This window comes from Henckelia pumila, chromosome 2 (genome assembly GCF_033568475.1).
Source record: "Henckelia pumila isolate YLH828 chromosome 2, ASM3356847v2, whole genome shotgun sequence".
In the NCBI taxonomy this organism is placed as follows: Eukaryota; Viridiplantae; Streptophyta; class Magnoliopsida; order Lamiales; family Gesneriaceae; genus Henckelia; species Henckelia pumila.
This window is the reverse complement of record NC_133121.1, coordinates 112378971-112522812: the sequence shown is the minus strand read 5'-3', so window position 1 is coordinate 112522812 and position 143842 is coordinate 112378971. Positions and strand designations below refer to the sequence as shown.

Genomic DNA, 143842 nt, shown 5'->3' with positions numbered 1-143842 from the left:
CGAATTGTTACACAATTGATGATTTGCATGGATGAATCTTATAAACTCGCAAAACCCGTGGATGGAAACGAATATCCAGAAAGTTCAGATAGCAGTTCTGGTTATGTCCTTGTAATTGGAGCGACAAACAGACCGGATGCTATGGACACTGCCTTGAGAAGGCCTGGACGTTTTGATCTTGAACTTGGTTTAGGTGTTCCAGATGAAGCAGCACGGGTTCAGATATTAACTGTGCTTACTCGTAAACTTAAAGTTGATGGTGCTCTTGATCTTAAGAGGGTAGCTAGGTTCAGTCCAGGATATGTTGGAGCAGATTTGGCTGCGCTGGCGGACAAGGCTGGAAACCTTGCAATGAAGAGAATCATATGCCAGAGAAAAGACGATCTTTCGAGTGAATATATTGATGAAGATTGGTTGAGTCACCCATGGTCACATGAAGAATTGGAAAAAGTTAGCATCACCATGGCTGATTTTGAGGTAATAAAGCGATTAGATCTAATTCACTGATTGGTAGACAATGAACGGATCATGGTACTTTATCTTATGTATATGTTTATATTGCATTTGAATAATCATGTTCAACTCCAAAACTGCAAGCCTTACTATCTTGCCGTCTCTCAATTGTACAAAAGGTAGAGGTATAAACGTGTATATGCCATGAAAGTTGATATTTTGTGATTGATTTTGTGATTATTTTTTCGCTTTCTGCTTTTCTTCACACGAGTGATTACATTGTAATTATATGATGTCGCCTCATCCACTCATCACACGCTTCTTTTCATTTATAGTAGTTTCACATACCTTATTGTCTAGTTCAGTGCCCTTTGTTTTTAAAAGCCCGTGCCAGCCTTCACCTAGGCGACGGGCGCAGCCATTGCCGCCTGGGCACTGACCCCAGCGCTGCCTGTGCAGATTCGCAAGGCAGGCTAGAAGTGCACACTAAACCTGAGCACAATTTCTATTTGTAATTAAAAATAAACCCTAGCCCAACCAAGTTTTAAGCCCAATTACTAAAGCCCATTTTTATTTAGTAATAAAAAAACCCTGCATGCATGTTCTGCAGTCTCTTCATCTCCCTCGAATCTTTCAATTGTAATTTCAAATCTTTCTGACTGTCAGGATCAGCAGACTAGCCCAAAACAATAATTTTGGTTTTCCTATTTCTAGCGATTCAAATCAGGTAATGATAGAAGGCAGCCACCAACCCTTTTCTTTTTCGTTTCTCCAATTCCTCTTGGTTACTGCTTTTTTTGTCAGTTCATATGATTTAGATATTCGAAGTTTTTTTCCTTAGTTATGACGTATTATTGCATTTTACTACAATATATGTTACTGAATGTTTTTGCTATTGTTTGATATGTTTGCTAATTATATGTAATTTATATAATATTATATTATAAATCACTTTATATATGTGTAATTTTAAAAATTAAATTTAATGCCAAATGCGCTTTACTTCGGTAAAGCGTGCGCGTCGCCTTGTGCCTCAAGCTCCAGGGCGCCCTAGTGCTTTTGCGCGTCTTGCGCCCTAAATAACTATGCTTTCTTTCTTTTTTTTTTTTTTTGAAGGGTATGCTTTCTTTCTTTTATTCTTTCTTGTGTGATGCTCTCTGATCTTTCTATTTTATTGTTTGCAGGAAGCTGCAAAAATGGTTCAACCTTCTTCTAGAAGAGAAGGTTTTTCTGCTATACCGAATGTGAAGTGGGACGACGTCGGAGGGCTTGGTTTGCTCAGACAAGAGCTTGACCGTTGTGTAGTTAAGCGAATAAAGTATCCTGAACATTATGAGGTGATTGATTTCATTTTATTGTGGTTGAGATGATGTAGATGGATGATTGATTTGAACTGTTATTGGGCTTTAAGTTTCTCGCAAAATTAACAATTGTCGAATTTTATGTATAAAGATATTTTGGTAAATGCTCCAATCTCTCACCCCATGCACCTACTTCAAAAAAACAAAGCTTGAACAGTTTTCCGACAGAAAATCTTCCGGCTTGCCATATTCTCAACGCTTTTTATGCTTAAAATTGATTTGTTATATTGTAGAATTTTGGGGTGGATCTAGAGACAGGAATTTTGCTTTATGGCCCTCCTGGCTGTGGAAAGACGATGATTGCAAAGGCTGTTGCAAAGGAATCGGGAGCAAATTTCATTCATATTAAGGTTCTTTCAATTTCTTTCCCACTGTAATTGTTGGTTCTTTAGAGTAATCTTTTTCTGGTGTGTATTATGTCAAGGGCCCTGAACTGCTAAATAAATATGTTGGTGAAAGTGAATCAACTGTAAGGACAATATTCAGTCGTGCAAGGGTATGTGCTCCATGCATACTTTTTTTTGACGAGGTATCTCCTTTACTTCAATTGCAATTGTCCATCGTGCTACCAAATAGGTTTTTCAAATTAGAGTAGTCCTAAATTCATATTGTTGTCTTCACCAATAGGGTCCATTTGTTTCAAGTATATGCAGAATATGTGCCCATCAAACACGCGTACTCGTGCCGCTTGTAATCAAAATTTAATTAGATGATCTCGATGTTTACTTTCTAGTTTTTGGGAAGGGATTATAAAATGCCTTCCAGGTTCAATGCAGGTCTAATGATGTTGAAGTGTAGATTTGCCATACTGTGGTGTAGTTTTGTTAATGTATTCCACTCTAGTGCTGAAATTTTGGAAAAATTGATAGGTTATCAACGTGTGCTCTGCGTACTAACCCCTTTCCGCAACCATATGAGTTACATCGAGTGATTTGTCATTTTGTTGTTTCTTCTCTTGGTATATAGGTCACTTTGATCACTTGATGGATATTGATGTTCTCTTATCTCCACAGTGCCTAATTTGTTTTTCTCATCCAATAGGTGGATGCATTAACAACAAAACGTGGTAAAGAAGGGGGATGGGTTGTTGAGCGACTCTTGAATCAGGTCAATAAAAAGATTCTTTTGGAATCAGTTCTTCTTCCTATGAGTCTAATATCCACGTCTATGTCTATCGATGTTATGGGAACCAATTATTTCTATTATTTCAGCTATTGATAGAGCTTGATGGAGCAGAACAGAGAAGGGGTGTTTATGTGATTGGCGCCACAAATAGGTAAATGCTATTGCTACTATTGGGGCATTTTTATGGATGAAGAGAGAAAATATATGTTTTTAGTAGGTCCCTTGTTTAACATTCCTCATCGCTCGACATTTTGGCAGGCCTGAAGTCATGGACAAGGCAGTTCTTAGACCTGGAAGATTTGGTAAACTTTTGTACGTTCCTCTTCCTAGTCCAGAGGAACGAGGAATGATCTTGAAAGCTCTTGTTGGGAAGAAGAAAATAGATGCTACCGTCGATCTTATGGCCCTTGGGAGAGACGCATCATGCGAGAATTTTAGTGGAGCCGATCTATCTGCATTGGTACGCCCTCGTTCTGAGTAAATTTCTTTCAGTCTGTTTCATTTGGACATCATGTTTACTGTTTGAAATTATTAATTGCATATTCAATTTAGATGAATGAAGCTGCTATGGCTGCAATGGAAGATAAACTGGCGTGCTCATCACATGAAACCTCGTTTGATGACTCAAATTGGACAATAAAAAATGAACATTTCAATAGAGCATTCCATAAAATCTCACCATCGGTTTCAGAAAAGGTCTTTTTGCGTTACACATTTTCAATCATCGAAAATTAAAAAAACCTTATTTTATTCGTTCTCATCATGTTTTTTTTTGGTGCAGCAAAGACAGTACTACAAAAGTTTGTCACAAAGCTTCAATTATGGACGAGCTTAGTCATGAACACTTCCTAACCAAACCATTTTCTTGAACTATTCGGCTGGGAACACCGATGTGTGACAGTCGATGCAGATTGTAGCACGAAGCTTCAGATGCATTTTTTGTGCTGCGAAGAAAACTAATGTCTTTGAGGCATTGCTATTTTTACTTGTTAGTTACCAGTTGTAGATATGATATTATTTATATCCCTGGCTTCCAACACTTGAAATTTTTTGTCTGGGATACATTTTTGTTTGGATTTTTATGTTTTCGTACGTGATACTCTTTCTTCATGATGGAAGTTGAGCTTCATGCACTTGGACACTGTTTTCCTTTGTTTTGTCGAGAACGAGATCATGCAAAGAAATACATTGAAAGAGAAATGAATTTTTCAAATAAAAGATTTACGATACATATTCTGAATCCGACATGGAGAAATTGGATCTATGTTATTTTTTTATTTATTTTATAAAAAGCGTACTTATTTAGAGGAATGCATATTTTGCAAAAATAATTTTTTTTAAAAAAAATCTTGATTAAAATATATGTCTATATGTTGGTGTTTTGATTGTCTCAAATTGCTTAAGTAAATATCTTAGAATTCAATATATGCCTATATGTTGGTGTGTTGATTGTGTCTCAAATTGCTTAGGTAAATATCCTAGATTTCAATATATAGGCTAGGACAATCCTCACTTATTGCTTCATGGTGTTAGCAACATGGCGACCCATTTTAGAGTATGAATTCAACACCATCAATGCATTATTTATGTATGATAAGTCGAGAGAAAACTCATTTATGTCGTGAGATTTATCACTTGGCTCATTCATTTGCGCTACGAGCCTCATGTGCCCGCAACCCTTGCCCCATGATGTGATGTTGAATTAGGTCCAAATCTATACTATAGAACGGACCAACAATCCAACAAAAGAGCTGAAAAGCTCTTTTATAAAACCTTCTCCTTTTCATAATAACAAGGTAAGCATAAAAGCCCAGAAAACCCAACTTATATAAAGAACTCTTTGTTCATCCCCGTTATTCCTAACAACTGAAAGTTGCTGGCATCCATCATGCCTTTCTTTCGTGCCGATCTCTTGTATCTGAGCCAGCGGAGGACATAAACATCTCAAAAAACTTACTTTTTTGAAAGCATAGAAACGTTATGAAACTCACTATACTTCTTAATTAAGTAAGACCAAGACCTAACATACTTATATTTCTATGATAAGATACTCGGACATTATCTTTGTTTGTAGTTGGCCTTTTGATATTGTAAGTTCTGGATGCTAATAACAAGCTTTCACAGCTTAATTTAGAGCAAATTGTGAGCTATAATATAGGGCCAATCGATAATACAGAGATTTTAGAATAACACAAGAGTTCTGAATTTGTGAAATAAACTGTTGCATCGGATCCCTTTTTATAACCGGAGTTCGAACGTTACGAACTAAGGGTGCAAACGACTTGAGTCGAGCCCGAGTATCATACTACTCGAGGTCGAGCTCGAGCTCGACTCGTATTTGTCTACTCGAGCACGAGCTCGATCTCGATCTCGAAAAATAAACATATATATTATATTTATATATATTCATATTATATATATTATATTTATATATTATTATTTTTTATAAAATAAAAATATATATAAATATAATATTATAGTTATATATATTTTTATATTATTTTTATTTATATAATTATATATTTATTTATATTTTTATATTATTTTTATTTATATAATTATATATATCTTATCGAGTAGCTCGCGAGCTATTCGGAAAAAACAAATGAAGCTCGAGCTCGGCTCGAGTAAAGGATCGAGCTACTCAAGCTCGAGTCGAGCTTTTGACCTAACTACTCACAAGCTACTCACGAGTAGCTTGATTCCCTTACATCTCTATTCCAAACTCTGCATGTGTTCCACGATTCCAAGTGGCTGAGTTCGGACGCTCTGAACTCACCTTCAAACGTTCCGAACTCACATGCGAGTCCATGCGTCGAATTTTCCTGCCAACTCAGCTTTCCAGCACATCGAAAGCTCTGATCGGAACTTCAGACGCTCCGATCTGTGCCACATGTCGATCATCCAAAAACTTACTCATTCATCTGCGTGTCTTGGGAGATCGGATGATCCGATCACTAGTTCGGAAGGCCCGAACTGGTTCTTAGCTTCCAAATTGTGTGAGTTTGGATCTTCCAAACGTGGGTTCGGGCCATCCGAACTAGCCACTAAATTCAAAGCCCAGAATTCATTTTTAATTCCAATTTAAGCATTTGATTTATTTAGATAGTAACTCTTTAATCATGTTTAACATTTAATTAACTTAAAACAGAATGTGGGTTACTACCATGCGAATAATTATGGGGAGCTGAGCTCGATAAGGTATCCCTATCTGAGTCCTCTCCCCGCTATTAGGATCTCATCGAGTTTTCCAGTAAAGGCGTACGAATATTCGACGGAGCGCAACCCATACTTTTGTCCACTTAGGTAGGGTCAAAACCCAAATTTTTGCATGATCCTTTCAAGAAGTTTTTACTCCACCCTGTGATAGGACTTGCTCATGTCAAGTTTTAATGTCACATTACGTTTTTTGCACCTTTTCCTCTTCCGGATCCAGTGTATGGCCTCTAACACCAATATAATGTTATTAAAGATTAATCGTTCAGAGATAAAATCACTTTGGAATTCATTAACAGTACTCTTAAGAACAAACCTTAATTTGTTTGTCAATGCTCGAGCTACAATTCTATAGCAAACATTGCACGGGCTAATAGACCGGAAATCCTTCATAGTCATAGGACTTTTAATTTTAGGTACAAGGTAACCACATTTCGTTCCAATCCGCCAATGACTTTCTCTGTTTACAATCTCAAGCACATCCATTGTAACCTCTTGTCCAATCACATTAATTCGTGCTAAAGTTTTGTAACAAGTGTTGTATCTGGTGTGATCAGTTGAAGTACAGTAAACCTCGTTGTAACAAGAGGCAGCCGTGAACTGTATTCTTGAGTGTGTTTCTAGAAATTTTGAGATAGTCAGTGATTGTTAATCTTAGTATTGGAGTGAGTTGTATCAAGTGTATTGTAATATTCAAAGTCTTTTAGAGTAAATATTTCCGAGGTGGAAGAAGAGGTGACTTATGAGCAGGGGCGGACCTATATGGGAGGTTATATCGGGTTCAATCCAATCTAGCCTCAGCTCATATAGGTCATATATATATAAGCCCATGTAAAAACATTTATATATTTTAAACATTTTATGTTTATTATTATTCATTTTAATTTACCATTTTTTTCGAACTTTTACTATTCCCACTTTTTAATTTTTATATTGGACTTAATTTTTGTGTTTAAGCCTTCTCCTTTTTAATGAAAAAAATAGCATATTATAGAATTTTGTATTTTAATATAAATTCAAATAAAGTTATTTAATTGCTCTAATAATGACTATATATTATAAAAAACAATAATAATTATTTTCTTATGATATAAACCGTGTAAAATTTAAATTGGTTAAATGAACAACTATCAATATATATAAATAATATTCTGATTGCATATTGGTCTTATGAACATTAATTACATCTAAAAAAGTATACCTTATCTTATGAAATAATATAAATATTTTATTCGTCACGCAACTCAAAAGATAAATATTCAATCATTTATAAAATTTTTACGCAATTCGTTTTTTTGAAAGTTTAATTATTAAAATATAATAAAATATTTTCAATAAATTTAATGAATAGTAATATTACCCATTATGATTTAATTTTTTTCTACTTTATTAATATTAGTAAGGTTTGGATTCAAAAATAATATAAATAAATTTTAAAACATTGAAAATAAAAGATTAACACAATGAAACTTGTAACTTAACTTGTCAAAAAAGTTTATCAATAAATCTTTTAATGTAAAATCAAGCCCGCGGAACGAAAACCCTGGGTCCGCCACTGCTTATGAGTAATATTTGAAATCTCTGAACATCCATAAACAAACATCTATGTTATTTTACTTTCAGTTTATCACTTTCACGCACTCTACATCAAACAATCCATCGATTTAAATAGGTCAAACTGTCAGTTGGCATCATTTCACACAATACATTTGTTGGTCAATTGAAATCGACACGCGAGAAAAAATAGTTTAGTTGACCAACTTCAACAAAACCAATTTAAGAAGTTTAGAAGGTCAACTGCTATAGTGATTTTGAGACATCATTTTATTAAACATTTTCACAAAACCCTTTCCAAACCGATCCTAACATAAATAATTGAGAAAAAAAGACTAATTTGTAATGATGAAAAAGAATAACTATGTAAATTAACAATGTAACAAAAAAAGATTTTTAAAATATTAATAATACTTTAACTTTTTATTTGAAATAGTGCATGATATAATTTTAATTAACTAAGTTAATTTAAAAATAAAATAAATAAATAATTGGAAAAAATATATTAATTATGCTTCAATAAAAAATGATAGTCATTTAAATTTTCAATTGAACTCACATATTTATAATAAAAATATAATATAATATAATAAAAATATGTATTATATATAATAGATAATAGATACATGATTAGTTATTTTCGCGCATTCTGTTGCTTTTAATCCATAAAAAATATATACTTTACTCAATTATTTTAGACGTTGATGAGTTTCTAAAGTAAAAAACAAAACAAAACAAAACAAAACAAAAAATATGTATTTATTTGATATATATATATATATATATACCTTATGAATGGGAAAAATTTTATTTTAATCGTGTTTTCTGTACAAACAAAAGAAAAAAACTAAGATGTTTAGTTCATGATTTTGATAATTAATTGTATTTATATTTTCATTTGTGGTTAAAAATTAAAATTTCTTATGATAAAAATTCCTAGCCTGCCGAAACTTTTTCCATATATAAGCGCAACATATTTGTACAATGAGCATATCTCTTGTGAAACAGTTTCATATATATTTATCGTGAGATTGATAAATCCGATCTATATATAAAATAAAAAGTAATATATTTTATTCATATCATAAAATTAACACGTGGGACGGTTTCAAGAGATTTTTGTGTTGTATTATTATTATTATTATTATTATTTGATAGTGATAAATATTAATAAAGAGTGATTAAAGTGTAAAATTGGGGTTGATAGAATAATATTAAATTTATTGAGCCCATATACTTGGGCCCATAAGAATAATCCATGCGATTGGAGGGCTCATGATTCATCTACAAGAAACTCTATAAATAGAGACTCCCCTTAATTTTTCAAGGTATTCTCTCACTGTCACTCAATATATGCTCTAAAAACTCTCTAGTTTTTATGAGTACATATTTCAGTATAGATCGCTGACTTGAGACTTCCCTTCATCCCCCGGCGCCTCTAACCTCATTTCATGACGCAGGTGACGACCCTAGCATTGTTGGAGTGGATACGTAAGGAGCGCTTGACTTCCTAAAGTTGTGGTACACATTAACTTAATGGAGCACGTGAAACACCCCCTTCAGGGTATCAAGGTCACGTGCAACATCAATTTGGCGTTGTCTATGGGAAAGTCACATCATCACTGAGAATACAAACACGATCGCATGCAACCCGCAACACTCAAGAAGAGCAACCGCCTCCGGTCCCTCGACAGAACCAAGAATTCTTGATTACCCTTGAGAGTCTGAAGACTTTGTTGGAAGAAACAACAGCCAGGGCTGCAGCAGAAGCTGTAACACTATAACTAGCAGCTCAGCAGCAGGTTAAAAGGAACTCGAATACGCCCGGCAGAGGGGAGCACTCACATCACTTGGAGAGGTTTCCACAAGAAAAAGAAGTTGTCGGAACTAACTAAGTGCCGCTAGAGAACATGAATATAGGAACAAAACTTCGAGAGGATGATGCAAATAGCCACGCGCCACCCTGCCATCAGGACGTGCGCTGCATAGAGAGAGAGAGAGAGAGAGAGAGAGAGAGAGAGAGAGAGAGAGAGAGAGAGGCCTTTTAGCCATTTTGCCCGCCCGTCGCAGTACATTCACCACGACCATTTTGGCAGAGGTACTACCTACAAGGCTCAAGATAGCAAACCTGCCTAAAATCAATGGGACAGGGGATCCACAAGATCACCTGGAAAGGTTCTACGCAAAGGCCGACCTTTATGACATCAGTGACGCAACATATTGCAAATATTTCAAACAACCCTGTCAAGACAAGCCCTCACTTGGATCAACAAGCTAACCCCAGGAACAACAGGAAGCCTTGAAATACTTACCACACGTTTCCTCCACCAGTTTTTCATTAATCGAAAAAATCCAAAAATCGCGGCCTATTTGTTCTCAATAGCCCAAAAGAATGGGAAATCCTAATGGAATGCATACAGCGATTCACTCTGGTCGTTCATGAAGTTTTGCACGTTAACCATGACTTACTAGCAGAGATCATGCAGTAGAATCTCCATCACAGAAAATTCAAAGAATCAATAGCAGGAAGACCTCCAAATACTTTGGAGGAATTGTTAAAAAGGGCTGAAAAGTACATTAGGATAGAATAGGTCATATAACCGCGTTACCTCACGAAGAGACAACGATAAGATGAAAAATTGGTCGTCGGGAAGAGAGAGGAGAAGAGATGGGCTTATAACCAAACAAAAAGGCTTGTTACAACCCCCTCGCCCTATGAAAAAAAACCCAAAAGGATAGAAATATAAAAATTACTGCATGTTTCACAAAGACAAAGGCTATGCCATGGAAGACTGTTTTAGCCTACGGGCAAAAATAAAGAGATTATTCAAACAAGGTCACTTGGGCAATTTTATAGACAAATCTCAAGATCATCGGAACAACAAGAGTCCCGAGCACCAGCGCAAAACAGATCAACAAAGAGAACGGAATGATCGAGGAAAAAGACTAGAAAAGAACCTACCCACCGGAGGCATAATCTCCATGATTTTCGGAGGTTCAGCATATGGTGACTCAAATAGGGCAAGGAAAACCTTGATCCGAGCAGCAACACATGATTTTCCTTCCAAGTATAGGACCCAAACGCACACCATATTCGAGGTTAGTACAACAAAAGAAGAAGTAACGTTCAGCAACCTTGACTTCAAGGCCCCTCATGTGGAACATAATGATGCCCTGGTCATTTCTACCACAATATCTAATTTCTGGGTAAAAAAGATATTGGTGGATTCGGGAAGTTCCGCAGAAATCATAATTTATAATGCTTTCATGAAATTGGGGATGGACAATGCTTCGTTAACTCCAATAAACACACCACTAGTCGGGTTCACAGTAAAAATCATTGAGGCATTAGGAGAAGTCACCTCCCACTATAATTAGGTTCCTACTCGCAAAGAATTACCAAAATGGTGAAATTTCTTGTTGTGAAATCTCCATCAGCTTGCAACATCATTTTAGGGCGTCCCAGCTTGAATATGTTTAGAGCAGTGGTTTTTACATATCATATGAAACTCAAGTTTCCCACATCTGAATGAGGTGGCAAGGCTATGGGCGACTCCATGTTGGAGAGATAATGTCATGTCATCACTTTGTTGGCAACAACAAAAGATCAAAAGATATGAGTTTCTCCAGAAAACTCCTCACAAAAAAAGAAAGCAAAAAATTGATCATCGGCCGAATCGTAGCGAAGTTCATGTAGTGGAGAACGAAGGCGGGGAGAATGACTGAATCAAGGCCACTTAAATGCTCAAGAGTATAATATTATTACCTGGAGATACTTAGAGGATGGTCAAAATAGGACCAGATTTGCCAAGCCCATTAGCAGAAGCCCTAACAACTTTTTTGAAAGAAAACACGGACATTTTTTCTTGGAAGATAAAGCATTACCCGATATTAAATACCATTTTAATACTCTCAATTATCTTCAATGCGGATTGAGAATAATAGAGAGTGGGGGACTTGTGATAGTGATAAATATTAATAAAGAGTGATTAAAGTGTAAAATTGGGGTTATTAGAATAATATTACATTTATTGAGCGCATATACTTAGGCCCATAACAATAGTCCATGTGATTGGAGGGCACATGATCCATCTACAAGAAACTCTATAAATAGAGACTCCCCTTCATTTTTCAAGGTATTCTCTCACTTTCACTCAATTTATGCTCTAAAAACTCTCTAGTTTTTTTGAGTACATATTTCAGTGTAGATCGTTATCTTGAGCATTGAAGGGTTTTTGCCGGACATCCCCCGGAACCTCTAAACTCATTTTGTGACGCAGGTGACGACCCTAGCATCGCTGGAGTGGATACGTAAGGAGCGCTTAAATTCCTAAAGCTGTGGTACACATTAACTGACTGGAGCACGTGGAACACCCTCTTCGGGGTATCAAGGTCACGTGCAATATCATCATCATCATCATCATCATCATCATCATCATCATCATCATCATCATCATTATTATTATTATTATTATTATTATTATTATTATTATTATTATTTTGCATAGGTTCGTAAATTTCAGTGGTATTTAATGTGTATTACCAAATGCATAAATTGTGAAATTTAGACATCGTTTTCCCCAAATAATATGATATTGACTTAGTATTATATAATTGTTTCATTCAGTTTTTACTCAAATCCATAGGAATATCAAAATTCATCAAAATAAACAATTCAAAGCAAGTTGATATTTCTCATGAATGAAAAGCTAGAACACATATAAACATTCTATGAAAATATTTTATCAAAACATAAGAAAGAAAGCACAATGAGTCTTATGTAAAAGGGCAATCACTACAGATACGTGTATGCAACGAGTTTGGAGAAGAACAAGCAGAATGCATATAACTCTAATGTTTCAAGTTCCATACATGAGAAAATCTACCATCTGTAATGGTCGTGAAAATATGTTGACAAATCTTCCAACTATTTTCATATATTTGGATACTAAGAAACATGTCCTTTTGTCCAAGACAACCACCACACATTCTCTAGCTTCCCGATTGGAAGCATATTGCCATAAGAAACAAAACCTTTCAAACTTCTAGCCCACTGAAAATTCATAGGTCTATCAAAATGCATCACTGTAAAAGTTTACATGGCAAGTTGATGTTTCTCGTGAAATGAAAAGCTCGAATGCAGATAAACATTCTTTGAACTCATCATTCAAATACAAAATCTTTGATCAAAACATAAGAAAGCACATTGTATCTTATGTAAAATAGCAACCAATACAAAACGTGTATGCAACGAGATAGGAGAAGAAACAAGCAGAATGCATGACTGTCCCTCCATAAGCAAAGCAAAAACATCACATGAGAAACAGTAAGCTCAATATTTTTCATTTGGAAACATTAAATGGTTGTTGGGAAAAGATATACCAAGAAATTATCAAAAAGAAGTCAACAGTAAAAATATCTAAAATCTAAAACTAATTCACAGTAGCAATGAAGATGTTATAGCAAACTTAAAAAAAAATGCTTAAGTGCATTTGCTAACAAACTGGGGCATTCATCTTGAAAACAGTAGACAGTTTACACTTTACACTTTCTCTTTTCCAGCCTCCTGATGATGCTTCGCATTTCACCCAACACATGAAATTCTGTCTCGGCTTTGATGTGATGCTTCTCCTTTAATTTTTATTCTAAGCGGTCCAAAAGATCCTCAATTCACCAATGTCTTCTTTTTCATTTTTTCTCGTCAAACTTCTCCCTATTTTCCTCTTCTTTTCCAGTTTTTTCGTGGTCAACTCCCTCCTTCGGTTCCTCTTCTTCTTTAGTTTTTTTTTCTGGTCCCTCTTTTCCTCGTTCGATATCTCTTCAATTGTTTCATCATGAACTTGAGTAATTCTCTTAGAACGTAGGACAACACGGCAATCCCAAACAAATTTCTAAAGAAATATTCAGGGTGTAAGTTGCATAATTGTGTTAGCACCAACGCAAGTAGGGATGACAATGGGGCAAGGCGGGGACGGGGATGCTATCCTCGTCATCGTCCCCAAAATTATCCATCGAAAACATTAAATGGTAGTTGGGAAAAGATATACCAAGAAATTATCAAAAAGAAGTCAACAGTAAAAATATCTAAAATCTAAAACCAATTCACAGTAGAAATGAAGATATTATAGCAAACTTAAAAAAATGCCTTATTGCATTTGCTAACAAACTGGGGCATTCAGCTTGAAAACAGTAGACGGTTTACACTTTACACTTTCTCTTTTTTAGCCTCCTGATGATGCTCCATATTTCACTCAACTCATGAAATTCTGTCTCGGCTTTGATGCGATGCTTCTCTAATTTTTCTTCTAAGCGGTCCAAAAGGTCCTTCAATTCACCAATGTCGTCTTTTCTATTTTTTTCTCGTCAAACTTCTCCCTATTTTCCTCTTCTTTTCCAGTTTTTTCGTGGTCAACTCCCTCCTTCGGTTCCACTTCTTCTTTAGTTTTTTTTTCTGGTCCCTCTTTTCTTCTTCCGATAATGTCTTCAATTGTTTCATCATGAACATAACCCAAAAAAATTTCTATAAAAATGTCCAGGTTGTAAGTTGCGGAATTGTGTTAACACCAGCGCAAGTAGGGATGACAATGGGGAGGGGTGGGGACGAGGATGCTATCCTTGTCACCGTCCCCAAAATTGTCCCTCGAAAACATTAAATGGTTGTTGAGAAAAAGATAAACCAAGAAATTATCAAAAAGAAGTAAACAGTAAAAATATCTAAAATCTAAAACCAATTCACAGTAGCAATAAATATATTATAGCAAGCTTAAAAAAATGCCTAAGTTCATTTGCTAACAAACTGGGGCATTCAGCTTGAAAACAGTAGACGGTTTATACTTTACACTTTCACTTTTCTAGCCTCCTGATGATGCTTCGTATTTCACCCAACTCATGAAATTTTGTCTCGGCTTTGATGTGATGCTTCTCCTTTAATTTTTCTTCTGAGCGGTCCAAAAGGTCCTCAATTAACCAATGTTGTCTTTTTCATTTTTTCTCGTCAAATTTCTCCATATTTTCCTCTTCTTTTCCAGTTTTTTTGTGGTCAACTCCCTCCTTCTGTTCCTCTTATGCTTTAGTTTTTTTCGGGTCCCTCTTTTACTCATCCGATAATCTCTTCAATTGTTTCATCATGAACATGAGTAATTCTCTTAGAACGTAGGACAACACGACAATCACAAACAAATTTCTAAAGAAATGTTCAGGATGTAAGTTGCGGAATTGTGTTAACACCAGCGCAAGTAGGGATGACAATGGGGCGGGGTGGGGATGGGGATGCAATCCTCGTCACCGTCCCCAAAATTGTCCCTCGGAAACATTAAATGGTTTTTGGGAAAAGATATTCCAAGAAATTATCAAAAAGAAGTCATCAGTAAAAATATCTAAAATCTAAAATCAATTCATTGTAGCAATGAAGATGTTATAGCAAATTTTAAAAAAATGCCTAAGTGCATTTGCTAACAAACTGAGGTATTCAGCTTGAAAATTGTAGACGGTTTACACTTTCCCTTTTCCATCCTCCTGATGATGCTCCATATTTCACCCAACTCATGAAATTTTGTTTCGGCTTTGATGTGATTCTTCTCCTTTAATTTTTCTTCTGAGCGGTCCAAAACTTCCTTCAATTCACCAATGTCGTCTTTTCCATTTGTTCTCGTCAAACTTCTCTCTACTTTCTTCTTCTTTTCCAGTTTTTTCGTGTTCAACTCCCTCCTTCGGTTCCTCTTCTTCTTTAGTTTTTTTCTGGTCCCTATTTTCCTCGTTCGATAATCTCTTCAATTGATTCATCATGAACATGAGTAATTCTCTTAGAACGTAGGACAACACGGCAATCACAAACAAATTCCTAAAGAAATTTTCAGGGTGTAAGTAGTGGAATTTTGTTAGCACCAGGGCAAGTAGGGATGACAATGGGGCGGGGACGGGGATGAGGATGCTATCCTCATCACCGTCACCAAAATTGTCCCTCGGAAACATTAAATGGTTTTTTGGAAAAGATATACTAAGAAATTATCAAAAAGAAGTCAACGGTAAAAATATCTAAAATCTAAAACCAATTCAGAGTAGCAATAAAGATGTTATAACAAACTTAAAAAAATGTCTAAGTGCATTTGCTAACAAACTGGGGCATTCAGCTTGAAAACAGTAGACGGTTTACACTTTACACTTTCCCTTTTCCAGCCTCCCGATGATGCTCCGTATTTCACCCAACTCATGAAATTCTGTATCGGCTTTGATGCGATGCTTCTCCTTTAATTTTTCTTCTGAGCGGTCCAAAAGGTCCTTCAATTCACCAATGTCGTCTTTTACATTTTTTATCGTCAAATTTCTCCCCATTTTCCTCTTCTTTTCCAATTTTTTCTTGGTCAACTCCCTCCTTCAGTTCCTCTTCTTCTTTAGTTTTTTTTTTCTGGTCCCTCTTTTCCTCGTCCGATAATCTCTTCAATTGTTTCATCATGAACATGAGTAATTTTCTTAGAACGTAGTACAACACGACAATCCCAAAAAAATTTCTAAAGAAATGTTCAGGATGTAAGTTGTGGAATTGTGTTAGCACCGTCCCCAAAATTGTCCCTCGAAACATTTAATGGTTTTTTTGAAAAGATATACCAAGAAATTATCAAAAAGAAGCCAACTGTAAAAATATCTAAAATCTAAAACAAATTAAGAGTAGCAATGAAGATGTTATAGCAAACTTAAAAAAATGCCTAAGTGCATTTGCTAAAAAACTGGGGCATTCAAATTGAAAACAGTAGACGGTTTACACTTTACACTTTACACTTTCCTTTTTCCAGCCTCCCGACGATGCTCCGTATTTTGCCCAACTCATGAAATTCTGTCTCGGCTTTAATATGATGCTTCTCCTTTAATTTTTCTTTTGAGCGTAAAAAATGTCCTTCAATTCACCAATGTCATCTTTTCCATTTTTTCTCGTCAAACTTCTCCCTATTTTTCTCTTCTTTTCCAGTTTTTTCGTGGTCAACTCCCTCCTTCAGTTCCTCTTCTTATTTAGTTTTTTTTCTGGTCCCTCTTTTCCTCGTCCGATAATCTCTTCAATTGTTTCATCATGAACATTATTAATTTTCTTAGAACATAGTACAACACGGCAATCCCAAACAAATTTCTAAAGAAATGTTCAGGATGTAAGTTGTGGAATTGTGTTAGCACCGTCCCCAAAATTGTCCCTCGAAAATATTTAATGGTTTTTTTGAAAAGATATACTAAGAAATTATCAAAAATAAGTCAGCAGTAAAAATATCTAAAATCTATAACTAATTCACAGTAGCAATGAAGATGTTATATCAAACTTAAAAAAAAATTTTAAGTGCATTTGCTAACAAACTGGGGCATTCATCATGAAAACAGTAGACGGTTTACACTTTACACTTTCTCTTTTCCAGCCTCCTGATGATGCTTCGCATTTCACCCAACACATGAAATTCTGTCTCGGCTTTGATGTGATGTTTCTCCTTTAATTTTTATTCTAAGCGGTCCAAAAGGTCCTCAATTCACCAATGTCTTCTTTTTCATTTTTTCTCGTCAAACTTCTCCCTATTTTCCTCTTCTTTTCCAGTTTTTTCGTGGTCAACTCCCTCCTTCGGTTCCTCTTCTTCTTTAGTTTTTTTTTTGGTCCCTTTTTTCCTCGTCCGATATCTCTTCAATTGTTTCATCATGTACATGAGTAATTCTCTTAGAACGTAGGACAACACGACAATCCCAAACAAATTTATAAAGAAATATTCAGGGTGTAAGTTGCGGAATTGTGTTAGCACCAATGCAAGTAGGGATGACAATGGGGCGGGACAGGGACGGGGATGCTATCCTCATCATCGTCCCCAAAATTATCCATCGAAAACATTAAATGGTAGTTGGGAAAAGATATACCAAGAAATTATCAAAAAGAAGTCAACAGTAAAAATATCTAAAATCTAAAACCAATTCACAGTAGAAATGAAGATATTATAGCAAACTTAAAAAAATGCCTAATTGCATTTGCTAACAAACTGGGGCATTCAGCTTGAAAACAGTAGATGGTTTACACTTTACACTTTCTCTTTTTCAGCCTCCTGATGATGCTCCATATTTCACTCAACTCATGAAATTCTGTCTCGTCTTTGATGCGATGCTTCTCTAATTTTTCTTCTAAGCGGTCCAAAAGGTCATTCAATTCACCAATGTCGTCTTTTCCATTTTTTCTCGTCAAACTTCTCCCTATTTTCCTCTTTTTTCCAGTTTTTTCGTGGTCAACTCCCTCCTTCGGTTCCACTTCTTCTTTAGTATTTTTTTGGTCCCTCTTTTCTTCGTTCGATAATGTCTTCAATTTTTTCATCATGAACATAAGTATGTAGGACAACACGGCAATCCCAAAAAAATTTTAAAAAAATGTTCAGCATGTAAGTTGCGGAATTGTGTTAACACCAGTGCAAGTATGGATGACAATGGGGAGGGGTGGGGACGAGGATGCTATCCTCGTCACCGTCCCCAAAATTGTCCCTCGAAAACATTAAATGGTTGTTGAGAAAAAGATATACCAAGCAATTATCAAAAAGAAGTAAACAGTAAAAATATCTAAAATCTAAAACCAATTAATAGTAGCAATAAATATGTTATACCAAACTTAAAAAAATGCCTAAGTGCATTTTCTAACAAACTGGGGCATTCAGCTTGAAAATAGTAGACGGTTTACACTTTACACTTTCCCTTTTCTAGCCTCCTGATGATGCTCCGTATTTCACCCAACTCAAGAAATTCTGTCTCGGCTTTGATGTGATGCTTCTTCTTTAATTTTTCTTCTGAGAGGTCCAAAAGGTCCTCAATTAACCAATGTTGTCTTTTTCATTTTTTGTCGTCAAACTTCTCCATATTTTCCTCTTGTTTTCCAGTTTTTTCGTGGTCAACTACCTCATTCGGTTTCTTTTCTGCTTTAGTTTTTTTCTGGTCCCTATTTTACTCGTCCGATAATCTCTTCAATTGTTTCATCATGAACATGAGTAATTCTCTTAGAACGTAGGACAACACGACAATCCCAAACAAATTTCTAAAGAAATGTTCAGGATGTAAGTTGCAGAATTGTGTTAGCACCAGCGCAAGTAGGGATGACAATGGGGCGGGGCGGGGACGGGGATGCTATCCTCGTCACAGTCCCCAAAATTTTCCCTCGAAAACATTAAATGGTTTTTGGGAAAAGATATTCCAAGAAATTATCAAAAATTAGTCATCAGTAAAAATATCTAAAATCTAAAATCAATTCATTGTAGAAATGAAGATGTTATAACAAATTTTAAAAAAATTCCTAAGTGCAATTGCAAACAAACTAAGGCATTCAGCTTGAAAACTGTAGACGGTTTACACTTTCCCTTTTCCTGCCTCCTGATGATGCTCCTTGTTTCACCCAACTCATGAAATTTTGTCTCGGCTTTGATGTGATGCTTCTTTTTTAATTTTTCTTCTGAGTGGTCCAAAAGGTACTTCAATTCACCAATGTCGTCTTTTCCATTTGTTCTCATCAAAATTCTCTCTACTTTCTTCTTCTTTTCCAGTTTTTTCGTGTTCAACTCCCTCCTTCAGTTCCTCTTCTTCTTTAGTTTTTTTTTCTGGTCCCTCTTTTCCTCTTTCGATAATCTCTTCAATTGATTCATCATGAACATGAGTAATTCTCTTAGAATGTAGGACAACACGGCAATCCCAAGCAAATTCCTAAAGAAATTTTCAAGGTGTAAGTAGTGGAATTTTGTTAGCACCAGCGCAAGTAGGATGACAATGGGGCGGGGACGAGGACGGGGATGCTATCCTCGTCACCGTCCCCAAAATTGTCCCTCGGAAACATTAAATGGTTTTTTGGAAAAGATATACTAAGAAATTATCAAAAAAAAGTCAACAGTAAAAATATCTAAAATCTAAAACCAATTCAAAGTAGCAGTGAAGATATTATAGCAAACTTAAAAAAATGCTTAAGTGCGCATTTGCTAACAAACTTGGGCATTCAACTTGAGAACAGTAGACGATTTACACTTTACACTTTCCCTTTTCCAGCCTCCCGGTGATGCTCCGTATTTCACCCAACTCATGAAATTCTGTCTCGGCTTTGATGCGATGCTTCTCCTTTAATTTTTCTTCTGAGCGGTCCAAAAGGTCCTTCAATTCACCAATGTCGTCTTTTCCATTTTTTATCGTCAATATTTTCCCTAATTTCCTCTTCTTTTCCAGTTTTTTCGTGGTCAACTCCCTCCTTCAGTTCCTCTTCTTATTTAGTTTTTTTTTCTGGTCCCTCTTTTCCTCGTCCGATAATCTCTTCAATTGTTTCATCAACATGAGTAATTTTCTTAGAACGTAGTACAACATGGCAATCCCAAACAAATTTCTAAAGAAATTTTCAGGGTGTAAGTTGTGGAATTGTGTTAGCACCGTCCCCAAAATTGTCCTTCGAAAACATTTCATGGTTTTTTTGAAAAGATATACCAAGAAATTATCAAAAAGAAGTCAACAGTAAAAATATCTAAAATCTAAAACTAATTCACAGTAGCAATGAAGATGTTATATCAAACTTAAAAAAAATGCTTAAGTGCATTTGCTAACAAACTGGGGCATTTATCATGAAAACAGTAGACGGTTTACACTTTACACTTTACACTTTACACTTTTTCTTTTCCAGCCTCCTGATGACGCTTCGCATTTCACCCAACTCATGAAATTCTGTCTCGGCTTTGATGTGATGCTTCTCCTTTAATTTTTCTTCTGAGCGGTCCAAAAGGTCCTCAATTCACCAATGTCGTATTTTCCATTTTTTTTCGTCAAAATTCTCCCTATTTTTCTCTTCTTTTCCAGTTTTTTCGTGGTCAACTCCCTCCTTCGGTTTCTCTTCTTCTTTAGTTTTTTTTCTGGTCCCTTTTTTCCTCGTCTGATATCTCTTCAATTGTTTCATCATGAACATGAGTAATTCTCTTAGAACGTAGGACAACACGGCAATCCCAAACAAATTTATAAAGAAATATTCAGGGTGTAAGTTCCGAAATTATGTTAGCACCAACGCAAGCAGGGATGACAATGGGCGGGGCGGGGACGAGGATGCTATCTTCGTCATCGTCCCCAAAATTATCCCTCGAAAACATTAAATGGTAGTTGGGAAAAGATATACCAAGAAATTATCAAAAAAAAGTCAACAATAAAAATATCTAAAATCTAAAACCAATTCACAGTAGAAATGAAGATATTATAGCAAACTTAAAAAAATGCCTAATTGAATATGCTAACAAACTGGGGCATTCATCTTGAAAACAGTAGACGGTTTACACTTTACACTTTTTCTTTTTCAGCCTCCTGATGATGCTCCATATTTCACTCAACTCATGAAATTCTGTCTCGGCTTTGATGCGATGCTTCTCTAATTTTTATTCTAAGTGGTCCAAAAGGTCCTTCAATTCACCAATGTCGTCTTTTCGATTTTTTCTCGTCAAACTTCTCCCTAATTTTCTCTTTTTTTCCAGTGTTTTCGTGGTCAACTCCCTCCTTTGGTTCCACTTCTTCTTTAGTTTTTTTTTTTTGTCCCTCTTTTCTTCGTCCGATAATGTCTTCAATTGTTTCATCATGAACATAAGTACGTAGGACACACGGCAATCCCAAAAAAAATTCTAACAAAAATGTTTAGGGTGTAAGTTGCAAAATTGTGTTAACACCAACGCAAGTAGGGATTACAATGGGGAGGAATGGGGACGAGGATGCTATCCTCGTCACCGTCCCCAAAATTGTCCATCGGAAACATTAAATGGTTGAGAAATAGATATACCAAGAAATTATCAAAAAGAAGTAAACAGTAAAAATATCTAAAATATAAAACCAATTCAGAGTAGCAATGAATATGTTATAGCAAACTTAAAATAATGTCTAAGTGCATTTGCTAACAAACTGGGCATTCAGCTTGAAAACAGTAAACGGTTTACACTTTACACTTTCCCTTTTCCAGCCTCCCGATGATGATCTTTATGTCACCCAACTTATGAAATTTTGTCTCGGCTTTGACGTGTTGTTTCTCCTTTAATTTTTCTTCTGAGCCGTTCAAAAGGGCCTTCAATTCACCAATGTCGTCTTTTCCATTTTTTCTCGTCAAACTTCTCCCTATTTTCATCTTTTTTTCCAGTTTTTTCGTGGTCAATTTCCTCCGTCGGTTCCTCTTCTTCTTTAGTTTTTTTTTTGTCCCTCTTTTCCTTGTCCGATAATCTCTTCAATTGTTTTATCATGAACATGAGTAATTCTCTTAGAACGTAGGACAACACGGCAATCCAAACAAATTTCTAAAGAAATTTTCAGGGGGTAAGTTGTGAAATTGTGTTAGAACCAGCGCAAGTAGGGATGACAATGGGCGGGGACGGGGATGCTATCCTTGTCACCTTCCCCAAAATTGTCCCTCGGAAACATTAAATGGTTGTTGGAAAAAGATATACCAAAAAATTATAAAAAATAAAGTCAACAGTAAAAATATCTAAAATCTAAAACCAATTCACAGTAGCAATGAAAATGTTATAGCAAACTTAAAAAAAATGTTTAAGTACATTTGCAAGCAAACTGGGGCATTCAGCTTGAAAACAGTAGAAGATTTACACTTCACTCTTTCCCTTTTCCAGCCTCCTGATGATGCTCCGTATTTCACCCAACTCACGAAATTCTGTCTCAGTTTTGATGTGATGGTTCTCCTTTAATTTTTCTTCTGAGCGGTTCAAAAGGTCCTTCAATTCACCAATGTCGTCTTTTCTATTTTTTCTCGTCAAACTTCTCCCTATTTTCCTCTTATTTTCCAGTTTTTTCGTGGGCAACTCTCTTCCTCCGTTCCTCTTCTTCTTTAATTTTTTTATGGTCCTTTTTTTCTCGTCCGATAATCTTTTTAATTATTTCATCATGAACATGAGTAATTCTCTTAGAACGTAGTACAACACGACAATCCCAAAAAAATTCTAAAGAAATGTTCAGGATGTAAGTGGCGGAATTGTGTTAGCACCAACGCAAGTAGGGATGATATTGGGGCGGGGACGAGGACGGGGACGAAGATGTTATCCTCATCACCGTTCCCAAAGACAAAACTCGTCTCCATACCCGCCCCATTCCCCATTATTTTTTATCGAAGATTCCCCATCCCCATACCCGGATGTATATATAAATATATATATTTTTAGTTTTATTTATATATAAATATTATTAGTTAATTTTATTTTAAAATACTTGAAAAATTGATGTAAAAATTTTGATTATAAATTTAAAATTTAACATACATTGAATTAGAAATACGTCAATCAATCAAATTATTTTTTAAGTGAATGAAAATTGTTCTTTAAATATAATACAAACTAATAACTACTATTATTTTAATTTTAATATTTATAATAATTTATATATTGTTCAAAGATTTAATAAAATTTAATAAATAAAAAAATATTTATACTTCAATATTATTATTATTGTTATTATTATTATTATCGGGCGGGTTCGAGGATGAAGATAGCATACCAATACCCACCCCAATATGCTTTTGGTATTTTTAAAATCGTCGAACTCAAACTTATACCCGAAAAAGCTACCCTATACCGGCCCCACTTCGGGTTTCCCCGCAGGTCACCAAACTCGTGGGGAAAATTATCATTCAGAAACGATAGTATCATCTCGAACATACCATAGTCATTTGACAACAGCTTGGTAGAGAATGGTCGAATCCAACAAAGCTACAAGTGGAACAAAAACATTCATCTCATGTTTAACTAGGGTGTTTATCACTACAAAGCCAATGAGGAACAACGAAGTAATTAACCATATCAAACATTTATTCAGTAGCCCCAAACTAAACAAAAAGTATCGTGCACCTTTCTACAAACTAAACAACTACGCCGCACCTTTTTCAACCAACCAAAAACTATGTAGTCATTTGCCACCTTGCTACACCAACAACCACGAAGTAGTCATCCATTTTATGACTTTCTTAACCCCTGATCGAGTAATCAACAATTTCACTTCGTTGTCAACAACAAATTAGTAACAACCCACCACTTTTTAAATTTTTCCGACATCCATCTTTCAACTTTCACTTCAACTTTCTTCGACCACCATTTTTAAAATGATTTTGAACTAAGTTAATGGATTAGTCATCTCTCAAATATCGCATATAGCATCAGAGTAATAAAATCATACACTACTATAGAAATGAAATCTTTCCATTCCTGAAGTTTTTCCTTTTAATATCTCTCTGAACAATTCATAGTATAGTACTGTCAACGTAGTGGATGATATGGCAAATAAGATCATGACTATTACAGCAATATAAAACCTGTTAAAAACATACACAAAATATTTTAATATAAAATTATAAATAAAAGGTGGTTATATGTTATTACGTGATTGTCCATGGGCCTAACCTCTTTTTTCTTTTTTTCAAATATCTTTTTCTGTATCTTTGCTTCCACTAGTTTCCCCTTCCACTAATCCTCATCCTCGTCCCCATACCCGAATGTATATATAAATATATATATTTTTAGTTTTATTTTTATATGTATTATTAGTCGATTTTATTTTGAAATAATTAAAAAAATTGATGTAAAAATTTTGATTATAAATTTAAAATTTAACATACATTGAATTAGAAATATGTATATCAATCAAAATTATTTTTTGAGTGAATGAAAATTGTTCTTTTAATATAGTACAAACTAATAACTACTATTATTTTAATTTTAATATTTATAATAATTTATATATTATTCAAAGATTTAATAAAATATGATAAATAAAAAATATTTATACTTCAATATTATTATTATTGTTATTATTATTATTATTATAATTATCGGGCTGGTTCGGGATGAAGATAACATCCCCATACCAGCCCCAATATGCTTCCGGGATTTTTAAAAATCCTCGAACCCAAACTCATACCCAAAAAAACTCTCCCATATCGGTCACATTTCGGGTTTTCTCCGCGGGTCCCCGAACTTGTAAGGAAAATTGTCTTCCTTAAACGAAAGTATCATCTCGAACATACCGTAGTCATTTCTTTCTATGACCACAACTTGTCAGAGAATGGTCGAAGCCAACAAAGCTACAAGTGGTGCAAAAACATTTATCCCATGTTTGGCTCGGGTGAATATCACTATGAAGCCAATGAGGAACAACGAAATAATCAATCATATCCAACAATTATTCAGCAACCCCAAACTAAAAAAATAGTACCATGCACCTTTTCACAAACTAAACAACCACTCCACACCATTTTTCACCAATCACAAACTACGCAGCCATTTGCCACCTTGTTGCACCCACAACCACGAAGTATTCATCAATTTTATGACTTGCTTAACCCCTGACTGAGTAATCAACAATTTTAAGTTTGTTGTAAACCGCAAATTAGTAACAACCCACCACTTTAAAATTTTTTCGACCGCCATATTTCAATTTTCACTTCAACTTTCTTCGACCACCATTTTAAAAATGATTTTGAACTAAGTTAATGGATTAGTCGTCTCTCCAATATCGCATATGGCATCAGAGTAATAAAAACACACAATAATATAGAAATGGAATCTCTCCTTTCCTTAAGTTTTTCCTTTCTAATATATCTCTGAACAATCTCATAGTATATTACTGTCAAGGTAGTGGATGATATGGCCAATAAGATCATGACTATTACAGCAATATAAAACCTGTTAAAAACACACACAAAATATTTTAATATAAAATTATAAATAAAAGGTGGTTATATGTTATTACGTGATTGTCCATGGGCATAATCCCTCTTTCTTCTTTTTTTCGAATATCTTTTTCTGTATCTTTGCTTCCACTAGTTTTCCCTTCCACTAATCCTCATCCTCGTCTCATACCCGAATGTATATATAAATATATATTTTTAGTTTTATTTTTATATATATTATTAGTCGATTTTATTTTGAAATAGTTAAAAAAATTGATGTAAAAATTTTGATTATAAATTTAAAATTTAACATACATAGAATTAGAAATATGTATATCAATCAAAATTATTTTTTGAGTGAATGAAAATTATTCTTTTAATATTGTACAACCTAATAACTACAATTTGTTTTAATTTTAATATTTATAATAATTCATATATTATTCAAAGATTTAATAAAATCTGATAAATAAAAAATATGTAAACTTCAATATTATTATTATTGATATTATTGTTATTATTATTATTATAATTATCGGGCTGGTTTGGGATGAAGATAACATCCCCATACCCGCCCCAATATGCTTTCGGGATTTTTAAAAATCCTCGAACCCAAACTCATACCCGAAAAGACTCTCCCATATCGGTCCCAATTTGGGTTTTCTCCGCGGGCCCCCGAACTTGTAGGAAAAATTGTCTTCCTTAAACGAAAGTATCATCTCGAACATACCGTAGTCATTTCTTTCTATGACCACAACTTGTCAGAGAATGGTCGAAGCCAAAAAAGCTACAAGTGGTGCAAAAACATTAATCCCATTTTTGGGTAGGGTGAATATCACTATGAAGCCAATGAGGAACAACGAAATAATCAATCATATCCAACATTTATTCAGCAACCCCAAACTAAACAAATAGTACCGTGCACCTTTTCACAAACTAAACAACCACTCCGCACTTTTCCACCAACCAAAAACTACGCAGCCATTTGCCACCTTGTTGGATCCACTACCACGAATTAGTGATCCATTTTATGACTTGATTAACCCCTGACTGAGTAATTAACAATTTTAAGTTCGTTGTAACTCGCAAATTAGTAACAACCCACCACTTCTTAAATTTTTCGGACCGCCATCTTTCAACTTTCACTTCAACTTTCATCGACCACCATTTTTAAAATGACTTTGAACTAAGTTAATGGATTAGTCATCTCTCCAATATCTCATATGGCATCAGAGTAATAAAAACACACACTACTATAGAAATAGAATATCTCTTTTCCTGAAGTTTTTTCCTTTCTAATATCTCTCGAAACAATCTCATAGTATACTAATGTCAAGGTAGTGGAAGATATGGCCCAAAAAGATCTTGACTATTACAGCAATATAAAACCCGTTAAAAACACACACACAAAATATTTTAATATAAAATTATAAATAAAAGGTGGTTTTATGTTATTACGTGATTGTTCATGGGTCTAATCCCGCATTCTTCTTTTTTTTCGAATATCTTTTTCTGTATCTTTGCTTCTACTAGTTTTCTCTTCAACTAATCATCTTCCTCGTCCCCATACACGAATGTATATATAAATATATATTTATAGTTGTATTTTTATGTATATATTATTAGTCGATTTTATTTTGAAATAGTTAAAAAAATTGATGTAAAAATTTTGATTATAAATTTAAAAGTTAACATACATTGAATTAGAAATATGTATATCAATCAAAATTATTTTTTGAGTGAATGAAAATTGTTCTTTTAATATTGTACAAACTAATAACTAATATTATTTTCATTTTAATATTTATAATAATTTATATATTATTCAAAGATTTAATAAAATCTCATAAATAAAAAATATTTATACTTCAATATTATTTTTATTGATATTATTGTTATTATTATTATTATAATAATTATCGGGCTGGTTCGGGATGAAGATAACATCCCCATACCCGCCCCAATATGCTTTCGAGATTTTTAAAAATCCTCGAACCCAAACTCATACCCGAAAAGACTCTTCCATATCGGTCCCAATTCGGGTTTTCTCCGCGGGTCTCGAACTTGTGGGGAAAATTGTCTTCTTTAAACGAAAGTATCATCTCGAACATACCGTAGTCATTTCTTTCTATGACCACAACTTGTCATAGAATGGTCGAAGCCAACAAAGCTACAAGTGGTGCAAAACATTCATCTCATTTTTGGCTGAGTGAATATCACTATGAAGCCAATGAGGAATAACAAAATAATCAACCATATCCAACATTTATTCAGTAACCCCAAACTAAACAAATAGTACCGTGCACCTTTCCACAAACTAAACAACCACTCCGCATCTTTTTCCACCAACCACAAACTACGCAGCCATTTGACACCTTTTGCATCCACAACCACGAAGTAGTCATCCATTTTATGATTTGCTTAACCCCTGACTGAGTAATCAACAATTTTACGTTCGTTGTAAACCGCAAATTAGTAACAATCCACCACTTCTTACATTTTTCGAACCGCCATCTTTCAACTTTCACTTCAACTTTCTTGGACCACCATTTTTAAAATGATTTTGATCTAAGTTAATGGATTAGTCGTCTCTCCAATATCGCATATGTCATCAGAGTAATAAAAACACATACTACTATATAGAAATGGAATCTCTCCTTTCCTGAATTTTGCCTTTCTAATATCTCTCTGAATAATCTCATAGTATACTACTGTCAAGATAGTGGATGATATGGCCAATAAGATCATGACTATTACAGCAATATAAAACCAGTTAAAAACACACACAAAATATTTTAATATAAAATTATAAATAAAAGGTGGTTATATGTTATTACGTGATTGTCCATGGGCCTAATCCCTCTTTCTTCTTTTTTCGAATATCTTTTTCTGTATCTTTGCTTCCACTAGTTTTCCCTTCCACTAATCATCATACTCGTCCCTATACCCGAATGTATATATAAATATATATTTTTAGTTTTATTTTTATATATATTATTAGTCGATTTTATTTTGAAATACTTAAAAAAATTGATGTAAAAAAATTGATTATAAATTTAAAATTTAACATACATTGAATTAGAAATATGTATATGAATCAAAATTATTTTTTGAGTGAATGAAAATTGTTCTTTTAATATTGTACAAACTAATAACTACTATTATTTTAATTTTAATATTTATAATAATTTATATATTATAAAAAGATTTAATAAAATTTGATAAATAAAAAATATTTTTACTTCAATATTATTATTATTGACCTTATTGTTATTATTATTATTATAATTATCGGGCTGGTTCGGAATGAAAATAACATTCACATACCCGCCCCAATATGCTTCCGGGATTTTTGAAAAATCCTCGAACCCAATTTCATACCCTAAAAAACTCTCACATATCGGTCTCATTTCGTGTTTTCTCTGCGGGTCCCCGAACTTGTGGGGAAAATTGTTTTCCTTAGACAAAAGTATTATCTCGAACATATCGTAGTCATTTCTTTCTATGACCAAAACTTGTTAGAGAATGGTCGAAGCCAACAAATCTACAAGTGGTGCAAAAACATTCATCCCATGTTTCGCTGGGGTGAATATCACTATGAAGACATTGAGGAACAACGAAATAATCAATTATATCCAACATTTATTCAGCAACCGCAAACTAAACAAATAGTACTGTGCACCTTTCCACAAACTAAACAACCACTCCGCATCTTTTTCCACCAACTAAAAACTACGCAGCCATTTGCCACCTTGTTGCATCCACAACCACGAAGCAGTCATCCATTTTATGACTTGCTTAACCCCTGACTGAGTAATCAAAAATTGTACTTTTGTTGTAAACCGCAAATTCGTAACAACCCACCACTTTTCAAATTTTTCCGACCGCCATCTTTCAACTTTCACTTCAACTTTCTTCGACCACCATTTTTAAAATGATTTTGAACTAAGTTAAGGGATTAGTCGTCTCTCCAATATCGCATATTGAATCAGAGTAATAAAAACACACACTACTATAGAAATGGAATCTCTCCTTTCCTTAAGTTTTTCCTTTCTAATATCTCTCTGAACAATCTCATCGTATACTACTGTCAAAGTAGGGGATGATATGGCCAATAAGATCATTACTATTACAGCAATATAAAACCTGTTAAAAACTCACACAAAATATTTTAATATAAAATTTTAAATAAAATGTGGTTATATGTTATTAAGTGATTGTCCATGGGCCTAATCTCTCTTTCTTCTTTTCTTCGAACATATTTCTCTATATCTTTGCTTCCACTAGTTTTCCCTTCCAATAATCCTCATCCTCATTCCCATACCCGAATGTATATATAAATATATATTTTTAGTTTTATTTTTATATATATTATTAGTCGATTTTATTTTGAAATACTTAAAAAAACTGATGTAAAAATTTGATTATAAATTTAAAAATTTAACATACATTTAATTAGAAATATGTAAATCAATTAAAATTATTTTTTGAGTGAATGAAAATTGTTCTTTTAATATTGTACAACCTAATAACTACAATTTGTTATAATTTTAATATTTATAATAATTTATATATTATTCAAAGATTTAATAAAATGTGATAAAAAAATATTTATACTTCAATATTATTATTATTGATATTATTGTTATTATTATTATTATAATTATCGGGCAGGTTCGGGATGAAGATAACATCCCCATACCCGCCTCAATATGCTTTCGGGATTTTTAAAAATCCTCGAACCCAAACTCATACTAGAAAAGACTCTCCCATATCAGTCCCAAATCGGGTTTTCTCCGCGGGCCCCCGAACTTGTGGGGAAAATTGTCTTCCTTAAACGAAAGTATCATCTTGAACATATCGTAGTCATTTCTTTCTATGACCACAACTTGTCAGAGAATGGTCGAAGCCAACAAAGCTACAAGTGGTGCAAAAACATTCATCCCATTTTTTGTTGGGGTGAATATCATTATGAAGCCAATGAGGAACAACGAAATGATCAATCATATCCAACATTTATTCAGCAACCCCAAACTAAACAAATAGTACCATGCACCTTTCCACAAACTAAACAACCACTCTGCACCTTTTTCCACCAACCACAAACTACGAAGCCATTTGCCTCCTTGTTGGAACCACTACCACGAAGTAGTGATCCATTTTATGACTAGAATAACCCCTGACTGAGTAATCAACAATTTTACGTTCGTTGTAAACCGCAAATTAGTAACAACCCACCACTTCTTAAATTTTTCCGACCGCCATCTTTCAACTTTCACTTCAACTTTCTTCGACCACCATTTTTAAAATGACTTTGAACTAAGTTAATGGATTAGTCGTCTCTCCAATATCGCATATGGCATCAGAGTAATAAAAAAACACACTACTATAGAAATAGAATTTCTCTTTTCCTGAAGTTTTTTCCTTTCTAATATCTCTCTGAACAATCTCATAGTATACTAATGTCAATGTAGTGGATAATATGGCCAATAAGATCTTGACTATTACAGCAATATAAAACCAGTTAAAAACACACACACAAAATATTTTAATATAAAATTATAAATAAAAGGTGGTTTTATGTTATTACGTGATTGTCCATGGGCCTAATCCCGCTTTCTTTTTTTTTTCGAATATCTTTTTCTGTATCTTTGCTTCCACTTGTTTCCCCTTCCACTAATCATCTTCCTCGTCCCCATACCCGAATGTATATATAAATATATATTTTTAGTTTAATTTTTATATATATTATTAGTCGATTTTATTTTGAAATAATTAAAAAAATTGATGTAAAAATTTTGATTATAAATTTAAAAGTTAACATACATTGAATTAGAAATATGTATATCAATCAAAATTATTTTTTGAGTGAATGAAAATTGTTCTTTTAATATTGTACAAACTAATAACTAATATTATTTTAATTTTAATATTTATAATAATTTATATATTATTCAAAGATTTAATAAAATTTGATAAATAAAAAATATTTATACTTCAATATTATTTTTATTGATATTATTGTTATTATTATTATTATTATAATTATCGGGCTGATTCGTGATGAAGATAACATCCCCATACCCTCCCCAATATGCTTCCGTGATTTTTAATAATCCTCGAACCCAAACTCATACCCGAATAGACTCTCCCATATCGGTCGCAATTCGGGTTTTCTCCGCGGGTCCCGATTTTTTGGAGAAAATTGTCTTCCTTAAACGAAAGTATCATCTCGAACATACCATAGTCATTTCTTTCTATGACCACAACTTGTCAGAGAATGGCCGAAGCCAACAAAGCTACAAGTGGTGCAAAAACATTCATCCCATTTTTGGCTGGAGTGAATATCACTATGAAGCCAATGAGGAACAACGAAATAATCAATCATATCCAACATTTATTCAGCAACCCCAAACTAAACAAATAGTACTGTGCACCTTTCCACAAACTAAACAACCACTCCGCACCTTTTTCCACCAACCACAAACTACGCAGTCATTTGACACCTTGTTGCACCCACTGTCACGAAGTAGTGATCCATTTTATGACTTGATTAACCTCTGATTGAGTAATCAACAATTTTACGTTCGTTGTAAACCGTAAATTAGTAACAACCCACCACTTTTTAAATTTTTCCGACCGCCATCTTTCAACTTTCTTCGACCACCATTTTTTAAATGACTTTGAACTAAATTAATGGATTAGTCGTCTCTCCAATATCGCATATGACATCAGAGTAATAAAAACACACACTACTATAGAAATAGAATCTGTCTTTTCCTGAAATTTTTTCTTTCTAATATATCTCTTTGAAAAATCTCATAGTATACTACTGTCAAGTTAGTGGATGATATGACCAATAAGATCATAAATATTACAACAATATAAAACCTGTTAAAAACACACACACAAAATATTTTAATATAAAATTATAAATAAAAGGTGGTTATATGTTAATACGTGATTGTCCATGGGCCTAATCCCGATTTATTCTTTTTTCGAATATCTTTTTCTGTATCTTTGCTTCTATTAGTTTCCCCTTCCACTAATCATCTTTCTCGCCTCCATACCCGAATGTATATATAAATATATATTTTTAATTTTATTTTTATATACATTATTAGTCGATTTTATTTTGAAATACTTAAAAAAATTGATGTAAAAATTTTGATTATAAATTTAAAATTTAACATACATTGAATTAGAAATATGTATATCAATCAAAATTATTTTTTGAGTGAATGAAAATTGTTCTTTTAATATTGTACAAACTAATAACTACTATTGTTTTAATTTTAATACTTATAATAATTTATATATTATTCAAAGATTTAATAAAATCTGATAAATAAAAAATATTGGAGAGAAGTAGTGATCCATTTTATGACTTGCTTTACCCCTGACTGAGTAATCAACTATTTTACGTTTGTTGTAAATCGCAAATTAGTAACAACCCACCACTTTTTAAATTTTTTTGACCGACATCTTTTAACTTTCACTTCAACTTTCTTCGACCACCATTTTTAAAATGATTTTGATCTAAGTTAATGGATTAGTCGTCTCTCCAATATCGCATATGACATCAGATTAATAAAAACACACACTACTATATATAGAAATGGAATCTCTCCTTTCTTGAATTTTTCCTTTGTAATATCTCTTTGAACAATCTGATAGTATACTAGTGTCAAGGTAGTGGATGATATGGCCAATAAGATCATGACTATTACAGCAATATAAAACCTGTTAAAAACATACACAAAATATTTTAATATAAAATTACTTCAATCAAAATTATTTTTTAAATGAATGAAAATTGTTCTTTTAATATATTACAAACTAATAATTACTATTATTTTAATTTTAATATTTATAATAATTTATATATTATTCAATGATTTAATAAAATTTGATAAATAAAAAATATTTATACTTCAATATTATTGTTATTGATATTATTGTTGTTGTTGTTGTTGTTATTATTATTATTATTATTATTATTATTATTATTATTATTATTATTATTATTATTATTATTATTATTATTATTATTATCGAGCTGGTTCGGGATGAAGATAGCATCCTCATACCTGCCTCAATATGCTTTGGAAATTTTTAAAAATCCTCGAACCCAAACTCATACATGAAAAACTCCCCCTACCGGTCCCATTTCGGGTTTTCCTCGCAGGTCTTCGAATTTGCGGGTAAAATTGTCATCCTTAAACGAAAGTATTATCTCAAACATACTGTACTCATTTCTTTCTATGACCACAGCTTGACAGACAATGGTCGAAGCCAACAAAACTACAAGTGGTGCAAAAACATTTATCCCATATTTGGCTGAGGTGGTTATCACTACGAAGCCAATGAGGAACAACGAGGTAATCAACCATATCCAACATTTATTAAGCAACCCCAAATTAAACAAACAGTACCGTGCACTTTTTCACAAACTAAACAACCACTCCACACCTTTTTCCACAAACCACAAACTATGTAGCTATTAGCCACCTTGTTGCACCCACAACCACGAATTGGTCATCCATTTTATGACTTTCTTAACCCTTGACTGAGTTATAACCAATTTTACGTTCGTTGTCAACCGCAAATTAGTAACAACCCACCATTTTTTAAATTTTTTCGACCTTCATCTTTCAACTTTCAATTCAACTTTCTTCAACCACCATTTTTTTAAATGATTTTGAACTCAGTGAATGGATTATTCGTCTCTCCAATGTCGCATATGTCATTAGAGTAATAAAAACACACACTACTATAGAAATATAATCTCTCCTTTCCTGAAATTTTTCCTTTCTAATATCTCTTTGAACAATCTCATAGTATACTACTGTCAAGGTAGTGGATGATATGCCCAATAAGATCATAATTATTACAGCAATATAATTTCTGTTAAAAACACAGACAAAAAATATTTTAATATAAAATTATAACATAAAATGTAGTTATATGTTATTACGTGATTGTCCATGGGCCTAATCCCTTTTTTTCGAATATATTTTTTTGTGTCTTTGCTTTCACTAGTTTCTCCTTCCACCAATCCTCATCCCCGGCCCCCTACCCGAATGTATATATAAATATATATTTTTATTTTTATTTTTATTTTTATATATATTATTACTCTATTCTATTTTAAAATACTTAAAAAAATTAATGTAAAAATTTTGATTATAAAATTAAAATTTAACATATTTTTGAATTAGAATTTTGTGTATCAATCAAAATTATTTTTAAAATTAATGAAAATTGTTCTTTTAATATAGTACAAACTAATAAATACTATTATTTTATTTTAATATTTATAATAATTTGTATATTATTCAAATATTTAATAAAATTTGAGAAATAAAAAATATCTATACTTCAATATTATTATTATTATTATTATTATTATTATTATTATTATTATTATTATTATTATTATTATTATTATTATTATTTTTGGGCGGGTTCGGGGATGAAGATAGCATCCCCAACCCCGCCCCAATATGCTTCGAAAATTTTAAAAATCCTCAAACACAAACTCATACCCAAAAAAGCTCCCTTTTACCGGCCCCATTTCGGGTTTTTCCATCGGGTTTTCGAACTCGTGGGGAAAATTGTCATCCCTAAACGAAAGTATTATCTCGAACATACCGTAGTGATTTTTTTTTTTTCTATTCCCACAGTTTGACAGAGAATGGTCGAAGCCAACAAAGTTACAAGTAGTGCAAAAACATTCATCCCATGTTTGGATGTGGTGTTTATCACTACGAAGCCAATGAGGAACAACGAGGTAATCAACCATATCCAACATTTATTCAGCAACCCCAATTAATTAAACAAACAGTACCGTGTACCTTTCGACATACTAAATAACCACTCCACACCTTTTTTCACCAACTACAAACTACGCAGCCATTTTCCATCTTGTTGTACCCACAACAACGAAACGGACATCCATTTTATGACTTGCTTAACCCCTGACTGCGTAATCAACAATTTTATGTTCGTTGTCAACCGCAAATTAGTAACAACCCACCACTTTTTAACTTTTCCAATCGATATCTTTCAAATTTCACTTCAACTTTCTTTGACCACCATTTTTTAAATGATTTTGAAACTAAGTTAATGGATTAGTCGTCTCTCCAATATCGCATATGACATTAGAGTAATAAAAACACACACTACTATAGAAATGGAATCTCTCATTTCCTGAAGTTTTTCCTTTCTAATATCTCTCTGAAAAATCTGATAGTATACTACTGTCAAGGTAGTGGATGAGATGACCAATAAAATCATGACTATTACATCAATATAAAACCTGTTAAAAACACAGACACAAAATATTTTAATATAAAATTATAACATAAAAGGTAGTTATATGTTATTACGTGATTGTCCATGGGGCAATTTGCTCAAAAATCCCCAAATGCAAACATGTTTTACTTTGGGATCCCTGGTCATAAAATGTAGTACAAAACCATACAAGATGTGGTACAAAATCATACAAAATATGGTACAAATTAACAAAAATTGTGGTACAAAAAAGTGGCTAGGGAGTGCAGAGCAAAGCATGTTTGCATTGGAGATTTTTGAGCAATTTGCACTTGTCCATGGGCCTAATCCCTTTTTCTTATTTTTTTCGAATATATTTTTTTGTGTCTTTGTTTCCACTAGTTTCCCTTTCCACTAATCCTCATCCCCGTCCTCATATCCGAATGTATATATAAATATATATTTTTAGTTTTATTTTTATATATATTATTAGATGATTTTATTTTAAAATACTTAAAAAAATTGATGTAAAAATTTTGATTATAAATTTTAAATTTAACATACATTGAATTAGAAATATGTCTATCAATCAAAATTATTTTTTAAGTAAATAAAAATTTTTCTTTTAATATAGTACAAACTAATAACTACTATTATTTTAATTTTAATATTTATAATAATTTATATATTATTCAAAGATTTATTAAAATTTGATAAATAAAAAATATTTATACCTTAATATTATTATTATTGATATTATTGTTGTTGTTGTTGTTGTTGTTGTTGTTGTTATTGTTGTTGTTGTTTTTATTATTATTATTATTATTATTATTATTATTATTATTATTATTATTATTATTATTATCGGACTGGTTCGGGATGAAGATAACATCCCCATACCCGCCCCAATATGCTTCAGAGAATTTTAAAAAATCCTCGAATCCAAACTCATACCCGAAAAAAGTTTCCCCATACCGGCCTCATTTCGGGTTTTTCCCGCGGATTCCCAAACTCGTGGGAAAAATTGTCATCCTGAACGAAGTATCATCTCGAAAAATACCGTAGTCATTTCTTTCTATGGCCATAGCTTGACAGAGAATGATCGAAGCCAACAAAGCTACAAGTGGTTCAAAAACATTCATCACATGTTTGGCTAGGGTGCTTATCACTACAAAGCCAATGAGGAATAACGAGGTAATCAACCATATTCAACATTTATTCAGCAACCCCAAACTAAACAAACAGTAACGTGCACCTTTCCACAAATTAAACAACCACTACGCACCTTTTCCTACCAACCACAAACTTCGCATCCATTTGCCACCTTGTTGCACCCACAAGCACGAAGCAGTCATCCATTTTATGACTTGCTCAACCCCTGACTGAGTAATCAACAATTTTACGTTCGTTTTCAATCGAAAATTAGTAACAACACACCACTTTTTAAATTTTTCCGACCACCATCTTTCAACTTCACTTCAACTTTCCCCAACCACCATTTTTTAAATGATTTTGAACTAAGTTAATGGATTAATTGTCTCTCCAATATCGCATATGGCATCAGCATAATAAAAACACACACTACTATAGAAATGAAATCTCTCTTTTCCTGAAGTTTTTCCTTCCTAATATCTCTCTGAACAATCTCATAGTATACTACTGTCAAGGTAGTGGATAATATGGCCAATAAGATCATGACTATTACATCGATATAAAATCTGTTAAAAACACACAATATATTTTAATATAAAATAATAACATAAAAGGTAGTTATAGGTTATTACATGATTGTCCATGGGCCTAATCATTTTTTCTTATTTTTTTCAAATATCTTTTTATGTGTCTTTGCCTCCACTTGTTTCCCCTTTTTTGGTCGCCCCTATTCATTTTTCCTTTGTCTTGGTAATATCTATTATTATCCGTTGTTCCACGGGAATATTTTTTCTATGTTTCCACTAGTTTCCCCTTCGGTCGCCTCTAGTCCTTTTTCCCCTGTTTTGGGAATATATATTCTTATCTGTTGGGTTCAACTGGTTTCGCATTCTTCGTTCGGCATCTTTGTTCATTGAAAAATAATAAAGAAAAGAAAAGAAAACAAAGCAATACCACTCGATCAAAAATGTCATGCTACACAATGGTGCAAAAGAAAATGGGGCGCCAGCTCCCACCTCATTTTTTTTTAAAAAAAAAAATTTGGGCACAAAATTTGTCCCAATTTATGAATCGTCAAGTTCTTCTTTTTCAATTCCCGTCTTATTCAATTTGGTTCCCAATCCCACTTCCCAATCCCAATCAACTCCCCCACCGTCGCCGCCACCACCCTCCGAGTCCCTCTTCCAACGAACGGCGGCAGAGATGGTAACAAATGTGGGCAATGGGATGGGGCGTGGGATGGGTTGGATCCTTGGAGCCTTGGAGGTGATGGGTGTAGGAATTGGGAGGGATGGGGGCGTGGGTATTGTATGGCGATGAGGGTTGGCCGGGGGTTACGGGTGGGCGGAGGTGATGGTGGTAAGGGGTTGGCCGGATGGGGTGGGTTGGTGCTTTTGTTGGTGCTGGTGGTGCTTGTGGTTTGGGGCGGTGGAGGGGTTTGAGCTGGTGGCGAAGACACGAAAGAGGTGTAAGAAGGTGGAGGCCGGCGGCGGAGAGATTGGGGTGGTCGCTCGCAGCGGAGGAGGCGAGATGGTTTGGAGGTGACGGAGTAGGGATGTGGGTGGTGTAGGTGATGAGTTAGGACATTGATTTTAGTGGATGGGGTGGGTTGTGTAGGTGAGATCGATTTTAATTTTATTTAATTCTTATGTGGGCGCCAGCTGGTTGCCATCTCAGCTGGTGCCCTAATTATGTCTGCACCATAACAATTCTCTATATATGTATACTATAAATTAAACTAACCCATTTAATAAAACATATTTAAGAATTGCTTAAATGAGTTAAAGGATTGGAAAATCTGATTCAAAATGTTCGAAATAGTCCAGGATGAGTTCATAGTGCTTAGGGGTTCGGACGATCCAAACTAAGCAAGCAAAGGAAATCGGACCATCTGAAGCCTTCAGAAGATAAGTTGAAGATTGGAAGCTCTGCAGAGATTAGAAAATCCAATCTCATTTCGATAAGAGATAAGGATTTTGATTTAACAACAGTAGAGTTCGGACAATCCGAAGAAGAGATCAGACGATCCGATCAGTTCGGAGGGTCAATTTGAGTTTGGAATCAGAGGGAGTTCGGACAATCCGAACTAGGGATCAAACCATAAGAACTTTATCGGTAAACAATTTTCATGATAAGAGGACACGTGTAAGAGCATACTTCCATCGGTTCGACTACCTCTTACCTCAGTCTCTCAAAATCTGCAATCAAATCATGTTGAGTTGCCAACTTATTCAAAGTTGCATACTTGCGACTCAAAACATCTGCTACTACATTAGTCTTGCCCGGATGGTAACTAATGTCACAGTCGTAATCCTTCACTAATTCGAGTCATCGCCTCTGCCTCATATTCAATTCCTTCTGAGTGAATAAATACTTTAGGCTCTTATGGTCAGTGAAGAACTTACACTTCTCTCCATAGAGATAATGTCTCCACAGCTTCAGGGCGAACACAACTGTGACCTATAAATAACACATAAATAAGCTACTGAAAACGTGGAAGAACTAAGAAAATACATGCTGGAAATATATACTTCAATTCAAACATGAAAAATAAAAATGAAAGATTGAAAAATTATGCGGAAAGTTTGCTGTAAAAATAGAAAGCTTTTGGAGATTGATTTGAATTGATTGATTGTTCATTTCTTGACTTATGCATGGATGTCTTTTTTATATGCTGGTTCCTGAGTCAGTTCCTCGCCTACTTAATTCCATTAGCCCTCTTCTTGCAACACTAACCACCCACACTAACAGCCCCACTAACTATTAACAGCTTTGAATTGTCTTCTTCTCACTCTTTCTGTACTTGGTTCCTCGAGTTCCAAAGGTTTCCCGAGTGCCAAACTCCACCATTCCACTACTTGTAATTGTTTTTACTTGGTATTGTCCTCTTTCTCCGCTTGGTTCCTAGAGAGTCGAGTCGGTTCCTTCTGTGCCAAACTCTACCATCTTACTATTTGTATTGTGGGTCTTGAAAATTGTTTACCAAATATTTGTAGTTCCTGTAGACGTATTGGAATTTAATTCACCGAGGCCTATCATTAAAATTCTTTAAAAAATAATTTATGGGTCAAACAAATTCCCTCCGCAGGCTTTTGCCCCATCGGGCCAACATGCTTGGATATAATATCATCAACTGACTTGATTTTCCTTAAAGATTTTGGGCCAACCGGCCAATATACTGGAGAAAACATATTTCTTGATTTTGAAATGTTGTTCTTTTGTTGGTAACTGTCGCTTTGGGGCCCTGGGGCCATGGTTTTTTCTCGTACATATGAGCAGTTCTTTGATGCTACATTTCCAAAATGATATAAATTGTTCTTTGGCCCATGGGCCACAGTTCCTATAATACGTGAGTGTTTCTTGGCCCTCAGATTTTGGTTCCTCCCGGACGTATCTGGCTCCTTGGCCTTCCAGGACGCAATGGTTCCTCGGCCATCGAGTGGTTCTTTGATACATTTTTTACTTACTTTTGTATCTGTACATAAAGTGTGTGAGAACAGAAGAATTCTCAAATCTAAATCCTCCTCACTCAATATCATGATTCAATCAATAATAATCCAGGAAAAAAAGAATAACTAACAATACAAACAAAAAGATCGGTGAGCAAACATTCCTCAACAAAAAAACATGATCGAAACCCTAGAAATCGAAATCGAACACACAAAAAAACGAGCAAACCAGACTTCCCTCTTCCCATTCTTACAAATTTTCAAAAAAAAGGAAAAAATCTGTACGATACGTTTCAGAATTTACCAAATTAAAAAACTATAAGAATATCAGTTGGAAATTTTTATAAAAAATGAGCAAATACTAAAAGGAGATCTAAACATCAAGAATCAACAACAAATCTTAGCTACGATTCTGCCCTGCATCGAGCGAAACATCAGTCGTAAAAACGATGCAGCATCACGCCAATTGATTTGCTTTGCTCCACCATTTTATATACAGATGTATACACTCCTCCTTTGCGAGTGAGGAGATAAATGAAATGGGATTAGTGCTGTTTCTAAATGGAAAATGAAGGAGATGGGTTGGGGATTTGGGGCTAAGGGTTTTTTTTTGGTTGTGTATAGCATGATTTTGGAATTTGGACGGAGAGAGAAAAAAAATATTAACGATCCTATTATTGATTCAAATCAATTTTATTATTTTTTAAAAAATGAAAAGACAACGGTTTTTATTTTTGAGTGATTTTAATGTTTAATTATTTTAATTTCGGTTAATGTGATTTCAAACTAGCCTTTACATACTAGTCGTTGCAAACTAGCCGTTACAAACTAGACGTTAGAAACTAACTGTTGCAAACTAGCCTTTGTAAAATAGGTGTTATAAACTAGCCGTTGCAAACTAGTCATAAGAAACTAATCGTTGAATGAGAATAACTATATATAGACACATTGTGCTACGAAATTTGAATTTCATCTAGCTCAAGTTCCAGCTCGACAAGTGAAGACAAAACACATGTTGAAATCAATGAGCAAGAAGATGATCCAGTACAAAATTTTATGTTAATGGTACTGCAACAACACCAAAAAGTTATGGAAGCATATCAGAGGAGGGAAATACGCAGAAAAATGAGGTTCATCCAAATAAATATTGAAGTCGGGCATGACAGGCTCGTCAATTATTATTTTCTACAAACCCGGTGTATCACGATGAAATATTTAAAAGATGATTTTGAGCGCGAAGAGATTTATTCCTCCGCATAGTGATTGTGTTAGAGAATCATTTTGCGTTTTTTCAACAGAGAGACGATGTTGTGTGAAGAAAAGTGTTGTCACCACCACAAAAGTGCTCCGCTGCGATTCGTCAACTGGTTTACGGAGATCCCGCCGAACATCTTGACGAGTACCTACGTATGAGTGAATCAACTGCCATCAGGTGGGTTTTCAAGTTCTGTGAATACATGGTTGAAATATTTGGTGATAGGTACTTAAGAAGATCAAATGCTAATGACATTCAACGTCTTCTTCAAATGCATGATGAGAGACACGACTTTCCTGGCTTGTTGGGTAGCCTTGATTATATGCACTGAAAATGGAAAAATTATCCAGTTGCTTGGAAATGTCAATTTACACAGTGTTTTCATAACCGGACTGGTGATCGAACCGATTTACTTAAAAAATGGTCCAACCGGTCGGACCGTTTTAACCGGACGGTCGAACCGGAAAACCGTTTATATAATTTAATATAATAAATAATATATTTTGAAATTTTAAAAACTAAAAAATTATATAAATAGACATAAAATATATATTTAACATAGTTTGAAAGCTAAATAAATATGTAAATATATTTAAAATATCAATTATATTTATAAATTATTTAAATTATAAATTATTTATTTTTTAAAAAACCAATAATTATTAAATATTTTTTTCAAATGAAGTATAAATTTCAAATAATAATGTATTTATATATAAAAATATTAAATCTAAGGTTTAAAAATAAAAAAAATTTAAATTTTCAAAAAAAAAAATTAAAAAAAATTCGAAAAATCGGTTCAACCGGTTGAACCGGTTTTTCGGTTCTTGGCCGGTCCAATCGGTTCTTGACCGGTTTTGACCGGTTGGACCGATTTTTCGGTTTTTGGGGTCGAACCGGACCGGTTCCCGGTCAAATCGACCGGTCCGGTCCGGTTCCGAAAATACTGAATTTACAAGAGAACATGGGTTACCAAAAATCGTGCTTGAAGCGGTCGCGTCTCATGACTTGTGGATATGGCATGCCTTCTTTGGGGTCGTCGGTTCACGTAACGATATTAACGTGTTATATGAATCTCCCATATTCAACAATGTCTTGCAAGGAAATGCGCCGGAGATTAATTTCATGGTGAACGACACTATATATACGAAATTTTATTATCTAATAAATGGAATATATCCCGAGGGAGCTACTTTCGTTAAGGCTTTTCCTTGCCCGAAGGATCTCGAGAGGAAGTTGTTTAAGGAGAGACAGGAGTCTGCAAGAAAATATGTCGAGCGGGAATTTGGGGTGCTCCAATCTCGATGGACGATTGTCAGAGGCCAAACTCGTTATTGGTATAGGAAAAAGTTAAAACAAATTATGTTAGTATGCATTATTTTGCATAACATGATTGTTGAGGATGAGAGATGTCACGTGACAAATTGGTGCAACGATGAAAGTGACGAACCCACACAACCTATCCATGGCTCAAACCGAGGATTCAAAGATTATATTCAGACAAATTCTGAGCTACGTGACAATAAAGTTCATCACCAACTTCGCACCGACTTAGTGGAGCATATCTGAAACAATTATAACAACAATCCGTGAATTAGTATTTCAAATATTATTTTTAATTGCATTGTATTGTGGTTTTTTTCCTAAGTTATTGTTGCATTTCAATTTCATTATTACATCTTATTTAATAAATATATTTAAAAAAAATTATTACTTTTTTTTAAATTAATAAAATTAAAACTAAAAAAATTAGATTATTATTTAAAAAATAAATTTAAATATAAATATTTTAAAATATATTTAAAATGTATTTATTTAATATAAAAAAATTTTAAATTATTGAGTGAAACGTGAAACCCATAAATAATGAATGTTAATATTAAAAGCATATGTAATGGGTGGTTAATAGAAATATAAACCTCTCACTCAAAAATTTCCCACTAAAAAACGCCAACCCCATTGCAAGGGTGAGTTTTTAAATTTTTTTTTTAAAAAAACCTATCCCTAATTTTTGGGGGGTTAGTCTATGCTGCCCCATTCAGGCAGTGCCCGAATGAGATTCTAACGACTCATATTTTTTGCATGAACATCTCAAATGCAAAAAAAAAAAAAAAATGGGCCCTTGGATGCAGCACAAGGGCACTGCCCATATGCTAGCATAAACTAAACCATTTTTGGGACTGGTTTTTTAATTTTTATTATTTATTTTTATTTTTACATTTTTTTGAGTTGCAAAGTGCACTCCTCCATTAAGACGGGCGCTTCAGCTGCTACTTGTAGCTGTTTTGCTTTATTTTTTAAAATATTATTTTTGTTTTTTTTGTCTTTTTTTTTTAAAAAAAAAAATCAAATTTGGGGTATCAATTTTTAATCAAATTTGGGGTAACGGCTCTTGTCTTTTTTATTAATTATTAATTTATAACGGGTTTTGTCTTTTTTTCAACTTTATTTTTTCAAATTTGATTTTTTAATTAAATTATATATATATTTTTATTATATTTAATTTTATTCATAACGACTATTTTTGAACTATAAATATATCAATCAATGAATCATTTTTTTTCTATCTCATTCATACTATCTTCCTCTGCATCTTTCTTCATATTTTCGTAAACTATGCAACATGAATGAAAATCAAATCAGAGCTTTCAAGAATTACTTGAACTCTTCAAATATTGGAGAGAATCCATCTTCTCAAAATTTCAATGTTCGTGCTCTTCAATACTTTCAAAATTTCTCAACCATTCCATACGTACCACAACATCCTCATAATTTTCAATTAATCGAGTAATGTCCCTAGAGCTCCAGATTTTATATATCCTCATGAGTATTTTTCAACAATGAACAACGCAGTTTACATGGCCCCCCTCCTCTTTCTGGATTTCATAATCCAACGACATCTACATTCCCTTCAGAAGAATCAAGAAGGTCTAGTTTAGAGACTGCAACACCAACTTCTGTCCCGGAGTCTCAATTTCATCCACATTCGTCTCAATTTGGGCTCGATAACATTGCCCTAGATAGGAATATAGAGACGGGCTATGAACAAGATAATCAAAAGAAAAATAAGACTGCTTGGACACTAGAAGAATACAAGGTTCTTGCAAGGTCATGGATTTCTGTAAGCACCAATCCAATTACTGGCAATGCACAAAAATAGAAAGCTTTTTGAAAACGTATTACAAAGGAGTATAGCGAACATCGTGCTGTTGGAAGCGTGGAGAGACAATTGAAGCAGATAAAATCACATTTTTTTTTAACTTTTCAGAGATTGTTGAGTGAGTTTAGTAGAATTTATAATAAGTGGCATAGCAATCGTGCAAGCGGTTGGAGTGACAATGATTAATCAAAGCACATGAAAAGTGGATGTGTAATAAAAAGAACAAGCCTTTCAAGTACAAACATGTTTGGAGAATTCTCACAGAATGTGAGAAGTATGCTCCACAATCAGAAGACCATCACTTCAAGAAAAAGACAAAGACATCTGAATCAGGATCATGCACATCATTTTCTAATCCGGACACGAGTGTTGATGTAGATGAATATGAAGTATGCACTCGTCCAATTGGTCAAAAAGGCAGCTAAGAGGAAGGGTAAAAAAAAGTTTACAATGTTGGACGAGATGATCAATTGGTCAAAAGACGACTAAGAGGAAAGATATTTGTACTTCTATTTTTTTGGTGTGTGTCTTTTGTTTTCATTTCACTATTCTATGTAATGTTATTTTCTTAGTTAATGTAATTTAATTTTCATTACAATAAATTTTAATTGAATATGATTCAATAATATATATAAATTAAATTATAAAAAAATGATATTTGGAATAAAAATAAGAGAATTAAAAGTGAGGTCCATAAAAAAGTTGTTGAATATGTTTATAATAACTTAGAGAGTTTTAAAAATATATGAGATTTTTAAATTTTGATGTGGGGGTGACGTGACAGAGCATTAACCATTTTTGAAGGTTTATGAGTACAGGTGCCCTAAAAGGGGTTAATGAGATCATACATTAAGGATAATACCCAAATCATGCATCCAAATTCCGATGGTTCGTATTTTTACACATATGCGTAATTAATGATATATTATTGACGTGACAAATCATGAGATATTAGATATATCATTGAGGTAATAATAGGTTGAACTCAACCCCTAAAAGTTTTGTGGGTGAAAGATGTATGTGTTATTAATAGTGGAACCCATGCCTTTATATGATGTGGAAGGTATTATTGAGTATTATTAACGAGCATTGTGGCTGACCTAATGTGTTTGAATTGGTTTTTTAGGGCTTAAAAGTGCTTATTTAACTTATAAATAGAGTTTTTTCAAAACTCAAAATTAGAGCTTAAAAAAAACTTATTTTTAAAAAATCTATGGAAATCACTCATTGATTCGTGTTTTTTCAAAAGAAAAAAAACATCAAAAAATATTTTCAACTTGTACTGATTTTTAAAAAATATTTATGTAAATCTAATATAAATATATTTTTAAACTTTTTTTTTTTTTAACTCATTGTCCAAACGGAACATATATGTTTTTTTTTAGTAAGACGAGGAGCTGGATTGCAATAGGAAAAAAAGAAGGTACTTCCGATTTTTTTTAAAAAAATTAAATTAAATAAATAATGTACTCCCTATTTTGTTTTCGTCCAAAAGCCCTAATTACAGTGGCCTAAAACTCAACGCTCATAGTAACTCCCATTTAATTTTGCCTTTGTACACAATTTGGATTTTGGGCATTTCAATTCGGAACTTTGAATTTCGAATAGAAGATGGGTTGGATCGGAGAGCAAATAGATTCAATCAAATCTCTGCAGTTTAGACAAGTTCTCACTCAAATCATCAGTCTCGGTTCGCTATTTTATCTCTTTTGTTATGTATTGAATGTTCGATTCGGTTTCTCAAGTTTGCAGTCATGAGTTTCACTCAGTATTTGAATTTGTTTGATGGGTCGAGTCCAAATTTTGGAATTTGCATTTTGGATTTAAATGCATAGTTTGTACAATGTGTTTATACATCAGTTGGGAAGTTTGTGTGTATACAGTAATAAGGAAGTTTGTCTGACATATATTTGCCTATAATGTGTATAGGTGATAAATCTCTTTTCAACCATCCAAGGACTTTGATAGAAACCGAAAAGAATTTGCTCTGTGATTTCAGAAAGTGGAGAGGGGAAATAGAAAGTAGCAGAGAAATTGAGAGCACATTTCCCCAATATAAATATCAATTAGAATGCAAAAGTGATGGCCGATTGTTCTGTGCACTATTAGACACACATAAGTAAGAACTGGCTGAAATTTACCTTAAGAAATGATAATATGAATACGGACATTGACATTAATCACTAATTTCCCTTGTTATGTAAAATTTGTGATCCAGTAGTCAGTAGCACGGTATATTCTCATGTCTTCATCCATTTTGAGGTCAGTAGCAGATGCACTATGATTTGCTTGATAATTGCAGTGTAATTCTTTATTATTTTTCGGCTCACTTTATGTTTATAATTATAATAAATTGTATTAACAGGCTATGAATTTACAATATATTCCACTCAGCCATGTTTTTTTCTCTCTTTGATAACTCATGGACATATAACTGACTAGTTATTCCTGTTGCATCTCAGGTATGATAGTCACATCAGCACTTATTATTTGGAAAGGACTAATGTGCATCACTGGAAGTGAATCACCTGTTGTCGTTGTTCTTTCTGGAAGCATGGAACCTGGCTTTAAAAGGGTGAATCTTGATAATTTCTGATTTTTATCACCTGATTAGTGATCTTCAATAATCTCTATCTATCTCTAACTAGATTCATATAACAATACAAGTCATTTATCATAGCCAATATAACCCACACAGTATTTTATGTGCAGCCAACTGTTTGTGCCTAAAAGTTCCCATTTTTCTGCAATTGTGGTGGTGATTTTCCAGTTCTGATAAATGACCATGTATAGAAGCCAGGTCCTTTATGTTGCTTAACATAGATATTGATGGCCAATCTAGGTTTTGGTAATTTGCATAAAACTATGTATGTATAAAATTTGGCGGGAAAACTGCAAATTTGGTCCTGTATGTTTGTCACTTTGCGATTTTGGTCTTCTATGTTTTCACATTTCAGTTTTAGTCCTGTATGTTCCGATTTTTGGCAATTTAGGTCCTTTTTATTCGAAAATGTTTACGTGGCACTGTACACGTCATCTCCACATCAACACTGAATTTGTGTGACGTCACCGCCACGTCAGAAAAATGACTAAAATTGCCACAAAAGTAAAGATAGCGGACTAAAACTGAAATCTGAAAATATAAACGACTGAAATTGCAAAGTGACAAACATACTTGACCAAAAAAGCAATTTTCCCAAACTTTGGCCATTTGTTTTTCCTGACATTTATGACAATTGACACATACTGGGGTACCCGTTTATAAATTTTTGTATGGCTTTATAACCATTATACATTGATTGAAACTGATATTCTTTCTCATGTTAATGAGCGAGTCTAACTTTAAGTCTTTAACTCAATACTGACCTAGTGGATGTGTCTTACTCTTTCACTATTTTATGAATGCTGTACGTGGATTAAACGATCCTTGTTGTACCCATTTTAGTATATACGTTTATATCCTATAAATTCAAAAATTTTAAATTCCTCGTGCACCTTTATTAAAAGACCTTATATTAAATTTCATTTAGTATATGAACCTTTTGTACTATATTGTGCATATGGACTCATGATGCGTATGCTTGACCGCTGTTTTTGAAATTTAGGAACATTAAGAACATATAGTTTTATTGGATCATAATTGTAATATACAGAAGCTCTGGATATTAATATGCCACTTAACAACATTTGTTTTGATGTTTTAATATTGCAGGGTGACATTTTATTCTTGCATATGAGTAAGGAACCTATCCGTGCTGGAGAAATTGTAGTTTTTAATGTCGATGTAAGTACTTACTAATTTGTTTGTTTGGTATATGTCCCCTCTGTTTGTTAGTCATCTATTGTTTGTATGACTTTTGCTTGTATTTGAACTTATAATGATTTTTTCCGTTTAGCGTTTCATCCAAAACCATGCTGCTGAGATATTGCTAATATACGAAACATCACTCACTCTGGGAATATCTATAGTCTCCTCAGTTATAGTTTATATTGATGAAATTGTGGAGGAGGTAGTGTTAGATATAAATCAATGAAGTAGCCAAAGAAGCTATATCATAAAAATATATATCAAGAAAAATTGGAAAGTTTCATTGAAGAAGAGATGCATCCGGGAGTTGTCTAATTCTATCATACATTTTTGTGTTTGTTTAATGTTTAATTGTGTTTATCTCTTCCAAACTAATAATTTTTTTTCCCAAATTGTTGTTTGTTAAATTTTTATCTATTCCTTAATAAACTAAATATTTTTTCCTTGTTTACAGGGACGCGAAATTCCTATTGTCCATAGAGTCATTAAGGTGAGCACACTGGATTAAACATTAGTTGTCCTCTCTTCTTTCCAATCATATTCACCTTTGAACCTAAGTAAAACAAGTGTTGGACACCGATAGTTTTCTTATCTGAAGGGAAATAGAAGCAAATAGGTGGTTCGAAAATTATGGAGTATGTTGTTGAACATATTAGCTTCTAGGAGGAGCAAATAAGATCAAACATACATTGTCTATATAATATCCTACTTATTCTTTCTATGAGTTAATAAGAAAAGGTGCTTTATCCTCCCATTCCTTCTTCTTGCTTGTAACTACGTGATTCTAATGATGCTTCTTTCTTTAGGTTCATGAGCGCCAAGATACTGGAGAAGTTGATGTCTTGACGAAAGGTATCATGCATTTGAATGTATTTTTCTCTAATCTATACTAGATGTTTCTTTATGCATATTAGTGTACATGAGTTAAATTCAGTGCTCAAGAAATTGAGGGAGAGAATTTAAAATGTTGCAGAACCCTTACTTCTTTTCGTAATGTTTGTGCCATATGCATGCTTGATGCGTTCCGTTGCATAGAGACTTGGTTCAAGTTGATTTCGCTACCACTATTTTCAATACAGTTGGAAAGCTAGTGTTTACATTATTCATTTATATATTCAGGAGACAACAATTTTGGGGATGACAGACTCTTGTACGCTCATGGCCAGCTTTGGCTTCACAGGCATCACATCATGGGTAGAGCTGTTGGGTAAGTTGGTCGTGGTAAATGAACTTGACATACTTATTTATACCTTCGTTGGGAAGCCGTGGTGTACTAGGTTTGATTGTGATGCGTTTTAAATCATGAAATATTTGCAATTAAAGTAAGGTCATATACCTGAAAGTGGCTCATGTTTGATCCTCTTTACATGCTTTCCTAAACATGCAAGTGAAGGAAAAAAATAGTTTTTAAAGCATATTTGTTAGGTAAGCGATTTGTGGTGTTTTTGCTGGTGTGGCGGATGATGATTATCAGCTTTCTATATAACCGAAGAGGTAATTTACCTAGGAAGGGAACTCGGATCTTAATCAAGATGGTATGAAAAATGTAAACAAGGAAGTACCTAGGATTGAGTTCCCTTGAAGTTTGAGACATCCTCATGAAGTTTTCAAATTTAGATGTTGATGTATCCCAAAATTTCTGTAAAATCATAATGAGACAGCTCTTTTATGTATATAAATATAAATATTTTACCCACTGAACTAGAACTTGGGATGGAGATACTTACTAGGAAACAAAGTGCTAATAGTTAGTTGGCCACTTGACAAGTTCCGTTGCATTCAGTCAGGTGAAAGAGTAAGACAATATCTGTATCTTTTTTCTGTTACCCATCACATCTCATGGTCCCCCTCCCTTCCCCCCCGGTCTATCGCAAAGTTGAATTTTCTCTAGGAACAATTAATATTTCATTTAGTGATCCACTTTTTGGCCTCATCATCTCGCGGCAATATATTTTTGGCCTTGTGGGAGTCTGTCTGGCTTCCTGCATACTCAGTATTCTCTTTCCATACAATTTATCTTTGGTCAGCTTTTGTATGTCTGGTATTTCCTGAATGTTTGTTTTAATTGCTGGAAAATGATCATCATTTGGCTCACTTTTCTTTCCATTTTTTTTTGCCCTTTTTCAGATTCTTGCCGTATGTAGGTTGGGTAACTATAATCATGACTGAGAAGCCTATCGTCAAGGTGAAGTTTTAATGTGCAACTTTTGGAAGTCCCTTTTTATTTTATTTTTATGTGCATATATGCAATAAATAAATTTTTCGAAAGGAAAAATCCGTGCTTAACTTGGTTTTGGTTTCTTGCAGTATATACTAATAGGTGCTTTGGGATTGCTTGTGATTACTTCCAAAGAGTAGTGGAATGAAGATCATGTAATGATGAGCTTTGGAAATTATTTACAGACTTGGGATCCTTGTTCTGAACTACAAAAGTATTTGTGAACTGGAACGAACTAATATTTTCTTTAGCAAGAATGAGATAAGAAATATTCTTAGGAATGCAAAAGAATCTAGCTGAGTATTAATATTTCTTGTTCGATATCAAATGAGTTTTATGGTTGCTCTGAAACATGATAATTATTTTGGATTCAAGTTTCGATTTGAATATGTTCGTGTAACACACACAGCGTTAGCTGAAATTTGGTTCAAAGCAGTGTTATTAAAACCGGACCGGACCGGCCGGTTCGACCGGGAACCGGTCGCCGGTCCGGTTCGACCGGGAACCGGTCGCCGGTCCGGTCCGGTTCTCTCCTAAAAACCGAAAAACCGGTCCAATCGATCAGAACCGGTCAAAACCGGTCAAGAATCGGTTGGACCGGTCAATAACCGGAAAACTGGTTCAACCGGTGAACCGGTTTTCCGAATTTTTTTTATTTTTTTTTTGAAAATTTAAATTTTTATTTTTAAAACTTTAAATTTAATTTTTTTTTATGTATATACATTATTATTTAAAATTTTTACTTCATTAAAAAAATTTATTTTAATAGTTATTTGTTTTTTTAAAATTAAATATTTCATTATTTAATTTATTTATAACTATAATTGATATTTTAAATATATTAACATCTTTATTTAGCTTTCAAATTATGACAAATATATATTTTTTTGTCTATTTAAATATATTTTTGAGTTTTTAAAATTCAAAATATATTATTTATTATATTATATTATATAAACGGTTTTTCGGTTGGACCGTCCGGTTAAAACGGTCCGACCGGTTGGACCGTTTTTTTTAGGTACACCGGTTTAATCATCGGTCTGGTTATGAAAACACTGGTTCAAAGTTCAACTCGATTTCTCAACATGTTTGAATCGAAATTTGTTTCAATTTAGACAAAATATTTTTGATTTGTCGTTTCGTTCGAAATGCAATTTTAAATTGGTAAATAATATTAACACATGTTTCTAAAAATTTCGTTTTAAACCCGTGGATTTAATCACCAAATAATGCTAACTAAAATGGCTTATTCGTTGATTTGGGCGCCAAATTTGTCTCGTAATTCGTAAAATAAATTAATTAATTAACAGCCTTAAATAGCAAAACCTTCCGACTCTCCCGCTCCCAACCCAAAAATGCAGCGGCAAAAATCAATTCTCTCGTTCCTAAAGAAACCCCAAAGCTCCGGCGGAGGCAAAGATGTCTCCGGCGAAGGCACTTCGCTGGAGAAGATGCCACGTCAGACCTTGGCTGAAGACGGCGGCACCGTCGCCACTCCTTCGCTATTCTCCAGCATTAAACACAAATTCCAGAGATCCGAAGGCCGAACCAACACTTCGACTGACTGCAGGTACTTTACTTTACTTCTCTTAAGCTATGAAGACGTGAGATGTTTTTTTGGTTTTATGTTGCTTATATTTCATTCTTCTGCTAATTATTTTCCATTTTATTGATCATCTGCTGCTGTGATGAGTATATTTCTGAAGTAAATATTGAGCTTCAGTTCCAAGTTTGGTTAATGTTTGTAAAATGACGTTCGATCCAGCATTTGACATTTTTATGATTTTATCCAATTGATTTGTCATTATATTATCGGAATAATGAACGTAGAATGATGTTACTGCCGTTCACTTAGCCTGAAGCATGAAAACTGGGTTTTGATGTAGTAAACAAAAAGTGAAAAATATTAACTGTGGGTAAAAAATTTTTTGCTGATCTAGTGGTGACATGATGACAAAAGATTGGTTTATGTCAAACAATTCCAGCACGCCAATTAGAAGCTTATTGATACAAACTGACGTCCATTATATATCTTTAATTTCATTTTTTCTCCTCCTGGGGGTATCCGCAGATTCAAAGGGGATGATAGTTCTATTATTCAATCTCTCAATGATAAATATCGTGGACCAGAAGATTTAGGCAATGGATATTTAGGTCCCAAGCATCTCAACGAACATAAGGAATCTAATGCAAGCAAATTAATCAGTTCCGATGGAAAAAGGTGGTGTTCCTCTGAAACCAGAAGTGATGATATTATTGTTCCAGAGAAGTCGGGAATGAGACCTGTTGTCCCGGGGTTGAAGAGAGTTCAGGAGAGCCTTTTCAATTGCAAGAAAAATGCTGTTGTTTCTGCTTCTAGTCATAATAAAAAACAAAAGATTCTGGTGAATTCGGATATTGCAACCAAAGATCATGACGAAGACTTTAAACTCATCAGCAAGTTCGAATGGCTACATCCCTCTCGGATCAAGGATGCCTCTGGAAGAAATCTTGGTGACCCTTCGTATGATAAGAGGACACTTTACATTCCTCCTGATGCTTTGAGTAAGATGTCAGCATCACAAAGACAGTATTGGGATGTCAAACGCCAGTACATGGACACAGTTCTCTTCTTCAAAGTGGTATGCTGATGAACTTAGTTTAATTTCTTTCTTCTCTTTCGTTGGAAATGTTCTCTCAGTGGAAATGCTTGTGGAAATCTTTGACTTCATTCTGCAATGGAGTAGCGACCAATAAATGGTGTTTTCTGTGGTCATAAATGTAGCGAGCCCATCCATTCATATAAATAAAATATTCTAATTTTATGTTTATTGTTTAATGAAATTTTCCATTTCACATGTTGATGGTTATATGATTGTCAAGTAGTTATCCTGATAACATGCCCTGAAAAGGGATACTTGGATCAACTGTTTGCTCTAACTTGTGTTAGCATTGATAGTGAATAATTGGAATAATTTTGCACCTTGTAAACGGCATGATAATTTATCACTTTTACAAATTTTTGTGTTGTCATCTCTGCTTCGCAAGTGCTTTTTATTTTATCTTGTTCTGAACAGGAATGTTCAATTAAAAAAAGCAATAATTTTCTGCTTTGTTCATCTATGTTTTCATTGCCATATCTTTAAATCTGGCATTATCATCCATTGCAGGGAAAATTTTATGAGCTATATGAGTTAGATGCTGAAATTGGACACAAAGAACTTGATTGGAAAATGACACTAAGCGGTGTAGGAAAATGTCGACAGGTAGTCACCTTTTTGGCCTGAGATCCCTACAGCCTGTACCAATATAACTACCTACATATACGTGTGTGCGTGTGTGCAAGTTTGCGTCTGTATGATGCTATATGAAGTAGCAATTTATTTCTGTAGGTTGGGATATCTGAGAGTGGAATTGACGATGCTGTTCAAAAGTTGATAGCCCGTGGGTATGACACTCTTCACTGCAGTTTTATAAAATTAATTTGCTTAGCTAATGTATCTCTTGGCTTTCAAATTCTTATTCCGTTCTGTTTTCATGATTTCCCTTTTTCTTGATAGACTTCATGTTGCCATCTTACTATAATTTTGTGTGCTTGTAAACTGCGATTGGCACAGTTGGGCTTTTAATCCCTTATCCAGACACTACTGCCCACAAAAAAGAAAAATATTGAAGTTATAAATTAGGATGTAAGGTTGAAGAAAGAAACTAAATATTGAATGAAGCTCAGCCTCCAAGTACCCATGACTTACCTTTTTGAGTTTTCATTTATAATTATTTAAAAATGATCTCAACCGAGTTATAGCTGGGAGCAACTTCAAATTTCTATAGCTAGCTTTCCTTCCTTATTATGTCCATAATCGTTATTCTATCCTGAGGAACTTCAAGGTCAATTAATTTAATAGTTTGGATAATAAGAGATTATATTTATATGTGCATGTATGGTTGCTTATTCATTTATCGGTACAGGTACAAGGTTGGCCGGATCGAACAAATGGAGACATCAGATCAGGCAAAATCCCGGGGTGGTACTTCTGTAAGTTTATGATGCACGTATGAGCTGCACTTAATTGATTACATTGTTGAATATTGAACAAATTTTACGCGAGGAATTCAGTAAAATACATATATTCTACCCAATATTGTTTTCCATGCAAAAATTTCATGTGGATCATGCAGTCCCCTTGCTCTGAACACTATTGAATTCTTAAATATGTAAATAGGACTCTTGTTAAAGTGTTACTCATAGGAATCATGGTCATTTACAAGATGATCTACATTGATGTAGACTAAGCCGGTTGCGGTGTGGACAAAGATCGACATAGTGAGAAAATTTGATTGGTGCCAGTTTCTCATGGAATTTATGAGGTTTATAAGTCAGTGCTCATGGAATATATGAGGTTTTATAGTAAACAGACATCTACAAGAATCAAAGTCATAATCCTTTTCTGTTTTTCAAATTGTTTTTTATTTATTTATTGTGATAGCATATCCTTGTTTTTTTTAAATATTTGGTAGGATGTATTTTGTTGCATCCATTCTTTTCTCTTTTCCTTCTGTCTTTGTAGTTTGTACTATAGCACTAAGAGTCTAAGATTGAAAAAACAGTAAGTATACTTCTCTTTCATCACAACTCTTTGATCCTTCACCTTCATCAAGCTCTTACATCTTAAGCATCATCTGCAATTTGAAAAGATCAAAAAATTTATTCAACAGGTCATTCAGAGGAAATTAGTTAAAGTACTCTCACCAGCAACAAATGATGAAAATATTGGGTCTGATGCTGTTCATCTTCTTGCTATAAAAGAGGTAAATAGATTTTATGTTGAAGGATTCCTCCATTTATTGATCTTCATGCACATTGGATGTACTGAATGTTCATAAATGTTGTATTCTGTGTGTTGCACATCGATGACTCACTGCTGCACCATTTTTGGCATAAACACCATTTCTTTTTATTTTTTTATTTTTTTTATTTTGTATGTAGAATGATTCAATAGGCTTTGGGTTTGCATTTTTGGACTGTGCTGCTTTAAAATTTTGGGTTGGCTCCATCAGCGATGATATATCGTGTGCTGCTCTGGGGGCTTTATTAATGCAGGTATGCACTTATAAGTTATATTTTGTTTTCCGTTTCAGTTACTTGACAATATCCAAATTGTTACGATATAATGCATCTAAATATCCTTTTATTAGGTATCTCCAAAGGAAATAATCTATGAAAAACAAGGTACAAAGCTAGTGTTTAATCTTTTGTTATCAAGTAGAAGGTTTCTTATGATTTATATCTATTACATTATAGGATTGTCAAATGAAGCTCGGAGAACACTTGAGAAGTATAGTGTTACTGGTAAGGTACCGTACAAAACTCATTTAATTTTGCATATAGATTATTTATTATTGTCCTCGATTCTTATTTCTTGATTACTTTTTTACCTTCAGTTTTAATTTGTTGCATTTTTTTTTTCTTGGCATTAATTATGAAAGCATGGTTGTTTGTTGGTCAAGTTTTCGGGTGCAGAAGCTGGTCCTTTGGGCTAGTTATGCGTAGCATCTCTGCCTTTTAATTTATTATTTTGTGAAATTAGGTGTAAAGATATATATCTCGTATTGACTCTATAGAGTTATTAGATTTACAGGTTTCATTCATAGGGATGTTATATTACATAGCCTTGTAAAATTTTCCTCCGTTTGAGTGATTCAATTCGTGCGAGTGACGAGTCATTGCTAATAAGTTTAATAAGGTTTAATGCACAATGCATACACACCCATCTTTCAAGCTATGGAATCTTCTATCACTATCATCAAAGGGATTACCATTGTATTTTAATGTGTAATCAATGTAAAACAATATGATATTTCATGAGGAATCTTCTGAGTTGATTTTTTAAGAGGGAAACACTACCTAAACCTAGACGGTTAGTTTTCCATGGACCTTTACCAATCATAATCATAACACGATTCACGTACAAACGGGTTTGTGCATATGTGCGTGTTGAACATATGGAGCATTGATCATGAATTTTCTTATTTCTCAATCTTCTGCTTTATAAATTGATGTAATGTTCACAAATGTGGTGTTTGCCGCATTTAGTTTTTTAAGTTGGGATTAAGAGTCTTGCTAGCTCATTTAGCCATGTAAAATTCCATTATTCCCGATCTTTTGTCCGTGTTGAACATAGTTTTGTGGAAATATGTGGTTGGAAAATTCGTTAAAGTTTAAATCCTTTGTATCTTTCGTAGGATTGTCTGCGTCACAATTGACTCAAGCTGATGCTTTTGGTGAAGCTGTGGAAGTTATAAATTCTATTGAGTCCAATAGATACTTTAGTGGGTCTTCTGATTCATGGCATTCTGTACTTGACGGAGTTGCACATCATGACCTTGCATTATGCGCTTTGGGGGGCCTTATCAATCATCTAGCACGGTTGATGGTAAATGCATGAGCTTTGGGCTTGTAATAGTTAATGCATTTTGATTCGGAAACTTTAAATGGTGGTTGTGCTCACAAATTATCTAAATATCTTTGTTTGGAGCAGTTAAATGATGTCATTCGCAACGGGGATATTTTATCTTATGAAGTTTACAGGGGTTGCCTCAGAATGGATGGTCAGACTCTTGTCAACCTTGAGATTTTCACTAATAATGCTGATGGTAGTAATTCAGGTTGGAACTTTATTTATTCTATATATATATATATATATAGAAATTTTCAGCTGCCCAATTAATAATGCTCAACTCGTCCCCGACCACTAAAACTCGGTACCGTGTTTTAGTTATGCGAAAAATAAAAAAATAAACAACTAAAACCCGGTCGGGGACGAGTTGGGGAAATATTGTTGGGCAGCTGAAAAGTACTCATATATATGTGTGTGTGTATATATATATATATATTTGGTTTTCCTTGTGACAACAGAATGCATGGTTTTGTTGTAGGCACACTGTACAAATATCTTAATAATTGCATAACATCTTCTGGTAAACGGCTTTTAAGGAACTGGATATGTCACCCGATTAAAGATGTGGAGAAAATAAATAACAGGCTGGATGTTGTTGAGGACCTGACTGCAAATTCAGAAGTCATGCTGCAAATTTCCCAATCTCTCCGCAAGCTTCCAGATTTAGAAAGGTTACTTGGATGCATAAAGTCTAGCATGCAGTCTTCTGCTTCACTCTTGTTGCCCTTAATTGGCAGCAAGATATTGAAAAAGCGAGTACGTACTTTAATACTTTTACCTTGAGATTGAAGTCTTGTACACTTGGGCTACATTTTTATGTTTTCTGACCACTGATTCTCTTTATTTTCTTTTTCCGCGAAGAATTTTATATCATCCTTGTATTATATGTTCAGGGATTGTCTTCCCATCCTAAAGCTGATGCATTTTCCTTAATTCCCAAATTGACTATATTATCAACGTCTGAGTATGGACAACTGGGTGGACTCGTTAGACTTCACTTTTTATGTGCTTTGGGGCACTTGTATTGTATGTTAAGATTTATTTGGTTGTTAAATGTTACCAAGCAACGCAGAACCATTTGATCCACATCCTTGACATGCCTCGTAAGATTCAGTAATTGTTTCCTGGAAACTACTCCTAGGAACATAGTTAGTGGTGGTAAGTCGTGAAGGTAATGTGTAGCGACCATCCGGATCCACTACCTAATCAGAGTTAAGAGCATAATTAAGCATGCATTAAATAAATCGCTGCGGAAGTCTTAAATACAAATGGACCGGCGGAATACAACCGGCTAAACAAACTCGATTATACAACCCAATCGAATTAAATAAAAACCTACAGCTAATCCTGCTGTCTTCAAGGTCACTGGCTACTCCAGGCTCCTGGTGCTCAATCCTGCACCTACATCTGCCTCGTCGAATAGGGTGTCCAGATATACAGAAAAGACTGGACGTGAGCTCTAAGCCCAATACGAAAGTACGGATAAACATACAAATATGATGCATGCAAATGACAGGGTATCCATATCTGGGATAACTGTATACAAACTGCTCAGACTTGCGCCTGGAATATGAGCTCGTCACATCGGGGTAGCTAACCACTGTGTGCGACCACTCATTCCCGAATCCCGGACGCGGACCACGGAGTCCTCTAGATACAAGTACCTAAGGGTACTCGATATCAAACGTCCAAACAGGGCTGAGCAACCCTAACTGGCTCATCTCAAAATATGTACTGGCACAAGATGATATGCAAATGACGCATAATAATAGTAACATGCAAACACATAAATGCAACATATAAGCATGCATATCCGCTGGCAATCTCAATCAGTATTTACGTACCTTTCTAAGGCAGTTCTAGTAGTCCTACTCTAGGTTCCAAGTCTATCATCAAGTCTACAATGCAAATATCCATGCATCATTGAATAAGCTCTAAAAGCATTAATTAAGCTATTGCATACTCCTAAATAATTTAAGGAGACCATAGTTATACCTGCGTCCGTCGTCAGCCCACTGATGGCGACTATCCCGCAACTAGGGGTACACCCCTGCTGCAGCTCCACAGCTTCGAGCACTGCTCCGCTACTGTGTCAGACACTGTCTGACTATACTAAAATATGTTCCCTACTCCAACTCTAAAATAAGAGTACTCAAAGCCCTAAATAGAGCCTTGCATGCAAAGGAAAGTAACTCGGAATTGGCAAGAAATGAGGAGCTCGGACCTCATATTTATAGGCATCGATCAGAAGCTCCGAACGTCGCAGATCGGAAGCTCCGTTCCCCGATCAGAAGCTCCGATCGCCACGCGTCAATTCCTTTACATGCAACCACACACCTGTCACCGATCGCCGATCGGAAGCTCCGATCTCCTTGCTTCCGATGTGGTTCCGAACTCACCAAGATCGGAAGCTCCGATCCTGGATCAGTGGTTCCGATCCTACTCAAATCTTGGGACTCTCTAAACCATTTTCGAGTGTCCTGGATCCATTTCTGGACTCCGTTAACCCATTAGGAATTTTCTTAATCAAGTTTTATTTAATCCAAACATGATTACCTGATTAAGTACTTATTAATCGTTAATTTTGGGTACGGGCTACTACATAATGTGTCTATGGCAGTCGGCACATATATTTGATGTTATATTCTAATTTTTTCTTATGGAAAATTGGTAAACTAACTGATATTTTTGGCAAGGCTGCTGTCTAATTCAATCTAATAGCTTCTATCTTCTCTATAACATGTCGTGCCTCTGGCTAAAGCGGGTTTCTCTGTATCGACACAGGTGCAAGCGTTTGGGTTGCTTATTAGAGGACTAAGAGTCGGAATGGACATGCTAATGGCCATACAAGATCAAGGACACATTACCTCATTATCAAAAGTGGTAGCCCTTCCTATGCTGAGAGGCAGTGAGGGGCTTGACAAGTTTCTTATTCAGTTTGAAGCAGCAATTGATAGCGACTTTCCAAATTACCAGGTTTTATTTTGACGATCTTTGCACCAAGTTTTTTGTGTTTGGAATTTCTGTTAGATCCACCATATTTCATATCGAGATTATTTCTACTTATTTTCTCATTTTTGGTTATCGCCTTATCGGTGCACATGAGTTAACTGAATGACTCCTCTGTATGTGTATGTAAACACTTAACACTTAACACACATGCATATGTGTGTGCATATGTTTTATTAGTTGTTTTTGCATCCTCGAGTCAGTTTCATACATAAAAGAAATTGACTTTCATTCAGTAATTGTTGTTCCTTTTGTGATGGCAGAACCATGATGTGAGAGACTCAGAAGCGGAAACCTTAGCAATTTTGATGGAGTTGTTCATTGAGAAGGCTGCTCAGTGGTCTCAAGTCATACATGCCATGAATAACATCGATGTACTGAGATCTTTTGCAGTTTTAGCAATTAATTCTGCTGGAGTGATGTGTAGACCTGTTCTTTGGCCTCAGTCTAAATTTAGTAATCCTGCCATCGAGGCGATGCATCCTCTTCTTGAAACGAAAGGGCTGTGGCATCCTTATGCCCTTGGTGAAAATGGGGGGTTACCGGTGCCAAACGATATCCATCTTGGAGGAAATAGAAAAATTCCTTGTACTATGCTATTGACTGGGCCGAATATGGGCGGGAAATCGACTCTTTTACGTGCAACTTGTCTTGCTGTTATACTGGCACAGGTCCTTTTTGCTTGCTGGAAGTTCCTACATTTTTGTTATTATTTCCGTCATTTCTATATTCCTAGTTATAATATTTATTTATGTGTTGCAGCTAGGCTGTTTTGTGCCATGTGAAATGTGCACTCTGTCGGTTGTTGATATAATATTCACACGGCTTGGTGCAACAGATCGAATTATGACTGGCGAGAGTAAGTACTTTCGCTAAATAAACTTTAGATTAAGGTAGAACTATAACCTGATAACTAAAACATATATTAAGAAGACTTGATAAAGCTGACTAGGAAAAAGGATGGAATACAGAGGATTTATCAATGTTAAATAGTTGATTATAGTAATGATATCAGAATTGTGCAATTTGGGGGCAATCTTACTGAATGTGTGCATGCCTAGCTATCAATTTTCTCGTTGGTGTCTTCTTTCTTATGAAATGATGCACTGGAGCTTCATGTAACACTGCTTTCTGACTGGATGCCTGCAATGAACATGCATTTGCATTTAACTCTGTTAAGCATCTATTTTGCATCATAAGGATTAGCCTACGAAACTTTTAAATTCTGTAGGTACCTTTCTCATTGAGTGCACAGAGACTGCATCTGTCCTGCAAAATGCCTCGCAGGACTCGCTTGTTGTTCTTGATGAATTGGGTCGAGGAACAAGTACTTTTGACGGATACTCTATCGCATATGCTGTGAGATGCTGTTTTCCCCTTTTCTTAATATATTATTGAAGAATTATGTTTTTATGCCATATTTATGCAGATAAATACCTTATGGGTAAGGGCTATTGAATTGTGTTCACTTCTCATGCATAAAATTTCGGGGATGATATTCACTGACAAATAGTTGTATTTTAATCCAAATATTTATGAGTTTCAATCAGCAGTCCCCTTTTTTTCTTGTATCCTCGATGTTTCAATATTATGTTAACAGGTATTGCGCCATCTCGTTGAGACAGTCCACTGCCGTTTGCTGTTTGCCACTCATTATCACGCTCTCACAAAGGAGTTCTCTGGCCATCCACTTGTTACATTGCAACATATGGCATGTAGTTTCAGTTCGAACATTAAAAATGAGCTTGTTTTCCTCTATCGGCTCACATCTGGAGCATGCCCAGAAAGCTATGGAATGCAAGTAGCTCTTATGGCTGGAATTTCCGGTCAAGTGGTTGAATCAGCCTCAAACGCTGCACAAATGATGAAGAAAAAGGTTGGAAAAAGTTTCGAATTATGCGAGAAAAGGGCAAACTTCTCAACGTTACATGAAGAATGGCTCAAATCTTTACTCTGTATGTCGAACACAAAGGAGATCAGTTCAGATGACGACATCTTTGATGATCTTATTTGCCTGTGGCATGAAGTTAAAAGTTCATTAAAGGTGAGTGATCAGCTGAGGTAAAATGCTCTTATTCCCTCTTACTGGTCACTTTGATTGGTTGACCTTTTTTTGCCTTGTAAATGGATGCAATTTAATACATCAAAGTAGGGATTGGAGCCAACATTTCAGAGTACAAAATGGAGTTTCAGTTATATTCAGGCCATATTTTCTACTGAAACCGCTAAAAAAACGAGTTCTTAATCTTTATAACAAGTCAATTACATGATATGGTTGAAATGAAAAGGTTGTATCTATGCAAATATGACAAGTATTAAATGGGTTTCTTTGGAGTTCACATCAAGAAATGAAGCAATGAAACGTTAATACGACCTTTTATCGATTTCCCAAAATATTGAAGTCTAGATAGAACTGTATGGGGTGGATACTATGAAAAATGCACCGGACAGGGTGGGATTACTGATCAAATTATACTTCAGTAAGCTTGAATTTGTCTTGGCTTGCGGTTATCTCAGCGATGGAGTGTTCGTTTCTTTTTCTTTTTTTTTTCCCACATGTTTAGGGCTAAACTAATTGGGGCATGGGCAAAATTATGGACTGGTATGAAAGAACTTTTGTTGCTTCATCGAAAGAGGAAATGGAGCATATGTAAGGAGTATTATTGGTGGGTGGAGTTGGTTATGGATGAGATATGGATGATTGGGTGCTTTGTAAGGCTGGATTATTTTGTTATTTTGTGACAATGAAATCCGTGATTTTGCTTCCATTTCCACATGCATGGTAGGTCTCCTCCGATCCTTTTGTCCCTCCCGACCGTCTACTCGATCCATACTCGCTGTATCTATATTTTTTGTGTGATAAACTTTATATTTTACGATTTATAGCAAATAAAAATGGAATAATAACCATGCATTATTTTAATTAAGCTATCCCATAATTTTTTTTTACATAACGATAAGATATTAATGTAAATCAAGAGTGATTACATCAGAAATTAAAGTGGGGGACGGGATAGTCCACTTTACGTGATTAGACATAGAAGCAGTGGCCTTAGTTAGTGTATGAGCTGTCTGATTCGTTGATCTATTCGCAATAACAAAATTACAATTTGATAGTTTCAAAGCTAATTTTTTGCAGTCATCTGTAACCAATCCGAAACTCGAAAAATCTATATTTGAGTCATTGAGAGCATCAATCACCATTTGAGCATTAGATTCAACAGTTATATTGCAAGCGGCCAAATTCTTTAGCCAATTGAGGGCTTCTCTAATGCCCAATTAAGCTAATCCCATATGATCCATGACTCTCACTAAAATGGTTTAATATAATATGTTCTCCCTCAAAACTTTGCCCAAGCCTGTTGATAAAATCTTGCTAGTAATGGGATATAGGTAGCTATGATCTTGATTGAGATTGGAGAGATTCAGTACCCGTGAATTGAGCAAATTGAAATATAATATTCCATGTCACGGGACGTCAATTTATGGGACGACAAATTCAAGAATTGTGGTGAAAAGGGTTAAATCATCTCCTCCACTCAAATTTTGTGAGGGGTCGACGTGGGTGGGTTAAGTTGCAGTGAGTAGTACCATTTGGTTCGTGTGGAAATCGAGTCTGTCATGTAATAATATGTAGAAATATGACAAAAAAGATAAATACCTAAGGACCAAAGGTGCCCCTTGAATAAAATGATTGACAAGTGATGATACTGTAAATTTTAGAGCGGAAAACCAAATTTGTGGTTGTAAATATAGCTCAGCCCACAGAAAAAAAAAAAAAAAAAAAAGAGAGAGAGAGAGAGAAAGAAACCACCCACGGATCAATAGATTGGTGGTTACAATTCTACCATATCGTAAAAGGGAGAAACATAAGAAAAGAAGCTGATGCAAATACTTTAACTTTAGGTACATTTTGTCCTATTTTCTTGGAATTGAATTCCTTAATAGATCCTAATTCTTGTTACGCGGGATGAGAACTACACAACTCCTAATGATTCATGAGTCTTATTTTCACGAGTTACAATCTTCCTCCCGTTGCTACGCGTCACATACGATATGCCAGTTCTATGTTCATGTACGAGTTTGTAGAGTAGATTTTGAGTACATGTAGTCCATGTAATTTAGTAAACATGTATTTGATCACATGTTTTCACTAAAAATTTACTAGTTTATATACAAGTTTACATATACATACATACAGTGGCGTATCCAGGATTTTTAACCAGGAGGGGCGAACTCAACAAATTTAAAAAATTAATACAAAGCAAAATATATAACAAATGTCATATATAATTAACTTCATATGTTTTTACAATAATACTTACCAAGATTTTATAATCTGAAAATAATAAATAATACTCGATCAAAAAAAATGATGAATAATACATATAGCTGTCTCAAACACACATCGCTCAATATATGGTATCACACAATCATTTAACAACATATCATCTCTCAACCTATTACGAAGTGATATTTTTATGATTTTCATTGCTGATAACACTATCTTCACAGTTACAACAATAATAATAATAATGTTAAATTTAAAAGTAAATCTATGTACCAAATGATATAATTGATTGTTTTTATTGAACCATTCTTTTAGCAAGTTCGTTAATCTCAACAACTTCAGAGAACTAATTGTTATTTTCAAATGTAAAAAAATAAAGTTATCAAGTTGGTACTAAAATATCTTTAACTTGATGAAATCAGATGAATAATTAAAATAAATTTCCCTTATCACATTCAAGTCAAAAAAACTTTTCGTTTTTTTAAAAAAAGATGGGACAATAAAAAGCATAATGCCAAATTTATTATATCCCAAAATAAATTTATTCTTATCTTATTCATCAAAAACTTTTTAATCAATATAAAATTAAATTAATATTGTAGATATATATATATATATATATATATACATAGTACTAAGTTTTTATTAAAAATAATTTCAAAGAGGCAGTTACAATTAAATTTATATTTAATAGTGATATTGTGTATATAGTATTAAATTTTTTTAAAATTTCAGGGGATCAATCGCACCCTTTCGGAATCATGTAGGTCCGTCAGTGCATACATACATCATGTATATATATTTTCCTTCAAAACTTTACCATGGGATAAATCTGATCGTGTGGCAATGTTTAATTGGTCCAATTTCGCGTGAGTCAGAAGGCCAAGTACAACCACGAGATTGGGGTAAATTTTCATTCTTTTTTCCGCATAGGATTGATTTTTGGGGTGCAACTTACATGGTTATTGAATGCCTAGTTTGCATTTTCAATTTCCACCATTCTAGCTAGCTTGTGTGTGTATATATATATATATATATATGAGACTTGCTATAATGTATATGGCTTTATTATAGTTTTTTTTTTTGTATATATAAATTTACAAAAAAAAAAAGAAAATAAAAAGCAAAAGTCAAATTATCTACTATATTTGGAGGATTTTGTAGGGACAAATTTGATTAAGGAGTAGGCGTGGTTTTTTAGCGATGATATGTAACTATCAGTCAAGTGGCTGCATTATCTTGATGTGGATGAATAGCTTTCAAGAATGCAACCATAAAACAAACAAACGTCACATGTGCACAAGAAAATGATCAGATTGTGATATTCTAATTGATCTTATTTTATTTTATTTACAAAATTCTAGGAATTAAAGTGACTTACTAAAAATATATATATATATTGCTTATCAAATTCTCGAGAAAAAGCTAAATATGATTGAATGTCTTCAAGTAACACCCGAAGGATAAGTAACCCTTAAGAGATACAAATTTTCTAGTTTCGTATAAAGAGTGAAAATAAAGCTACAAAATTAGTTTAGTAGAAACAGATTATTCTATATATGCATACTATACTTGGATTATTTATCTCCCTATGATGTGATCAAATATTAGTCATTATATTAGCAACACATATTTTTCAACTTTCATAAAAACTTGAGAGACCTACAGGCTACATGATCTATTAAAATCAGGGGAAAAATACTCTCGAAGTCGATGTAGCATAAATTAACCCGCATATGAAAAAGTGTGAAAAAATGGTCATAATTGCAGCTTTTTTGGCTTCAAAGTTGCGTCGTCTAAATACAAAATTTATTCCGCTTCTAAAAAGAAAATCAACACTTTGAAAAGGTAAAATTCTACTTATTAAGTAATCTCTTTTATTAGACAAACACCAAGATGTAGCGAGCAAGGTCAAAATACCATTTTACTTATTTCGTAAATTAATATTCCATTGTATAATTTTGTATCTCAATCATATGGACTAATTAAACCAAACATTAATTAACATATCCTTAGCGCTTAGTGAATTGCCTCGATTGTGAATATATAACAAATAATTTGTATTTTTTTCTACGTGGGATGCACATATATATGAATATATGATCAATTGATCATCATGTCAAAAAACGACTAACTATAATTTTGTGACTTATTTAATTAGTACTGGACCCTACGACAAAGGTCTAGAAACAAATTATATTATTCATTGAGATCTGATTTATTTATTTATTTGTTACCAGTATAAAGTGAGACCTGAACGATTTATTATGAATTGCAAGCTAGCAAATTAAAATATCATGGTCACATAACATTAGTCTTCATAAATTCAAATGATATAAATTCAATTTATCAATGTTGCGTGAATATGCATATATAACATTGTTGCATATGATGACTAACATTGGTATAAGAAAATTAATTAAAGACACCTTCCTTACAATTAATTTCTATCTTAAAAGCCCTCATGAATGCAAATTTTATTATTAGCTAGGATTAAAAACTTAATCGTTATTATTTATTGAAATCGACGATAATGACGATAATCATAAAGTAAATAAAAAATTTGTATAATAAAACTAACTCGTGAAACATTGTCATAAAACTTGTGTAAAATAAAAAAAAAATATATGTAAAGAACCCAAAATATATTTAATTATATATGGTACCACTTAGTAGGTATGATGGGATAAATAATACATAGATAAGTAATATAATGTAATAAAAAATAAATAAAAAATGACATTGAATATAATATTTGATTTGATTGATGGATTATAATTTATTGATTTGATTGATAAAATTTTATATTAAAAAATAACAAATTACCATTTTACCCTTTTAACAATAAATAAAATATGAATAATATTATTCATAAGGGGTAATATAGTAATTTAAATTAAATGATTTGATTGATGTAAGATAAATAATTGATAATTTGATTGATGTAAAATAAATAATTAATAGATGGATAAATAATATGACGAAAAAAACGTGAAATTTCATAGAATAAGTTATACACATATTAATAATATAGACTATCAAACGGAGCCTATATGTAATATGTAAATGAATTTAAACTGCAGTTGCCAACTGGCAAAATTTGGCAGCTGCCTTGGCGATTCACGTGAGGTACTCTTTTTAGGGTTGTTTTTGTATTCTTGCACCACAGTTCCTCTATTTCTTCATATATATAATTAACATGTCTTCATTACATAAACGAAATGCTTCTTATATATATTTTAAAATCACATACCCAACTAATAAATATATACGATATGATATATAATAATACGAAATGACTACTTTATACTATATATCAGCATATATGCATTGGAAAAAATATATATAAAATATCATTGAAAAACGAGTAGTGCAAGATTTATAACTCTATATAACAAGTGAATGGCATTCCAATTCCTTTGCACCAATCACAATACCAATATGGAATACTCCTCCAAGATTTTAGCTCTTCTCTTCATAATTTCCATGCTCTCAATCTCCAAAGCAACCACCACTATCAAACCTGACTGTGCCAAACCAAAACCAAAGCCAAAGCCCAAACCACACCCTCCCAAAACCCCCACCCTCCCCCCCATCGTCAAACCACCCATAACCCTCCCTCCCATCATAAAACCGCCCGTAACACTCCCGCCGGTGACCGTCCCTCCTATAATCACCCTTCCCCCCGTCGTGACCCCACCGGTCGTCCTCCCTCCGGTGGTGGTGGTTCCGCCGCCAGTACTGACACCGCCAACCACCACGCCTTGTCCTCCGCCACCGGCGCCGAAACCGGCCACCTGCCCCATTGATAGCTTGAAACTCGGGGCTTGTGTGGATCTTCTCGGGGGGCTGGTGCATATAGGGTTGGGTGACCCTGCTGCAAACGAGTGCTGCCCGATTCTTGGTGGGCTTTTGGAAGCGGAAGCAGCAGTTTGCTTGTGCACTACGCTTAAAATAAAGGCTCTCAATCTACAACTCTATGTTCCCATTGCTCTTCAGTTGCTTCTCACCTGTGGGAAGACGCCTCCTCCTGGCTACGCTTGCTCTCTCTAAGACGTTCCAGTTGAGTATATATATATATATATTAAAATTAAACTACTACCAACATACATTCACACTCACACATAAAATATAGAAGCCAAAGAAAAATTAAAAGACATGCAAACTTTCGACCATCTTCCTCTAAGATACATATTTTTAGTTGTTTTTCAAATGCAAGGACATGCAAGTGTGAATAATTCCACGTTAAACATCAGCTAAAACAAAGTATCTTTGAGTTTATTGAACATTAATGATGATATATAGCTCTAATTTTTTGATATATTAGACTATTAATGAGTGGTACGTTTTGTCTTGACTCATGATGCAGGTATGATCTTAATTACTATAACATTGATTCAAGATTACGCACATGCAGACATGAGAGGATGTCGGTCGAGTCTTGAACTTCGTTCGATTTCCATGTTGTTGGTTAATTTCTTTGTCTTCAAATGTTTGTCGTTGATTTTAATTTAAACACCATTCCATTATGTTAAACGTACGTTGTTTCCTCGTAATTAAACAAGAAATGAATCAAACCATTTCAGTTCTCCAATTTTATTAATTTGGAACACTATTTTTCAGAGACATGCATGTGCCTATTATTTGTTGGACATATATAGAAGTGAAAATTTTCAAAATAATATTACACGAAAAATTTGAATTGAATTTTTACTTCAAAGGGGGCCGGGCCCGGGTGACCATAGGCCATAGCTGATGCCATCACGCTGATTATTATAAGTAGCTCGACGAAATTAAAATTAAATCGATACTTGCGCAAGTGATCAGTTCAAGATATGAGCTAAGTGATGGTTATATATACTGACATAAACTAAAGCAAGAGCCTTCAAAGAAATTAAACAAGTGTAGATGGAATATATATTGAAAATAATAATGGCATCTACAGCAAATTGGTTAATTAATAACTCTGATTTCGATTCAACTATAAATAATATTTTTATATGCACGTAGCATCTAATTCTCAAAACATCCATCCAAATATACATTTCTATGAATCCAAAACTTCGTCTCAAAATCTAGACGCTATCTATTAGTAACCAAGGAGGATAGATCACACCTATATATGTATCTTACAAAACTTTGAAAGAACTCTTAACTAGTGAGATTAAAGACAAACACAAGTGACAAAATACTATCCATGATCAAGCAGATGTGTCGAGGGACGATATATACTTAAGGAAAAACTGCAAGTTTGGTATTGTATTTTTGTTATTTTGCGATTTTGGTCCTCTATATTTTCATATTTCAGTTTTAGTCCTGCATCTTTCGATTTTTGGCAATTTCGGTTTTTTTTCTTCGAAAATGCTGATGTGGCACTGTACACATCAGCTCCACATCAGCACTGCATTCGTGCTACATCAGCGCCACATCGAAAAAAGGACTAAAATTACCAAAAAAATTAAAGATACCAAACTAAAACTGAAATCTGAAAATGTAGAGGACCGAAATAACAAAGTAACAAACATATATACAGGACCAAAAAAGCAATTTTTTCTATATTTAATTACTGTAGTACTGATTCATCTTCATGTGTGGAGTCCTCTCATGTTAAATTGTTTAGGGGTGGCAAAAATTCCCAAAATCCCGACCCTTTCCGAATCCCATCTCATTCCCGTCCCGAAAAAATCCCAACCCGAAATTTTCTCGACCCGAATTTTCGGGATTTTTCCCATCCCGATTAATATCGGGAGCGGGATCGGGAATAAAACCTTATCCCGACGGGATTCCCGACCCGTCCCGAAATAATATAACAATATATTTTATTAATATTATTAATATAATAAGCTAAATATTATTAGGTTTCAACTCATATAACACTTAATTGTGAACTTAATTCACATAATTTTTATTGTTTGAACCATCAAATTGTAAAATCACGAAATGCCATTTTATTTTTGTGTAATTTTTTAAAAAATTAAATTAATAATTTAATTAATTCATATTTATAATTATCTAATTAGAACAAATATGTAGAACAAGACTCAAAAGATTAATTTGACAATCTATTTACCAAAATTTATTTAGTAATTGTATCCGAACATTTTATTAATAATTATCCGATACATTTTTTTCTTAACAAAACTTTAAAACATTATCCAAAATATTTTAATATTATATGTTTTAAGTTGAATATTTATTTTTATTTATAAATATAAGTTTCTAAATAGTATATTTAATAAAATTATCACAATTTTTTTTTTATTTTTGAACGAAATCTTGAATATGAAAAAAAATTCGGGATTTTCTCTCCCCTACCCGACAGGATCCCGAACATTCGGGATCCCGAATAGTCGGGTCCCGAAATGTTTCGGGTTCGGGATCGGGAGGAAAAAAAGTTTCCCGATTCTTTTCGGGATGGGAGTTGGGTAGGGGGTTTACGGGACGGGTCCCGACCCTATTCCACCCCTAAAATTGTTGATGAAGGCATTTTAATTTCCATGGTAAGGAAGTTATAACAACATAATCAAAACGATCGAGAAACATCTAGCTATACTATATATATATCAGACTGCTTGGAACACCGATAAAAATTCCCCATGTCGTAGCTTTTTCACTTTCTGCATGCATCAACAAATTTCATTTCATGCCCCAATGGAGTGTTCAAGTTGGTGGAGCACGTGAACTCTTGACCAAAGGTTAGGAGTTCGATTCCCCCTCCAACACTTTCTTGGGCTAGACTGTCACACAGGGTTTTTCCAGTGTGGTTTACCTGACTAGCGTAGTTTGTAGGCTATTGCGTTAGTCCGGGGGTTTACCCAAAGCGCACCTAAAGATAGCGGTCAAAAAAAAAAAAAAAAAATTCCATTTCATGACCCGGCCCATATAATTGCACGACTAAATGACGCTTACAAGATGTCCGTCGAATGGAAGACAACAAATCGAAAGGGCTTGAAAACGTACGTGGTGGCACTAATTCCTCCAATTATTCCAGATAACAAATATATTTGAAACCCTTGTTCAAAGCAAATTCAACTCAATTGACTATATACATATATATATATGTATTAATTAAAACTTATTTGTCAAGTATCAAAAGGAAGAGAAGTTCAAATTCAGTGCTCATGATTTCCAGCACCAAGGGAAGCAAAGACACAACGCGCATATCTCTGGTGGAAGAATATTTCAAAATCATATATATAGGATCGAAAGTACAAACAGATTGATTAAGGAAACAACAAAAAGCATGGTTAGAAAATTTCCCATATACATATTCAAGTTTAACAATCAATTCAGTTGTATGTTCGAATGTATTTTTCCTATTAATCAAATCAAATGTTATAAAAGCTTGAGTTTCTATTTCAATGTTTCATTACATTTTATTTTTCTTAAGAAAAAAAGGATTATATAGGCCAGATTGCGCTTCTGGAAATAATGTTGGTATTAAATCCCGAATATATATATATATAATTAAAATTATTTATCAATATTGAACTATTGGTGCATGTATGTATTAATGCTACCAGATAAACAATATTCATAAAATTACCAGCTGCAAGATTGATTAATCAATTTCATGACATGCATGCAGTTTCTTAGGAAATCATAATACGATAATTTCTCACATTATTGATCTCATATATGTTATGTGCATATATAATATATATGATTGTACGTGATGCACGTCTCCCTTCTCAAATCCAGAAGTTTCTCAGCAATAATCATGCATGCATGTTTTGATCTTTTTTTCTTTTCTTCATCAGTATCAAGAAATCGCATGCTGCCACCTCCTCCAATTTTTTTTTTTTTGAGAGGTAATACTTGCAATATTATATATAAAACAATAACATTGTCCTCCAATTTCACTTGTAACCTACCCCACTATGTAAATTAGTGGACTACTTTGCGGGTGGCCATGCCAAAAGTCAAAACATGGGATCGATCGATCCAATGAGGAATCCAGCAAACATTCCATTGCATGCCTAAGCTAGCTGCTTTAATTAATTTCATCCACAAATTCTACCTTTGCTTCATGTTCACTCACCCTTTTCCCAATGATAATGAAGCAATGTGCCTTAATTCTCATTAATCCACTTTTATGTTTTTAAAACATTTAGAATTTTCACCTAACCAACTAAACATAGCTAAATCTTGATATCTGCCCCTATAAATAGGTACTGATCATAGCTCATATTTTGAGTACTACAATAAAAACTCTCATCTAGCTAGTATATATCCAAGAAAATATATAGTGCCAAGAATTTTGTTTTGTCCATATATATATACTACGGATTTCAGGCTAGCTAGCTCAGTATTCCTCACATATGACAAACATAAACCCTTACTTTGTTTTTGCTTTGCTGATATTTTCAGCATTGGCAAAGGTTTCTGAAAGCCGGCGGATAGCGAGAAAGGACCTGAACCTGGACTTGGGTGGCCTTGGCCGCGGGATAGGATTGGGCTTGGGTGCGGGGATTGGCATTGGCTTAGGAGGTGGAGGAAGCGGCTCAGGTGCTGGGGCTGGATCTGGATCAGGATCAGGTTCGGGAGCTAGCTCGAGTTCTAGTAGTTCTAGTTCGAGTTCAAGTTCAAGTTCAAGTTCCAGTGGTGGTGGTGGTGCAGGGTCGGAAGCAGGATCTTCTGCTGGTTCGTTTGCGGGATCAAGAGCTGGATCAGGTTCAGATGGCCATAGCGGAGGTGGTGGGGTTGGGGGTGGGGGTGGAGGCGGAGGTGGCGGAGGATCGGGTGGTGGTTCTGGGTCGGGATATGGTGAAGGGTCGGGCGGGGGAAGTGGTCATGGAGGAGGAAATAGGAAATGAATGCATGCATGATGCATGCTATGTATTTGTGGTGATTGTAAGATTTAGACTAATTAAATAAGTTTCATATGACAAGAAAAATAAAACTAAAACGAAAAGGAAATGCATCTGTATATATGTGTGTGTTTGTTTGTGGTTATATATAGTTTGTGATCTTACCAAGTTTTAAATAAAATTAATGTCAAATAATTAAGTTTGGATTAATATGTAATTGTATGGTTTTTTTTGGTGAATTATGGTTTTTTGACTTCATTGAGGACATATTATATAATTTGTAAACAATGTCATTCTACTTATCTTTTAAAATTTCGTGCAAAATTCGTTATTTCGATCATTATTATTATTTTATTTTATTGACGGAATTATTATTATTTTATTAATATTTAAAAGGGCCACATGCTTTTGACATGGATTATGAATTTATGGGTATTATATAGCTAATCGAAATATATGCATGCAAAATATATAAGATGCAAAAGAATATATATCAACGCTCTTCTTATATGACGACCAATGCTAGTTAATCAAGTTCATATATACACAAGGAAAATTCCAACATATAGATGAAGTTCATCATCATCTTAACTTAACGTAATTAAAGTAATTAAGAAGATAAACTATATATTGAATAATTAATCATGTGTCTATATATGTGTGTATTGACTTTTGGTTTTGCTTGATTACATAGTAGATTTCAATGTTGAAATATAATTTTACTCTCATGGGTTAACATTGTTGTCAAATATTAAGCAATTTTCCATGAATTTTGTTGCTTAAAAAATCCAAAAAAAAAATAAAAATCAATGATCAAAATTTGACAAGTTGTAAGCATAAATTCAAAATAAACCAACTTACAAAAACTTATAATTTTTCTTAAATTTTGATATGTTATTTTTAATAAAAAAAATTTCAAATTAATTTAAAAATTTTACTAAAAGACAATAACCCTATTTGTGGTTATCTAAATAAACCTAAACTTGAGATTTCGTATCAAATTTGAGATTTTGATATCGAATGTCCACAAAATAAATTTATTTTAGTCATACCCAAGATAAAAACTTTCAAGATAGTATAATTTACTATGTATATCTATATATACTTTCACATTATATTATTAACCACATATACGTATCTTATACTAAACTAACAATTACTTGCTAAAAAAAACTACCAATTCTTTGATGACAAAATTCTTTAATACACAATTCAAATTTTTTTAAAGAAATCATAGATTTTTTTTAAATAAAAAAAATTCAATATATGCACGTAGAATTTTAAAATGAAAAATAAACATTGATTGATTATCGATTTTGTCAAATTAATGTTTATTAATATTATGCTCATGCATCATTCTTCGTCTCATCCCTAAATCAAGCGACGAGTCAAATTAATGCTTATTAATATTATGCTCATGCATCATTCTTCGTCTCATCTTGAATCAAGCGACGAGTCTATTAATGTTTTATTAACAGTGGCAAATTATCAAAATAATAATTTTAAGTGGAAAAAAAAGAGAAAAGAAAAGAGGAAAGAAAAGAAAAGCACTGAGTGGGGAAATGAATGTGGAAGTGAGAGAGTGTGTGAATAGGGGAAGGAAGAAATGAGCCGATTGATAAGCAAATCTATACTGTCTCCCTCCCTTTTTTGCTGCACTCAGCTTCGTTCCCCACCGTTTCGAGCCGCCTCTTCAAGAATGGCATCTGAATCTTCATCCTCGCCGCTGCCCTCTCCTTCCTCCGCCATTGATTTTCTCTCTCTTTGCCACCGTCTCAAGGTATGTACACGAGTGCTCCTAACAATGTTATGATTTGTTTGTGTTTGTCCGATGTAATGAATTTCCCAGAACCAAGTACTGGTGGGCAAATTTTTTTTTTTAGTCCCCTGAGCCCTGCTTGGTTTGCCACGCCTGATGATGGGCAATTCGATAGGCAAGGAGGGGTTGATTTTATTTGTTTGTTTTTGGTGGGTCGTTTGTATTCCATTGCATTGAAGAGGAAAAAGTTGTTGTCTTTGTGCCTTCATTCATTCCTATTGGTCTGCTCTTAATTCACGCTCCTGGGTTTAACACTAAAATCTAGTTATTGCAACTCACTCAGTCAAATCTGATCTTTTTATTAATCAGTGATAATAAAGTTGAATGAAGGTAACAGATGTGATCTATGAAATGATTAGATGGCAAAAGCTCTCTGGCTGATAGAGAAATTATGGAGCAAAGTTCACAAAGTGTTTTTGCAGTATTTCATCCATACTTCTAGCTGCTGGAAATTATCGTTATACAAGCATAAGTTTTGTTTTATCCTTTGGTGAAAATTTTGGAATGCTTCAAACAAATTTTTGGTATCGCAATCTCGAATTTTGAAAGATGTTGAGTTCTATCGAGTTGTGCTGCATCACCTCGTGCTGCATCTTGAGGTGCGATACGTGTGTTTCGTCTGATGTACCAAATTAACATTTTTTTATTGATTTTAGTTTGCCTTTATAATTCGATTGTTTTTGCAGTTTGTGCATGAATTGACCAGTGCGCAAGTTTTTATATTTTTATTACAGTGTCACACGGTACTCAATTAATCTGTTTATTATATTGACCTTTGCAATGCTTACCAGACAACAAAGAGAGCAGGATGGGTACGGAAAGAGGTTCAGCAACCTGAATCAATAGCTGATCACATGTATCGAATGGGATTAATGGCTCTTATTGCTTCTGATCTTCCTGGCGTCAACCGTGAGAAGTTGGTGTTTTGTTCTCCATTATTTCAACTATTATCTCAGTTTTATATAGTTTCAGTTGAAAAATGGGGGAAAGAAAAACTAATATGTTTTGAATATTGTGGCTGTTCAATTTTGAATTTCAGGTGCATAAAAATGGCAATCGTTCACGACATTGCTGAAGGTGGGGATAGTTCATACTAAACGCCTTTTTTTTCCCTTTCTTTTTTTTTGAGCTCTTCTTACTCAGTATTTTTGAATGAAAAAAGTAAATAAATAAGTTTACCTCAATTTCTTTTATGATTAACAGCTTGCAAACCTTCACTAAGCGACTTTCTTACTGATGTATTTTAGGATCAGAGTAGACCATATACCCTGACGAATCAAAATGAAAAGGAAAAAGAAAAGGAATCAAAATTGAAGAAAAGTTCTACCAATCCTGTTCTTTGCCTATCTCGATGAACTTCTTGAACATTATGTGGTGCATATGCATTATCTTTCATGAGTGTTTTTCCATCAAGATACAGTAATGAAATAGGTGAATGCGTGTTTAATGTGTTCATGATGATTCTGCTAACTAGTATATCAATCCTCTTGTTTAATTCCTCTGGATTAGCTATTGTTGGTGACATCACTCCTGCTGATGGGATCCCAAAGCTTGAAAAGAGTCGAAGGGAGCGAGAAGCGCTAGAGAGTATGTGTGAACTACTCGGTGGAGGTCCAAGAGGTATTATGTTTCTTCGATCTCCATTGATTAGGCTGCTTGAACTGATTTTATGTAAAGTGATCTATCATGAATTAGACCAATAGTGGGCCTGATAATTGTCAATTGATATTGCCACAGCTAAAGAGATCAATGATTTGTGGATGGAGTATGAAGATAATTCTTCATTGGAAGCTAAGGTTGTCAAGGACTTTGACAAGGTAATAAAAATTTATGTAGTTATTTCCTTGTTGCAAGAAGGTTCCCACTTCTAAGAAGATTGTGGTAGTAGTTGCTGATGATGTGGAAGAAGTCATGTTATACATGGTTGGATGCGTAATAGTTATGGATGTCACCAATCTAATATTAAGACTAATATAATTTGATAAACCTATACATTAGGTGCCTTATTTGATCACTTGGAAGACCTGTACTTGTGAGTATTAATTAAAGCCTCTCTTTTTCTCACTTTATTTAACATGTAATTTCTTTTCCATCTCCCTCATCTACCCAGCACTTTCTCTCTGCCTTTTCTTCTCTTCCTTCTCCTACATCAGTCACTGTAATAGCTAAAAAGGTATTGATCATATTGCCATAAACAAAGTTATTATTTCACATTTTCTAGGCGATTGCATTTTATCTGCTTAATTTGTTGCTTTTTGAATGACAGAAATTTGATCTCCATTTTTCAGGTGGAGATGATACTTCAAGCTTTGGAGTATGAAAATGGTTGGTTAACAAGAGCCATCTAATCATAAGTATTTGATTCAAGTTTATATTTATAATAGAGCTCCCAGAAATGATATGTCGTCTGCTGAAGAACATAAAACTTAAGAATTGCAAAACAGCTTGCGATGTTGAATTGCTGCTATCTTGGCTGCAGTATATAATCTGTTATTATTTACCATTTTCACTGGTTGCACAACTGGACTTAGTGTTGGTATATTCTTTTGCCTAATTCTCTGTATGTTTGGCACTGTGACGATGGTGGGCTTTTGGGAGCATCCGTTTCTGGGTCACTCTATTTTACAACCACTGCTAGATCAGTTGTCTTTCTTCAGCTCTGGTGATATGTCTAATGAGCTATAATTTTCTTCAAGCTGCACCTACCCTTTGGGAAAATCATTTTTAATTCGCGAAAGTGAAGAGTAGCATCATTGCTTGGGTTCTACTGCTCCTATTTATTGTCTAATGAACCATAATTAGCATCATTGCTCGAGTTCTAGCACTCATATTTATTGTTCATCACTTGCCATAACCAAAAAGTATGAAGCAAAGACGTGCTTGTGGGAAGAAATGTTAAAAAAAAAAAAAGGAAAGAAAAAAAAACCTTCTTCTGCTGGGGTGGTATCCGCAGACTTCTGGGATCTAATTGGGTTACTTCCTCGTATACTAGGCAGAGTAGAATTCAATATGTATCCGAAGGACTGTATGAAGTTAGGATGATTGTATGTCATTATTGAACTGCCATGATTGCTTCATGTCAATTAACACGTGTCATTCTTTTACTCATAAACTTCAATTGTGTTGTGTTTGCAGAGCAAGGGAAGGATTTGGAAGAATTTTTCGAGTCTACTGCAGGTATGCCATATTAATAATCAACTCAGGCAATTGTTTACATGCCGCTTCCATATAACATAAAAGCAATTTGTTAAAACCTCAACAACCTTATTAGTTACTTCTGAGCACTCTCCGACTTTATTCTTGAGATGGCATCATTCACCTACTTTAGAACAGATTTCCCTGTTATTACTGGTGTGTTGCTGCATAGGGAAATAATATTTAATCTATAAAATGAGGTATTATACTTCAATTCGATTCAACTACTTTACTAAAAGTGCCTATATGAAGTGCTTATAAAACTCAGGCAATGCATACTGGCAGAGAATGATTTGAAGTGTTTTCAAATCTTCATCCATATGCATCTTTTTTATGACTTTTTATATGTTTGAATTGAATGATTTTTCATGTTCGGTTGCATGTACATGATACCTCAACTGTGCTGGATCATGATCCATTTCTCAACACTACCAATCTTTCTGCAGGCAAGTTCCAAACTGACTTAGGCAAAGCTTGGGCGTTGGAGGTGGCATCAAGGAGAAGAAAACAACACTAACATTTTAACCCGAAAATTATTAGATGCATTTGGTTCCGTAACCTGATCTGTTATCATTATCATGAAGGAGGCGAAGAATCAATTTATCACGTTTGCTTCATCTTCGATTTAGACTGATATGTTTTTAGAATTACTGGCACTTTGTTACTCATGCCACACACAGAGAAGGAGCTACAATGTATGCAGTTAGCTGATAATTTGAGATTTTCTCAATTGACCTCTCCAGCACTCAAGTACTTATCGCTTATATCTCATGTCAAGTTCAAAATTATATAATAAAAGGAGTTAAACGTTAAATTCATTAAATAAAAAACACCTCAGTTCTAAACCTGCAGTTTAAGGGTCCGAATTGGTGAAATCAATTTGATTAAGTGTTATTGTAAGAGTTTATTTTAACCAGTGTTCTAAAAGGCGATGACTATTTTTTATTAAAAAAAATAATAATTAGAAATAAAAAAATTAAAAGAGAGAAACGCTACGTGAGAAACAAACAAACAAGGAACGAATAAACGTAGAAAAAAAACAAGCAAAAAATTAAATCTCATATTACGTATGAAGATTTGATATCTATTAATATCTATGTTATTATTATTATTGTTATTAAATTTTGTAATAGTTTTGTACAAAAACTGATAAACATAATATATAAAAATTATATTTTATAGTAAAAATCATGAATATCTCAAGATATTTATTATTTACGTTTTAAAAAAAATCGTCTAGGCCCCGTTCAGACAACCGCCTAGGCAGCAAGGCGGTAGGCGGTAGGTCACCGCCCACCTAACACTTTTAGAATATTGATTTTAACTACTTTCAAACTTCTAACTAATAAATTTTTTGAAAATTATATGTAAAAGTTGAGAAATACTTAAAATAAATTTTTGCAAACATTAACGAAAACATCATTAGAAAATATTTTTACTTGTTTATATAATGTTTTTTATTTTACAAAATTATATAATAAAAAATAAAGATACCTGTTTAATTATTTATTTGTTAAATATTTTAAATATTTTAAAATGTCGTGGGGCATCCGAAAAGTTCTGATCTAATCTTTGTTTTTGAAGTACTCGAAACAGGATTTTCGTTAAAAGCGTTTATTCGAACTGATGAAATTGAATAAAACAGTGTTATAAAAATGTTTAACTTTTGACATATAACAAAATAGATAAATAATAATAAATTTGAGATTGATAAATAATAATAATAATAATAATAATAAAAAGATTAAAATTTTGTGCCAATCCTATAATATAAATCTTTTTGCGATACAAGAGTAAAATACAGGACTGAAAGATCATATTTTTTTTTTTCGCGTGTAATGGTCACGCTGAGACATCAATCAATGTGATCAAAGGCGAAAAGGAGTAAATATTCCTTTGATGGCCTACTTTCGCGGAAGGCTCTTTTCATCTTGTTCTCTTCAGGCAATTTCTCCATCTATTCAAAGATTTAATTTTTTTTGGACTGTATTCATAATTGCGAATGTTTTATTTACATGAATTGAAGGCATAAGTGGGTTCACTGCAATTTCAAATACGCTGCGTTTGGATGTAGTCGGAGTTTGGTGGGTATTGGTTTCTGACGGTCTTTTTCTTTTTTATACTGCAGAGCTCGAGTCTTTGTCGTTCTGGCTTTTTGAAAGGTTTCTTTTTTCTCATTCATTATGTGTTTGTATGTGCTGAATCATTGAGTTCTTAGTTGAATTCCTACTACTGTAACTGAAGTATTAGTGAATAACATGTTCGGTTGGAAATTCTTGCCTTTTGACTAGTTTTTGTGTTTGAAAAAGGATAACGTTGTATCCGACTAATAAATGTGCGTCCTATTTATAAATGAATTCTGCTTGGGCTATTCAAGTGGTTGGAGGAGCCTTTAACCAGAAATTCAGCTCAATTGTCACCTCACAGCCAGGAGTGCAAAAATTGAAAGAACATGAGGAAGACCAGGTTTCGGAGGATGAAATTGTTAACATTAGGCAGGAATTTGACGCTGCAAGAGAGAGGTTTCTTCGAATACCTGATGCATTGAAGGAAATGCCCCGAGTGGATCCTAAAGGTTAGGAGCATTCCTCTGCTCAAGTATTGAAAAATCCTGTTGACAGAATAGCGCATTCACTTAAATTTCTGAAACGATGCTACTTTGGTTTTGAATTTTTTTTCAGGCATATATGTAAATAAGAACTTGAGATTGAATGATATCAAAGTATATGGGTTTGACTATGACTACACATTGGCCCACTACTCTGCCAATTTACAAACTCTAATATACGATCTTGCCAAACAGTATTTAGTTAATGAGGTTTGTTACTGTTGTTCTTTTAAAACACGATAGGTTTACCAATTAAATCCACTTTCTATATGCTTTATTTGTTGGAAGCAACTAATGCTCTTGCTTTCTGTGGGTTGTTTCAGTTTAGATATCCGGATAGTTGCTTGGAGTTCAAATACGATCCTTCATTTCCAATAAGAGGGTTGTACTATGACAAGTTGAAAGGATGCCTCATGAAGCTTGATTTCTTTGGATCAATTGAGCCTGATGGATGCTATTTTGGAAGGCGCAAGGTATAGAGTAGTGATATTTCCTTTTTTACTGTCTATCTAACCTGAGAGAATATGCCAACAGGCATTTGCATCCCTGTATCATTACTTTTTGTCTCTTTTCCTAATATCTTTTATTTTGATCTTCACATAGAACTGTAGAAGATCGTCTATTGATCTATATACCATTTGCCAGCTACTTTCTAGGTTGACATCTATTCATCGTAGTTGTCATATTGTAAATTGTTAATGAAATATGTATACTAAATCAGACATGTTAATTTGTTGTAAAAAAGTCAGCTGCATTGAATTCTTTGGATTTCAAGTATCATGAAATACTTGACAGTCCGAAATTTCTGGTTAGTTTATCCTGAATGACGTGCTTATCTGATCTATATTTTTTCCTCAACTTCTGATCACTGAAATTTTAACCTACGGGAGAAGGATTCGATTTTTATTGGGAACCCAGTTTTTGTGTTCTCTAGAGTTTATGACATTTAAAGCTTCTATTGATCTCCAATTTTCTAGGATACAATGCTTCTTGTATACAGATTTCCTTAGGACTTAACAAGCCAAAGACCTTTAGGCACTGTTTGGTTTGAGTGATAGGATAAGTAATCCATAGATAAGTAATATAATGTAAATTAAAAATAAATAAGAAAAAATAGTTAATATATTATTTGATTTGATGGATAGATTATAATTTATTTGATTTAATTGATTTAAAATTATTAATTAATAAATAGATAAATAATATGACAAAAATAAGGCGAAATTGATTGGAATAATTTATACATAGATTAATAATCCATCAAACCAAACAATGTCTTAAAATGTAAAGGAGGTTCTATCTGTTTAATCCCCCTTCATAAAAAAGGATGATGTAAATATGCTACCTAGTGAGCCTACACTGTTGAATAGCTCCAGCGAAATGGAGCTTTTAAGTGAAATTGACAAATAAATTATATAATATTGCAGTTGAGCCGATCAGAAATTAATGACTTGTATGGTACAAGACACATAGGCCGTGCTCAGGCTCGAGGACTCGTGGGTTTGATGGACTTCTTTTGCTTTAGTGAGGTACTGAGGTTGTTTATTAGTCAATTCTTTTATTAGTCGCTTGATAACTGTGTTTTATGATTCCATTTTCTTTTACAACAGATTGTGCCATTGACTACAAGTTCTTCTTTGTTTTGAAATTCGTATTATTTTTAGGAATGATCTTTATGATTTAAAATTTAGATATTATGTTAAAGGTGGCTGATGTTCAAAAACATTTGTTTCCGAAATATTTTGGATGTTCTTCTTTTTAGTCTATTTTGTTTGAGATTTCGTTTGAACGAGGTTAACCACCCTTGATGGCCTTTTATTATTTCCCTAATATGAGTACTTTATGGTATTCATACTTGCATGCAGGCATTTAACGTGATCATTTTTGTTTACGTATTTTTGGACATCGTGTATTTGCCCTGCCCCCATTTTCACCCATCATTAATATCATGAATGAGTTGTCTTTAAAAACCATTGCCTATTCACCCCCATAAAATTGTATAGAGATCAATTCGTCATGAGTTGAAACCCAAAACCATTATTTTAGCTTCATCCATGGCCTTTGGTTGGTTTCTTTGAGTGTTCTTCTCTAGACACTTAGTGGCCTATGACTGAGGATTATGGGGACTGAGAACAAACAAGTCTACATTTGAGGATGTTGGTGAATCTTATCTTGCAAGTCACTTATTTGTTTATGAGCATATTGTTTAGAATTATCTAGATGGAAAGCTCATTCATATAGAAACTTAAATCATGTAATAAAATAATTTATGTTTGCCTCTTCGCGGTGTTCAAGTAAGATAAAGGCACATGGAACATGAACAGTTCATTTGAATAATGAAAAATTTATTAATCCAATTTCTCAAGGATTTAGGTAGTCATAATATATGAGCGCATGATTCTCATGGATAGTTTGATCTTAGTTTTATGATGAATACTCTCTGCATCGTTTACAATAGGATTTGCAAGAGTTATTGTTTTCATTGGCTAACAAGTTTTTACAAATCAGAGCCAGCATTTCATTATGAGCTCTGTGTGCTACTTAGGCAATTGATATCAACAGCTTCTTAGATATTGAGGTTTATGCTGAAACTGAAATTAGTGAAAAATATGTTTTCAGCAAATTTCGGGCTAATGCGTATTGATTAAATGGTACGAGGTGATGCCAGATGCAGCTTTTTGCTTAGCCAACAAGGCTGATTTTTTATGATAGTTTTGCCGCTTTTACTTCTCAATCCTCAATGTTTAAACCCAAGGGTATTTAGTAGTGGGATGATGTAGATTTAGCAATGATAATATTCAGTATTTCGTCGAACAAATAGAAGCTTCGAAAGGTCAATGTTAAACAGTTAGTACTAATCCTATGTAAATAAGTATTATATGAGTGATGCTTAAATTATGGTGCCTTGTGAACCTGTTGGAACTTTTAAGCCTTTCGGATGGGTAATTTCATTGTAGAATCGGGCTCATTTGTGTGAACGATCTGGTTTTGTTGTCTTGCAGTCATGTCTCATTGCTGATATCGTACAACATTTTGTCGACGCTAAGCTGGAATTTGACTCTGCATATGTCTATCAAGATGTGAATCAAGCAATTCAGCATGTACATCAAAGTGGGTTAGTCCATAGAGGAATTCTTTCTGATCCAAATAAATACCTCGTAAAGAATGTATGTTCTATTAATCTTGTTATTCATATTTTCTATCGTCTTATTAGTGTTTGCAAAAACTTTTCTCGTTATCAAGGAAGATAGGCAGTTGTTTGCTCATATTATTGGCCGCTCTGTGACTATTCCAGGGTCAACTGCTACGCTTTCTAAGAATGCTTAGAGATAAAGGGAAGAAGCTTTTCTTGTTGACCAACTCTCCGTATTACTTTGTGGATGGAGGAATGCGGTTTATGTTGGAGGTAACTGTTATATCGGTAGACAGCAGGATTCCTAGAAAGTAGAAACAATCAATTCACTTCTCGATTTTCACTTTTCTAATGTTTAATTTAATAATAGATGCAGCAATGGTGAAAGAACTAATTTTAATTTTTTTTTTATCTGGTTGAAACTCTTGATGGTGGGTATTTTGGTGCATTACAAACAATCAGAGTTTATGCATTTTTGCTCCATAATATTTTCTATTTGATTTCGTGTTTTTACTTGTCTGAACCTTTTGACTAATGAATTTGATAACCCATTGAAATTTTGGCTCTATGACCATTGAGATGCGATCTTTGATGGCCTAACACCGAACAAGTAAATGAGTACTAGATTTTTCCACAGAAAGGAGATTATTTTATTTCCCTATTTTACATTTCTTTTGTACTCAATTTTTTCAATTGTCCATCTGTTCCCTGCATGCGAAGTGTTCTTTGTGTGGGAGACTAAGTGTTAGTTCATCCTATGGTTCGACTAGTTGTCTGAGGTTGTCGCTAGAAATAAGTCTTCCTGGTTACTTTCTCTCATCTCAAGTTTTTTGGTTAATAAATATCTGTGAAAGTTAGAAGAGGATAAGTTCGAAGAATCATTTTTAAAAAATTTGAGGCTGCACACTCTTTCTTTTCAGAATGAGAAATGTGGTTTTTTATGTATCAAACAACCTGAGTTTCTTGATACTCATGGTGGCTTGGAGAACCCTTCTATTTCTGTAGATGCTCTTGCCAATGTTTTTCTTTCTTTTTGTTTCGTCTAATTTTGTCTGAGTAAATTTCTATTTCTATTCTGTTTGTTATTTTTGTTTTTCCTATTTTCTCGATATCTATCATGTATTTCCCCTTTTGTTTCAGCAGTCCTTCCAATCCTATAATCACTGCAGTAAGTCACATCTCATCCAAATGGCGTAATAAACAGAGCTATACTTTTTCTTTGCACCCTTGAGTAAAAATTTGCCCTTTGTGTTTATGTTTAGGAATATATTTATCAATGGAAATTTATTTCTAGATCTCACCAATTAGTGAGGACAGTGGTTAAAGCGGGGTACCAAGGTCAGGTTTTGGGAGGATAGGTGGTCGGGGGGCGGGGTGAATTCTTCCTTTCAGGATCCGTATCCGTCTTTATTTCAGATTTCATCGGTCCGCAATATGCCTATTTCTTATTTTGCTATGTTCGAGAACCCTTCTTCTTCCCTCTCATGGGACTTGCATTTTCGAAGGGTTTTGAGGGACGAGGAATTAGATGAGTTGAGCGCTTTGTTAGGTGGAGTAGACAAGGTAAGATGATTGAATTCCTGTGTAGCACAATTCTGTCCAGTCTCTCCGTAGTTGTGCCAGGAGTGCATGATGGGGATCCTTCGGGTCTTTTTAGTCAAGTCATTCTTCGAGTCATTCTTTTCCGAGTAGTAGTTTTCCCGTTTTTTCCTTTTTCAATGTTATCTGGAAGGTTTTGGTCCCAACAAAGGTCCAAGTATTTTCGTGGATCGCGGTGTTGGGCAAGGTGCCGACTTCGGAGATGATGCAAAAGTGGTGGCCCATGTGTGCTCTGTGCCCAAGTTGGTGTGTGCTGTGTCGGAAAGAGAGGGAGACACAGGAGTCAGGACCACATGTTGATTCATTGTACTTTTACGAGTGGGCTGTGGGGTAGAGCTTTGGCAGAGATGTGGTTGGTTTGGTGGTTCCAAGATCAACACAAGAATTATGCGCTATAGATCTTGGACATCTTCTTGGCAAGAAGGGCATATTTTTTTGGATGGTGGTCGTTCATGGCATATGTTGGTCCGTGTTGTTGGAGATGAATAGAAGAATTTTCGACAACATTGAAGAGTCCATTGACGAGTGCTGGGAAAAGATCAAAATTTGAATTTCTACTTGGATTGGGTCTCATGTAGAGTTTGAGAATGTCTCAATCTCAGAATTATTAAGAGATTGGACTTTTGTCTATTGTTGATATGAGTAAAGTCATTATTAGACTTTTTTTGTTAGCGGATCACTTCTCCGTCTATTGTATTTAATAGCTTTCCCCTAATTAATATAATAATGTTTCTTATCCAAAAAAAAAACCTTATCCCATGTCCTTTTTCTCGCACTGTAGATTAAGAGAACTTAGTCAATTTATATGCAACAGAGATAATCTTTTATTTTTTCTTGAGCAGCAATGTGTGTGTTTAGATCCTATCAAACTTGTAGGCAGGACTAGAATATTTGGACTAACTAACTGAAACAAACTCAGCTTATAGATTGCTGCTTATCTCAATGAGAAGCAATTTTACGATACTATGTTGGAGAGGTGGGTCTACATTGTCTCTGCTGTTCAATTGATGAAGCTTTCCACCATAAGACCTGCAAATTTTTATGTGATTGACAATTTTCAGAACTCTGTACTTTGTACAGAATGGATATCTCACCATTATTGTGTAGAGATTCTTATTTCATTCTCACTATCAAGCTAGGTTGATCTACTTTTCATATTTGGGATTTTTTTTTTAAATGAAGCATTGTTCTAGTTACAATACATGTAATTTTGTTTACCACCTATCTCATTTGTCATCTATGTACAGAAAAAAAATGCTAGAAAAATGTAATGGGTGTCTTTTGTTCCTGAAAAACTAGGACTCATTGCGGCACCAGGACTCTTGGAGGGAACTATTTGACGTAGTGATTGCTAAAGCCAATAAACCAGAGTTCTACACATCAGAACATCCATTTCGGTCCTCTTCTCCACCCTTCAGTACTTATATAATGCATCATATACTTTTATTACGGAAAAAACCAAGTCTAATTGTGTTACCTGTAGCTGTTAAGCCATTCCATTGATCTATTTTATGTTGAAACCATATTAACATCAGTGTACAACTGACTGGTGAAAACAATTTTTCAGTTTCCCATGTATACCTGTAGATATTAGCCAATCCTACGAAATCCTTTAGTTTCATCTTTCTCTTTTTCTCATCTGGAACTTCTTTGTAGCTGTTATGATGAGGAGAAAGATACTTTGGCGTTTTCAAAGGTAGATGCCTTTTCACCCAATAAAATTTATTACCATGGATGCCTGAAGACTTTCTTGCAAATAACAAAGTGGAACGGTCCTGAGGTATGATACTTGGATGAGCTCTTGTTTTAGAATTCTATTATACTTTTTGTTATTTACTATCGAACAACTTGAAGTTACAAAAAGTGAATTCTTTGTTATTGATTTTCTATGGAAATCTAGGTGATATACTTTGGGGATCACCTCTTCAGCGACCTACGAGGGCCATCAAAATCTGGGTGGCGTACAGCTGCCATCATTCATGAATTGGAAGTATGCCTGTTTTCAAGTTTGTTTGTTACATACTTCGAAGCAATTATGTTTTTATTATGTACATGTGAGAGTGTGTATGTGTTAGATTGTAGATGCTCATGGTGTTGCTCTGAGGAACGTGAGCCAAGTTGCATGAGCTTTCACCTTCATTTCCTGCAGGGTTTTCCCTTGTTAAAAAGATGTTTATGAATAGGAAAACTATATTTCCGTTGGAAATTGTCGTTTAAAGGAAGGGAAATGAACACTATAATTAGAATTGAAAGTTCACAACTATAAACTCGTTTCTAGCTGCTAAACTAAGAGCGACAATTTTTTTATAAAAAATGATAAAAATTTGCGGCTCAAATATTAAATGGTACTGCTACTTCTTCCTGGCCGTGGTGCTCCTTTTGAGCTATGCTAGCCAGTAGATGTGAATGTTTCTTATCCCAAAAGAGTTTGTTTCATTGTCCATTGTGGTTGATTTTGTCGACTTCTTGAACGTTTTATGTATTTGTTGTACTGGTTTTCATGTTCACCCTGTTGCCAGATTTTGTCATCAATACCTCAATGTGCTAGAGAGTGAAAAGTAGACTTATATGTTGTTAATGAGAATAAATCTAGATTAAAAATGCCAAGTGCGGTCTATGCATCTGAGCTAGTTTCATATTTAGGAATCCAGTAGACTACTCTTCTTGAGCCATTTTAGGTCCCATGATATAAATGTTCAACGACTGTATCCCAAAAATGTGTGCTGAATTCTTGTCTGAGGCACTGTTCTTTGTGGACGCGACTGAACTTCGGTGGACGCAACTGAACTTCGCATTGAACTGAAATTCTCTGTCATGAGGTTCATATGAGGACGCAAAAATCCCTTTAGTAAAATACTCACTCGTATTTGTCTGATGGCCATGTTTGATGCGGGAACAGCCAATAATTTCTCTCTTTTACTTATTTACAGAGTGAAATACAGATCCAGAATGAGGATACTTATCGTTTTGAACAGGTAACTTTTTCAAATGGGGAAATCTTCGACTTTCTCCAGTTTGCTCTCTCTATTATTCTGAATCAACTATGCATCCTCTTCTCCAACAGGCCAAGTTTCATATAATACAAGAGCTTCTTGGAAAACTACATGCTACGGTAGCTAAGAGTGGAAAAAGTGAAGCATATGCATCTCTTCTTGAGGAGCTGAATGAAGAGAGACAGAAAGCACGCAACATTATGAAAGCCATGTTTAATAAGTCATTTGGAGCTACATTTCTGACTGACACAGGTCAAGAATCTTCATTCGCTTATCATATCCATCAATATGCCGATGTTTATACCAGCAAACCGGAGAACTTCCTGTTCTATCCGCCTGAAGCATGGCTTCATGCACCTTTTGACATAAAAATCATGCCACACCATGTGAAGGTATATTTTTTTTGTACTGAAGATGCAAAAGCAAAAGAGTAGTTGCATAATCTTTGTTAATTATTCTTTTATTATTTTCATGTCGAACAGAAGTGTGATGTAAGTTATCGAATATGTCATTTGTTTTTTGGACACAAACTAAATCAGAAATTATCTTGTACACCAACAGAAATTGTAGGATGTTGCATTGGTTTGAGGGACTACATTGTTTCATGATTCTCTATTCAGGTCAAACATGGCGATTAGGAAGGAGTTTTGCTGATATAGGTTCTTTACGATAGTATCCTGTTGAATCTTTTGCAACACTAATTCTTCACTGCAGCCCCTGCTGTTCTTGTTAACTCGGAGCAGATAAAATTGCAGGGTTTGACCATTTCTTTTAACTCCATTGATGCATGTTCTGTATTAGTATTTGATTGTGGCATTTAGAAAAAGTTGTGCTTGTTTAAAATCCTTCTACTAATAGCAAATCTAGAAGAAGACAAATTCCTGCAGTAGCTGGCATTATTTGATGCTCTATGTTTTATTTATTCTGCTCAAGATTTTCAGTTTTTGGCAAAATAAGCTTTATCAGATAATTAGGTTGCTTGTTCTCATTATTGCCTGTGTTTTCTAATCAAGTAAGATTATTTCCTTTCAGGTTTCTTCACGCTTGTTGAGAACTTGATTCCTTGTGTGGAATAGAACTAAAATAAGTCCTACTCTTCCTTCGAATCTCTGGTAGCTGGTATACACATTGAGGCCCCTTTGATCGAAAAAATTCATTTCAAGCTTATAATTCTTCCTCGGTGGCCATGACTAACAAAATCAGGCGAGTGACGACCAAATTGTAAGTTGCTTTGCCACTTATCCATTACTCTGTAACTTGAAATTGGTCATGAAAGATATTGTTATTTGTTAGGACATACCCAAGAAGACGAAACAGAAGCTTAGAGACTGGAGGACTACCAATCTCAGCCTAGCCTACTGATAGATAATTTGAATATATTCCATTGATTTTGACATTTAATTTGAACAATAATTTGAAATTGTTGTGATAGGCGGGACCTTCTGATGTTGAATAAAAAATTGTAGATGAAGAATCAATGTTTGATTTTCATTCCATGGGCAAATTCTATGTTAACCATTAAACAGCCTCACGATCCAATGGATATCAGTCTCTTTATTGCTGTGTATAGATAGAAGAAGCCTATTTTATGAGATTTAGTCTTGAATTTTCACTGTTACGTGATTTAAAAAAAAATGGTGTCGTGATAATTGGAATTTAGAACGTCCAGGGCCAGTTTGGTACATAGGACGGGATAATTAATAGATATCGTTTTTAAGCGATTGTTTAATTTGTACATTTTTTCACCCACCACAAACTAAGCAACCATTTGGCACCTTGATGTACCCACAACGACTAAGTTTCCATTTTATGTCTTTTTTAACCCACGACAGAGTAATCAACAATTTTAATTCTTTTCTCAACTAGAAATGAGTAACAATCCACTTTTCAATTTTCTCCGACCACCACTATTTAACTTTCATATTCCACCGTGGTTTTGGTGATTTGAAAATAGCATCATGGATTTTTTTGTTTTTCACGTATCGTATACGTCATCAGAATAATAACAACACACACGGCACACCCCTGCTCTTTGAATTCATTAGCTTTTTCCTTTCTTATTATTCTCTGAACAAATCGTAATATACTATTGTCGTGACAGAAAGTGTTACGGTCAGAATGCTAATGTCAATTCTAGTGATCCAAAACTTGTAAAAAACACATGTAAAAAATTATTTTAATATAAAATTATAAAATGAACGATAGTTAGATGTTATCACTTGTCCGCCCATGGATCTAATCATTTTTCCTCTTGCTTGTCTTTACTCGTTCCATGGGAAAATCTATTCCTATGTGTTGGCTTCGACTGGTTTTTCCTTCTTTCCCCGGAATTTCTAAGTGTTGATTGGCCTTTCTTCTGTCGACATCTCTATCAGAAAACACGATCAACATTTATGCAAGTATTTTGTTAGAAATGGTTAAACTATTGTATATCTTTTTTTAAAGTTCGGATTAAATAGTTGGTGATAAGACTTCATGAGCTATCTATGCTTTTAAATAGTAAATCTCCAAATTCTTGAGGGAGAAAAATTATCAACCGGCACGTTATCAATCAACACACAATACTTCTGATTAAACTTTTTCAAGAATGAAGTAGAAAACAAGAACTGATACACGAGATACCTACTTCGTTTCTTGAATATCCAAATTATTATGGGAAAAAAGTTATCAATCGACACGGTACCAATCAACACATACTACTTCTGATTGAACTTTTTCAAAAATGAATTGGAAAAAAAGAACTGATACACGAGATTCCTGCTTCGTTTCTTGAATATCCATATTCTTATGGGAGAAAAAATTATCAATCGGCATGGTACCAATCAACACACGCTACTTCTGATTGAATTTTTTCAAGAATGAAGTGGAAAATAAGAACTGATACACGATATATCTGCTTTGTTTCTTGATTCCCTACTCGACTGTATCTTCTCATCTTGATTTCAAATCACCCATTCACTCTATAAACAAAAAAAAAAAAAAAGAACCATTTATTGAAAGAAAAAAATTTTATCTTTTATGTCCTCTATTCTTGAATGGTATAAATTTTCTTAAAGTTCAGATTTTTGCGCATATAAAATGAAGAAATAAATGAACATTCAAAAAAGTGCTCAAGAAAATTGCTGTATGGTTTTGACATATTTCATTAGCGACGGTCCCCGTGCCTGTCCTCCTTCTGACTGAGCCCAAGGAGGTCCTTGTGCACGTCCAGGTGTCCCTGCTCCGCAGCTCCCTTCTGGCCGCGCCAGAAGTCCCTTTACCCATGGCAATTCTGGACAGCCCTTTCTATCTCTCTGTCTAGCTTCTGGCATTCGGAAGTGTCATGCCCGTGCTCTTTGTGGAAAGAGAAATATTTCCCGGTGCTAGCCCTTGTGACAGGATCTTTCTTTCCTCTCCCAATAGGAGGTGGTCGATTAAGGATCTCTTCCTCTTCACATATCTTCATGGCCTCTCCTTGGACACTTCAGTGGGGTGTACTAGGAAAAACGTCCCAAGTTCCCCCATGTCCCCTGCTCTCCTGTCCCCGGGTCGTGCATATTTGTCTATTCTTCCTCTTCCCTTTCTCTCTTCCCCCATGATCAATCCTCTTTTTGCCTTACCAAACCAATAACCTACCACTGACACTATACAAGACCAACCGACAGATTGAAATAACCCACAAACAACCTGTAAACAGAAAAGTACCAAAAGAATGCAAATGAATAAAGTAACCCAACCCAAAGAGTATAACAAAAATGCCACTTCCCAGCATCCCAACAGTCTAAGAAAATTCTCAAGTCAATCGAATCACCAATATGCCCCTAAAAAGTCCTTTCATTGGGGTGGGGGTGGGCGAAGAAGTCCCTTCACAAGCAAAACGATATCACATGAGAAACAGTAAGCTCAAAATTGTCTCTTGGCAACATTAAATGAATGTTAGGAAAAGATATACCAAGAAATTGCAAAAAACAAGTCAAACGGTAAAATATCGAAAATATAAAACCAATTCACAGTTGCAATGAGAAGTTACAACAAACTTGAAAAACACCTACACACATTTTCTAATAAATAGGGTCATTCAACTTGAAAACAATAGACCATTTTCACTTTACTTTTTCCCTTTTACATCATCCGGATGATGTTCCACATTTCTGCCAACTCATGAATATCTGTCTCAATGTCAATATAATGATTCACCTTAAATTTGTTTTCCGAGCTGGCCAAAAGTTGCTTCAATTCACTGATATCATATTTTTCAGTTTTTTCTGGTCAAGAGGACCTCCCTATTTTCCTCTTCCGCTAATTATTCAATTTCTTCGTCGAACACACATCCGATTCTCTTACAAAGTAGCAGAACACTGCAAAACCTGATAAAAACACACACAAAAAAGTATTTCAATATAAAACTATAACACACAAAAAAAAATATTTTAATATATAAAATTATAACACAAAAAAAAAAAAATCGTTCCATGGGAACATCTATTCCTATGTGCTGGTTTCGACTGGTTTCCCCTTCTTCCCCGGAATTTTCAATTGTTGATTGACATTTTCTTCGGTCGACATCTATGTCATAAACACGATCAACATTTAAAAACATTTATGCAAGCATTTTGTTAGAAATTGATGAACTAATGTATATCTTTACGTTCAGATTTAATAGTTAGTGATAGGGCTTCATTAGCTATCTGGTCCCTATTTTTCTTTTCCGCTAATTATTCACCCAAGTATCATCTCGAACATGCCGTAGTCTTTTATGTCCAAGATCACAGCTTGACACAAAATCGTGGATGAATTTATTTTAAACGAATTAAAGATGTTCATCTGTTTGATATTATAAGATCTTTTTTATTGTCAAATTACTAAAAATGATATAATATTATGAATGTTATTTAAAATTATTTTTAAAATTTTATAAATATTAAACGTATTTTACAAAAAAAAAATATTTCATATTTTAATTTTAAAAAATTGATATTCTTTAGAAATTTTATTTTTTAATATTAATAAGTTGACGACATGGCGGGGATTTATAAAAATATAGAAGGCTATTTGGAGCATTAAAATTTTAAAATAAGATTTTTTTTTTTAAATAGTAGGTTACCTCAGCTTTTTTAAAAAACAGCTTATTTTGACCGCTTATAAGTTGTTTGACAAATTATTGTCAAACAAATTGGAAGAGCTTATAAGCTCCAAAACAACTTATAAGTTTCTTTGTAGAGCTTATAAGCTCAGCCTAACACTATAAAACAAATTGAGTATTATGGTTTAGATATGATGAAAACCAAACTTCCCATTAATAACAATTATATAAGAACCAAAATCTAGTTACTAATTCCTATGAAATTGAAAGGCAAAACATGAAGCTTCTGGAGTAGAACTTTGGCCACCGCATCTATAACAAAATATTTTTCACATCAATGCTTCTCAGAGGGGTGATAGCTTTGCCACGATTGCTTGTGCTAGAAATTTGAACATCACATCTCAATTAACTTGAAAGGAGTATGCGGTATGCCAATATCCTTTTGAATTTCTGGAACTGTTAAATGTTCTCACAGAAATCGAGTAAGCATTACGCATCTTCGCACGGTTAAGAAAAATTGAAGCAAGAGTCTCCGAAAACTCTTTTATCAATATATATGCTAAATAAACAAACGGTGTGATTGAGAAACTAACCATAAACATGTGATTGACTCTTATATCAAGCTTGAGTTATGAGACTGACTAGGGGGTGGACAAGGTAGTGAGCTTTGCTCCATGAAAGGATTTGTGAACGGATTTGTGGAATCACGGCCAGTCGTTTGTTCGTGCTGCTGATGTGGCTTTGTGGGATCAACTTGCTCTGGTGGGATTTCAGCTATCTGCATAGAATCATGTCCATCGGTTGATAACTCCTGTTGCCGATGTGGCTGTTCTTGGAATGGTGTTTGCTGTTGGGAAATTTCATGCATGTAGTTATGATGCTGCTGTTGCTGGATGAATGTTGCTTCATATTGGGAGATTTGAGGCATCTGCATAAACTTTGGGTGTGGTTCCTGGCTCGTGGTGTATAGGGTTGTCTCTTGATTGTAACAACTGGACTCGAAAGGATTTGAAGAGACCATCCCCACGTGATAAGATTCATTTTGACTAGCTCTAGCCAACGCCATTTCATATAGACTGTCAAGTGCTGATCTGTCCAGCACATTAACCTGTTTTTTTCACATTGAATTCGACAAGAATCAGGAGCATCTTGAAGTTTACGGAAAATATATCGAATTAATACAGGAAGAATACGAAAAAAGCACCGTTTGCCCCAAATTCAGTGTAAGACGCAAAACCGATCATTTAACACATCTCTAGTTCTCTCCAAAGAAGCACCAAGGTGCACTGTTGGTACTGATGAACTAGCAATTAGACCCAAGGTGAGAGCACTTAAGCTTGCTATTCTTGATTTTAGAAAGTATAAAAACTGTCACAGAAAAACCAGAACTTATAAGAGGAGCTTAAACTGTTGCAAGCCTTTGTTGCACCAATTCAAGGTACACTTTTATATAATGTCCCTATCCAACATCGAGTTGTAGGAGGTGTTCATGATTTATAAGGTAATACAATGGATTCATCTGGCAATTTAGATTAATCATTCTTGTATGGTGAGGATGTATCTGAAGTGAATGTGAGGGTAGCCATTCCATTTGTACATAGTTGTGCTTGAGAAATCATAAAGCATGAAAATTCTGTAATGTCTTGAACCTAGATGTGAGTTGAGCACTAATAACTATGACTTGACCCTAAAATATGCATGATATTATATGAAATAATAAGTTTTTGTAATTGTGATTGTGCGGACATCATGAACAATAAATGCATATTATGCATTACACAGTTACAAAGTAGCAACATACTTATGCAACAGAATTGGGGAGAAAGTGTAACAAAATAAAAATAGAAAGATTGCATATTGTGCTTCAATCACTTCATATATCCTTGTAGACAACTGGAGCAAATATATAATTACCTTAGTCTGTGCAGCTACATCAGAATGTGGTGTTGTTACTAGTGCAAGCTCCCAACCAGTTGGTTCACTCGACAATTCTGAACTACTTGTGAGATTAGATGCTCCTTCTATACATGATATGAAATGATGAAATCATGCTTTCTGACTTGTATTGGGAATGATGAAACACATAAACACAAGAACTACCTATTGAAACACAGGGGGGAACTTGTTCAGCAAATTCAGATGCTTCCTGGCATGGTTCATCCCAGCTCTAAGAATACAAGAAACTTGATACGGTAAATTACCATAAACTATCTGCATTTGAATTGATCCTATGAATCAGAAATTCAATACCAATAGATCGGGAATCAAAGGTGCTGCTTCAGCATCAGCTTTTTGGTCCTTGATAGACTCTACAGATGGATGAGATCCCTCTTCAGTATCAGTATCCAAATTTGATGCCGGCTCAGTCGGCACTTTATGAATGTGATTATCTTCATTCTGATAAGTGAAGGAAAAACCAATTAAAATATGATCCACAGGTATCTGAGGAGCAAATAATCTATATGTTAGATGTTATCTATGCATATTTTTTAGGTCAAGGAAGAGTAGAGGAAGCGACACACTTATATACTAAATTGGGTTGAGGGAGTGAATATATATATATATAGAAGGTACTTAATGTTTCGAATAATTCAGTCACTATTACATACTGCTCTCCAGGGAAGCGTCAGAGCTTGTGGAGCATCCTTTACATACTCCTCCATGGCTGTGAGAAATGAAGGGGGAGGCTGCAACATTTGGAGTTAAAAGGAGTTAAATTTGATTATCTGAAAGAACAAAACATGCAACGTGTAAAGTCACATACCTGCTCAATTTTGACGTACTTCTGTCTTCGCCCAAAATCAACGCTCCTGCACATCTCATAAAAGTTTGATAACCTCAGCGCCTGCAGTATTGTGTCCATCATTGAATTAGTATACACCTATGGTGCTAAACATAGTTTGATTGCACAGTAAACTAAGAGGGACAAAACTTACGTGTTCCCCTGCTCTGCGATAAATTTCAAGTGCTCTGACAGCATCATGTCGTTGCATCTCAAAATACTGTAACAAATACATGCCACCGATTCTATGTAAAGAGATGTATTTCTTCCCTTTATGGAAATAAACAAAAACTAATACATACTTTGTCAACCAAATTGAGTACTCCATCTGTTATTGCTACATAAAGCCTCACACTTTCAGCTGCAACCTGAAGTAGCAGATTGAAATGCAAGAATTCATATAGATCAAATTAAGTCATAACAATGAAAGAAAATAGGGTAAGGAGATCAGTCTTAACAATAAATGCTCACAATTGAAAGGGCATACTGAATCATGAAACTGCACAAAGCTGCTCCACCTGGCTGCACAATTGCATGCAATCAACATACATCAATTAAAAAAAAATCATGCAAGTAACTCTAACAAATATTGATAGAATAATATAAATCATAGAACCCTCGCTAACTAGTTGCAATTCTGTACCTGGCAAGCAAGAAGGCGAAAAAGCAGTTGCTGCAAAACAGGCAATTGCTCGAGCAAAGCAGGAATGTCAAATTTCTTCGTTCTCTGTTAAAATTACATTTTGCTCACAGCATGGAAGTGGAACATATTATCCAAAAATCTCATCCATGATTCATAGTAGCTTCCATGTCAGCACAAACTTTCAAGTGGCATAATATTATTCAGTCACAAAGGGAAGGAGATGAGCTGGAAGCTACAGCTCATATAAAGATTAGACTCCTTCAGACCTATTAAATAGAAAAGGAATAGAAGTAGCTGCCACAGTTGGCTATAGGCTTGTGAGCTATAAATGATTCAGAGACATGGAAAGGATTAATACAAACCACTCATCAATTGCTTGAGGATTGATTTTCAGTCAATGCATTCCAGAGTCGATGCCAGAAAGCTATTTTTACCTTGAAGTTATCTCTTCTTGGTAAAAACCAAGAGCACGGTATAGGTAAAATAAGCAAAATAAACTTATGGAAAAGCGGGTTAAGAAATGCTAGCCAAAACAATAAAAGAAAGCAAAGAAATGCTACATAGTGAATAAGATATATGGAAACAGAGAATAGTATTAAATTAAGAAAGGAACGATGAGATTCTCCAATAATGTTCAAGATATGCTGTACCCATAAACAGATAGTTGCATCAGTTTGAAGTAGATATGTTGCAAACTTGCAGAGCACGAAGGTAAGAAACCATAAACAAGAGGAATGCAATGAAGTGACTATCGTTAAAAAGATTTCGTTTTTTCAGTTAAATTCAGATAAACAATGTAAAGACAGTAACTTCAAATAAAATTGTAAGAACAAGATAAAATGCTTGCCGAGTGATCTCTGTAGAAATCGTATTTGAGTACACGAAAACATTCCAGGCATTCCTCAAGATACAAAGCATATGTACGGATCCACGTAGAATTGTCCCATGCTTAAAATTAGAAAAACACAAATAGTCAGTTCTCCATGGTTAACATTTACGATTTCCATAAGGAAAAGAAAAATATGTACCACTGGGACTCGATTCATCCTTGAAATGTAACAAGTTTAACATATGACCTCTGCTACTGTTATAACTAATTAGTTCCTCACAAAATGAAGGATCAACCTCCCTCAATGCACGATGTATAACAATCAAAGTTTTTAGTGCAACCTGAGAAAGAAAATGGAATAAATCTCTCATCAGAAGTTGAAGAATACATTAAAACAGCAGTTTACGAGTAGACAATTTTCCTTGATAAATATTTTGAATTGATTCAACTGTATCTAACACACATAAAACAATAAAAGTGAAAACAATGATGGAGGATGAGAGAGAATCAATGCATTGGCCTGTGCACTACAGAGATTAAGAATTATTAAAAGGTTCAAGCAAGCACTCACTCACTCGCAGTCTGATTTCAACTAAGTGTTCAGATTGATAAAGGAAACTAAAAGTTTCCCACACTATAAGCTAATGACAATGTTCAATTCCAATAAGGAAATTGATTTTAGTTACTTAAACCTTTAGCCCGTGTTAGATATAACATTAGTTTTGGGGCAAAGTAAAATATTACTTGGCTTCCTTGGTGGCAGAAAAACTTAAATGTGCCATGTAGCTAAAATTCAAAAATGCGAGTAAATATTAGAAAATAAGAAAGAGGCCAAGAAGCACACCGCCCAGGTACGTGTTTTTGCAAGACGCCTTGCTAGTGCATCTATGCAATAAACAACATCCACTCGAGGTCTAGAACCAGAAACTGCACCAAGAATAGCTGACAAAAGATAACAGAAATCTGCATTTATCTGTCTGAACTCCAAGGTGTAAATCACTGACTTTTATCAAGAAAATAAAAGACAAGGAAACTGTAGCGCAATATCTGGAGACCAACAAAACAAATGTTGTGGGCAATGATACATCCAAGGAATGGAAATATAATTCAAAATACTCGAAAAAAGAGTTGTCTGCTCACTTCTCACATGCTTCTCTTTTGGCAATGCTTCAACATGGTTTGTGGCTTTTAGAATAGCAACATCTAGATCCTGTAATACATAATCTTATGTTTTCCCTTTGAAAAATCATGTGATCAATAAATGAATTTAAAGCTCAAGCAACACCTTATAAACACTATTGACTTTGGCCATTCCAACCATTGTTGAATCCTTAAGAGCTCCCATGGCTTTTCTAAAATTTTGCTGGCCATTACTTCCAGCTGCCATTGAACCAAACTTCAAGGAATTCACTCAATAATGTCCTTCTGCACTAAAATTTAACCCCTGGTAAACATGTGGCAAACAACATCTGATGTCACTCATCTCAAAATAACAATAATCTTCTTCATCAATAAGACATGTTGAGATGACATCAGAGCAAAAGGTAAGAGTATTTCATATGTAAGATATTGACCCCCGGATGCTAATGATTGAGACGTTAAGTTCAAGTTTTCTGTCTTCCCAAATTGTGGGTTTTCAAATTCATCACTTATTTGAGTGCAATCCAGGCGCAAAGTTTAATTTGCACTTATTATATTCAGTAATCTTAATTTCTCATGTTCTCTTCCTTTTTCTGTTTTCAACTCCTCTAAATAAAAGTCTTTTCCTTGGCGCAAAAATTAACACTAATGCATAATGCACTCATCACACCATATAATATTGAACGTCTCTGAATAAAATAGCGTGAACCCCAATCATAAATAAAACGATCAACTCAATCCTCAAATTCCTAATGATCGAAATCATCATAATATAACACAAGATAATCAAATTCCTGGAACGCAAAAACGCATCGACAAAAAGATGCGCGTACATTCAACTAACATGCGTGTGGACATAAAAGAACACCGAGCCATTCACGGGAAAAAAAAAAAAGGTTAGATAATTATCTGGTAATCGAAACACGCGCACACAAACAGATGCATATGCAGATTTACCTTTAGGTATTGACCGGAGGCCTGAAGCCGGAATAACGCCGTTGAAAGAGTCGGAGTTTCGGTTGCCGTAAATGCGATCAAATCCAAGGGAGATTGTACTCCCGCCGGAGAATACAGTGATAAATTTGCCCGAGAGGTTGCTTTGTAACCGAAAGATTTGGGTGTATGAGCATTGACCAAAACACAACGTTTTTTGTTTCGCATGTCCACTTTATTGCTTTGCATGAATTGTCCACAGGTTGTTCGGAAGAAATACTTTTTTTTTTATTTTTTTTTATTATTATTATTATTTTAAAAAGTGCATTTATTTAGATACAAAATATACAATAATCATTAATCAGATGTCAAATAATAGTAATAATAATAATAATCATTAATCAATATACATTTAAATTATTAAATAGTGTATATAGATATGTATAATTTTGATCACCTGCACCCTAAGTTTTTCGTGTGCGACCACTAAAATCCGATATCGTGTTTTAGTGTAAAAAAAAAAAAATACTGATCGCACACAAAAAAATATGCACTCTAGAATGCAGGTGATCAATAATGTAGATATGTATATATATATAATATATACATGTCTATAAATAATGTATCAATTCTGAGACCTTACGCGTAGGTGCACTGTGTATTTTTTAGCAGTCAACCCTAGTGTTTATTTTTAAATATTTGTCTAAAACGCATCACAAGATTACTTTTTTTTTATGTAAGAGATTTCTCCGGGCCTGATGTTGAATTTTTAATTATAAAATAAGCTTATAAAATTATCAAATTGAAAAATATATATTAAAAAACTATTTCTTATTGTGAGATCATTAAGTTTATGAAAATTTTGTTATTAAAAATAAGAAAATTTTAAATTTCATTTTAATCTAATTTTAAACAAGAATATTTACACAAAATTCAACTTGACATAAACGCAATGTGTGGCTAATGTGTGTATATATAAAATATAAACCTTATGTCATGTTATACACTAATATATTACATAAAAATTATAAGATACAGGAAACAAAGATTACATGAAACATAATGTCGCCTATATCGTATCAACACCCATATACTGCATGTACATTATGCCTAAAATAACGTTTTGATATTTTTGAAATCTTAACTAAGAGAAGGGAAAAAAAAAAACCTTGCAGACAAAGGAAGGTTCTGTTTAGAAAACTCAAAATAAATACAAATTTGAAACATAAAAAGAAAGAGAGATATTTTATGGAGAGAAAAATGTGCTCTTTCATTATAAATAGTAGTCATACATATAAATTTAGGAGATGGGCGGGCGCTGCTCGACAAGATCGAAACTAATACTTCATTCTCTTGGCTCGTATATGCAAAAATTAATACCCTCGTTTTCCACCAATAAAATTTTAAATAAATTAATGAAAACTATACAATCATAAAACAATATCGATAAAACATTGGCATAGGCATATAATATTATTCAAAACTGGAAATATCAACCTCCTGACATCGTATCAAGCCAGCAGCTCCGCCGTAGCACAGCCACTTCTTACACTCTTTGTTCACATTCCATCTGACCCTGTGCATTGACACTATCTTGGGAGGGAAAACTTGTATTTCGTTCTCACTTTTTTCTTTGCTTTTAACTTCTGGATCATCTTTCTGCGTATTCGTGCTGCTTTGTTTTGATTTCGGTGCTTGTTTCTTGATTGTCAAGGATGAGTCGTCACATCTGAGTTCATGCAATGGATCACTGCCGCCACATGTTTCTGCAAACAGAGAACTTAATCAAGCACACTGACATAGAGAAACAGCACCTCCTATATGAGTTTAGATGTCGAACATTTTTTCCCATATACCGGTGGATGACACACATCAGTGTGTCACTCAACTCAATACATGGAACGTGAGAGCCAACACTATCCACAAAAGGAGATTTTCAAAGGAGCCGTGACACAGAGAACATTGCTCTTTCATTTCTACCGTTAGACCAAATGTGAAAAACATATAAACGAAGCGATGAAAAGTGCATGATAAACACCTTTAGGCACCAGTTCATTTGTTTTTGTCTCTTGATATCTTGCAGCCGTAGACCCACGTTTCGTGCTTGGACAACGCTTTATGAATGGAGAATCAGTTGATGGGCTGACTATGATTAGATCAGATTCCTCTTCCAGGAGTGATCCACAGAGATGGTGATGAATGCGATTTCGAGACGGATCATTCACTGATCTAGATGTTGGCTGAGTAAACAAGATTTTCATTAGTAAGAACTTGGGAGGGCAGAAAGCTCATTGAAGATATACAAGAAACACGCACTAGAGAGAATAATTTAGATGTTGTCACGTTGAGAAGTTGAATTTTTCAAATGAACCACCCAAGACAAACTAGGAAATTTTGAGTTCTGGAAGGTGGCGAGCTAGAAACTCTTTAAAAAGATTGGCTTTAAGAAATGAACATTCAAATAATGAAACTAAATGCAAAATTCAGGTCATGCAAAAGAGGCAGTTATTCATAAGCTAGCTCTTTAGTAGATTATATGAGTTTTAGAACATAAGGTTTACAGTTATTAATATTCCAGAAAAAGATCGACATATTAAGATGGTCTTGCAACCAAAAAAGTTGAGTAACAGCTAGCACTCGAGCTATCCCTCGGGCATTTGGACAAGCATAAACATAAAATGTCAAGACAACAAGAAATGAGAAGGAAGGGAAACATATAAATTCACCCAACTGTTCACCTGGAAGCAAAAAGCTGTTCCGTCCTCACCACAATATGCCACCATGCCTAAAAGTTAAAACAGAATCAGAGGCCATGGTCTAAATGATTTAGATTGCACAACAGCAGCGAGGTAGTAGATCCAAGTTTTAATACAAATACCATAACGCAAATGCTTTAAGAGAAAATATGTATTTTTGAATGTGTCATGAGGTGGGGATGGAATCAGAAAATAATAAAGGCAAAGTAATAGATTTTTCTCCCATTAATTTAAGTACAATACAACAATTCGAACAAACACAAATGAATTAGTATATTAAGTGACCATTATAGATCATGGACTGGATTTAACCTATAATAAGATCGATGGAAAAAGAAAAAGAATATATTTTATCACAAGGAACCTGTCAGTTGAGAAGCGTGAACACTCCAGATAGAGAATAAAGAACAGTCAAAATTGTGGGTCCCCCATTTCGTGCCTGCGTGAGAGTTTCCAGCAATTGGAAAATCAGATGCCGCTTTCACTAAGTTGACCATCCAAAGTGTTCCATCGTCAATGGATCCAAAAACACATCTATAACCGAAAAATGAGAACTTGAGCTATGAGATGAGAAGGGAGAAAATTATATTACAAGAATGATCAAAATATACCGTGGGTCTTGCAGCCAACTTAAACTATAAGCTAACCCTTGAATTGGATGTTCCCACAATGGACGAAATGGATCCCTGGAAGAAGCAGGATATATATTGAGCAAAAACTAGCATTTATGAAAAACTATTGCAATGATTATACTGAATTCATCTTCCTCGTCTGAAGGTCTGAACTACCTTCGGGTTGAAACATGCTTTTCATCATATTGTGGCAAAACTTAGATACTCTGCTTTGAATTTTATTATTCGGATTCCTTGTAGAGTAAGTCATATTGTTAGCACACTTTCCTAATACAACGATTAATTTCACAATCTCTCAAATGTTTTCCAGGCTAACGTTAACTGTCAAAGAAAATTTTATTTGTTTAACTCTTGACCAAAAGTTCGTGAATTGGAATGTGGATTTCAGCCTGAAACAATAGTTTACATGTTTTTTGAAGTTTCAAAGTAAACAGATATCATGTGCATACCTACCGTATATCCCAAAATTTAAAGCTTCTATGTCCACCAGTGACGATTACATTTGCGCTCTCAAGATCACTGCAAGCATTAGAAATGTCTGATTTAACAGAAATGATAAACCAAAATTTCAGCCAAAGATGAAGAGAGTTTTGATAGGCAGAAACTCCACTTGCAACTATGCCTCGACATTTTATTGCCATTGCTGGATGGAGACAAAACAAACACACCAAGACCTTCACCCATGCTTTAAGAACACCAGGTATCTTTATGATGTGTTTTTGCACATATATGAATTTACTTCTCCCAATGAAAGGCTTCCCAGAGCACACATTATCCACATATCACTTTTGTTTGAACGCTTGAAATCAGTCTCAGTGGTGCTAAAGCACACAACAAGCTCATTCCAAAAGCGCATGCAACTTTCAACCAAGAGCCTCATTAGGTGAGTAAAATTTATGCACATCTATTACTATTATTGCATGAGAGTGGCATAGTAGTCTTTAGGTATGCCCAACCTTAAAAATTTTTCTAATCGTGGGAATTTTTCCTAAAATACCTATTTTTCAGCCTCTATTTTCCATTAAAATTAACATTATGAAAAAACTTATTAAAAATAAGAAAATTTTAATTTTCATTTCAATTTTTTAAACAAGAATATTTACAAATAAATTCAACTTGACATGTAGGCCATGTGTACACTGGGGGCTAGTATATAATAAGTAACAGTAGCCATCCAAACATAAGAAGATAACATTTATAATACAAACACAAAAAGAAGTGTGCAACTAAAGGAACAATAAATTGGAAACTAGATATGTGGTAATGTGCAATCAGAAAAGCAGCCAACTACCGTTAAAAAAAAAAAGAAGAAAAGCAGTCAAAACTTATTTTATACGAGTGGAAATAAAAATGACTTTGATCGTAACTCACCGACCTTTGATTTGGTGCCCATGCCAGTGTTCTAATAGGACCCGTATCTGCACTGAAGGAAAGCAAAGGCCTGGTTTCTGCAGAAAAAAAAATGGAATGGCATAGAAAGCTGTCATTACCCTGGCAAACTATCATAGAAAAGAAATATTTAACAGAGTATATATGCTTTAAATATCAAAACAGCAAGAATAGATTCTTTAAGATCAATATGGAGCCCTTAATGTCCCTACCTGTTGATGGATCGGTAACCGAAAACTGCCACAATGCAACCTGAGAAGTAGAAAATGGGTTGAAATCTAAAAGGAGACTGACTGGGAAAATGGCAAAAAGTAATAACTTATATGAGTTAAAAACCAGTGCAACAGCCATTTAATATTTCACAAGAAAACATTTAAGGGATTGCGTCAAACATATAGTGCATCAAAAGGTTTTTACTTTCATGAGTTTTCTTATTCTCGTGGGCAAGAAAATTAAGCTAAAAAATGCTTTTGTCAACAGCAATTATGAGCTCTACAAGTACAAGAACAACAGCAATTACGAGCTCTACAAGTACAAGAACGGAAAAACGGAAAGGAAACGTTACCACTCCATCATGACATCCAACCAAAATCCTATCAGATACAGACCATTCGAGTGTTAGTGGAATGCTGTGATACAAAAGATGACAAACCATAAGTTAGGCAAGAAATTGCAAAATCTGATTCTAAGGTGGACAAAGTTATGTCCACATGCTACCAAGGATTCTTTTCATGAGAAGCAAATAAAAACTCAGTTCTTTAAAATGCATGGAACTCCTTGTTATCATCATGGACAAATAATTTTAAAACATTAATGACTGTAAAATAAGCCATGGATTATGAACCCCAAAATCAATTGAACAATGTTGTCCTTGGTGCGATTCATCAAGCAACCAATGCCAACTTAAAAAGGATAAAAGAAAAACAAATAGTTCCACACAGCTATGTTTCACCACATAGAGTTACTACTTGAGGTGTAAAAGGTAAGTGATCATTCAGGAATCCCTTCTGAGTATGTTTTAGCCAAAGCACTACATTGCTTCATGCAGAAAAATAATGCAAAATTTATTCCGTAATCCAGCTTGAAACTTAAACTCAACTTCACCCGAAGCTCTCCCTTTCTGACTTCAAAATTCAATGTCATTGGATGAAAATATATTGAGAGTATATAAAAACTTTTTTAAAAAAATCTCAAGTCACTGATAGTTCACTGCACTAAAACATTGAAAGGTAAACATTGCATAATAAAAGCATATAATTTCCTCGAATATGCTTCAGCCAAAAGTTTAGAATTGGAATATACTCATACAGTATTGTATAAAACCAGTTAAATTATTGCCACGTCATAGAGAAAGAGTATGCATAAAATAAATACCACTAGTTCCGAATTACCTTTGCCTACCACCACATTTCAAAATTGAACATCTAAATACTGGTTGCAATTTAATGAACCGAGGATCGACACGCTCTTGGCATTCAGGATATACAAGTTTCACTGTCTGAGGAAGGGGAACCTCCCATCTGCATTTGATACATGGTACGCTGAGAAACTAAATGACGACAAATACCAGAATGAAGGATGACTTAATGTATGAAAATGTGCTTAATAAAGAGCTATTACAATTTATGAAATCATACTCAGGCTGGGAATATCTCACATTCAGTGAGCTGATTAAAGAACCATGACAATATTTACAAGTTACAACCATTCTCAGGTTGGGAATATCTCATATAAAGAAGAAAGGTCATGCCAGTATAATCATTATATCTTGCAAGCAAGTACTAGTGTACACAAGGGTCTTTTCAACACATCTCAAACTTTAGATTTTTGTAAAGTTCCACCGTGTGCTGTTTCTAATCATGGTGCAATGCCTTTTTAAATGAGAGGGGCCATGAAGGTATTAACTTTTCTTATTTAGAAAAAATGACTTAGAGGTATTTGACTGGATATTGCGCCTGAGGTAAGTAAAAAATGGAACTTAAAAAGGAAGGTAGCCCAAAGGAACAAAATAATAATAAAAAAACCACAAGAATGAAGTAATAATAAATTATGGGCAATTGATGCTAAACATGAAGACATCCTTGAAACCCAGATGGTTATGAGAAAAAGTATTTGTTGCAGTGAGTGGACGACGTATACAAGAATTACTACTATAGCCTTTAAACAGAGCGTGCATTCAGCTTAAAGCCTCATATTTTTGGAGACAATCATCCAAGAACTCATATTCAACAAACGATTTTTAAAACTCTACATTAATGTCATGCATGCACCATATTTCATTTCTCCAGAGAATCCCAATAAACATCGTAACAGTCTAATAGATAATGCACAATATAGAATCTCAACACAGAGTGATCTCCACCCAATTCAATGGGAAGTTCAAGTCACAAATAACTTATTCATTCCTCCAGGATGTCGTACATATGAAAACAAATGAAAAAAATGTTAAAATTTAGGATTCAAATTCCAGAGCCAGAAGTAGATAGCTTAAGAGTATCTTACACTTCTAACGCACCATTTCCAAGCAAGACAGCAAGATAACCCATTCTCTTCATGGATTGAGGGTCACAACCAATATATGGCCGCCACTTTACATCCCATGCAACTTTCCCATTATGAGCTAAACACAGCATCATTCTAGGCAATGCAACATCCTTGGGAACAAAGTATCTAGAAGCATCACAAGAACCGGTACAATTTATCTTATTGTGTGGCCTCAAGGAGGAATTCATTAGATAGCTTGCAGATGATAGATTCAAAAGGGAATGTTCTTGGTGTTCGTTTTGTCTGAGCATATGCAAATCATTATTGTGAACCTGGGTTTGATTTTGTGCCTTTGCTTGATTTCCTCTGCCCTCTGGAGAACTCGATGTTGACGCATTTACATGTTCTGTCTTGTTGTAATCTTTATGTGATCTCCCAAGGTCTTCAAGATGTTTGCTGGTACTTATGGAAGTTTTGTCTGAGGGGTGTGATCTAGAAGAACCCTCAGGGTATTCAATAGCAAGAGGTTGCACATTTTGATTGTCAGCATCTGCCTTTTCTAAAGGGTCAATAAGAGGCTTCTTTCTTGGTCTTCCCCTTGGCCTTTGCATTTTAGTTGCTTCATTGGTCGTGACCATCCCCTTTTTCTGGGTTGGTCTTGGCTTTTTGCTACACTGAGATAGTACAACTTCCTCCTCACAGAGAGCTAACACACACCAAATTTGAACGACACCTCTGCCAGATAAGGGGGCGCCAATCTTGTGATATGAAGATTCAGGAGGATGAGCAGCAACAGCAATGAACTACCACGTCATTTTTCAAAGGTGAATATAGAGTTAATATGACAAACAAACAAACATGCAGAGCAGGTGCTACACACATGATATCAAGAAGATACACTTGTCTTTTAGTATCTAAAACTGACTCAGAACGTGTATGTAAAGTAAATTTGATAAATAAGCCGTCTTAATTGCAGAAACAAAACAATTGCAAGAAACCTATCCTTTATACAGTCATAGGGTAGATAACAGGGGAAAGAATAGTACCATATTATTTCAAGAAAATAACTACACTCAATGAATCAAAATAAATTATCACAGTAATTGCCACCATGCATGTGAACAACGGAATGCTCTCCAATACTATTAGTAAAGACAATCCTTTTACATCCAACCAATAAGAAATATTTCAAATCAGAAATCTGGACGAGTAATATTTATTTCAATACTTTTTCCTTTAGTTACAGCACAAAATAATGTTGTGTGAGTATGTCCACTACTAAGAGTTTTCTAAATTCATTCGCCTACTCACGCAAAGCAATTTCCATTGCAGTTATTCTGCATAATTCCTTTTCTAAGTGGTACCCCTCGTTAAAGGAAAAGAAATTCTACGAAGGCACCATATCAATTACCTCAGGCTTAATGTCATTCTTCGAATTATGATCAACTCTAGGACACCAATCCAATGCCCAGACAGCACCACCAACATGCATTACAAAGTCTTTGCTGAAACAAAGAAAGGAATCATTGATGAATAGCAACTGAAATCTTATATGTACATTCCAATAATCTATTTATTCAGCCCACCTAGATTTTGTATCAGCAATTTTGCTCTCAATCTGCGGATTTTTATGCTGCATAAAAGCATAAATAAATTCAAATTAATGCCAAAAGAAAAAACATTATTTGGAAGGGCCTATGCTGCACGTGCGCGTAAATCACTCGTGCAACGTAGGAAGCTATGAAACTTTCTTCTGCTGAATACCTTAGGAACACTTGCAGCTGAAAATTGAGGTAATGTAACCTCACCTACTATATCTTTTTTCTCAGAATTATGCTGGAAAGCAAACCGTACAACTCGGGAAGCGTAATTAAAATCCCTCCACTCTCTGCAACAAATATTTCACACATAACTTGCACAATTCAAGACCAAACTATCTCCCCAACTATGCGTTTTTTTAAAATAATAAATAAATAAATGCTACCTTAAGAAAGTGATGGAATTGGAGAATCTCTCGATTTCAGACTGATCGGAATCCACTGTTCCGGATTGCCCGCAGAGTTGGACGATTGTTTCGACTGCTTTGAAGTGATTCTCGACCGAATAATCAAACTCGGAAACTAATATTTCCGCCGCCGCGTCTATGTCGGCGAACGGAGCGAGTGCAGGCAATTGGACCGGTGGCGCCAGGTTTTGGGCCACCGTGGTTGGCTTAGAGATTTTCTTCTTGGAGATGGAGATTCTTTTCCGCTTCAATGCTTGTGAAAGAGTGGCGTCCTCACCAATCTCCATAGTTGCCTCTGATTCAATCAGTGATTCTGATTCTGTCGTTCTGTTGGAGAATTTATAGGCCGAGAACGGGCCGAGTCGGGTCTTCCAGCGCACTTTTGGGAAAATTGGGGAAAAGGGAGTCATTTTTATTTTATTTAAAAAAAAAAGATTTAACTCTCCATTTACCATATTGTCCCTGTGTTTAATTGCATATGTATCATTATATGTTTTAAAATATTATTTAACCCTAAATCTTTATCTCATTCTTATCGTTACTCCTCTTTTTCAAACTATCTTCTCAATCCCTCGTTGCAGACCTCATCTCACTGTTCTCTTTTCTTCAAAAAAATCTTTATTCTTATTCTCAAATCTTTATCAACGAAATGAACAACAATCTAGTATGTTTTCTCAAATTATTTATTTAAAATATAAAAAAAAAAAACAAATTAGGAAGACACAAGCTTGGGTCAGACCCAAGCTTCGAAAGCACGGTGCAGACCCAAGCACTTGGGTCTGGCACGTGCTTGGCAGACCCGTGCTTGGCAGACCCAAGCTTGGGTCTGACCAAAGTGATCAGACCCAAGCTTGGGTCTGCCAAGTACGGGTTGACCAAGTGCTTGGCAGACCCAAGCTTCGGTCTGACCACTTTGGTCAAACCCAAGCTTGGGTCTGCCAAGTGTTTGGCACTTTGCAAAGCACACGGTCTGTCAAGTGCCAAACACTTGGCAGACCCAAGCAACATACTTGTGCCAAGCAGACCCAAGCTTGGGTCTGCCAAGCAAAGCACTTGGGTTTGCCAAGTGTTTGGCACTTGGCAGACCGTGCTTGGCTGACCCAAGTGCTTATTGCTCTCTAGGTCTACTCATCTAATAATTATTTTTTTAATTATTCTAAAGCATATATTTTTGTATTTTGCAGGTGAATTTGCCAACAAAATTAGGTAAGGATGTAATTTTTTGTGTCAAATTGACTATGGAGTCGAGGTATAAAAAGACTTCGGAGAAGATTCATAACTATCTAAACAACAATGAGAGAGCGACGTTTTTTTAGCACTCTTCATTTGGTAATCTCGTTAAGTATTACCGAGATTTTAATGTTTTCGGTCAAATTATTTGGTATCTAATGAGTAGGCAGATATTTGATAATAACAGTGATGATTTTTGGATGGTCGTGCCCAAGAGGCCGGTAAGATTTTCTATGTTAGAGTATTGTTTAATAACCGGTCTCGATTGCGGTATAGAGCCGATAGATTTACCAGAAGGAGATGTCTTTGTATCCAGATATTTTGTTGATAAGTCTCAGATTTTTCTCAGTGATTTGGAGGCAAAGATCAAAGCCGTAGGGCAGAATGAGACCGAGGGCATGGATGTGGAGAAGTTGAAGATAGCTAGTCTTTATTTTTATTGTGTTGTGCTTGGTGGAGGGGAAGTAGGAAAAAGAGCATGAAGATTGATCTCATATGGTTAAGGCTTATAGAAGATTTGGATAGATTTAATAGTTATCCTTGGGGTAGAATAGTCTATCGGGATGCCGTCAAATCTTTGAAAAAAGACCTTTTAGGGAAATATACTTCCCTTAGCGAGGCACATGGTTGTAAAGAAGTTGATGGCAGTTTTTTTCTCAGTGGTTTTGTACTTCCTCTGCAGGTATATCATTTTTTTTTAATTTTAAATTTTAAAATGACTTTGTTTTCTTTATTTCTAATAATAACATTGCTTGAAATTTATGTTACAGATACTTGCTTATGAATATTATCCTAGTGTGGCAGAAAAGTTTGCCAAGAGAAGAGATGTGGTGGACAGTTTGATGTTGCCCAGGATGTTTCAGTGGATAACTAACACGTGGTCCTCAAACCGTGCCCCGTCTGATGTTGATGTTTGTGCAGCCTTTGGTGCCTGTGATATACATGTAAGTAATATGAATTAATTTGATATAATAACTCTTGTAATAAATTTTTAATTTATCTGATACGATATTAAATTAATATAGGATTGTGTTAGATGTTTGGCTCCTACTCCTGAGAAGCTCGTGTCATCGTATTATACGACCGGTGTATTTGTTGATTCTGCACCAGATGTTGTCACCACTCGGGTACTAGAGCTGTGGAATCAGGGTCAGACTGTTATATGTAGTCAGCACCCTCTCGAGAATGATGTGGAGTCTCCCCTAGTCCAGCACACACCTTCTTGTCAAGATGGTTCCCGCACCCCTTGTATTGAAGTCACTAGATCCAGCTCTAGCACCTCTTCTGCTGAAGCCACTAGATCCAGCTCCAGCACCAGTTCTCTAATTCGTACAGGTCCACGAGTCCACTTTGGACTCAATCCTTTCCGCCGCCCATCACCACTGGAGCATCGTTTGAGTGCATTGGAGGATAATGTTAAATCATTGCGTACAGAGATGAGAGAGTGCAGAACGGAAATGAGATTGGGTTTTGATGAGTTGAGATCGATTTTGGTGGAACAAATTAGAGCAGGTTTGGATGAGATCAGGTCTCAAAAAATAGTGCATGATCAGAGAGATTTTAGCACAGTCTATTGCAGAAGACAAAAGATGAAATCATCTGTACTTGAGACAGACGTTGGTGAGTAATTTTTAATTATGTTTGCATAAGAGGATTATGTAATAGAATTCTCTTTAGAATTTTAATTTATTTGATGTATGCTATTAGGTGTGGATCATAATATGGTCAAGGAATTGTTTCCCTATAATAGCCGAGCTGAGCTGTCAACTATACCAAAAGAATCCTCGGAAGGTGAGTTGATGCATTTTTTACTTATATATTTATGTATAGTATAATAAAAAATCAACTTTATGTTTAGATATTCAGGTGACTCCTGATGCGGTCATGTCAAGTGCCGAGGCAACCACGTCGAGAGGTTGTGACGGTGTGAGGTCATTTGCGGAGAGTGTGACTATCAAGGTTTTACCGACACATGGCGATTGAAAATTCGTTATTCACGATTAGTGTAAGCATTTACAATTCGTGTATATTTGTATAACACTTATTTTTAAACTTTGAAAACTTATTGTTCTATCAAATGAAGCACATGGGTGAAGCTCTCCGGGGATTGCTCGAGATTCAGCTGCGACATCCTGAAGTGATGTCACCCAATGTATCGCTGATGCATAGGCAATTCTATACGTTGATATCAGTAGTAAATGAAGATGAAAATCAAGTTCTGAACAAAAATCTTGTGGGGGTGGTTAAAGGGACTAATCCAGAATGGCCCTGCGTGCCATGGGCAAAGGCACAACTAATTATGATCCCTGTCCACTTTGATGGGCGTTGGTTTTTGCTAAAACTCGTAGCAAGGGTCAATAAGTGCATTATATTTGACTTGCAACGAAGACACGACCCTAATTGCAAAGATCTGGACGAGGACATACGACCTATACTTATCAATGCTGCTCGTCTGCTATCTCTTGTTGGGAACAATCCACACCCTAAGAGGTCATGGTATATAAAGATGCATGATGAATTCAAAGCCCAGATAAAACAGTAGGTTCACTGACATATAATGTTTAATATGTTTAGTATTGACAGATGACTAATTAGTTCATTGCTTTTTATTGTACAGCGAGAATTCAGGAGCATTTGTCCTAGCTGCGGCTGGATATTCAATAACTAGAGACAGTGCTCACCTAGTGTTAAAGTTAGATGATAGACTTGTAACTGAGTTTAGATTTTTTTTAACATGTAATATGTTTGATAATCGATGGACATTATTTTGATTTGTAATTATTTTTTTTGAAGTGAGAAATTAAGTTTTTATGGTTGAATCTTTGAATGTTTGACATAGAAATCATTTGAATTGGTCAACAATGGCTCTCCACGGTAGACCATAGAAATTTTTTGGTAGACCATGAAAAGTTTTTGGTAGACCATGGAAATTTTTTGGTAGACCACGGTAGACCATAGAAATTTTTTGGTAGACATCAACTGATTTAATGATTATGTTATGTTATTATACATATTTTAATATATGAATCCATTAATTTACTGATTATGTTAGATAAAGATGCATATTTTGATATAGAAATCAACTGATTTAATGATAATGTTATGTTATTATACATATTTTAATATATGAATCAATTAATTTCACGATTATGTTAGATAATTATACATATTTTGATATAGAAATCAACTTATTTAATGATTATGTTATGTTATTATACATATTTTAATATATGAATCAATTAATTTCAAGATTATGTTAGATAATTATACATATTTTGATATAGAAATCAACTGATTTAATGATAATGTTATGTTATTATACATATTTTAATATATGAATCAATTAATTTCACGATTATGTTAGATAATTATACATATTTTGATATAGAAATCAACTGATTTAATGATAATGTTATGTTATTATACATATTTTAATATATGAATCAATTAATTTCAAGATTATGTTAGATAATTATACATATTTTGATATAAAAATCAACTGATTTAATGATAATGTTATGTTATTATACATATTTTAATATATGAATCAATTAATTTCACGATTATGTTAGATAATTATACATATTTTGATATAGAAATCAACTGATTTAATGATAATGTTATGTTATTATACATATTTTAATATATGAATCAATTAATTTCACGATTATGTTAGATAATTATACATATTTTGATATAGAAATCAACTGATTTAATGATTATGTTATGTTATTATACATATTTTAATATATGAATCAATTAATTTCACGATTATGTTAGATAATTATACATATTTTGATATAAAAATCAACTGATTTAATGATAATGTTATGTTATTATACATATTTTAATATATGAATCAATTAATTTCACGATTATGTTAGATAATTATACATATTTTGATATAGAAATCAACTGATTTAATGATTATGTTATGTTATTATACATATTTTAATATATGAATCAATTAATTTCACGATTATGTTAGATAATTATACATATTTTGATATAGAAATCAACTGATTTAATGATTATGTTATGTTATTATACATATTTTAATATATGAATCCATTAATTTACTGATTATGTTAGATACAGATGCATATTTTGATATAGAAATCAACTGATTTAATGATAATGTTATGTTATTATACATATTTTAATATATGAATCCATTAATTTCACGATTATGTTAGATAAAGATGCATATTTTGATATAGAAATCAACTGATTTAATGATAATGTTATGTTATTATACATATTTTAATATATGAATCCATTAATTTCACGATTATGTTAGATAAAGATGCATATTTTGATATAGAAATCAAATGATTTAATGATAATGTTATGTTATTATACATATTTTAATATAAAAATCAATTAATTTAACGATTATGTTAGATAATTATACATATTTTGATATAGAAATCAACTGATTTAATGATTATGTTATGTTATTATACATATTTTAATATATGAATCAATTAATTTCACGATTATGTTAGATAATTATACATATTTTGATATAGAAATCAACTGATTTAATGATTATGTTATGTTATTATACATATTTTAAGATATGAAGCAATTAATTTTAAGATTATGTTATATAATGATACATATTTTTTGGTAGACCATGGTAGACCATAGATAATTTTTTGGTAGACCATGACAGACCATGTTAGACCATTGACATTTTTGGCACAGACCATGGAGATTAGGTAAACTACGGTAGACCATAGATAATTTTTTGGTAGACCATGACAGACCATGTTAGGCCATTGATATTTTTTGGTACAGACCATGGAGATTAGATAGACCATGGTAGACCATAGATAATTTTTTGGTAGATCATGGCAGACCATGTTAGACCATTGACATTTTTTGATACAGACCATGGTATGGTAGACCATAGATTATTTTTTTGGTAGACCATGGCAGACCATGTTAGACCATTGACATTTTTTGATACAGACCATGGCATGGTATACCATAGATTATTTTTTTGGTAGACCATGGCAGACCATGTTAGACCATTGACATTTTTGATACAGACCATGGAGATTTGTCTTGCTGGACCAAGACAATCGAGACATATTTTAACACAAAAATCAACTTATTTCACGAGTATATTATATAATAATACATGTTTTAACAATCGAATACACTAACTCACGATTATGAGATATAGTTTTACATGTTTTTGCAAAAGAATACAATCCTCTCGCTTATACCTTTTGCTAAATTCACCAATAGAAGGAATTCTCTTTTGTTTTTTTTTTTTTACCAACTCTCTTCTCTAAACAAGGAGGTAGGACCACTGGAAAATTAATGTTACGTGGCCATTCACTTTCTTCGGGAAAGGGATAGACAGTCTCTGAGTAAGCCATGCACCATGTCATCGTAGAATAATACTCTGAACACAATTGATATAAGTCAATCTTCACTAACCAACTGGCTGCAATGGCATGAGCACATGAGAATCTATCAATATCAAAAACTCGGCAAGTGCATCTTTAATCTTTGAGGTCCAGATTCTCCACTTACAATCAGCCACTATATATTTTACAGCATACACTATATGACTACTTTTTACTGTCTCAAATTCAAAAAATGCTTCCAAACTGATCCTTCTTAACACCTTTTTCACTGCATCTCTGTTTGGAAATTCTTGACCAACAAATAAGTTTGAACCATCTGTGAATGAAAATGTGTCGTTAACAATATCCATATTTGCAACCACATCTGCCTCATTTCTTGCAATCACAATTGTCTCATTATTTGCAATCACAATTGCCTCGCTATCCATATCCACATTTTCATCCACATCTGCTTCATTTCTTGCAATCACAACTGCTTCATTACTTGCAATCACAATTGTCTCGCTATCAATATCCACATTTGCAACCACAACTTGCTCATTATTTACAACCACATCTGCCTCATCAAAAGCCTCACTGATATTATTACGATCCAAAGAAACAATATTCAAATCAAAATAATCATCATAAGAGGTTTTATCGTTATAATCAGTATTGCCTTCATCAATACCAACTTCATGCACGTTATCAGAAACATCCAAAAAACCAACAACATGTTCAATTTCAACTTTGAGCACTGACCTCGTTTTGGGACAACCAAAATACAGATATGCTTTCAAATCTTGGTCATTCTATATATATATATCGGTTGAATGTTGCACGTCAACTCTAGAAGGTAACTCAACCTCAGGTTGACAGACTCTTCTATTTTCTCAGTTCTATATAGTTCACGATTTAAATTTTCAAGAAAAAAAAAATCATCATCTACTGGAATAGCAGCAAATTTTGAATTGGGCCCTGGATTCCATTTATATATGTTATCTTCACTCGCTTCCCATCGACCATCGAAATGAACAACAATAACTGTAGGCATAACCTACAAAATTCACAAAAATAATGAGAATAAGACTATTTTAATTATCAAAAATAACAAAAATTCTCCATGGTCTAGCATGGTCTATCAATGGTCTAGCATGGTCTACCCATGGTCTATCAAGAGAGTTTATGGTCAACCAAAAGAAAGTTCTCGATCTAACCATGGTCCCAGAACTCTTTGGGTCGACCAAAAAATTCTCCTGGGCTACAGATCACCAATAAAATCAAACTCAGCTTATTCCAACGCATCATTTTTTAATCCACACTTGCTAAATGAAAAAAAAAACCTTAAATCGTATTAATTCTTACATTCAACAACAATGGAGAAAACTTGCGCTTGTACTGAGATAAGTTTCTTCAAATACAGATGAATGATAAATAGAAAATGTTTGAAATAGATTAGGCCTTATTCACAGCTCAAGGATCGGAGCAGCCACGTGAAGAGAAAAATGAAGAAGATGACAGCCCCAAGTTTTTCTTGCGGGAAAATAAAATAGGGCAAATTGCGGGAAAGAATCAAATAAAACTGTTAGGATTGTTAATTAGTTTAACTAATTAGGTTTAATTTTAATTTAACTGAGTCAACTCCATTTTTTTTAAAAAAGAAGTCAACATCCCTTTTTTTTTAAATACTCCCAAAACTAATCATACTTTTTTAACCAGCCCCGCACTTTTTTGTTTTATTTATTTTTATGTGCTTATATGAATATCTATTATTCTCTTATTATGAGAAAGAAACCTTTAGTTGATTTTTTTGTATATTCATAAAAATATACAATAAATATTTAAGAAAATATTAATGATTTTTTTGGTATGTGCACAATAATATAAAATAAATATTTAAAAAAACACACAACATAAACCGCTTTCATTTACTATCTCAATTTTTTTCTTTTTTGTCATTTAACTATTTCTCTCATTTTTCCTCCTAATTTTTGTAGTTAATATATAGTACAATCAACTTATTTCATCATTCATTTCATATCTCGTGTCATCGAACAAAAACTAAATTAATTGGTCTAATTTTAAACATTAGATGTAAGATCTCATACAAATATTGTACATTTCTAACATTGCTAACAATAACTCACTAATAAAATCGCTAATTTATCATCTATTTTTGTCTTATTAATCAATTTTAATTTTTAGAAAAGTCAAATTTAAGCGTATTTAACGACACATTTGACATTATCAACTTATGTCTGACATTTTTTTACCGTTTTTAATCAAAGCTAAGCGTTTTGACGAAGCTTCAAGCTTAAGCGAAATTAAGCGAGCTTAATCAAATTTTTTAAAACACTGGTTTTGATTAAATTTTTGTGCTTTAAGGACTGAGATATGAAATTTTGTTTCTATTATATTTAATTTAAAATTTAAAAATTTTGAGGACATCAATTTATCTATCTATCTAATTATTAAAAATGTAAATTGTCTTCAACCCATGTTTTTAGCTGGATGGATTCGGGCCATGATTTATGAATATGATCTCCCCTTCTATTTTTTTTTTACCGATACAGAGGAAACATTCTCATAGCTAAACCCTCTGGAGGTCACTGCATAGACTCGTTAAACGGTATCGTTTCAATGGCAAATCAAGGAGCGAAAAAACGTAAAGAAGAAAATGCCCGTCACATGAAGAACCTCCTCCGCCTCATCATCATCTCCAATGTAACCTTAATCATTTATCCACTGTACAAATTGAGTTTGAATTTGAATTTGAATTTGAATTTGAATTTGAATTTGAATTTGATTTGATTTGTATTAGTCTTCGTGATTCCTTTTGGTTCGCAAATTTTCGATTCAGGTAATTTATGTAGTGGTAAGGATCGGAGTGTTCTACTCCAGCTTCACGTGGAAGCATTGGGCGGGATTGATTTTGACTTCGCTTGCTTATGTAATTCCGTATCAGCAGCTCTCCGTAATGGCAAAGCCTGCTTACACTGAAAGCGGGGAGCTTCTCGATGGCGGGTTTGATATGAGTACTGGAGGGATTTGTGGGTATGTGATTTTTTGTTCTAGTTCGCCATTGATGTGGCATGACATTGATTTAACAAATTCAAACTTTCTTATTTTTAAGAATTGGATTTTAGTTTTGAATTTTGATATCAAATTGTGATGATTGACAGTAGGAAATTTGAGGATTGGATGAATTTGAGTCTTGAATTTTGAGCTGTTTGTCCTAATTTTTGTTTTTTCGGAAAATGAAATGATTTGCATATACCTCTTATTGAGTAATAAGCTGTCCAGTTCAAATTCCCACTATAATGTATTGACTTGGTTGCAGGATTAATTGTCGTACTGAATATGTAGGCAAATGCACCTAGAAACTTTTAGCAACGCCTAATCTATCTATTATACAAAAATATGAATGATTATAGTATAATGATACTAGCAGAGTTGACAAATTGATTACAAGAAAGCTTACATGCTGCCCGAGATTTTTATTGCGCTTTTATATTTATCCTCTTACATCTAATAGCTGATTAAATGGCATAAAGCGGCCCTTTTGGGTTCATTGTAGATGAAGATAAGAATCATGGTACAGTTTGCACCCTTGGTTTGTTAACGTTTGTTTACTTTTTCATTAGTTTCTGTTCATTCGTGTTCTTCAATTGGAATGGTTCATGTCATTATTTTAAATTGAAGTACGCTTATCCCTTCATGCTCGTAGTTATTGCTTTTGTGTTTTATATTTTAGATTTCATCTTGTCTACTGTGTTGATGCAAAAGTATATAACTGCTGGTGAAAAAGAGTTATTTCAAATGTAATAAGTTATTTTACGATCCACTCGCATCGTGGGTTTGTTGTTGGTTATGTATTTCATAACCTCAAGCTTTGAATAACACCATTCTACTTGAGGGTCACGATCAAGCTTAGTGGATTTGGATGCCCATGCCCTTTCTTCTAATATCCGATCAGGGAAATGCATGTCTGTTGATAAAATGAGATCATATATGGGTGATAGTCATTCCCATTACAACTATCAATACTGCTGGCTGTCTGTGTATAGGATGACATAATAACAGGTTAGAAAGCTTGGACTTATGTTTACTCATATAGCTTCTTAACTTTTTCTCCCTATTGGGAAGTGGGGTGGAGGTGGAGAATAGGTTGTTGCATCCTCAAATGATGTAAATTTGATGGTTGAAGCTTGCTGGTTTGATATGTTTTAAACAATCCCCCTAGTGGATGTTTGAAAGATTTCCATTTCTACTATAAATGGAAGAACTTTACAATTTGTAACATACATGTTGCTAATTTTGGTATATGTATTCTGTTACTTGACTAGTTTCTTTAATAGCTTCATAGTCTTTTTTTTTTCTTTTTTTTTTCCACGACATACATCATGCATACGATATGCCATATGGATATATATTATATTCACCACTCACAGATCATTTTCATGAAGAGAACTATAGTCTTATTTTCTGTCTTCTTTTTTTATTGCAGATATTTGCACGATTTGATCTACATTACGTGTTTTGTCCAACTCAGTTCCATCATATCTGAAAAATTCTGGCTAGTATACTTTGTGGTAAGTTATTATAATCCAAATTCAGATCATTTTTACCATATCTACCATGCGTTGTTTCTTGATATTCAATAATATGATATGATATGATTTGTGGAACAAGTACTTGATATTTGGTGCATGTCAATTTTATCCGTTCAACAACTCTACTATCATGTTTTAGCTAATGTATATCTAATTTCCTTATTAGTTTCATTGAAAGCCAATAAACTTGAATGCATTTTCATTTTCTTTTCTAGATTCCAGCATTCGCAGCTTATCAACTATTTGGACTTGTCAAAGGGTTCTTGCCTAATGGTTCAGAGGTACTTACACCCACATTTTTAGCTTTTCAGTTTTCTGTATTTCATCAATGATAATTCTGCAACTGCTCAATGGTATAGGGAGATGAAGAAGATGAAAAAACTCGTAAGAAAAGAGAAAAAATGGAAAAGAGGGCTTCGAGAGCCAAATTTGTCAAGACAAGGACCAGATAATATGAAATTCTGCCATCGAAGCATTTGAATATTGATCCAGAAAATTTTTGTATGAAGTGGTTTGTTCAAGCCGATGCCAACTAATATAAGACCAAGACTAATATGTCAAGGACAACGACACCACAAGTTCTTGTGTTTTATTTCCAGCTGTATAATGAGTGATTGTGAAAAAAATTGTGTTTTACCAAGAACTAGGACGTTGTCATGAGTTAGGATCTTGAATAATATTATTTTAAGCAATATAGAATACAATAAACAAAAAGGAGTCAAATGATTTATTTATTAATAAATAGTAATATAATTTTGTTATTATCTATTAAATACCAAAGCTGATCCGTGTTTTACACGAAATGTATGAAAACTTAATTCGCATTTCAACAATTACCACGATTATAGATGTGTCTGCTTGTTAATGTAGTTCCGCCGAGGTTGGCATGTCCCGAGATTATTCACATCTTGAATAATGAATGCATTTCTTATCGCAAGAACTTCCACCATTGTGAATTGTTAAAGCACTTCCGAGTTTTTCTCAAACAAAATTTGAAAATTTTATGAAAAAAATGATAAAAAATACTTCTTAAAAACAATCAGAAACACTACCTAATAAAGGCCACTAAAACGATTAAACTGCTGCTTCTTGTTTCCAATTTATGGCGATAAAGGACTGATGGAAAACTTGGGAGTTTTTTTACTGCATGAGTCATACAAGAAGAAGAAAAATGCTAAGTTAATTAAATAAATTGGCAACCACGTCGAGTGCAGGGGTGAGTGAATTGAAGAATATATGGGGAATGAAACATCTAAAAACACTGATTTTGTTACAAAAGTATCTATCTGGAAACAGAAATTTTAAGACAGTCTGCTTATCAATATCGGAGAATACCAAGAATTCTTCAATCAATCTTTACTGACGAGAATAGGTAATGGACAAAATAAAATGATGTGAGAAAACCGATAGTGCCAGTAGAAAGCATAATCGCAATTGCCATTATCAGCGAGTACCCAACATAGAGTGTAGCTGACACGGTCCCACTCAAGCTCTGAAGATCGAAGACGAGGTAGTTTATGGAATAGAGGAACACGTAAAGTGCAACTGAACCCGAAGCATAGAATGCTTTCCACCACCACATCCAATCCTCGACGCAGAGATGCATGTACGTTAGGACAACAGAAACTTCAGCACAAACGGTTACTAACAACAGCATTACGACGAGCAAGAAACCAAATACGTAGTAAAATCTTCCAAGCCAGATGCTGGAGAGTATGAAGAACAGTTCAATAAAAAGAGTTCCAAATGGAAGAGTTCCAGCACCAAGAATTAGAAGCCAAGAGGGATATTTGCGTGAGGGGATCTCTCTTGGGATCTGATTGGTTCGGACAGGGTATTGTATCGGCTCAGCTTGTGTGCCTAAAAATCCTCCAACAAGAGTGAGTGGCACCGAGATACAGAACCAAAGTGCAAAGAGTGTGAAGTACAAGGAAATGGGAATAGCACCCGTGCTGTTACTTCCCCAAAGGATGAAATTCAAAGCTGTCAAAATAACAAAGACAATTCCCGGAAAGAAGCATGCTACTGACCATGAAACTGATCTCCACCCTTCAGACGAACTTTTTATGGTCCTCCACATACGTACACTTGTGTAACCAGCAGCAATTCCAAGGAAAAGATAAAGCATTATCATACCGGTTAACAGCATACCTCGTGAAGCCGGTGACATGAAACCAAGGGCAGCAAAGATGAGAGTGACAAGTGACATCCCGGTTATTTGAACTCCATTTCCAACCATGACACAAAGTAACTTTGAGTGGGATGGTTCTCTGAAGACATCACCAACCACAAGCTTCCATCCAGAGAGCTCCTCGTTCATCTGTGCCTGGGCTTCTTTGTCTAACTCTTCATACCTTGTCAAATCTCTTCTCACTGTTCTCAAGAAGATGACAAATACGATGCCTGCCAAGAAGAAAATCACCATCAATGAGTTTAGAATTGAGAACCAGTGCACACGGGATCCTTCCATCTTCAGATATGCATCCCACCGAGATGGCCACCTAATGTCGCTCTTTACAAATGTAACCTCATAGGTAAATGACACCCGCTCTTGCTCCCTGATAATCTGAGACTTATCAAGCTCCTTTGGACAGCTTACAGACGTACTATTATCATACATGTGAAGTTTTGACATCTTCTCGGGATCATTCTTGATGCTGCAAGGAACAACCTCGAAACCAACTATCTCATAACCTGAAGCCTTCTTTTTATCAGATTGTGAGATTACACCCATACCTTCTTCTCCAGTACCAATAATCTCCACACCTGCTCCTTCGTACTCATGAATCAAAACTGTAAACTTGAGATGATTGATAATGTAGTCATCGTCACTGTTGGCAGGAGTGTATCCAACTGGGAACCCAGTCCATTGGATTTTAAGTCCGTTTTGCTCCGTATACCTCATAGCAGGCAAATTGTCAAGATTGATGTTAACCTGATACATATCCCGAGTCCTCTGTTTCAAAAGTTTGACCTCGTGGTCATTCAACGGAGGTGTAGTGCAGAGGTACACAGTTTCATTAACGTTCATTCTGAAACGATATGGAGAATTGTCAATTTGATCTCCCATTAGAAGTTCTCCAAGATTTTCAGCACTTTTCTTGACTCCCCCCATGGGTTGACAATAAGGGAGACTGTAATAGCCGAAGGGAAGCTCGGTTTCAATGGAGGTCAAAGAATTCACTTTGGCATAAATCTCTTCCCCTGTTGAGTATGTATGCATATAACTTCCAGGTAGATAAAAGCCATTACATGCTTGCAATGTGAGTACCAAGTAGACCAAGTAGATGAAAGCAGTACATAATTTTCTTCTTGAAATCAAGAGCAATTCCATTTTCATCAGAAGGAAAGCAAAGAAAAATGTCCTGCAACTTGCTGAATCCAAGCTAGGATTGATGGCACATTACAAAAAGTTTCTGCAATCAGATAAATTATAGAAATGACAAGTGGTGACTAAATGAAGATCAATAATTAAGTATTATTAATCATGTCATGATGAAGGCATTTCAAGCAATATTAATACAGAAAAACATGCATCATTTTCACTCGATGATACTATACGTTTACTAAGACACCATCAAGCCAAGCCTAGTGTCATGCGTATTAACAAACAAGAAAATCAACTTCGCAATCAATTTAGTAAAGGAACACGAGGATCAGCAGGGTCCAAAAAAATAAAGCCTTTTCAAGCCAGGGTTAACATTGACAACAGTTTCCATGCCCAAGAAAGTAGCATGAATTAACATAATCAATTATTCAATATGCACCTCTTATGAGCAGTCAGATTGAACTTTTTCCTAACTCCACAAATTACTAGGAAAAAATACCAGGAAGATCCGACCTCTACAACAATATTTAGCAAGGAAACATAAACAAGTCAGATAACAGATAGTATTCCAAGGAAGCATCCGATTGTAAATGAGCAGATAGCCACCGTACAACTGAGAGGAAATGAGGAATACATGCAAGCTCAAGTCAACAGTATGTAATCATCAATAGCATTCCGTTATGCACATCATCCTTTCCAATTTCAATACGAGTAACGCAAACAAAATCTAAGCCAATGTTATTAGCAAATTAACCACAACAAATCAACCTTTAACATCTTCACCGAACAGGTACGCAAAATTTAAAAGTTTAACCGCACATGAATTATCATAATTACCGACAAACTGCGTAGGCAGAATAGTAATACATATTCAAAGAAAAATAGGAAAATGTCAGAAATTTGAAATCTCAATCACACAATTAGAAAGAAAACATTAATCAAAACCAACATCCCATACGTGGATCTACACATCCACCCAAGAAAGGACTCCAAACACCGACAGTTAAGTAAGAATCACAGATAAGTAAATCCAATCGAACTTCCAACTAACCTACAATGTAGAAAAAATACAATCATAATTTATGTTCGCCGACATTGCCAAAAAAAAAAATTCAACACCGGTACGAAGTGTTGGGAGAAACACATACCAGATTCAGATCTGAACTCGGATTGCGCGTAGTTAGGGTTTATCGAGAATGGGAATGATTTTGAATTTTATAGGTGAAATCGAGAGATTATGTGTGATAGTACTGGCATGTTATCACCAGCAAATGCACAGCTGAATCGCGTGGATCTGAAGTTTGGGTTGTATACGTGCGATTTTTGCATGACATCGGCTAGTTAAAAGACATTCATACCCCTCTCTGATTGATATTTTTTTTTTCATTGATTTATTTAAAAACTTGTAATATCCTTAAAAATATATGTTAAAACTTTTGGCATAAGTTTTTTTTTTTTCTAATTATATTAAAAAAACTTGTAACAAAATGGTTCTAACGTTCGGCAATAGAAAAGAATGAGTGTAGAATTTTGTATGTCAAGAGTTGTTTTTGGCATATGAATCACTCTTGAAAGAATGTTGTAAAGGGATCAATCGTAAACTCTCGAATCTTGTTATAGTGCAACACTTGCGGGCCAAAGTGGATTGTATAGGACAAATATTATTGGTCCTTCCTTGTGTGATTTTAATTAACGTTTTGCTTGAAGATCGAATGTTTGTATACTCATGCATCATTTTTTTAAAAAAAAAAAATTTGACAACAAAATATAATAAAAATGGTCGAGAACGATGAAATCCGATTACCTATGCCGAGATCATGCCCGATAGTATCGGCCAATGGCGACCAAATCAAGTTTTTTTTTTTTTTTTTTTTTTTTTGTGAATATCCTTCTTACATGTATATTACTCCAGTGGTTGCTGATCTCTGTCTATTATTTATTCATGACTATTCTTTGGCGATAGATTTTAGCCAGTGCCACATGAGGCCGTGCGAGGATGGGCTGCTTAGCTAGCTTGTCGGTTCACTTACATGCTATGTATTGAAAAGTTGTGTCATTCAGTCAATCTATTTCATTTATTAGTAGGTGATATGTTTCACAATCAAAGAATAAGAGACTCTTCTATTAAATGAAATTTAATTAACATAAGCATATTCCCCTAATTTTCTCCAAGGTTATCTTTTAGATTTGAATTTGAATATAAAGTGACACAAAAAAAACACGTTTCAAGGAAATCTTAAAATAAGTTTCAATCCAGAGATTTAATGACTTTCAGTGACTTTTTTTAATGATAGACTTTTATGCAGTTGATAGACTTTTATAGACTCTCACAGATTTCTAAACAAAATTCTATAGATTCTCACATATTTCTAAACAGAATTCCATGGATTGCAATAGACTTCTTGTATGATTTTTGTAGACATATTTTGTCTTTTTCATTTTAATTACGTAGAATAATTGTCTACTTTAATGATGAACTAATATATCTTTGAATTATTTAACATATATAATATCTTCATTGAAATTGTTGTATTATTATTAACGTAAATAAAATTCATTTAATATTTTAATAAATAACTAATCAATTCACAACTCATTTCAATATTTACCTAAAGCGTATTAATGAACGTAATTTATTAATTAATAAATATTTTTTAATAAAATATAATAAAATATTTTTAAATCAAACTTAGCTTAAAATCATAATAGTATGACAATTTTAACAAAATGACAACAATTTTATGAAAAAAATTCTAATTGATATTGACAATATGTTCAACATCGCTCCACATTTGATTTGCTATAACATCTCTCCATGCATTAGCATTTGCCCGCTGTTGTTCTTGTGTGTCAAATAATTGATCAAAATTTCCATCTTCGTAGACTTGTTCTGATGAAGATAGTGGAACTTCAGTCTCAGTTTCAACTGAAAATTCATCAGAACGACACTCCCTGCGAAGAAAATTGTGTAATCCAGCACATGCCAATACAAGATCCTTCTGTGTTTTATAGTGAAACGGAGGAGCTGTTTTGAATATTTTGAACCGCGATTTAAATATGCCAAAGATCCTCTCTATTACGTTCCTCAGAGAAGCATGACGAAGATTGAACAACTCTTTTGCATCTTCAGGGTGACGACATTGGCCAGTGAATTCTTGGAGATGATAACGCATATCACGAAAAGGAGCCAAAAATTGCCGTCGATTTGGATACCCACCATCCACTAAAAAGAATTTACCTGTCGACCCATATTTATAGGATCAAGTGAATAATACATATAATATATAATCTTGAAAAATATAAATAAGCTAGAAACATTTTTTTATAAGTACCTTGTGGCACTTTCAGCCCATTATTTCTTGATAAAGCGTCTGTCAATACGTTTGAATCATGTGCAGATCCCTCCCATCCACTAAGCACATATATGAATTCTAAATCAAAGTTACATGCCGCCAAAACATTTTGAGAAATCGTCCCATGACGATTATGATAACTGTTAGTATCACGACCAAACACAGTGGCCGGAATATGGGTACCATCAATAGCTCCAATGCAATCCTATAACAACAACAACAACAACAACAACAACAACAACAACAACAATAATAATAATAATAATAATAATAATAATAATTTCATTACTTACTTTGAAGTAAGGATAAAATCTCGTACTCTCTCTTATTTTTTCTGGCACTGCAACTGCAGGTTTAACCATCATATCTGCTACAATGCTATTTAATGCTTCCAACACCTTGTTGAAGTTTTGACTTGTATTGTAGTGCGAACGATCAAATGTTTTACGAATCAAGCAGTATCGAGTATTATGACCAACCACGAGTAAAAACACGGCAAGCATTTCTTCAACACAAATGTATCTTGTGTCTTGCAAATGTGTTTTCTCCCTAAGGACGTTGCTCAATTTTAAAAATACATCGGGGTACATTCTATAAATTTTTCGAAAATTTGTTGGATCTTCTTTTAATATTTTATGAATATAATTGTCACCCCTTGAAGTTATTGGTCGTCTGTTTAAAGGGCGATGGACACATTCACAATGCATGGTAGATATATGTTTAGTAAACGTATAGAGGTTCTCACGAACTTCCATCAATAAAAACCCAATAGTTTCATGTAATTTTTCTTCGAATTCCTCTTCTTCCATTTGCTCTTGTACTTCATCCACATTCATATTTGACATTTAAATAAACTATCTGATACCAAACAACAAATTCAAATGAAAAAACTCTACAAATTTATGAAAAAACCATTCCCATATATCAAACAAGATGTATTCAAGAAACAACTGAAAACTTATATAAATAAACCAAAATTCAAGAGTTTGCAACCAAATCAATAATTAGAAAAACAATTCAAAACAAGAATAGAAATTTTAACACAGTTTAACTCATCATTAATCATGTTTTAAAACATACTTATCCTTTCAATTTATACTCTATCCATCCCGAACGCTCTTCAATTGTCATTTTTAAGAAATCCATCTTTTTTGATCTTGTGTTAAGTAAATCAAGCGCCTTGTATCGAGCACGATTATCCAAATTTGGGACCTCCTTGATAGCTTCCAAACAAGTGCCACCTGCATTTCCTATTGATTTTATCTTAGAAAGTACCTTCTCAAGACTGTGGGAGAACTCACGCATAGTATTTGGGTTGATACTCTTGCATGTAGTTGATTTTGCTTCAAAATCAGTCCTATCTCGTTTCTTAGCTGTTGGTGGAACATCTAAACTTATGGGATGAGAGGGTAATGGTGAAACAGAGTCCTCGAGAAATGCAGGTTGATATGAAGATTCTTGTCTGTCGCCTTGCACGAAATATTCACCAATATTGTGATCATATACATAATCATCTAATAAACTAGTTCTCCTATGTTCTTCTATCTCAACTGTTCTTGCATCATTGTCACCTCCTGATTCAGTTGAGTATTTTCCTGTAGCAGTGCCATTCCCAACAACAATTCTCAAATCTTCATAATTCTCAAAAGTGTTTGTCCGATAGTATTCATGTTTAGGACAAGACTGGTAAAGAGTAAAAAATAACAATTAGTGTAAAAGCTAGTTTAATTATAATTGTAAATATAAATTTTACTTTTCAAACTCGAAGACTCTCACCTTGAAATAATCATCTCATACTTCGTCATTTGCCGTGAATTTTTTTGTCACGGGATCCCATCCAAAACCAGAGTTATGACGCATAAGCTTACAATAACTAGTGTATCTTTGTTTGTACCACTTTAGACGACTTTGATATTGTGTAATATTTTTTCCACACCCAAGCTTGTCATTCAAAGCAGGAAGTATTTTTGTTTCTACAATTTTTTTGTTAAATACTCCATTCTTATCACGACATCCTCGCATGGCAGCATCAACCATGATTTTTAGCAACTCATTGCTCTCTTCAGCGGTCCACACATTATATTTTGCTTGTGAATCTCCCATTGATAATGTGACTTGAGTATGCACAAGATAAAAAAATAAATATAAAGTAAATAATTATCTCAACAATAGAAATAATATCAATTCACATTTTGCAAAGTTTATTTGATTAGTCTACGCAAATATATATAAGATGTTGCTCATTTGTCAAATATTCCATCATCTCGGTTCGTGCAGGCATGAAGAAAGCTACACTTGATCTAATTGTGCCATTTTTCTGTATTTCTAAATTTGTAAATCCAGATGAAACTGAAATCTTTTCATTACAAATCATTCCACTCCATTCGCTCGCACTAGAAATTGCTTCAACAAATTTAAAAGTGCCCAAAGAAAACAGAAGAGTAAGGATGCTAAAGATATATAACACAGAGATAGTTCCAAACATCATCCAAGAGCCACCGCCAAATAACCATAAACCATGGTCCATTTAACTAATACAAGTGCTCCTATATACACACATTTGAACCCAGATTCTATCAACTTGCATTTGGCATTCCACCACAGTTGTGTGATTGTAACCTTACTGTGTCAAACAATATAATTTCACATGTTTTAAGAATGCGATTCATCTAAGTTTGCTGCAAAATATCCCTGCCTATTTGTCATGTATCTCCATCTCATGTCTTTTCATTATTTATAAAGCGTTACCTAATCAATCAAACGCTAAGTTCACGAGCTTTTTCCATGTTCAATCCGTAAGATCACTATTTGGCAAATAAAGATCGCTTAGGCTTCGTGACAAAGAATAAGCAGGCTGGTATAAAATTTTTTTTATCATCCCCTATAAGTCCTCTCAGGGGAAAAAAATTGTACATGTCGTTATCTCTTCTTACATTTTTACTCAAATCCAATAACCTCTCACCCATGCTTTTGACTATCTTGATCTGCAATATCTCTAGAATGTCCATTTATCACAGCCTAAGAGTTTTACTACAAATTTTTACAGTCATTCGCTACTCTGCTAAAACATAGCAAAAAAGAAGCACAACGCACGGATACCAAAACTGCATATATTATGTTTTCAACACATGAGTGCCGTGAATTCATAAAAATTTCTATAGTGAAACAACCAAAATTTCCATTATATGGCATTTAGCAAGAGACATCAGTTAAAGGTAAGGAAAATTTTAGAAAATATCATATCTTTAAAATCACATCTCCAACTTTACCTGTTAACTATGTCAATACACACTGGTCATTTGAGCACACAAACTAAAGATGAGAAAACATTGGTGACAACAGGAAAGTATAAAATTCTTGGATTTATGATCATTAAATAATTGTTCTTAACACAATAATTACATCAAACCCACAAACTAAAAAGTGGACGGATCCAAAAGTGGCCGAATTCAACAAAAAGAAAAGATTTTTTTGGGACACGAATTGGTGAAATCATAATATGCTAAACCCAAATAAACAATCGAGAAGTCAATTTGTACAACAAAAAAATTTAACAAATAAAGATTCTAGAGGAAACATACCATGAAAGAGAGGATACCCTTGTTGATTTTTGCAGAGAAGAGAAAAGCGCCGCCTGATATGGTAGAAAGATGTGAATTACAAGTCTGCGAAAATCTTTAGGATGGACAGGGGAGAAATTTTTATTTTTTATTGTTGTACATAGTGTTTTAAGTTTTATACATATAAAAATCTACAAGAATCTTGAAAAATCTATGGAAAATTTGAATACTTGTAGATTTTCATAGATTTTTTAAAAGTCAAGTTTGAATACCTCTTGACTTTTAATAACTCTACACAAATCTAATTTGGATACCACTAAATTTTTATAGAGTCTGCAAAAGTCAAAGTTGAATACCTCTAGATTTCCAAAATCCATTAAAGTCATTAAAAGTAATTAAATTTTCAACCTTGAATACACCCCTGGTAGATTTTCATAGAGTTTTTAAAAGTCAAGTTTGAATACCACTTGACTTTTAATAACTCTACACAGATCTAATTTGGATACCACTAAATTTTTATAGAGTCTGCAAAATTCAAAGTTGAATATCTCTAGATTTCTAAAATCCATTAAAGTCATTAAAAATAATTAAATTTCCAACCTTGAATACACCCTTGTAAATGACAACTAACGAATTATCCAAATTAACACCAATTATTACAAATGCACACACACGCACACAAAGCGGGTTAATGAGATCATACATTTAGAGACATTACCCCAAGTAACATTTAAATATGATGATTTATTAATATATGTGGATCAACTATTTTTTCAATGAATCCACGTATATTTATAAATTTTTACCCTTTAATGCACTAATGATGAAATTTTCCCTAAAAGAGATACATTTGTGTTGGAGCATGGATCGGATATGAGTTTTAAAAAAGTTAGTATTATGTAGATATTTTATAATGGTCGGACAGATGACACCTAACACTATTCATTCCGTTTTTAGTTCAAGCCTTCACAATCTTAATAATTAAATTAAAAAATGTCTCAAAAGTTTGACCATAAGAGTTTATTTCTTATAGAGTTCAAATGAAATAGAAGTGTTCAACGGAATTAGAAAATTTTGAACTTTAATATATTGTGTGTGGGTTCAGTATGTAGATATTTTTACAAATAGACTCGTTATCCGTCAATGTTAATAATGAAATATTTTGCCTAAGTGGGAAGGGCCAGAAATGGCCCAATTTTCCTTTGTAACAACAGCGGAGGCAATGCTCCCACAGCTAGCTCGAATTTTCGGCCCAATTGTCTTTCATGAATGGTTTGGTCCACTTATTTGGTGAACTCATGTACACACCTAAAATTCATTGTACCATTTTGGCCCTTTGGACATGGTGTAAGAGCAATGGAAACGTGACGTACTTCCGACAACCCATCGCTGGAACTTCCGTTGAGATCCGGTGAGGCAGCAAGTGTGTGATCTTCGGTGAACAGCGGCAAAGCTCTCACAAACTCTCTCTTAATTTTTTGAATTTTAACAATTTCAAATGTCATTGCTAAAAATTAATTTATTAGTCATCCAATCTTAATTATACAACTTAACAATTCTATCATAAACTAGCCTAACATTACACAACGAAAATAAATTACATTAATATTATTATTTAAAATTAAGTGTCCAAACAAGATTGAAACCAAATTCGTGAACATCAAATTACATGATCAGGATTTGCCAATTCGAAGACATGGAAACCATAAAATCAACAAATTTTCCTGGGCAAATGTCTGAACCAGATTTAATTTTATTAATCAATTTGTCGTTGGCTATTTTTATTATTATTTCTTTTTTCGCTTTTTTGTCTTTTTTGAGGTTTGCTAATGGACAGAGGCGCGCATTCAAAGCAGAAGGTGCAGAAACTGCTGAATTCTGCGTTGCCCAAATTAAAAACTACTGAATTTATTAATGTGACAATGTGACAGCACGCCTCACACCCTTGTTTTTTTTTTAATATTATTTTATTTGTTTTTTGGATTACTTAAGAAAAATATACAGGGCTGCAGGCAGATATCTAAATTTAAGATATGCAGTCTGCAATTCCCAGTCTCTTCGAAGACATTATAAATATAAAATTATTGTATAAAATTGAATTTGAATTCATCATAATTCATGTCACTTTTTTTTATTTTAGATATTATTATTGTTTAAAAATATCTAAACTACAAATCATGGAGATTGAAAGACTTGAAAATAACCCGTGACAAGTAATATTTTTTTCACAATATTGGAAGAAAGGAATTTTGCACTTTACACTTTGAAAAACACTTTACAGATCGGATGTTTATTGTATCATGTTTCTCCACTTGGTCAGCAGTTTTAATGGTTTTTGTTTTTTTTTTTTCATCACTAAAACCCATTGATCAAGTGGAAAAACATGGTTGGGCAGCTGAAAATTTTTGATATATATATATATATATATAAAAGAAATGAGCCTGTAAAATATATAACAGGGGAAATGTTAAAGAACTTAATGCGATCAAGTTTGAAGAACGAGCATTAAAGATAAAACAGCTGCAAAGGACATAGCTTAGAAATTCATATAAATTATTGTAATAATGAAGAAATGTGGGTACGTAATCTCCGAAATGATAAAGCATAAATTAAAGATGCCACCATCCCAAGTTTCTGCAAGGATGTTAATAAAAGAAGCCAATCTTGGTATCAAATATAAACTCTTTTAATCGCATATAAACATGAATATGTTAATCGATCAGCCAAAATGCGAAACAAAAAGTGAGAACAAAAAAGGGATTTAATTTGATTAAAAATCGTCACAAAATTATAGATTGAGCCGTCCCGCCAATATCACAGCACCGGCGGCGCCGCCGCCGCCACCGTCAGAAACCAATAGAACAGCAATGGGTGGAGAAGTACTAGCTACTCACACCCCCATTTACAAAGACGAAACTTGGAACCGGCCCATTTCCTCGGCGGCTCCACGCTCAAATTCAGCTCCCACGGCTTCCATCTTGCGCCGAAGCTTGATCCACCGCCGGCCGACGCGTCGGAGCCACCCTACTGCCATAACAAGAGGAAATCCAAAGTAAAAAAAAACGTGGGCTTTCTTTCTTCTTCTCTAAGAAATTATGTATAAAGGGGTGGTTTTGATTTGTTTCGGGAAGAAGAAGAAGTTGAAATGGTAGTAGTGTGTTGATTTCTAATCTTCTTCCTTCTGGTGGTTCCAAGTACTTGTTCCAATGGCTTTGATGGGCATTCTTGTCTTTTTGCTTCGAAATCAGAAGCATACAAACATTTTCGAAACAAGAGCAAGAAAGGTTAGGACATGCGAATTTGCTTTGGTTTGTGGTTTTGTACATGTCTACTGCCTACACACTGCTCACTCTGTTTTATCAATAATGAGGCCAAGTAGTAAATGAAAATACCAAAACTATTTTTCAAAGGAATTCAAATAAAACTTTTTGTATAAGATTTTCCCAAGCCAATTCAAATAATTTTCACCAAAAAATATTAAGCACGGATCGATAGATTATTTGTATCTTATTAGTAATTTTGTATTTATGTGGAGTGCAGACAATAATTTGCCATTTTAATGCATAGAAGCACTAAAGTTGTGTCCCAAGTGTTGCTAGATTTTCGCTAGCAAACTCTGAGCAATTTTTTTTGGTCCTTAATTTGAATTTTAACCTTCAAAAATGAGGAAATCACATCTGTATACCCTCCCTGCAGTTGAGTACTGTTCCAGCTTTACTGACCAAACATGCATCAATTTCGAGGCCCTTTTTTTTTTAGACTGCCATTAAACCAAAGCCCTAACCCCAACGTTGTTAGTTGGAAGACCTAGCATGAGCAATTGCCACGTTCAATATCTTCTTTCTTTTTTTTTTTTTTTCTTTTTTTTTTTTTTTATCATTTTACCTTGTTTAATAAAGATTTTATTAGAGGAAAAAATTGTATAGATAGTTAATGATTTTTTTTTTTTGATAGTTAATGATATTAAATAAATATGAAAAGTAGAATATAGAATTGACACGGATGAAAAATAAATTGTGGTCTAAGTATGTGGGTCGAATGGAGTATATATATGTGTGTTAGTGTTATCCTGGTAGGCCCAGACGGTGAGTTCGGGGTCGGCTTGCAAGACGGGAGCCCGTCATCATCCCGGTAAGTCCCGGGTCATGGGCCCGGGACAGACGTTGAGCCCGGGGTCGGCTTGCAAGACGGGAGCCCGGCGTCATCCCGGTAAGTCCCGGGTGATGGGCCCGGGGTCATCTCATAAACCGGGAACCCAGGAGCTCCTTCAAGGGCCCAAGTATCAAGGATAAATACTCGAAAACCAAGGGCCCGTAATACTCGGTGGGCCCAGGGTCATTTTATATAAAAGAAAGCCCATACCTCCTTTACGTGTGGCAGACTCTTACTGCAAATCAAATCATTAGGCAACATGGTGTAACAGTATGGGCTCGGTATGGACTCTTCCTAGAATTGCGGGAGGGTCAATCCTACGTGACAACTATCCCATCACAAAAACAGTTGTCAGTTGGACCATGCTGGACAATCATGGAAGAGGCCGGGTCAATGCATATAAAAGGGAGGCCCCTTACTACAAACATGCATGAAAAAACAAAAAGGGAGAAAGAAGAAAAAAACAAAAACAATAACTCAAGAAAGAACCCACATCGGGATATTCATTTTTATGATGCTCGCATCATTGGCGCCGTCTGTGGAAAATTGAGATTTAAGACGTAGATATGACGATTATTGAGGATCCTGAAAGCTCCCAGCGAGCGATGGCAAATCTGCGGGAGCAAGTGAACGCCATGGTAGAGGCAGCGTTACAAAGGATCCTAGCTCTACAACAGGAGAAGAGGGAAGGCGATCCGGAGAAGCAGTAGGAGAAGGAGCAGGAGAAAAACCAGGAGGAACCAGGGAAGGAGCAGGAGAAAACAGTAGATAAGGTGCGGGAAGAAGGAAAAGAGAAGGAGAAGAGAGGAGGAGGACGAGAGGGCATACAGGCGGAACAGGAGGCAGAATCACATGCTGAGTCTGCCCATGTCACCATGGTGGGAGAATTGGAACTGCTGAAGCAGAAAATTTTAAAGTTAGAAAACACTGACTCGCGGGAATCTTCGCGAGTCAAAAGCTCGGGATGCCCTTTCTCGCCGGAGATTATTAAAGAGCCCTTGCCATTACAATTCAAATCAGCGAAGATCAAAGGATACGATGGTAGTGGTGATCCAGAAGAGCACATGGCCCGGTTCGAAAATGTGGCCATGTTACATTGTTATAATGATCAAATCAAATATAAAGTTTTCTTAACCACATTAGAAGATTCTGCCCAAAGGTGGTTTGAAAACTTGGAGGACGGAAGCATTGATGTCTTTAAGAAGTTTCGGGAAATCTTTCTGCAGCATTTCAGCAGCAGTAAAAGGTACCGAAAGACTACCCTCAGTCTTTTTGAGGTGAAGCAGGTCGGAGAGGAATCTCTAAGGGCATATATCAAGAAGTTCAACAAAATAACCTTAGAGATTCCAGCGTGCGCACCTGAAACCCGGATCACAGCCTTTACTCAAGGTCTCAGGGAGGGAGAATTCTTCCGATCGCTGGTAAAGAAAACTCCTCGAAACTTTGAGGACCTCTTAGCCCGGGCTGAAAAGTACATTAACATGGAGGAGGCCCAGAAGCAAAAGAGGGATAAAGATAAGCGAGAAGGAAACAGAGAGAGAGGAAATAGGAATAACTCGGGAGGAGGAAAAAATGATTATCTAGGGAGGTTGATGGCTCATGCCCCGCCGAAGGTAACTAGAGATCGAGGGGTCCATGTGTGCGAGGAGGAAGTTCGGCAGACCTCCCAAAAAAGAGCGGGAAAATATTGCTCCATCCACGAGGTCAATACTCATGATACCAGCGAGTGCAGAAGACGCGCCCCGGAGGCAAAAAGGCCGATGACAGGAGAGGAAAGGCGGATGGATAAAAGACAGCGAGGGCCTTATCGGGCACCAGGATTTGCGACGCACAGGCCTAATGAGGCTGTCTCAGAAAACGCCCGGGAGGTTCCACCTCAGCGACTGGATGATAGGGCACGAGACGGACCCTCCCGAGGAGTCATCAACATGATATCAGGGGGATCCACTGATGGGGATTCGAATAGGGCCCGGAAATCTTGGAGTAAGAGAGAAGTATTGGGGTTAGAGGCCCGGAAAGTAACCTCTTGCCCGGTCATTTCCTTCGGGCCAGAGGATTTAAAGGACGTGATCACCCCTCATAATGATGCTTTGCTCATCCAAGCCAGGGTGGCCAACTATGACATAAGGCGGGTTTTTATTGATTCCGGAAGCTCGATAAATGTCATTTTCCAAGAAGCTTTTGAACAAATGGACCTGCTGGGATGTGAGGTCAATTTGGTGAAAACCTCTTTCTATGGGTTCGCAGGGCACACAGTACAGCCTCGGGGAGAGGTATGGTTGCCCATTACCCTGGGAGCCGGTGAATTGAGAAGAACTATCATGACTCTCTTTTCAATAGTAGAAGCTCCATCTTCCTATAATGTCATCTTAGGGAGACCAGCTTTGAACGCCTTCATGGCTGTGGCCTCTGCATATCATCAAAAGATTAAATTCCCGGTGGGAAACCAGATAGGGGAAGTAAAAGGAGACCAACCCTCCTCTCGAAGGTGTTATGCTGATACTGTACGAGTGGACAACAAGAAAGCTCGGGGTGAGCAAGGAAGAGGTGATCCTGGCAAAAAGGAGGTGTGCACGATAGGAGAAGTTAAGGAGAAACATGAGGTAATGCAGTTATTCCCAGAACAACCGGGAAAAATTGTCAAGATAGCTAGGGATTTGGAGGTCGGCCTTATGAATCAGTTGAAAGCGTGTCTGGCCAAGAATACAGATGTATTCGCCTGGTCTTCCCAGGAGCTAACTGGAATCCCATCTCAAGTGGTCGAACACAAACTAAATATCCTCCCGGGAGCTCGGGTTATCAAACAAAAGAAGCAGCATTTTGGGGCGGATAAGGACAAAGTCATCGCTGACTAGGTTCGGGAGTTAAAGGAGGCAGGACATATCCGGGAGGTACAGTTCCCTACTTGGCTGTCTAATGTGGTACTGGTACCCAAAGCTACCGGGAAGTGGAGGATGTGCATTGATTTCCGGAACCTGAATGAAGCTTGCCCTAAAGATTGTTACCCCCTCCCTCGGGTTGATCAGCTGGTGGACTCCACATCGGGCTTTGAGTTGCTCAGCTTTATGGACGCCTACTAGGGATACCACCAAATCCCCCTGGCACAGGAGGATCAAGACAAGGTTAGTTTTATCACTTTCGGAGGGACTTTTTGTTATGTGGTTATGCCGTTCGGGTTAAAAAATGTAGGGGCCACCTATCAAAGGATGATGGACAAGGTCTTTCAAGGCCAGCTTGGCCGGAATGTGGAGGTATATGTAGATGACATCCTGGTAAAGTCCCGAATTGGGCGGGATTTCATTCCCGACTTAGAAGAAACCTTCAACACTCTTCAAAAGTACGGGGTAAAACTTAACCCGGCCAAGTGTGTTTTCGGAGTCAAGAGTGGGAAGTTTTTGGGTTTTGTGGTAACGGAAAGAGGGATAGAGGTAAATCCTGAAAAAGTGAAAATATTGAAAGAAATGCCCTCACCAACCTTTATCAGGGAAGTGCAGCGGTTGACAGGGAGAATCACCGCCCTGTCCCGATTCATCGCCCGCTCGGCTCATAGGAGTTATCCCTTCTTCCAGGTGTTGAGGAAGACCCAAAAATTTGGATGGACTCAAGAATGCGAGAAAGCTTTTCAGGAGTTGAAGGAGCATCTGGCTAATCTGCCGGTTCTGGTCAAACCAAAACCCGGAGAAAGGTTGTGGGTATATCTCTCTACAACCGAGCATGCTGTGAGTTCCGTGCTGATAAGAGAGGAAGCCAGGGACCAGAAACCTGTCTATTATGTAAGTCATGCCTTAAAAGGACCAGAAATTAGGTATGGTGATATAGAAAAGATGGCTCTTGCGCTCATCGTTACAGCCCGAAAGCTTAGACCGTACTTCCTGTCCCACCCAATCACGGTCTTAACTAACAGTTTGCTAGGTCGGGTGATGACTCATCCAGATACTTCGGGTAGACTGGTCAAATGGGCGGTGGAGCTAGGGGAGTATGACATCGAATATCAACCCCGGGTTGCTATCAAGGCGCAGGCTCTGTCCGATTTCTTGACAGAGATTCTTACTTTCGGCCAGGAGGAGGTATGGAGGGTGTTCGTGGACGGGGCTAGCAGCTCGGAAGGAAGTGGGGTGGGTGTGGTTCTGATCTCTCCCACGCAGGAAAAAACCCGGATAGCCATGAGGTTGCACGCCTTCAAGTCCAATAATGAGGCAGAGTACGAGGCAGTCGCGACGGGTTTAAAGTTGTCTCGAGAGGCGGGAGCGGAGCATGTAATTATTTACTCCGATTCTCAGCTGGTAGTGCAGCAATTACAGGGAATGTTCAGTGTTAAGGAAGAAAGGTTGCGAGAGTACATGGAACTGGTCAAGAAGTAGGGAAGTGATTTCTCCAGTTGGAACATAGAGCAGATTCCCCGGGAACATAATACTGAGGCAGATGCGCTGGCCAAAATGGCTACTTCCTGGAATAGTGGTAACAGCCGGGAAGTGATACAACAAGTGGGGTCGGTGTTGGCAATAGAGGAAGAAAAGCAGGAAGGAAAGGGGGAATCTTGGATGACCCCTCTCATTAACTATTTACAGACAGGGACTCTTCCCTTAGATGGGGTAGTAGCCCAAAAGGTCAGAAGACAGATACCCCGTTTTACCCTTTTGAATGGGAGTCTGTATCGGAGATCCTTTCAGGGCCCACTACTAAGATTCCTGGAGGAGAAGGAGGTGAAGTATGTGCTCCAAGAAATACATGAAGGATGTTGTGGGGATCACGGAGGAATGTGGAGCCTAGCCCAGCGTACTCTATTAGCCGGGTATTGGTGGCCTACTCTACAGCAGGATGCCCGTCAAGTAGTCAATGTTTGCGAAGGATGCCAAAGATTTGGAAATTTTTCTCATAAGCTGGCATCGGAGTTGCAAGCAGTATGGGCATCCTGCCCATTTGACCAGTGGGGCTTGGATATTGTTGGACCTTTTCCTCTAGGGTCCAAGCAGAAGAAGTTCCTTCTAGTTGCGGTAGATTACTTCTCTAAGTGGGTAGAGGCGGAGCCCCTTGCACGAATTACAGAAGAAGTTGTGTTAAACTTCATATGGAAAAATATTGTTTGCCGGTTTGGTGTTCCTCGGAAATTAGTTTCTGACAATGGAAGGCAGTTTCAGGGACGGAAGATGAAGGATTGGTGTGCTGAGATGAAGATACAGCAGGCCTTTACCTCGGTGGCTTATCCTCAGAGTAATGGATAGACGGAAGTAACTAATCGAACGATAGTACGGTCTTTACAGGCCAGACTCTATGGCGTGGGTAAAAATTGGGTGGAGGAAATTGCAGGGGTGTTGTGGGCTTATCGTACTATGCCGAAAACAGCTACTGGAGAAACACCTTTCGGCTTGGTATATGGGTCCGAAGCAGTGTTACCAGTGGAGATTGGGCAATCTTCTCCCCGAATACAAGCTTATCAAGGGAAAGGAACCAGTAGTCGAGCACAGGAGTTGGACTTGATAGAGGAGAAGCGAGGAAGGGCGACCGTAAGGATGGAGGCTTATAGGGGAAGAGTGATGAAAGCTTTCAACAAGGGAGTCAAGCCTCGAGAATTCCAGATAGGAGATCTCGTATTAAAAAAGGTTAACCCTGCAGGGGATGTGAAGAAGTTAGAAGCAAAGTGGGAAGGTCCTTACAAGATTACTCGGAAGGTGGGGAGAGGGGCTTGGTACTTGGAAGACAGTCAAGGTAAGACCCTGAAGCGGCCTTGGAACACGTTGCATCTCAAGTTGTATTACTCTTAAACAAGCGAACTTGTTGTAATATGTATTCCATGCTGTTATGTGAATAAATGTGTGTTTTGTTTAATGTACTTAAAGCCTATGGCAAACCCATGGCACCTTAAAACCCAGGCGTTCCACTACCCTGGTACTTAAAGCCCATGGCAAACTCATGACACCTTAAAGCCCAGGTGATCCACTATCCTGGCACCATAAGCCCAGGTGATCCACTACCCTGGCACCATAAACCCAGGCGTTCCACTACCCTGGTACTTAAAGCCCATGGCAAACCCATGACACCTTAAAACCCAGGCGTTCCACTACCCTGGTACTTAAAGCCCATGGCAAACCCATGGCACCTTAAAGCCCAGGTGATCCACTACCCTGGCACCATAAGCCCAGGTGATCCACTATCCTGGCACCTTAAAACCCAGGCGTTCCACTACCCTGGTACTTAAAGCCCATGGCAAACCCATGACACCTTAAAGCCCAGGTGATCCACTACCCTGACACCTTAAAACTCAGGCGTTCCACTACCCTGGTACTTAAAGCCCATGGCAAACCCATGGCACCTTAAAGCCCAGGTGATCCACTACCCTGGCACCATAAACCCAGGCGTTCCATTACCCTGGTACTTAAAAGCCTGTAGTAACAACATGGGCCATGTATGGAACCAGCAGCTCATCATCGGTGACTCAGGATTATCTTATAGTGCTACGCCTCTCGGGACAACGAAACAGGTTCTAGCCCGACTTCTCGCCGGAGGTGTAGTGTTATCCTGATAGGCCCGGACGATGAGCCCGAGGTCATTTCAGGGGCCCAGGTATGCAAAGGCCCGTAGTAATTCACAAGCCATATGAATCTAGGTGATCTACCCGATATGCAAAACATCCGGGTAATTCAACGTCCCGATACTCAACAGGGAATTCAAATACGCAAGTTGACAGAAAGCCAAAGAAAATCAAATGAACATATTCATTACCCAATGTTTTTTACAAAGAAACAAAAAATCCCTAGAAATGTAGACACGCCTCGGGCACTAGTTTTACTTTTCTTCAGGAGATGTCTCCTCCTCGGTCATGGAAGAAGAGGGCAGGGATGCAATAGCTCGATGGATGTCCGGGACCCCCTCTTGACTTAACCCGGCCTCTTCGTATTGCACGGAACATAGGTCGAAACCCTGAGCAAAGAAGTCAAAGGATTGGTCTATCACCATCTTTTTGAAATCTTTTGAGGCCAGAAAAGCTTGCTTCCACTGAGACTCGGTCATCAGCTGCTTCTTCAAAGAGGAGTCGGCATCCTCGGCTAGTAGGCGAGACAGGCCCGCCTCTGTCCAGGCGGCAACCAACCCTGCCTGCATCTTCTCTATCACAGCTTGATGCATCTCCGCCTCTCGCCGGGCAGCATCCGATAAGGCCAAAGCCTTGTTAGTCTCCTCTCGTGCTTCCCTCAGTTGGTTGTGAAGAGCCTGGGACGCCTTTAAATGGATCTCTTGGGCGGCAGCCAGCTTTCTTTGCCATTCATCTTGGGCCTGGGAAGCTTCCGCCCGGGAACTCTCCAGTGCCGAGCGCAGAGCACCAACCTCGGCATCATGCATCCCCTGCAGCTGGGCGGCGTTAAGGTGAAGCTGGGCCATGCGCTCCTCGAAAGAATGAGTTTTTTCTCTTTCCCGGTGGAGGACGGAGTTTGTTTCCTCCAGAGCACTGGCTAGCATGCATAGGCCCTGCAGGACAAAAGTGGGATAAGACAAAGGAAGCAAGGAAAGAAATAGGACACTGGACCCGTACTCACCATATAGTCATGAGATAAGCCTTCGGAGAACTTGGAGGTAGCACCCCGCACCGACAGAGATGTTATCTCCTCGGGTGAAAGCAGACTTTGGACCACTGCAGCCTTCGAAGAGGTGGTCCCGGATAGGAATAAGGGAAATCGAGAGTTCCAGGTAGAGGAATCTACTCGGTTCCCCCAAGCGCACCCCATGTGCTCCATGCTGGCCGAGGGGATGTCCCAGTTCGAGGCTAGAGACCTGTCAGGATTAGCCGGGAGAGTTGGAGAAGAAGGGACAGGGGCAGTAACGTCCTCCGGGTCGCTCAGAATGATCATGTCAGGGTCCCGGAGAGCCTTCCTCTTTCGCCGGGAAAGCGGAACTTCATCCTCCAAATCCTCAACCGATAGAGGTGGGTTGGGCTGAGAGGAGATATGGGAGGAGGCTGGTACCATATCCGCCAAAACTCCATCAGGGAGGAGTGAGAGAGAAGCAGGGGGGAGAGAAGCCTGGATCGGGGGCAGGGATACAGCGGTAGGAAAGCGTGGAGGGCCGAAAAGGGCAGCACAACTCTTTTCCTCCCCCCTGGCTTTCTTCCGCCTTTCCGCTAAGGCCTTGGTTTTCTCCTTGGCAGCCTGCCTTTCTCTAGCTCGCTGGGCAAACTCCTCCCTCATCACGTCCGACGAATCTGCCATAAAAAAACAATATATTAGGGATAGGATGCAACAAACAAATCAAAACAAACGACAGGAAGAGAACCATAACTTACCAGGTTGAGCTCCCGGAGTACCATAAGCGTCGATCACCTGGTTAAGGGGATCTTCCACCCGGGTACTCAACCCGTAAGCTATCATATTCTCAGGCGTGAAAAGGACAGGGGAAGAGAAGTTTTGGTTGCCCACTAAAGCCAGGCTGCGAACATAGGGTTCCTCAACCTTATAGTTTTCAGGGAGTTCAGGTTGAGGGGGAAGGCTGGACAAAAATCCGGTCCTAAAAGAGAAGGGGACCGGGGGGCGGATAAAGAAGTACCTCTCTTTCCAGCCCTTCAGGGAAGAAGGGATATCGGAAAGGAAGCAAGCATTCTGCCGAGCGGCCAAGGAAAAGGCCCCCTCGTTAAAACGGCAGGAGAAAAAGTAGTGAAATATGAGGGGGGTGATGGCTAAGTTATGCATTTTGAAAAGAATGTAGGTGGATGCCATAATTCGGAAGGAGTTCGGATGAAATTGGTTAACCGGAACTCGGAAAAAGTCGACAACCGCCAGATAAAAAGGAGGAATGGGAAAGCGAAGACCGCTACGGATTTGGTCCCGAAAAAAGGTATGAAAACCCGACGGAGGGGTATCGGGTGTGCTCCCTGATAAGGGGCGAAACAAAGTATAAGATAAGGTGATTTCTCCCGAGTTACGCAATTCCTCCGCCGCCCCCTGCGATAAGGTGCTGGGAAGATGGGTGAACCATCCTAGGGTTGGCGGAACGGAGGCAAGGGGGAGGGGGTTCTGCACTTTATTT

At 35.1% G+C, this 143842-nt stretch overlaps 13 protein-coding genes across 21 annotated transcripts in view; 8 read left to right on the top strand and 5 right to left on the bottom strand.

Moving 5' to 3' along the window:
• LOC140880383 (cell division control protein 48 homolog C-like) overlaps positions 1 to 4181 on the top strand; it is a 5741-nt gene extending 1560 nt beyond the window's left edge. Inside the window, exons 2-10 of the mRNA XM_073284757.1 lie at positions 1 to 477; positions 1638 to 1790; positions 2048 to 2164; positions 2239 to 2343; positions 2856 to 2921; positions 3026 to 3090; positions 3198 to 3399; positions 3492 to 3635; positions 3721 to 4181. The exon at positions 1 to 477 is cut by the window's left edge and continues 128 nt beyond it. Coding sequence (XP_073140858.1) covers positions 1 to 477; positions 1638 to 1790; positions 2048 to 2164; positions 2239 to 2343; positions 2856 to 2921; positions 3026 to 3090; positions 3198 to 3399; positions 3492 to 3635; positions 3721 to 3774 — 1383 coding nt within the window. The 3' untranslated portion in view covers positions 3775 to 4181. The remainder of the gene's footprint in view (positions 478 to 1637; positions 1791 to 2047; positions 2165 to 2238; positions 2344 to 2855; positions 2922 to 3025; positions 3091 to 3197; positions 3400 to 3491; positions 3636 to 3720) is intronic.
• Positions 4182 to 46148: 41967 nt separating this feature from the next.
• LOC140882853 (uncharacterized) lies at positions 46149 to 50989 on the top strand. The gene is made up of 8 exons (XM_073289070.1): positions 46149 to 46346; positions 47119 to 47231; positions 48369 to 48440; positions 48919 to 48954; positions 49271 to 49316; positions 49584 to 49671; positions 50592 to 50649; positions 50772 to 50989. The coding sequence occupies exons 1-8, from the start codon at positions 46268 to 46270 to the stop codon at positions 50820 to 50822; spliced, it is 543 nt and encodes a 180-aa protein (XP_073145171.1). The 5' UTR covers positions 46149 to 46267; the 3' UTR covers positions 50823 to 50989.
• A 999-nt stretch (positions 50990 to 51988) lies between these two features.
• Positions 51989 to 62813, top strand: LOC140880713 (DNA mismatch repair protein MSH7). 2 transcript variants are annotated; one of them, XM_073285397.1, is made up of 18 exons: positions 51989 to 52252; positions 52754 to 53303; positions 53832 to 53927; positions 54054 to 54109; positions 54631 to 54697; positions 55378 to 55470; positions 55649 to 55762; positions 55858 to 55891; positions 55964 to 56011; positions 56905 to 57095; positions 57201 to 57327; positions 57598 to 57875; positions 59904 to 60095; positions 60392 to 60799; positions 60891 to 60987; positions 61360 to 61487; positions 61729 to 62172; positions 62693 to 62813. In XM_073285397.1, exons 1-18 carry the CDS (start codon positions 52038 to 52040, stop codon positions 62696 to 62698), a joined length of 3144 nt encoding a protein of 1047 aa, XP_073141498.1. In that variant the 5' UTR covers positions 51989 to 52037; the 3' UTR covers positions 62699 to 62813. The 2 variants fall into 2 exon arrangements, with proteins under 2 accessions (XP_073141498.1, XP_073141497.1); XM_073285396.1 differs by lacking the exon at positions 62693 to 62813 and having other exon boundaries at positions 61729 to 62579.
• Positions 62814 to 67727: 4914 nt separating this feature from the next.
• Positions 67728 to 68948, top strand: LOC140884123 (uncharacterized). Its single transcript, XM_073290798.1, has 2 exons — positions 67728 to 68481; positions 68789 to 68948. The coding sequence occupies exon 1, from the start codon at positions 67822 to 67824 to the stop codon at positions 68470 to 68472; it is 651 nt and encodes a 216-aa protein (XP_073146899.1). The 5' UTR covers positions 67728 to 67821; the 3' UTR covers positions 68473 to 68481; positions 68789 to 68948.
• Positions 68949 to 72632: 3684 nt separating this feature from the next.
• On the top strand, positions 72633 to 73464 carry LOC140885365 (uncharacterized). The gene has a single exon (XM_073292329.1). It carries the CDS (start codon positions 72741 to 72743, stop codon positions 73233 to 73235), a length of 495 nt encoding a protein of 164 aa, XP_073148430.1. The 5' UTR covers positions 72633 to 72740; the 3' UTR covers positions 73236 to 73464.
• Positions 73465 to 74791: 1327 nt separating this feature from the next.
• Positions 74792 to 79014, top strand: LOC140882806 (uncharacterized). The gene is made up of 8 exons (XM_073289011.1): positions 74792 to 75009; positions 75840 to 75964; positions 76088 to 76125; positions 76558 to 76668; positions 76786 to 76865; positions 77337 to 77373; positions 78184 to 78225; positions 78690 to 79014. The coding sequence occupies exons 1-8, from the start codon at positions 74836 to 74838 to the stop codon at positions 78758 to 78760; spliced, it is 678 nt and encodes a 225-aa protein (XP_073145112.1). The 5' UTR covers positions 74792 to 74835; the 3' UTR covers positions 78761 to 79014.
• A 1037-nt stretch (positions 79015 to 80051) lies between these two features.
• LOC140881211 (uncharacterized) lies at positions 80052 to 90067 on the top strand. 4 transcript variants are annotated; one of them, XM_073286338.1, is made up of 15 exons: positions 80052 to 80187; positions 80372 to 80405; positions 80621 to 80818; positions 80925 to 81061; positions 81175 to 81324; positions 82279 to 82380; positions 83854 to 84018; positions 84147 to 84257; positions 86883 to 86980; positions 87240 to 87363; positions 87484 to 87573; positions 88514 to 88558; positions 88648 to 88968; positions 89609 to 89797; positions 89870 to 90067. In XM_073286338.1, the coding sequence occupies exons 1-14, from the start codon at positions 80143 to 80145 to the stop codon at positions 89633 to 89635; spliced, it is 1647 nt and encodes a 548-aa protein (XP_073142439.1). In that variant the 5' UTR covers positions 80052 to 80142; the 3' UTR covers positions 89636 to 89797; positions 89870 to 90067. The 4 variants fall into 4 exon arrangements, with proteins under 4 accessions (XP_073142439.1, XP_073142440.1, XP_073142442.1 ...); XM_073286339.1 differs by having other exon boundaries at positions 80088 to 80187; positions 80553 to 80818; XM_073286341.1 differs by lacking the exons at positions 80052 to 80187; positions 80372 to 80405 and adding an exon at positions 80190 to 80327.
• A 3738-nt stretch (positions 90068 to 93805) lies between these two features.
• On the bottom strand, positions 93806 to 100199 carry LOC140880230 (putative clathrin assembly protein At5g35200). The gene is made up of 16 exons (XM_073284499.1): positions 99990 to 100199; positions 99178 to 99336; positions 99033 to 99102; positions 98737 to 98834; positions 98092 to 98233; positions 97911 to 98011; positions 97064 to 97147; positions 96892 to 96942; positions 96723 to 96788; positions 96575 to 96640; positions 96403 to 96483; positions 96248 to 96325; positions 95889 to 96035; positions 95739 to 95805; positions 95553 to 95659; positions 93806 to 94746 (listed from the first exon to the last, which is right to left on the bottom strand). Exons 2-16 carry the CDS (start codon positions 99277 to 99279, stop codon positions 94252 to 94254), a joined length of 1755 nt encoding a protein of 584 aa, XP_073140600.1. The 5' UTR covers positions 99280 to 99336; positions 99990 to 100199; the 3' UTR covers positions 93806 to 94251.
• Positions 100200 to 101224: 1025 nt separating this feature from the next.
• Positions 101225 to 109598, bottom strand: LOC140880287 (uncharacterized). 4 transcript variants are annotated; one of them, XM_073284603.1, is made up of 15 exons: positions 109211 to 109598; positions 108991 to 109114; positions 108813 to 108859; positions 108638 to 108731; positions 107245 to 108029; positions 106134 to 106262; positions 105308 to 105371; positions 104955 to 104994; positions 104729 to 104801; positions 103807 to 103872; positions 103333 to 103407; positions 103086 to 103255; positions 102704 to 102750; positions 102004 to 102205; positions 101225 to 101731 (listed from the first exon to the last, which is right to left on the bottom strand). In XM_073284603.1, the coding sequence occupies exons 1-15, from the start codon at positions 109516 to 109518 to the stop codon at positions 101439 to 101441; spliced, it is 2517 nt and encodes an 838-aa protein (XP_073140704.1). In that variant the 5' UTR covers positions 109519 to 109598; the 3' UTR covers positions 101225 to 101438. The 4 variants fall into 4 exon arrangements, with proteins under 4 accessions (XP_073140704.1, XP_073140706.1, XP_073140707.1 ...); XM_073284605.1 differs by lacking the exon at positions 109211 to 109598 and having other exon boundaries at positions 109035 to 109107; XM_073284606.1 differs by lacking the exon at positions 109211 to 109598 and having other exon boundaries at positions 108638 to 108726; positions 108991 to 109060.
• An 8804-nt stretch (positions 109599 to 118402) lies between these two features.
• On the top strand, positions 118403 to 121165 carry LOC140884513 (uncharacterized). Its single transcript, XM_073291287.1, has 5 exons — positions 118403 to 118548; positions 118685 to 118878; positions 120332 to 120416; positions 120653 to 120718; positions 120797 to 121165. The coding sequence occupies exons 1-5, from the start codon at positions 118465 to 118467 to the stop codon at positions 120887 to 120889; spliced, it is 522 nt and encodes a 173-aa protein (XP_073147388.1). The 5' UTR covers positions 118403 to 118464; the 3' UTR covers positions 120890 to 121165.
• A 435-nt stretch (positions 121166 to 121600) lies between these two features.
• On the bottom strand, positions 121601 to 125048 carry LOC140881361 (transmembrane 9 superfamily member 12). 2 transcript variants are annotated; one of them, XM_073286601.1, is made up of 2 exons: positions 124914 to 125048; positions 121601 to 123853 (listed from the first exon to the last, which is right to left on the bottom strand). In XM_073286601.1, the coding sequence occupies exon 2, from the start codon at positions 123775 to 123777 to the stop codon at positions 121783 to 121785; it is 1995 nt and encodes a 664-aa protein (XP_073142702.1). In that variant the 5' UTR covers positions 123778 to 123853; positions 124914 to 125048; the 3' UTR covers positions 121601 to 121782. The 2 variants fall into 2 exon arrangements, with proteins under 2 accessions (XP_073142702.1, XP_073142703.1); XM_073286602.1 differs by having other exon boundaries at positions 121601 to 123823; positions 124914 to 125045.
• A 1470-nt stretch (positions 125049 to 126518) lies between these two features.
• LOC140878185 (uncharacterized) lies at positions 126519 to 127480 on the bottom strand. The gene is made up of 3 exons (XM_073281796.1): positions 127412 to 127480; positions 127098 to 127323; positions 126519 to 126673 (listed from the first exon to the last, which is right to left on the bottom strand). Exons 1-3 carry the CDS (start codon positions 127478 to 127480, stop codon positions 126519 to 126521), a joined length of 450 nt encoding a protein of 149 aa, XP_073137897.1.
• Positions 127481 to 128198: 718 nt separating this feature from the next.
• On the bottom strand, positions 128199 to 129221 carry LOC140878184 (uncharacterized protein At2g29880-like). Its single transcript, XM_073281795.1, has 2 exons — positions 128916 to 129221; positions 128199 to 128801 (listed from the first exon to the last, which is right to left on the bottom strand). The coding sequence occupies exons 1-2, from the start codon at positions 129219 to 129221 to the stop codon at positions 128199 to 128201; spliced, it is 909 nt and encodes a 302-aa protein (XP_073137896.1).
• Positions 129222 to 143842: the final 14621 nt, after the last annotated feature.

Bases quoted from the DNA above. Each gene is read 5' to 3' on its own strand.
- LOC140882853 (XM_073289070.1), top strand. From the start codon at position 46,268: ATGGGTTGGATCGGAGAGCAAATAGATTCAATCAAATCTCTGCAGTTT. The intron at 49,317-49,583 runs GTATCATGCATT...TTATATATTCAG, and splicing joins AGTTGATGTCTTGACGAAAG to GAGACAACAATTTTGGGGAT. The intron at 49,672-50,591 runs GTAAGTTGGTCG...GCCCTTTTTCAG, and splicing joins ATCATGGGTAGAGCTGTTGG to ATTCTTGCCGTATGTAGGTT.
- LOC140880713 (XM_073285396.1), top strand. From the start codon at position 52,038: ATGCAGCGGCAAAAATCAATTCTCTCGTTCCTAAAGAAACCCCAAAGC. The intron at 57,096-57,200 runs GTAAATGCATGA...TGTTTGGAGCAG, and splicing joins ATCATCTAGCACGGTTGATG to TTAAATGATGTCATTCGCAA. The intron at 57,328-57,597 runs GTTGGAACTTTA...GTTTTGTTGTAG, and splicing joins TGCTGATGGTAGTAATTCAG to GCACACTGTACAAATATCTT.
- LOC140884123 (XM_073290798.1), top strand. From the start codon at position 67,822: ATGGCATTCCAATTCCTTTGCACCAATCACAATACCAATATGGAATAC.
- LOC140885365 (XM_073292329.1), top strand. From the start codon at position 72,741: ATGACAAACATAAACCCTTACTTTGTTTTTGCTTTGCTGATATTTTCA.
- LOC140882806 (XM_073289011.1), top strand. From the start codon at position 74,836: ATGAGCCGATTGATAAGCAAATCTATACTGTCTCCCTCCCTTTTTTGC. The intron at 75,965-76,087 runs GTTGGTGTTTTG...TTTGAATTTCAG, and splicing joins CCTGGCGTCAACCGTGAGAA to GTGCATAAAAATGGCAATCG. The intron at 76,126-76,557 runs GTGGGGATAGTT...CCTCTGGATTAG, and splicing joins CGTTCACGACATTGCTGAAG to CTATTGTTGGTGACATCACT.
- LOC140881211 (XM_073286338.1), top strand. From the start codon at position 80,143: ATGGCCTACTTTCGCGGAAGGCTCTTTTCATCTTGTTCTCTTCAG. The intron at 81,325-82,278 runs GTATAGAGTAGT...ATAATATTGCAG, and splicing joins GCTATTTTGGAAGGCGCAAG to TTGAGCCGATCAGAAATTAA. The intron at 88,559-88,647 runs GTAACTTTTTCA...CTTCTCCAACAG, and splicing joins ATACTTATCGTTTTGAACAG to GCCAAGTTTCATATAATACA.
- LOC140880230 (XM_073284499.1), bottom strand. From the start codon at position 99,279: ATGGCAGCTGGAAGTAATGGCCAGCAAAATTTTAGAAAAGCCATGGGA. The intron at 98,835-99,032 runs GTGAGCAGACAA...ATCTTTTGTCAG, and splicing joins AAAAGAGAAGCATGTGAGAA to CTATTCTTGGTGCAGTTTCT. The intron at 96,036-96,247 runs GTATGTAATAGT...TTCACTTATCAG, and splicing joins TGACGCTTCCCTGGAGAGCA to AATGAAGATAATCACATTCA.
- LOC140880287 (XM_073284603.1), bottom strand. From the start codon at position 109,518: ATGGAGATTGGTGAGGACGCCACTCTTTCACAAGCATTGAAGCGGAAA. The intron at 108,732-108,812 runs GTGGGCTGAATA...TCTTTGTTTCAG, and splicing joins ATTGCTGATACAAAATCTAG to CAAAGACTTTGTAATGCATG. The intron at 106,263-107,244 runs GTAAGATACTCT...TATCAAATGCAG, and splicing joins GGAAATGGTGCGTTAGAAGT to ATGGGAGGTTCCCCTTCCTC.
- LOC140884513 (XM_073291287.1), top strand. From the start codon at position 118,465: ATGGCAAATCAAGGAGCGAAAAAACGTAAAGAAGAAAATGCCCGTCAC. The intron at 118,879-120,331 runs GTATGTGATTTT...TTTTTATTGCAG, and splicing joins AGTACTGGAGGGATTTGTGG to ATATTTGCACGATTTGATCT. The intron at 120,719-120,796 runs GTACTTACACCC...TCAATGGTATAG, and splicing joins TCTTGCCTAATGGTTCAGAG to GGAGATGAAGAAGATGAAAA.
- LOC140881361 (XM_073286601.1), bottom strand. From the start codon at position 123,777: ATGAAAATGGAATTGCTCTTGATTTCAAGAAGAAAATTATGTACTGCT.
- LOC140878185 (XM_073281796.1), bottom strand. From the start codon at position 127,480: ATGGTTAAACCTGCAGTTGCAGTGCCAGAAAAAATAAGAGAGAGTACG. The intron at 127,324-127,411 runs GTAAGTAATGAA...TTGTTGTTATAG, and splicing joins GATTTTATCCTTACTTCAAA to GATTGCATTGGAGCTATTGA. The intron at 126,674-127,097 runs GTACTTATAAAA...CTGAGACTGAAG, and splicing joins TGGGCTGAAAGTGCCACAAG to TTCCACTATCTTCATCAGAA.
- LOC140878184 (XM_073281795.1), bottom strand. From the start codon at position 129,221: ATGGGAGATTCACAAGCAAAATATAATGTGTGGACCGCTGAAGAGAGC. The intron at 128,802-128,915 runs GTATGAGATGAT...ACTCTTTACCAG, and splicing joins AATTCACGGCAAATGACGAA to TCTTGTCCTAAACATGAATA.